General features: G+C 43.3%; 3 protein-coding genes across 7 annotated transcripts; all 3 read right to left on the bottom strand.

Moving 5' to 3' along the window:
• Nucleotides 1–3,524: 3,524 nt before the first annotated feature.
• Nucleotides 3,525–14,178, bottom strand: LOC106613913 (LIM/homeobox protein Lhx4). The gene is made up of 6 exons (XM_014216693.3): nt 13,889–14,178; nt 9,976–10,147; nt 8,273–8,475; nt 7,343–7,497; nt 7,034–7,205; nt 3,525–6,406 (listed from the first exon to the last, which is right to left on the bottom strand). Exons 1-6 carry the CDS (start codon nt 13,965–13,967, stop codon nt 6,027–6,029), a joined length of 1,161 nt encoding a protein of 386 aa, XP_014072168.1. The 5' UTR covers nt 13,968–14,178; the 3' UTR covers nt 3,525–6,026.
• A 9,766-nt stretch (nt 14,179–23,944) lies between these two features.
• On the bottom strand, nt 23,945–46,206 carry LOC106613912 (sulfhydryl oxidase 1). 2 transcript variants are annotated; one of them, XM_014216691.3, is made up of 12 exons: nt 45,671–46,206; nt 42,811–42,911; nt 42,372–42,420; nt 42,146–42,248; nt 41,532–41,619; nt 40,829–40,974; nt 39,553–39,687; nt 39,293–39,422; nt 33,151–33,273; nt 32,158–32,296; nt 30,594–30,770; nt 23,945–27,548 (listed from the first exon to the last, which is right to left on the bottom strand). In XM_014216691.3, the coding sequence occupies exons 1-12, from the start codon at nt 45,957–45,959 to the stop codon at nt 26,638–26,640; spliced, it is 2,391 nt and encodes a 796-aa protein (XP_014072166.3). In that variant the 5' UTR covers nt 45,960–46,206; the 3' UTR covers nt 23,945–26,637. The 2 variants fall into 2 exon arrangements, with proteins under 2 accessions (XP_014072166.3, XP_014072165.3); XM_014216690.3 differs by having other exon boundaries at nt 41,532–41,622; nt 45,671–46,205.
• A 2,487-nt stretch (nt 46,207–48,693) lies between these two features.
• cep350 (centrosomal protein 350) lies at nt 48,694–82,210 on the bottom strand. Of its 4 annotated transcripts, none has more exons than XM_014216686.3 (38): nt 81,767–82,210; nt 79,912–79,989; nt 79,488–79,531; nt 79,201–79,315; nt 78,829–79,021; nt 77,855–78,444; nt 77,638–77,751; nt 76,719–76,832; nt 75,368–75,484; nt 73,577–74,223; nt 73,188–73,312; nt 71,582–72,516; nt 71,324–71,483; nt 70,928–71,070; nt 70,625–70,817; nt 65,610–65,824; nt 63,740–63,903; nt 63,448–63,558; nt 63,044–63,184; nt 62,601–62,842; nt 62,284–62,447; nt 61,541–61,737; nt 60,426–60,622; nt 60,119–60,206; nt 59,677–59,829; nt 59,349–59,506; nt 57,522–57,644; nt 55,704–56,044; nt 55,310–55,497; nt 54,361–54,496; nt 53,801–53,961; nt 53,560–53,696; nt 53,380–53,462; nt 51,465–53,251; nt 50,502–50,966; nt 50,243–50,389; nt 50,016–50,138; nt 48,694–49,936 (listed from the first exon to the last, which is right to left on the bottom strand). In XM_014216686.3, exons 2-38 carry the CDS (start codon nt 79,982–79,984, stop codon nt 49,772–49,774), a joined length of 9,249 nt encoding a protein of 3,082 aa, XP_014072161.3. In that variant the 5' UTR covers nt 79,985–79,989; nt 81,767–82,210; the 3' UTR covers nt 48,694–49,771. The 4 variants fall into 4 exon arrangements, with proteins under 4 accessions (XP_014072161.3, XP_014072163.3, XP_014072162.3 ...); XM_014216688.3 differs by having other exon boundaries at nt 60,426–60,619; XM_014216687.3 differs by having other exon boundaries at nt 73,188–73,309.
• Between the last annotated feature and the right edge of the window lie 40,980 nt (nt 82,211–123,190).

Here is a 123,190-nt window from a genome sequence, read left to right as displayed (position 1 = left end):
AATTGAGACTTGTTGTATTCAGTTAATTTACTATGATATGTAATATACACTCCTGTATTTATGCCATAGTTAATGCTTCTCTCTATCTCTACACTTTTAGAAAAAAGGGTTCTGCGGCTGTCCCCATAGGAGAACCATTTTTGGTTCCATATAGAACCCTCTGTGGATAGGGTTCTACATGGAACACAAAAGGGTTCGACCTTGAACCAAAAGGGGTTCTTCAAAGGGTTCTCCTAAGGGGAAAGCCGAAGAGACCTTTTTGCTTCTAGATAGCACCTTTTTTTAAGAGTGTATCTTGCCTGTCCACAAAGCATATTTATCCATATTTCACAAAGCAGTTTACAATTAGTTAATAGTGCAGGGATTAAGGAAATATTTGACTGTGCAAAACTGCAATCTGGTGCAGTCTTTAGTAGCAGAGGGATCAGTGTTTGCAGCAGCTAAGCAGATGTGCTGCTTCTGCCCCCGTTTTGTCTCTTCTATGGGTGGGAGTGGTGTATATGGGCTTACAAACAAACACTACCGGCCAAGGACTAGCAGACACAGAAAACAAACACCCACCATTGGTTACTAACTGGATCTCCATCTTTGAATGTGTGTGATATTTATTATCAATTCATCCTTAAAGGGATAGTTTACCCAAAGTAGTAAGAATATTTTGTTTTTTAAAACGAGTTTTAAGTGAGAATAGGCATTGGTCTGAAGCTGAAAAAGAGAGGAAATTAACTTGAGCACCACAATGCCTATCCCACCCATGCTCTACTAAGGTTTTACAGCACACAGCTTTGACCTACTACAATAGCTATGTTGGTATTGTACTAAACACTATATGTGTAGGCAGGTTGCTTAGGATTCAAACCTTCTCAAACAGCCTAATTCATACCCTTAGAGGAGGTGCTTCCACAATATGATTTGTACCGCATAGTTAATGTAAGTTAAGTTAATGTATTGGATTCTTCACACACAACAATAAGACATTATCCCACTACGCTACCTTTTCATGCTCTTTTTATTAAATGAACGCAAGCTTTACTTTAATACTTACAAGACCATCTGGCTTGATTTAACTGTTTTGTCCTGTAATAATGTGGTGCATGCCTGTATTTCCTTAAACCTTTTTTTGTTGTAAAATATGTAATTGAAAAAAAAATCATAACACCCTTTTTTGGTTAGTTGGTGCCCAACATAACAGGTGGTGGTGTGTTGGACACAGTAGCTCAGATAGATAGAGCCGGTCTGCATTCCTCCCGAGTGGCGCAGCGGTCTAAGGCACTGCATCTCAGTGCTAGAGGTGTCACTACAGACCCTGGTTCGATCCTGGGCTGTATCACAACCGGCCATGATTGGGAGTCCCATAGGGCGGTGCACAATTGGTCCAGCGTCATCTGGGTTAGGTTTTGGCTGGGGTAGGCCATCATTGTAAATAAGAATTTGTTCTTAACTGACTTGCCTAGTTAAATAAAAAATCCTGATTTCTGTAACTTAGCTTATGTTTGTACTTATTTATCTTTGCAATGAAGATGGTGACGCAACAATAACACACATTTACAATAGGCCTATATCTAAAAATATATACAGCTAAATTATACAGTGCATTCGGGAAAGTATTCAGACCCCTTGACTTTTTCCACAATTTGTTACATTAAGGCCTTATTCTAAAATGGATTAAATAGTTTTTTCCTCCCTCATCAATCTATACACAATACCCTATAATGACAAAGAAAAAAATGCTACAAGCTTGGTAATCCTGTATTTGGGGAGTTTCTCCCATTTTACTTTGCAGATACACTCAAGCTCTGTCAGGTTGGATGGGGAGCGTCGCTGCACAGCTATTTTCAGGTCTCTCCAGAGATCTTCAATCGGGTTCAAGTCAGGGCTCTGGCTGGGCCACTCAAGAACATTTAGAGACTTGTCCCGAAGCAACTCCTGCGTTGTCTTGGCTGTGTGCTTAGGGTCGTTTTTCCGTTGGAAGGTGAACCTTCACCGCAGTCTGAAGTCCTGAGCACTCTGGAGCAGTTTTTCATCAAGGACCTCTCTGTATTTTGCTACATTCATCTTTCATTTACGTTTACATTTTAGTCATTTAGCAGACGCTCTTATCCAGAGCGACTTACAGTAGTGAATGCATACATTTCATACATTTTTTTTTCTGTGCTGGCCCCCCGTGGGAAACGAACCCACAACCCTGGTGTTGCAAACACCATGCTCTACCAACTGAGCTACAGGGAAGGCTCGATCCTGATCAGCCTCGCAGTCCCTGCCGCTGAAAAACATCCCCACAGCATGATGCTGCCACCACCATGCTTTACCGTAGGGATAGTGCCAGGTTTCCTACAGATGTAACACTTGGCATTCAGGCCAAAGAGTTCAATCTTGGTTTCATCAGACCAGAGAATCTTGTTTCTCATGGTCTGAGAGTCCTTTAGGTGCCTTTTGGCAAACTCCAAACGGGCTGTCATGTGCCTTTTACTGAGGAGTGGCTTCCGTCTGGCCACCCTACCATAAAGGCCTGATTGGTAGAGTGCTGCAGAGATGTGTGTCCTTCTGAAAGGTTCTCCCATCTCCAAAGAGGAACTCTGGAGCTCTGTCAGAGTGACCATCGGGTTCTTGGTCACCTCCCTGACCAAGGCCCTTCTCCCCTGATTTCTCAGTTTGGCCGGGTGGCCAGCTCTAGGAAGAGTCTTGGTGGTTCCGAACTTCTTCCATTTTTAACAATTATGGAGGCCACTGTGTTCTTGGGGACCTTCAATGCTGCAGAAATGTTTTGGTACCCTTCCCCAGATCTGTGTCTCGACACAATCCTGTCTCGGACCTCTACGGACAATTCCTTCGACCTCTTGGCTTGGTTTTTGCTCTGACATGCACTGTCAACTGTGGGACCTTATATAGACAGGTGTGTGCCTTTCCAAATCATGTCCAATAAATTGAATTTACCACAGGTGGACTCCAATCAAGTTGGAGAAACATCTCAGGGATGATCATTGGAAACAGGATGCACCTGAGCTCAATTTTGAGTCTCATAGCAAAGGGTCTGAATACTTATGTAAATAATGTTCTCCACATTTTCAATAAACACGTAGCTACAATCCTATGGGATTACTCTTCTGAAGTGAGTGATGTTAAACACCACTGTTTGAGGTAATTGATGCTATTCATACCTTCTGGTGCATGGTCATAGCTAAGTCATAAAATATGAATCATAGGTTGCAGTCACTCCTGGCCCATATGCTTCTTACAAGGTAAGAACAAGATTGACAAATTATAGAAATTGAGTGAACAATCCCTAGGGCCTTGCTTTGCTTGTCTGTCACACCTTTCCCTATGAGAAGGAAACACTAACTATGGTCCCTCCTCTTTTCTTCTGGTTCTTTAGTGGTGGGCCGGACATAGCGAGGTCCTTCCCAATGCTGAGTTGTTGCTCATCCTCTTTCTCTGCAGTCTGAAGTCTAATCTCTTCTAACTGCATCTGCTATCTGCATTTATGATATACTATACATGTAAACATTAAAGAGAAATACACCCACTTTAATCCAAAGACATTTTAGCTTTATTTCCTCATATAGATATTTCTGTACACAGTTCCTATCAATGCACAGAAGGCATATATGAATAGTTTCAGTGCTATCTTTTTCATCTTTTTTAAAGACACATGGCAATAAATAGCGCTCATGAAACAAGACTGTCAACACCTTTTGAAACTGTACAAGATTTACAACAATTAAGACGCAAAGTTCTGAGGCAACAGATTGAACAAAAAGTACATTGGTGTGTGTATATATTTGCATGTGTTTTTTTTTCATTTGCTTTCTGGTTGGCATAATGTATGCTCTTTTCAGCTGGTTCAACATTTGGCAATTGACACAGAAAGAAATATAAATTAGCAGACATTGAGATTTTTTTACAGGAATTGTTCTGTCCCCTTGTACACTTATTCTCGTCGTAAAACTTTAGAAACAACATGAAAGTCTTGAAACCAACACCATCACACAAAACTGAGATTTTGTAAAACCTCTCTCATCTCACCCAGTGCGGGTACTAGGAGACAGCCTGTAACGCACGACACAACAACATATTCAGATACCATGACAATCAGGCCATCAGCTGTTTTACACTGTCTCTAAGTATTACATTTGATAATCCCTTTTGCATGTATTTATACTGACCAAAAATATAAACGCAACATGCAACAATTTCGAATATTTTACTGAGTTACAGTTCATAGAAGGATATCAGTCAATTTAAATAAATTCATTATGCCCTAATCTTTGGATTTAACATGACTAGGCAGGGGCGCAGCCATGGGTGGGCCTGGGAGGGCATAGACCCACCCACTTGGGAGCCAAACAATCCTGATGGTAAAGAAGACGGATGTTGAGGTCCTGGGCTGGCGTGGTTACACGTGGTCTGCGGTTGGACGTACTGCCAAATTCTCTAAAATGACAATGGAGGCGGCTTCTGGTAGAGAAATTAACATTCAATTATCTGGCATCTGCTCTGTTGGACATTCCTGCAGTCAGAATGCCAATTGCACACTCCCTCAAAACTTCAGGAATTGTGTTGTGTGACAAAACTGCACATTTTAGAGTGGCCTTTTGTTGTCCCCAGCACAAGGTGCACCTGTGTAATGTTGTTTAATCAGCTTCTTGATATTTCAGGTGGATCGATTATCTTGGCAAAGGAAATATGCTCACTAACAGGGATATAAACAAATTTGTGCACAAAATATGAGAGAAATAAGCTTTTTGCGCATATGGAACATTTCTGGGATCTTTTAATTCAGCTCATGAAACATAGGACCAACACGTTGCATTTGTTTTTTGGTTCAGTATACTGTGATGGGTGATATTACATCTGTTGACAGAGAAGAGCAGCTTCTAAGCAGCCAAAGATACTGGAACCAGGAAGGCTGTTTATGACTTTTCAGCATTAACAGTGAATGTTCCTCAGTCAAGATTAGGTTGGTGTGTGTTTTCTCATATAAATAAATATACTGCATTAATGAAACATTTAGTAAAACGATTGTTCTGTTCCTATATCTGTCATAATGAGTTAAGATTCCCCAATAAAAGAGGATATCAAATGTGAATTTCCACATTGTTGTTGGGTTGCCTTTGCACTTCTTTCTATCCTACAGCCATTGGGTCATGACGACTTCTAGCAGAGAGCATATTCTTGGAGTATGAACAACAGAGAAATAAATACTGACAAAAGTGTAGCCCCAGGACTACAGCTAATTCACAGAGAAGAACAAGTCAAGCACATACATTACAGAAGATAATGGATTTGAAGAAAGCGATTTCCCCCCACACTGTTTAGACCAACATCTAGCAATTCCTAAAAACCCAGTGCTGTTAGTTTCAGCATTACATACAAAATAAATAAAAACTTTGCATTGTAAAATTAAACTTGTGTCACTGTTTGAAACTAATTCTCAAATGAAACACTGCTGGGTTGCATTGTGCATTCACCTCTCTTCTGTTTGTTGCTGTCCATGTACAAAAGAGGAGAAGTGTAAAGTGCATTGCCAATGTAAAAGGCTTTTATATGAACATTGATCCTCCTCATTCAGAAGCATGCAAAGCTTCTTTTTTTAGGGATTCCATTTAGATTGTGGCCCTAACATTGCTGATGGCCGTTTGGGCTTGCCTCAGGGTTTAATGACAAACATCATCCCAATGCAGAAACTCATGCTGGAAATGTCAAATCCAGTTTTTTTAGAGAATGGAATCAAATCTATCCATTAAAAAAATGATAATACAGTGTAAGTTCAACATTCAGTAGTGTTTTGTCCTGCCATTCTGTTCTGTGTGGCGCCACTGCTCTGCTCGGGTCAGTGGTGGGTCTCCACACATCCTTTACTCTAATGTGGTGGGAGGGTAGCTGAAGTGTAGCCTGTCCGGCATACCTACTACTTCCACAACCATTATTGGACAACAAGCAATATCAGTTTCAGGGAAATAGAAATGTAAAAAGCCTGCTTCGTCTGTCTCTGTTCCACAGTCAGTCTGCTGTGTTCATGGTGGAGCTCAGAACTGGGAGTGGTCCATCTCATCCAGCCATGATGCAGGGCTGGTGGGGAAGTCTGGGTAGCCCGTGCTGCTTCCCGTGGAGAGGTCAGAGGTGGGGCCTCCTGCCATGGACCTGAGAGCCTGCCCCACGCCTCCCTGCCCCCCCTGGGCCATGATGCTGTCCATGGTGAAGCCCAGGTTGTTGAGCAGCGGGGTGTGGCCGGGCAGTGAGGCGATGGACGAGGGCGACTGGGGGAGGCCGTAGGGACTGCCAGTCCGAATGTCATGATAGGGCTGTCCAGCAGCGTCCAGAGAGAAGCCTCCGTTCAACACTCCCCCGTCGCCCACACTCCCATACAGGCCGTTGGTGTGGCCCAGGTCTGACAGGATCTGGTCATCTACAGAGAGAAGGGAGGGAGGGTTTTAACAATTCTATGGTGCTGTCATCAACTATATCAACATTATACAGCTTTTATCTTTAAATAGAATTAAGTGCCGTTGCGAAACCTTTTTATTGAGGAAACATAATCTGGATTTCATCTAGGTAAATGGCATGGGTGTGTAGTTTTCCCCCAGCGCTTAGTAAGAGGTTGAAAGACTTGTGATTTACCTTAAGCTCAAACAAAGGGGGTCTTTGCGTGCAATACAAAATATTTGTCTCCGGCAGTCCCTCCAGTGCTGTTTCAATAACAACAATGCCCCAGAGCACTTTCCCTCTAATTGACTAAAAGCTTCACCTACTTTATAGAGTTTCTGCTATGGGGTTTTCATTTCTCGTAAAAATGGCCTCCTTTTAAAAATGGCTTGAGACTTTTATGAGTCCCCAAAACGGGCTCACAAACATCAAACAACCATAAAAACATGGGGATGTCTAAAATGTAATTTGCACAGTAGAAGCTTCTCTTTTCATGTAGGCTCCATATTGGAGAAGTGTGAAAAGAAAGACAGGAAGAGGAGGAGGACTTGAAGAAGCGAAAGAAAGATGTGAAGTGAAGGAGGTTTGGGGTTGGGTTAGCCATACTGACCTCTGAAGCTGAGCTCACTGTCACTCAGTCCCGCATCGTCTGTTGAACTCTCCTTCTCTGCTTTGTTGCCCCCTCGGTTACGTTTGACGCTTTTGTAGAACTGACCCCAACGGTGCCGCCCTGCGTCCTTCTTCAGACGCTTCTCTTTTGCACGACGATTCTGGAACCACACCTGCCATTGTGGGAGTAGAGACGTTTGACTTCTAATTCATGTATATATCTGCATATTATCACTGGGATGTTATCTTAAGCTAGTCCAAACTAGACAACTGCTCAGCTTGGAATTAAAGATCCTGTTGAAGCACACACCTGCACTACTCTCATGTCCAGTCCCGTCTCTGAGGAGAGCTGCTCGCGGACGTGGCGCGCTGGCTTGGGAGAGTTCTTGTAGGCAATTTTAAGGGTCTCCAGCTGTTTGGCTGTGATGGTGGTCCGTGGTCGCTTTGCCCCTGCCTCTGAATCATCTGAGAAAGATGTGCAAGGATTAAAGAATATCTTCTGGAAGAATATTGTTTGCAATATTTGCATTAAAAAAAAAATTAAACCAACTTGTGGCTTTTCACTTTTGAAAACATCATATAGGCTTGGATGGACTGAGTGGTCATGTATGGCAAGTCAATACCCTTCTGAAACTGTCCCGCTCTATCTGTAGGGGATATAAATCTCCCTGGGGAATGCTAGAAGAAGGGAGTTATTGGGGACCCACCGTAAAAGTGCATTGCATCACTTAACATAATCAATCGTGGGCCATGGAAATTTCCATAAATACACAGGCAGAGCTTTCAGAATCAGATCCATAAAAGGTCACAGCAACTGGAGATGTAATGCCCAAGCAGGACACTGAGAGACACTGAGAGACACTGGGACCCCATCCGGCTGGGTTTATGATGATTCTGTCACTTCACTATCTCACTGTCTCTTGTGATTCCTCAATGCTTCAGTATTATTGTACATAAAGGAGTTAATTGCACCTTGCTGTCTGCTGAACTCCCTGTCTGAATGCTTTTGAATGGGCTGCTAACTCCTGCACGTCTCTCCACAGCTCCCCTGCTGGACCCATTACTCAGAGCATCACACCAGCTCCAGATAGTTCATTCAAGTCAATTCCCTGAAGAGGTTCTGAATATGACAGTTTATCAACCAGGGAGATAAGACTGAATTATTCTTTTAAAATATTTGGATGGTGTTTGATGGCCGATTGGCCATAGAACTAGTAGGATGGCCCAGTCAGAAACCTACCATTCTGTTTGGCTGTTTCATAGTCCTCCTTGCACACCAGCCTGCCATCCTCCATGAGGTAGAACTCATCCCCAGTGGCCAGCTGCCGGCTGCACATGACGCAGGCGAAGCAGTGCAGGTGGTACACAAAGTCCTGGGCCTTCCGCACCACCTGGGTTGGAGGGATCCCCTGTTGGCACGACGCACACTTTGTTCCAAACCGCCTGCAAGTACACACACACACACACACACACACACACACACACACACACACACACACACACACACACACACACACACACACACACACACACACACACACACACACACACACACACACACACACACACACACACACACACACACACACACACACACACACACACACACCACACACCTGCCATCAGTTACACAAACCCCACACAGAACAGGTGGATGCATCTCCACTGTTCAGAGGCTGAAGTTAACATGGCCTTATAAGATAGTTATAACGTAGCACGCATAGCTTACACCTCCACTTCCACCTGTAATAATAGTATCTGTAATACTACTTGGGTTAGTTGTAGAGGGGCAAAGCGTCAGTGGTGGAATGTATTTGTGTTGGTGTTGGGCTTGTCCTCAGCTTGACGAATGGCCTGGATCAATGCAGTGGAAGTGGAGGCTATAAGAACCAGTAGAGAGAGCCCTGCACAGTAAACAGGCTGAAGAGAACCAATAAAGCACTGACTCAGGATGGGGCTGTAAATCACAAAGCCTATACAGAAGAATAAACCCTTCCTTTAGACCAAGGAGAAGTTTCTTCATTACTGCTAGAAAATCCTGCACTATACTCCAGTTTCCAGCCCAGGCCTCAGCCCCATCATCTCTACTAGCATCCCTATAGTGCACACACAGCATCACTGCAGTTTTAACAGCAAAAATCGCCCCTATTGTCCCCAGGGCCGACTAATAAAGTTAATCTCCACTCTCTGACTCGCAAGCTTTTTAGGTCTCATTGAAGCTTCTGACATTAAAACCTCTCAAACATGATTTAGTAAAAGACAGTACTGATCCTGTTTTGGATTAAAGTATAACTTCATTTACTTCTTTAATGCCTCAGAAATTCAATCGTAAAAAGATGGAAGCAAAAGACAGAGAAATAGGGTTGAGAAGAAATTCAAGTTGCTGTTGTGTGTGTCCAGCTAAGGTTGGTAGATCAGTAATTCATTGAATTACTATATAGAGTGTCTTTGGAGTTGAAAGTTTGAGTGTTTTGTGTTCTGTCTTATCCAACATAAGTATTCAACATGGACAGAAAGGCAGGAGGATGTCAAAGGATGTTCAGCTTGATTAACCTCATTGTGTTGGTCCTGTCACTAAGTATTGACACAAGCCTGTTTTATAACATCCATTATCTCACATCATTATATTATGAAAGTAAACTATGTAAAGAGGAAAATCCTCACTAGCACTAGTCCTGTATGATAAGTGAAGTCAAACCTAGTCCATGAGTAATGTGCTCACCAAATCTTTCCTCAAAAGCAACATGCAATACAGACCACTCCGATCATGTCACGGATTTTACAAGTCAAAATCAGTGCAAGTTTATTGTCATTTTTGAGCTCACAAATATTAAAGTAAATCACTTCTACAAATAATGTCACTTAGCTTGCAACAATCAAATTCTCAAAATTCCCAATCAAACAAGATAGGTGAATGTTTTAAGATGAAGAAGTGGAACTCACTTGAAGAAGTCCTCTTTGCAGTACACATTTCCTGCCCGCGAGAAACACTTGTCAGCCAGCAACGCTTGACAGTCGGCGCACTTGAGGCACTTGGAGTGCCAGTGTCGGTCCAGCACCTTCAGGATGAACTTGTCGAGGATGTGTTGACTACAGCCCGCACACTGGGGGATTTCTATGGGGAGAGAGAGAGAGAACACACACCATGAGTTAAGATAAAATATTGGTGGTGGAATAGTGCAAGGAGACAAGGTGAAAACCTTCCCTTGCATGTTTTTAAGATCAGAGCCGGCTAAAATTATGTTAAACAAAATCGGTAATGTAGCCTAATTCCTCATCATTGTGACCCTCGATGAAAACAAATATGGCCTGACAGAGTAAATTGCATCATCATGCCACTCATTCGACTTAGGTTCATCAAAGGCCTGTGTCAGTGCCACAATATTTAGCCTTGAAGTGGATTTGATTGGATAAGCCGACTGATTCGAAACCAAGTAGTATATATATATAATAAATACTAATAGTCATAAATAACGTGAATGAAAAAAAAACTGGGCTATAAGAAGGAGCAATAACCTTGGCCTTATAGTGTTAAAAACAATGCACTATTATCACCATCAACATCGTAACACCAGAACAGTGTCGCTATTAATGTGATTAGTCTATGCAAAAGTAAATAACCAGAGTTATTTTTATATTTATAATGTTTTTCATGAGTTTGATAGAATAATACATATTAATAGTATTGTTATTATTATTGTTATTATTATAGCCATCTTATTTTTTTTTCATTTCAGAAAATGAAACTTCGGGAATAATTTCCCTCAATCTCCGTTGTCGTCTGTGCAATGGTACCGCATGTGAACAATGGCCAGATGAAGAGGGGCTTCTATGGTAGACTAAATGGCCTTTTCAGTATCTTAGAATAGCGGGTGAGCGCATGAAGAGATCGAAATTGAAACTGACCCCTCAAACTCATGAAAACGGATGCAATAAGCACCGTTTTGTGCACAAAATAATTGGCCAGGTGATTTTTTTGGTGCTCGAGCAGTTTAATATTTGTACTGTATCTACAGTATGTCTGCAATCAGGCTTTGCCAAGCTAATTGTTGTTTTAAATAAATATTTTTTTAACTCATACTGCCTAATGAGTAATCTAATCACACCCATACCAAGCTGTTTAAATGTGCGCTGTGGAGGTCATGACAACATTTCTAAACAATTACAATACAGTAGGCCTACATGTGCATCTTCATACTGTAGCCTACGTTGGGAGACATTTTTGAAGAGTAAAACATTTACATTTTTATGTATAGTTTCTGGAGGGCTGCTCAATCAACTACATTTATACATAAGGCCTAAGCTAAGCATGCACAAATAGAGGGTTGATTTTACAATACACTTATGAAGGTGATACGGTAGCCTATACAATGCACAGGAGTTGCATTTTGAGATGCTGCAAAGTTAAATGTATTTAATATACTATTGCGATGTGGCATTAGCCTATACAGACATCGGCATACCAGGTGTTTCCCAATCAACTTCCCAATCAAATGAGATAACTATGGAGTACATGGCTTTTTAAGACTCTTTACAAAACTTAAATGAAAGTTAGGTGTATTTTACATCCACAAAATGTTAAAGAAATCCCCTGGTTTGTGGAGCGTTATGCATTATGCTTTGGTGTAAGTGATGATACTGAAAGGATAGCACGAGGGCCAATCTTGGCAGTATTCACGTTCAATGTCTAATAGCCCCTTCACCCCCCCCCCCCCCCCCCCCCCCTTCTGCATAACTTGTAAATCACACGATTATACCACTTACGATCTCTTGTGAGCCTCCTCAAGACGGGTCCTCAAATCTAATCAAATGTGATCCTATACGCTTCCTTTTCTCAGTTACAATATATGCATCTCCTACAACATAAATATATCATCCTGTTTTACTGTATTTCGATTAGCAGAGGCTAATTGTGTTTTTTAACAGGACTAAAAAAGTGTTTCATATCACCCAAGTCATGTACTTATTAGCTACAATATCGGAATAACTGTAGGTTTTATAGGGAACGAGCACATAGCCTATAGAGCTCATAGGCCACATTGAGCTCATAGGCCACATTGAGCTCATAGGCCACATTGAGCTCATAGGCCACATTGAGCTCATAGGCCACATTGAGCTCACAGGCCTATAGCTCATATGTTTTGTAGATTGTATGTCCTACACTTCAAAGCAAGCAGACTGTAAACACTATTCAGGTAATAATCTTATTTTTCTTGGGGCCTAAACGGCTCTTGTATCCAAACGGTTTAGAATAATTACCCTTATTCATAAGAGCATGCTAACAGCCATATTAATCATGATAATAATGTTTAGATACATAATACTAAATTGCTTTTATTCCCAGAGTAATCCGGTATTAAATCCTGCATGTATGCACCAAGGGGGGTTGAGTGGCAAGATCTTTACACAATCTTTACACAATCTTTACACAATCTCCTTCGATTTACAAAATTAACGAGCATATACACCACTAACATATAGTTGTATAGGTTAAACCAATTCTATTTCACAATTCTACATGGATTCACTTTGTGCATTAAACATTATGGTTCACTGCCTTTACCAATAAGGTAGCCTAAATGAAGGTCAATTCAAGACACTTTTAAATGGCTTAAATGATAAATGATGCTAGATGTTGAACTAAAATATACTCTCCTGCGCTGAAAGAAGCAACAACTCGTTTGGATCTGTGATGTAAACTATCTAGTATTTCATTGTGGATTAAAAGCAACATTAGAGGTAGGTCTATCTACACATTTCCGTGGCTCGCATATGAATAATTAGGTCAGGAATGTATCCAATTCCAGTTCCATCTTGATTGCAGGATCAGATTATATAGCATAGATTAACAAAACGGAGTTAAAGAGCAGATGCGAAGATAATGAGCAATTATTTGCTTTGATGCTGAGCTAAAGTATTTACTGCACACACAATGTAGTGAAATATTCCACGTTTGTCATTTTTTAAATAAAAATTAAAACTACTTGTTTTGGTAGGCTATAATATCATATCACAATCTATAAGTGTTATATAGCCTACACCCTGTGTGTCAAACAATAATACGACTGACAGAATTGTACAATAACACAGCTATAGCAGAAACATCAAAGCATACGTAAACATAACCTGGATAATTCCGATACGACACAGTAATAGCTGTCAGTCAAACTGGAGGGGTATGGAGAGTAGGTGATGAGAGCGTCTGATCTCTCGTCCATGGCCAGACAAATAAACAGCTGTCTCATCTCTGACCAGAAGCAAACTTCTCATACAGCTCGAGGGAATAGAATAACAAAATGCGCTCGAGGTAGGGAATATGAATATTCCTGTATAATAAAAAAAAATGTACAAACATAAAGTGTTTATGCCTTGATGAGTGTTATACTATTGTACACATGTCCCAACCTAGGCCTATATATGCTCAGGGGTTCTAATAGTGTAAAACCAGCATGTACAACTCGTGCATAAGGCTGGGGGTTGGAAACACAACACTACGAGCAGTACAAACGCACACTTTAAACAAGACACAGGCTACATGTGATAAAGAATCTCTATCCATACAGCATTCCGCCAAATTTCACATGAGGACCAGAAGATCAAAATGAAAGGAACAATACCCTCACTTCAAATAATAATATGAAACGCACGTTATATGAGTAAGTAGAATAATATGAATACATATGATCCAGTAGAATAATATCGCTGCCTTCTTTAGCCAGGCTTGTCTGTCCCTCAACCCAATTTAATTAAACGCTACATCTTTTTTTCTACAGCAGTGCCCTGCAGCATTTCAGAGCTCGGCTGCCAATTTCCGTATGATATAATCAATATAGAAAAGGAAGTGGAAAAGCCTTACGTTGCATTGGCACTCCGAGTATCTCGGGTACACCCTTCACAGGACTCTCTGTTGGTAGAACAGCAGCACTTTGCATCATTGTGATCCAAAACGGGGAATAAACACACACATATACACGCTCAACAAGGTGGGCTGAAGCTCCCGTCTTTTAGTGAGAAAATGTAGAATATGTCAAATAGAACCAGGGTATGAACCGTTCTGTAGATCTAGCTGTCCCTTTAAAGTCCGGTATTTTTTATTATCCTGGAATATTGTCCATGCGTGCGAGATTTCGCCGTGCTCTTTTGATGTGGATCATACAAGCTGCTTGATTCATTCACACTGCAGGGGCAACTGTGACGTCACCCCAGCATAGGCACCACCAGGGACCAATGGGGTCCTCCATCAAGTCTCAAATGGGCGGAAGAATTCTGCTCCTGAGCGCAGGTGTGCAGTGAGAAAGACGGAAGAATTGGTGACAAAACAGAATTCCCCCAGAAAGAAACAACCCTCTTTAGAATAGTATCAATAAATAGATTCTCGCTTTGCACATAGCATTGTCTTTCTATCAGTATAACTGAAGGGGTAAAATGTTTTTCAGCTGAATATGGCAATACGCTTTAATAGATAGACTTTGCACTATCAAAGCATCTCTTTCTTCAGAGACGTGAAAGGTAACATTGAGCAACCGCTACTAGCCTATACAGCTGAATACACAGCCTACCTGCTCTGGTGACATATTCAATTAATACGTTTTCTCATATTTTTTCATTTTAGTTTTTATTTCACCTTTATGTAACTAGGTAGGCCATTTGAGAACAAGTTCTCATTTCCAACTGCGACCTGGCCAAGATAAAGCAAAGCAGTCCGACACAAACAACACAGAGTTACACATGGGATAAACAAAAGTACAGTCAATAACACAATAGAAATATCTATATACAGCGTGTGCAAATGTATTAAGAGGAGGGAGGTAAGGCAATAAATAGGCCATAGTGGCGAAATAATTACAATTTAGCAATTAAACACTGGAGTGATAGATGTGGAGAAGAGATACTGGGGTGCAAAGGAGCAAAAAAAGAAATTACAATATGTGGATGAGGTAGTTGGGTGGGCTATTTACAGATGGGCTGTGTACAGGTGCAATGGTGGTAAGCTGCTCTGGCAGCTGATGCTTAAAGTTAGTGAGGGATATATAAGACTCCAGCTTCAGTGATTTTTGCAATTCGTTCCAGTCATTGGCAGCAGAGAACTGGAAGGAAAGGGGCTAAAGGAGGTGCTGGCTTTGGGGATGACCAGGGAGATATACCTGCTGGAGCACGTGCTACGGGTGGGTGCTGCTATGGTGACCAGTGAGCTGAGATAAGGCGGGGCTTTACCTAGCAGAGACTTGTAGATGACCTGGAGCCAGTGGGTTTGGCGACAAATATGTACCGAGGGCCAGCCAACCATACAGGTCGCAGTGGTGGGTAGTATATAGTGTTTTGGTGACAAAACGGATGGCACTGTGATAGACTGCATCCAATTTGCTGAGTAGAGTGTTGGAGGCTATTTTGTAAATTACATCGCCGAAGTCGAGGATCGGTAGGATGGTCAGTTTTACGAGGGTATGTTTGGCTGCATGAGTGAAGGGGGCTTTGTTGCGAAATAGGAAGCCGATTCTAGATTTCATTTTGGATTGGAGATGCTTAATGTGAGTCTGGAAGGAGAGTTTACAGTCTAGCCAGACACCTAGGTATTTGTATTTGTCCACATATTCTAAGTCAGAACCGTCCAGAGTAGTGATGCTAGATGGGCGGGCGGGTGCGGGCAGCGATCGGTTGAAAAGCATGCATTTAGTTTTACTTGCATTTAAGAGCAGTTGGAGGCCACGGAAGGAGTGTTGTATGCTATTGAAGCTCTATTGACAATTAACTGATCTGTAAATTGCATGTAGGCTAAAAAAAAGAAATTATGCTCTAAACCTTCAGGAAAGGCAGGCCATATTTGTTAGGATAGGAGTTATTGAATTTGGTTTGCCGATAGCATACAAATAGGCCTACCTTCGATGATGTGTAGGCTTAAAAAGCAAGTTAATTACATTTTGTTGATTGGACATATAGGACCTTCCACCCCCATCTGGGATATGGATGCCTGATGAAGACCTAAGTGTAGTATGGTTGTTAAAATAAAATCACCTTAGAGCATGAGCATCAGCGTGCGGGCTTTTCCTTTTTATTTTTCGTTGATTGGACACAATCACAATATTTGTGTCTGATCTCTATGAATGGGATGTAACCTGACTGCAAGGAAGACCTATTGTCCGAGAGCCTTGACAGGTATTAGAAGTCCAAGCACAGTCCTTCTGACAGTGTTCATTTCAATTCCGCGTTTGAGAGACTGCTTTCGGATAAGATATTCCCCCCGGAGAGTTCGTAGTTCAAGCAAGATGAACTCAATCTTCGCTTCCAATTTGCTTCAACCATGTACAGTGTGGTTGCTTGGTCCGCGTCCCAAGCTTTCAGATGAACAATACGGTCCTATTCCACTCACACGTTGAACGAAATCGAAGCCTACAAGTAGCCGACCGTCTGAATCTCGGAATATCTGAATACAAAAGATCTACAGCATATAGGCTTATGTCTGCTATTACCATAACCCGTACCACCATCACTAATATAACAACAAGTGTGTACATTAATGATCGTGAACATTAAACATTTATTGCATTAAATAATATATGTAGCCTATTAATCATCATTGAATGATTGTATTACAACATAACAATACTAATAACAATACTAATAACAATAATAAGAACAATACTAACAATACTACTACTACTACTACTAATAATAATAACATTAATAATAACAATACTAACAATACTACTACTACTACTACTAATAATAATAACATTAATAATAACAATACTAACAATACTACTACTACTACTAATAATAATAATAACATTAATAATAACAATACTAACAATACTACTACTACTACTACTAATAATAATAATAACATTAATAATAACAATACTAACAATACTACTACTACTACTAATAATAATAATAACATTAATAATAACAATACTAACAATACTACTACTACTACTACTACTAATAATAATAACATTAATAATAACAATACTAACAATACTACTACTACTAATAATAATAATAATAATAAGAAGAAGAATAACCTATTAATATCAACAGAATTTTGATAATGAGCACAATAACTGTAGAATATTATTTTATCTAGACAACAATTGAAAGAGGAAAATATCAATTTGGTGCATAAGAAATATTCGTTTTTTCTATTCACCTTGCATCCTCCCACAGTCGTCAATATTCCACGTTGGTTCAACATACTTTCGTTGAAATGACATGGAAACAACGTTGATTCACCCAGCGTGTGCCCAGTGGGCATCTTCTTTCGTTTTCTGAATATGTACAAGTACAAAACTATTTTTTTCAATATCAATGCTAACTAAACTCAAATCAGTTGGGTTATCACTTGTAGACTGACAATATAGGCCTATAGGTGAATCAATGTCTAAAACATAGAAGATATTCGGAATAATTAGCATAATGGGAATATGATGTTGGATATTTCAGCTAAACTGATAGGATATTTAGAAGTTAGCTGGTGATTCCATTGTGTCACATCGCAGTGCAATAGGGCCTATACAAACCCCTACGCGGCTGTGTGTTAATATTTCAAATAGAATTTAGTAAAATGAAAACACTCATCAAGCTGATTAAATGTGAGCAGCAGGGATATTACGGGAATACTCCCCACACCAGCCACACACCAGCGCTAAACCCTCCTTCATGTCTGTATGCCAGGTGTTCCAGTAATATCCAACCCCTTCATCTATCCCCTCATCCAGGACAGCGCGGCAAGGCAAGGGAATCATCCCGTCATACACTTTCATTTTCAATATTCACTTTTCGACAAAGATTATTCAATTACTTTGATTGTCGAGTGCATTGCAATCATGCATTTGGCTTTTAAATACAGTTTGGAGAAAATGATCTTGGACTGTCAACATTCGGTCATACAGTTAGATGAATTGATGGATGTAGTAGGTCTGTAGTGGATAAAGGCAGAGCACATTCGACAGTGAAACTGCTGGACAAAATGTAGATGTTGTTTCTTTTATTCATATACCCACGAACGAATATAAAAAGTAGTCTATATAAAAATACAATAGAGCAAGCGATCAAAATATCTGAAGAGAAATAAACCTATTGAAATAGTATAAAAACCTGCATTTGTTCGATCCCCTGCTAGAAGGTACAAATACATGGAAGTGGGTAGTACACCTCTTGTGTGCTTGGGGGGGGGGGGGGAGTCATTGTGTCATTGTAAAATCGAATGATGCATCCCTTAGTATAGGACAATGAGTCCTAGGCTGGAAGCTATAACTCAAGCAAAGGGCAACTTTTCTACCACCACTGTTGACCCAGTCACCTCTAATTAGATATAATATTTCAGTGTAAGAGTTCATTGACATCTGCGATCCACAAATCCATCTTATAGGCAAAGCACAAGGACCAAGAGGTCTCCCAATACAACCATTCATTCTCACCACTGGACCGCTATATTGTCCATAAGATAACCAGGCCTTCCCCCAAAACCAGCTTATAAAAGAATATTACACGTTTGCACCCAATAGGCTAGCTTGATTACCCTGAACGAAATAAGGCGTCATCTATGCTTATTATTTAAACACACTGAGGGAAGTAGTTTGGTGATTGACAGAAAGCACAAATAACTTGAGGACCTATAGCCTATAAGTATCTTACTTGAAATGCAGTTGATAGTTGTGGGTAATCGACAGATATATAAATAATCACCTAGGTCTATATCAAGTCAGGTTGTATAGTTGAACGGGTTGAACCGAACTCAAATGCACATAGGTTGTCCAGTAGTACAGTAGATTCCAGTAAGAAAACACACACAACACCACACACCGTAGAGTGTGTATACCATACGCTCCATGAGATGATACGCACACGAAAACAGTCAACTGTGATTGGGAGAAACATGAATAACAATATAAATAGAAAAGCCAATGGTTTATTTATGCTAGATCTATTTATCTTCTTTTTAAAACATAAATTATATCCTGCTAAATAATTCAAGGAGGAATAATATCTTCATATATTGTAAATTGGGGTGGATTTGTGCATTTAATGCATTTGCACAATGAAACTTAAACTACAATAGCGATCAACTTCGCTCGAATTGAACCTGGAACATTGTGTGCCATAGGAGAAATCTCCTTCTTATCCTTATCTAGTTACTTTTTATAAGCCTGCGTTGCCTACTTGTCAAAGTGACACAGACACGACAATCACAAATGAATGGACCCAGACTTATACAATATACAGGTTTTTAACATCACATTAATAAATTAAATTAATTAAAATTCAAGATGCGTAATATCCATAGGGAGCATCACACTTCTGCCCCTCGTATTGACAAAACACGTACAACTTCATGCAAACCTACCTACTTAGGTGGATTGCAGTCGTCATGTTAATTTCAGCACTACTCCTACTGGACAGCGCTCAACGCGACGCGAGTTTGGCAGCCAGGTCGTGGCTTTCTCACGTCTTGTTTACTCCAGCTAGCTTCTGCAAGCACGAGGAGAAAGCTGTAGCATTTTAATAATATCTATCTCTGTTTCTCTGAAAATAGAGACAAAAATAGAGAGAACCATCGTGGCTGTGGCATGTCAGAACGTGCTCCCCCTTTCTTTGCCAGAAAAAGACAGTGAAAAAAAGGGGGACCTTTAGACGAGGACAAGGAGAAAATTAAATTGCACTTGGGAGCAAATTCTATTAGGGAATAGTTATTGTCTCCTGACAGGTCCTGTCCATTTAGGTAATTAGTGGAAGAGATTGCTTGAACAAACGAGCTGTATTTTAGTCAGAAATAATGTTTTCCACCGCAATCTGATAGACTACTATTTTGTGGCTTAATAAGTTATATTTTCCATTTGATTGTATTATCTGTAGGCTAATGTAATCAATCCGTTGTTATTATTAGACCACAAATGTGAACCACAACCAGCGGTAGGCTACTTACTATGTATGGCTCTGTGCATAACAAGAAGCCCTTACATAATAACTGATCATCTGTGTTGTAATGTCTGCTAAGACATTTTAAAGATAAATCAAACATCTGAATCGTGCCATTATATTATTTTAGTTGCATTTTATTTTTTTTAGAATAGGTCGTTACAGATACAGTATGCCGTATTGCACTATATGGGGAGCTTATAGGTCTTGAAAAATGACCGAACTGAAGACTTAAAAAACAAACCTCACAAACGTTTCTTTTGCAATAATGTCTATCTACCTCCCCATATCACTGGCCTACGTTTCAATTGTGAACATTCAATAGGCTTATATTTTGTATAAAATCTGAATTTCTGTTGTTGACAAATAAGAACACGCAGCCTTGACACTGATGATCTACATCTTGAATGAACACCGACTGAAATCTTATAATAAACAAGGGAAACAGAAAATATTCCCTGTTGGGTGAAAATACATGGGTGCTTGGGTGCATTAAAACAATGTGATCGACGCATCCGGGAATTTGTATTAGTTCATCGTCCATATCCAATGTTAGGCTGACACTGAGGCTTACCAAACTTTCTGTCCTTTCAAGTTGAATTGGTCCCTATTTAAACTTCAAAATTAGAGAACAGTATCAGGGCCTGATTCTGAAATATATAGCTCAATTATTCCTCCACTCCACTCCCCCCAACCCAATCCTTTATCAAATAGCACACCATTAGGGTACACTGGAGATGGACTGGAAAATATAAAGCAACTGCCCCTAACATAGGCTTCTCTGGCTAAACACACATAGAGCTTTACAGCTAAAAAAGAGTCCTCCTTAAATAGCAGTCACATGACAATTGAAGGTCTAGGTGCAAACAGGAGAGCCACAGTCGGGCGCTTTGGACTGAGATAATGCATCTACACATCTACGAACAACTCTTCACCATGCATTACTGAATAATTACACTTAAGAATTATCACAAGTGAAGTAAGCTACATGTAAATATTACACTACAGCATGCTGACAATGGAATTATTGTAAAATGGATTGAACCGTGTATGTAAAAAAAAAAAATTAAAAAGAAAATCTTGTGTTGTCACATTAATGGGATATAGTTAAAGTATGCATAGATGGGTGCACTGTTTTCACTGCTATAGTGATATCTGATGTCTTCTACTCTCATTGAGGTATGCAGGGGCGGACTGGGACAAGAATTCAGCCCTGGCATTTAATCCACACCAGCCCACATCACCGTGTGTGTCATAAGCGTCGTATTGAGTGGCCAAAACGCAGCGGGTATATGTATGCTCATCTTCTTTTATTGAAGAAAACAAAAACAAAAACACTTATACTAAACAAACGATGAAAAACAGTCCTGTAAGGTACACTGGCAATACATGGAAACGACTACCCACAAAACCCATGGAAAAACACCCCTACTAAATAGGACCTTCAATTAGAGGCACCGAGGAACCGCTGCTTCCAATTGAAGGTCAACCCAAGAAACGTAAACATAGAAATAGACACGCTAGAACAAACATAGAAATATACTAACATAGAACATAAACCAAAAACCCCGAAACACATAAAACAAACACCCCCTGCCACGCCCTGACCAAACTACAATAACAAATAACCCCCTTTACTGGTCAGGATGTGACAGTGTACACCGCCAACTCAAACCCCTCCCCACTGGCCACCAACCATACACACACACACACCATCCCCACACATACACCCTGACCCTACACACCCTACTTAGACACAGGCAGTAGTGCTGACACATAACATTGGTAGTACAGTACAGTGTTTCTTAACCATTTCTGTATCAGTGACTGGCCAGACATGGTCCTCCTTTTTTTAAACCAGTTCATCTTCAAAATAAATACATTATGTAAAAACACCACAAGGGATCCAACTCACCACCACCACAAGCTGTGCCGCAGATCTAGCCATTTTGTTTGCCTCACTGTTGTGCTGTCTATCTGTCTCAGCACCTTCTCTGCTGTCACTGTGCTTCTTCTTGTTTTCTTGTCTATCTGCCTGTCTATCTGTCTCAGCACCTTCTCTGCTGTCACTGTGCTTCTTCTTGTTTTCTTGTCTATCTGCCTGTCTATCTGTCTCATCCCCTTCTGTGCTGTCCCTGTTCTTCTTCTTGTTCTCTTACCTATCTGCCTGTCTGTCTCAGCACCTTCTCTGCTGTCACTGTGATTCTTCTTGTTCTCCTGCCTATCTGCCTATCTGCCTATCCTGCCTATCTGCCTATCTATCTATCTATCTATCTATCTATCTATCTATCTATCTATCTATCTATCTATCCCTGCCCTCTGCCCTGCCCTGCCCTGCCCCCTGCCCTGCCCTGCCCTGCCTGTCTGTCTGTCATCCTGTCTGCTTTTATTCCTTATACTTTATAAAAGCCAAGCTAACAACTTAGGCTATATTGCAAATGAGTGCCTGTCATGCATGTTCCCCTGAATCAACACATACCCTAAGTGTTAATTACTATTACAGGGCTACAGACTAACATTCCCCTGGTGTCACTGGTGCCACTATCTTTTACAGTTGGTGGCACCAGCCCATGATTTGGTTTGTCCGAAATCATGAGTAATCATATTATAAAGTAATTCATAGTGCTATGTTCGATGCCTAGAGAAAGCTGATACCCTCCTCCCTCTATTTGGCAGGGACAAGGGGATGAAGCTTCAAAAGCTGTGTTTTCCTCGAAATTGCATTTCGAGATTTTATAGGATCAGAACACATTTTTCTGTTGAGCGCATGGCGGGATAGGCGAGTGTCTCGCTCATTACAGCAGCAGGTCCCAGTAAAACAGGCACAGGGAATGGGACACACTTTCATTACAGGAGTCATGAGGACAATGCACTTTACTGTTTGGCCAAATCATGGTTTTAGCTGCCCAACAAACAGGACATTTTGAGTGAGGTGACAATGTAGAATCTGGTCTTTTTCTGTTTTTTACAATCCATGATCTTGGCTGTCTCTTTGGTGCTTCCATGTATGGCATTGGATGTGAATTTGCGTGACCTCAGCTATCAGAAAACCAGGCCGGGCGTTGCACACTGATCAGCCAAAGGCTCATTGAGTATACCAAACATTAGGAACACATCCCTAATATTGAGTTGCACCCCCCTTTGCCCTCAGAGCAGCCTCAATTCGTCAGGGCATGGACTCTACAAGGTGTTGGTGTCGAAAGTGTTCAACAGTGATGCTGGCCCATGTTGACTCCAATGCTTCCCACAGTTGTCTCAAGTTGGCTGGATGTCCTTTGGGTGATGGGTCATTCTTGATACACAGGGCAAACTGTTGACTGTGAAAAACCCAGCAGTGTTGCAGTTCTCGTCACAAACCGGTGAGCCTGGCACCTACTACCACACCTTGTTCAAAGACACTTAAATCTTTTCTCTTGCCCATTCACCCTCTGAATGGCACATACACAATCCATGTCTCAAAGCTTTAAAAAATCATTCTTTAACCTGTCTCCTCCCCTTCATCTACACTGATTGAAGTGGATTTAACAAGTGACATCAATAAGGGATCATAGCTAAAAAAAAAAAACAGTCCAGCCTATCTAGCATTTGCCAGAATTGCCTGATGGCCAATCTGCCCCTGGAGGTATCCTCTGCTATCATCTCTTTCAGGAGGAGACATGTCCCTTTTCCTAGGATGATCTGGTGGCCATGGTGGGGAAGCTGAAGATAGGATAAGATGCATGAGAGATAAGATGTGTGTCCAAGGAGATCGGTCCAAGTGGGGGAGGTTGAGCCATGGCAGTAAATTGAGATGAATCTGAACTTGCTTGACTCCCTCTTTAGAGGCAAATGTAAAAACCCTGGATAAATGGGTGAATGAGATGTGATATGGGTATCATACATTAACCTATTTTTTCTTTCATTTTTTAATTAAATGACTACATTTCTACATGCTGGACCTCTATAGGGGAAAGCTTTATAGTATTATTAAAGTCAGAGAGAGATGACAGGAAATGTATCAAGCCTGTCCTGCATTTTAATATCAATACACAGGTAATAAACATGCAGGCGGTGAATACAGGAGAGGCCGACAATAAAACTAAGCATTGTGGAAAACAACATCATAGAGGGCAGCTAGGTGATTTTTTTACCCTTGTGTTTTGAGCTTCCATAACATTAACATTTCCATTCTTCTGGTGTAATGCTGCAGACACAGACCTCACTGAGTCTGGCCACGTTTTAGGATCAGTGTAAGGAGAGGCTTTCTCAGTTTCTAAAAGATGTTAAAGTAGTAAAAGTGTCCCTCTGTGATCTCGATTCATGAGCAGGGATATCAAGTGGATGGCTGAGAGTCTACGACTGGATTAGAAAACCTTGTTCTCAGTGTGCACTTTCACCTTCAGTATTGGCAAAGCCACAGATGAATTTTGCACAGCCAACTTCCTCATTAACTCTCATTAGTCTCAACCCACATAATATCCTGGGCTCGAGGGCTCAAAGCACCTGAGGGTTGCCACAAGCAGCAGGGTGGGAGTCAACAAGCACCTTTACAACTCACAATCCAACAGCAATTAAACAAATAAACAAGTAAATTGAGAAAGATTAGTAGGTAAGTAGTAACAGGTAAGTAACAAAGCAAGTGATAAAGCAAGTAAATAAGTACAGTTAACAAAAGTTTGTTTATGTAATCATTCTTACACCAGTTTGACGTCTCAAAGACAGTTCAATCAGAGAGATAAACCTTTCCGGAATGAGTAACATAGATGATACATCGGAGGCAATCGGTAAAATGTCTAAACCTTGCAGTAATTTCAGCATCACAAACTATGCTTTTCTCAGCCCATTCTACAGATCATAAACTGTAACTTGCCATAATTCACAATTCTAAAAGGTTTGATTAGGTCAGAGATCACAGCTTCTCAGGTTTGGTGCTCAACTGTAATGTAGGGCCATTAATCATGTGTGCTTTTGTGGAGACAATTGAGAGCTGGCTGCTGTGACCATGGTTCTACTCTACTCTGCCAATGTGAAAGCCAGGAGACAGGGAGGGCTTGGACTGGAGAGGGGGCGGGGACACGGGATGGGTGAACTGCAATGTTCCAGGAAAACACAAAGCTCAAGATCAAGCGTTACTGTCCTTCATATGAGTTTGTAATCTGGACCACAGCAAAACCCTCCATTCCCAAAGGTATCCACCCGGCCTTCACATCCACGGTTGAAACACCCCCAGCAGAGCCCACTTCCAAGTGTGTGAAGGAAGAGACCCTGAAAGCCGATTGCGTTTTAATAAAGTTTATTATCGGGTGGGAGCTAATCCTCACAGTAATCTCCCACAACCCAAAGGAAAGCTGGATTACTCACTTGCTATAATCCCAATGAAATTGTTAGGATTTAGCTAGCGCAACAGACCAGATGGCAACAGGCTTTTTCCTTCAACCTACAGACACCCCCACCACTCCTTACCCCACCCCCTTCCTCAAAACAAAACATTTGGATGTTACTCATAAGGCCTCATGCAAAACATAAAGTGGAAAGCTGTGGAGGGACAGAAAAAGAGAATAATCTGGCATCTCAGGTACTTTGGATATTGATGGTATACTGTATATACATTTGGTTTACATTAATCTATAGTTGTAGAGAGATAAAACAGCAGAAAGGTAGTTATAGTGTATATTCTAACAGTGCAACTTGCTCCAGGAGAACGATCAAAGTCCACTATTGAACAATTACAACGATGCACAATCTTAGCAAAAATAATTGTATTGATTGAGATAAGCAAGGCAAAACACAGCATCTCGAGTTGAGTGAGACCAGTAAGCCTAATGTAATGGACACTAGCCAAAACCCCAATCCTGCTTATTTTGTACCCTGTGAACAAGTGTTGCTCTACAACACTTCATTAATGTCTAAACTCTATTGTGCAAAACTCATTGGGACATGTAAGATGCACTAGCCAATCAGACAATAGCATGGCATGGCCAGTCACAACGTAGACCACTTTGGAACAGAATGTGTGAACCATAGAATAAGAACTAATTCTATAGTGTGAACAATAAACAACATTAATCTGACCACACATACTATCTGAACAGGGCATATATACATTTTATCATATAGCATCTTTGTTTATTTGGAAACATCCACTTGCTTTATGCTAAAATCAATATGGATAATCTACTTTCAGGCACCGTTTTTCCAAAATGACATTCAAGGCACATTTCTCTTTGTAAAATCACATTTTCTAATGGAGGTTGATTTCTTTCTAAGAATATAAAATAGTTGGTAGAGTACACAGCTCATAGAACTCTTTGGAAAGGCTGGCAGTGACAGGTCTAAGAGAAAAGAGCAGTGTTTCTCATATTACATTAGGGCTTTTATCCATAAAACTATATACAGTGATTATTTTTTCACAAATTAAATTTGTCATTATATACAGCCTAAGAATTACAATAAATATCAAATAAACCCCTTTTGTTGTATTCACTAAAAATCATAAAATCCCATTAATTCCCTGGTGTTTTAATTCATCCTTCAGAAGTGGTCAAAAAAGGCTACATTTTTGGTGGTCATAAATTATTATCCTGAATGCAAGCACCATGAAGCAATCCATTGATGCGGAACATTACGAATCCTTCCGTTGGAGGGTTTCAGAACTGACCACAGCGTCACAGTATGGGTAAATCTACAGTAGCACTGCCAGGTAATGTTGACTCAGGGCAAAGCCACCTTGGCCCGTCGCAGCCGCCGGCAGTTCTTGAAGAAGAGGTACATGGCCAGCAGACACATTGAGGACAGGAAGTAGAGGAGCACACACAGGCTGATGTCCAGTCTGGAGAAGCCAACGCTCACCAAGGACATCCAGCGCCTCTTGTTAGGGTGCGGGTACATCTCCAGATCCCCCTCCTCCTCTGACCCAGTGTACTTGCCTGTCAGAATCCTCTTCTGCAACATGTTGTGCTGCCCTAACAAGTCCTCCGGCTCCACGGGCTGCATCCCCAGCAGCAGCACTGGCCCCTGTTCCAGGCCGGCTCCAGGCTGCTCCTTCTTCTGCAGGGTCCTGAGTTTGACACGGGAGGACACTCTGGCTGCAGCGCGGAGGGCCTTGTAGTGCTGGTTGATGAAGGCGTCCAGGTCTACAATCTCCTCCTGGGGGGGCCTGAACTTCAGCCCCACAATGCTGGGCCTACGCTGGGGCTGGTGGGACACATCTGCCTTGGGCTTTACCCAGGGTGGAGGTTCAGACATCTGCACCTTTCCTCCTGCCCTCTCCGCCTCCTTCTCTTCTGCTGGCTCTTCTTTAGCCACTTCCTCCTCCTCCTCCTCCTCCGGCGGTGGTTTGACCGAGGTATCCTGGGTCTGCCTGGCCCTCCTCTCTGCTCCTCTCTTGGCCTCCTGCTCCTGATGCCTGGCGACCAGCCTCTCCTTCTGCCTGCTGAGGAGCTGGGCCTCCTCCTCCAGGTAGTCAGAGAGGTGGTGTTCAGAGGAGAAGTGGGAGCGGAGGAAGGTGAGCAGCTCTTCCTGGTTCCAGGTGTGTTCTCCATTCTTAACCCCGTGGCAACTGGGACACAGCTCTGGGGACGGCCACTGGATCTTAGGGAAGTGGGGATCCTCACTCAGAGCACCTGGTCAGCAGGAATGAGACGGTTACTTAGGATGAGGAAGTGTGCTTACTTATCAGAGCTAACATAAATGATACAGATAACAACACAGTCATGTTGAGAGGGTAAACTGTTTTGGTGGAAATGTAAATGTATTAGGTAAAACTGACTGGTCCAATTGAAGGACATACTGATGACATCTCACACAATAAAACTAAACTGATATCAAGACAACAGAGGTATTTTTACATGCATAATCTATGTTGATGCTTGAATACATTACAAAGATCAATTTCTCCACATGGCTCATAATAAGCAGTAAGTGCAGTGTGTTTGCATCGTGTGTGGATGAGTGTGTGATGTCTCGGTGTGTGTGTGTGTGTGTGACAGTGTGACAGGGTCTAACAATGATCAATGGGCTTCTGGGACGTCCCGGAGGGAGGGGTGGCGAGATAATAGACGTCGTCCAAGCGGACAGCTACCCCCCCCCCCCATCCCAGACCCCGAACCCCCCCTCCCAGACCCCGAACCCCTTACCTCCACACCCCTTTGAAGACGGCCCAATCTCCAAATTGAATATGAAAGCAGGCACCTCCAGAGGGGAGCTCTCCTTTTAATGAATTACATTTTTTTTTGCTTTACATGTTTTCTTTAGCCCCCCAAATGGAGGCATCTGCTAATAAATTGCTTGTCGTCGCCCATGCGAGAGGAAAGTCAAAGCTGCAGCAGTTCTGTCACTTTACAGCGCTGTCAATTTACATCCCCCGTCTCTCCCCCAGATTAATCTCAGTCATATGCATGTGTGTATGTACTCTGCATACAGCACTTTACATAAGAGATACATCAATTTTACTATGTCCTGCTGGGCTTGGGGCCTTTTATACATTTCACCAGCGTGACAGCTTTCATATCCCGTCCCCTTATGACGACATGTCTTTGATGTCTCTATTCTAACCACCTTGCCTTTCATTTCCAGGGGTGACTTTAGCAATAGTAATGATACTACAGTAGCAATAGTAATGATACTACAGTAGCAATAGTAATGATACTACAGTAGCAATAGTAATGATACTACAGTAGCAATAGTAATGATACTACAGTAGCAATAGTAATGATACTACAGTAGCAATAGTATACTGATACGGTAACAAAGGCTTGTCAGGGAATGTTATTCAAAGCATCCCATAAATATTAATGAAGTAGAAAGAAATATCTATTTACCACATCAAAATAGTTTCTTCAGCACTAATTCTCAATGTGGAGATCTACTGTACAGGACACAGAGGAGTAGTATTAATGTAGGCAGACTGGTAGATTAGCAGAGTGATGCTCTACAAAGCAAACCAACAGTATGAGGCTGATACAGTACGAGCTGCTCCAGTCTCCAGCAGCACTACTGAGAGAGCCTCCTCAGCATCGCCCTTCCCCTCCTCACTGAGCCCTGGCAGGCCCGTGGCTCTGCTGTCTGTAGACATGCGTCTCTATCTCACCCTGTTGACAAGTGGCAACAGGACAGGTCTGCTGTTGCTGCCGAGCCAGGCTCGGCTCAGGGTCTCTTTGTGCCAGCTAAATTAATTGCGTCGCTGCTTTACAAATAGGCCCCGCTTCATGCATGGCTGCCACTGAAAGGAGGACAGTGGGAGCTGCTAAAGAGCCCCACTTTAGCGAAGAGGTGGAGCGGGAGGGGTGAGAGAAAGAGAGGGGGAATAGGAGAGTACATTCCCCCTGGGGAAGACTGGGATGAGAAGCAGAGGCGTGAGGGGTTTGTGAGGGGGTGGACCGACGGAGAAGATACTGCTACTGAATGCTACCAACACCCCTGCCCCATCCCCACCAGCCAAGCCCACCCCTTGAGGCCCTGCCCCATCCCCTCCCCACCAGCCAAGCCCACCCCTTGAGGCCCTGCCCCATCCCCTCCCCACCAGCCAAGCCCACCCCTTGAGGCCCTGCCCCATCCCCTCCCCACCAGCCAAGCCCACCCCTTGAGGCCCTGCCGCATCCCCTCCCCACCAGCCAAGCCCACCCCTTGAGGCCCTGCCCCCAAACCCCACGTCACAACCTGAAGCATCCTGGTGAGGGATTACAAAACAGGGGGAAGCGTGATGAAGGTGACATGGCGTGTGCCAACTGCTGTCACAAGCATCTTGGAAATTGAGCTCTTAGGCTGATGGTCCTCGCTCTGGGAGATTGTTGCCATATCAATTGTCAAGCGAAGGATATGACTCTCTGGGGAGGGACAGACATGCAGTCCTAATAGGGAGGAGTGTCTGGGGACCAGGGACAAGCACAGAAGGGGACGCACACGCCCCTCTACCCTGTTATTCAGGACACAGGCTGTCCAGGGGATTGAGGATGGGGGAGTCACCACCACCACACAGAAACGACAACAATGTGATTCAACGAAGTGAGGTGAAAATGACAGGCTTGTGCCAAATAAACTCAAATGATGGCCCTAACAGCCAACTCAGCAGCCATATAGCCCTCATTAAAATGACACGGACATCAGGGCTGCAGTCTTGGCCGTTTGCAGTCTTTAGCACTACAGTTAAGGTCATAGAGTTAGTATTTACTGTTGATCTGTAGTGAGCTCTAGACAGGCTATGGCAGCGCAGGGAATCTCAGTCTTCTGGAAGGAGGGCTAATCTCTGAGAGGAAGAAGAGAAGGGGGAGACTGGGCGAGGAGGAGTGAGGGGGGACAGCTGGTGTCTGCCCAGAGGATCGCCAGGCGTATTATAGGGATTAGGAGTAGAGTTGGGACACTTGGGGGGGGGGGGGGGGTCCGTAGGGGCCCTTTTAAAGGAGTGAGAGGCTGAAAGAGATCCTCTAGGGTGGAAGTGGGAGAGGGAAAAGTCCAGTGGCCTGTGGGGCCCACATTTATCTAACGTCATTGTATGGACAATGGTGACCACTGTAGGAGACATTTCAATTTATCATACTACTCTATAGTAATATGATATGCAAATTCTATACTTACTAATTAGCATATTATGATTTACGTGTTGAAGGTTCAGTCTTAAAGGCCAATCGTTCTCAATGGAAGTAGCAGTAACATTTGTCATACGTCCTTACCTGCCAGTCTATTGTTTACGTGGTTATGGTGAGACCAGAGCCATAGCACGGCGGAGGACAGTGTCCCCACATGGGACATGCTCTCCTGGGCCATGTTCTCAAAGTGGGTGGCACATGCCTGACAGCCAAAGAAACTGTGGATGTATGACCTCATCACCTGAAGCACTTCCTGGGGGTCTGGGGAGAAGAACGCACAGGAGGAGGAAGTCATTAGCAAGATTAACCATACTTGTTATACACATCAGTATGATGTGTAATGTTGAAAAGGAGTCTAATATTGTACATTTGAAAATCGCAGCAAGCAATGCCTGTATATTGTTTCGTATACATTTAGTATGGCTATGGACATATGGGTTTGGCACAATGTAAAAAAGGTGCAAAGGTCCCTTAAAATGTTTTGCCAGTTATTATGAAAGGCTTAAAACATCAAAACATGGACAACAGACATGGACAGGGATAGTGATAGTACTAAACTGTTAGTGGTTAATAACAGGACAATAAAGGGCCTGGATCCTGAGTCCTCTGGGCATTCCCACGGTGCTCTGATATCTTCCATGAATACCAGTATTTAGTCAATGTGCTCTGAAAAACAACCAGGTTGGCAGATGTCACCACCAGTACCAAAATTTCTGCTGCAGGTTTTTGTTGCGTTTAATTCTCTACAGTAAAGCCTTATTTTGCTCTCAGATGATCCGTGGTGGTAGGGTGGAGGCCTAATCCAGAGGTCCATCCGCAGGGGGCCAGATGGACACCCCTGGTCCCCTGCTGGCCCATCTGCAGGTTATGTGACCCCCCTTTCCACCCCATCCCATAAGCCCTGGTATTAAGCCCTCCAGGAGAGGAGTGCTGGTCAGCTGCCTCCATTATTAACCACTCATATTCCACTAATCTAAAGAAATCCCTTTTGACCCACCCACAATTAGGGACTGTTTCAGATGCTGTTGTGACAAGAAAACAGAACAAATAACAAAAAACAAAAAACAAAAAAAGTGCTTTGTATAGGCTACTTACGGAATTTAACACTGAAGTAAGTGTGCGTGAGTCTGTCTAAATGTTGTGCAAGTGTGTGCAGTTAAATACGGTCACTGCAAAACATTCCACTAAACATTCCAGGCTAATTTGTTTACAAAGCCCCACAAAGCACTTGTCCCCAATGGGCTCCCCCCACCCTGCTCTCCCCTAGCTGGCCCATATCCCTGTATTGAAAGCAGCAGCCCCTGTGTGAACGCTGTACACTCTTCTGACTGGCTCAATGACCTGGAGGGATCTGTCCCCAGAGAGCCATAGGGGTTCTAACAGACTGGAAACACTTGTGTCATGGTTCATCGCCTGGGCACACTCACTCCTCCAAGACTGAATGGCTGCTGACTTCTGGCCAATTTCCTAGGAGGCTCTAAAGGCCGCAATAACAGGCTAACATGGCAGGAGGACTTGTTTTAGCTTCTAACAACATCCCTTTTCCACTTATTACCATGGTCCCAGGAACATTCCTCTTGAATTAACTGAAGTTAGTGATCATGTAATCATAAAGACAAACAGCTGTTGTTTAGTGAGTTTTTCCTACCTTTGTCAGCAGCTTCCTCGGCCTGTACAGTAAGGACATGGAAAAGGGTCCACATGCCACAGGGGTACCTTCTGAAGTGGGGCTTGGAGCCCTGGCAGCCCACCCACCTCACCCCCTCAGGCAGCGCAGCATTAGGTACCTGATCACACAAACATTTACAAGCATTTTGCTTCACCAGCAATAACATCTGCTAAATATATGTGTATGTAGCCAATCAAATTTGAACATTTGATTTGATTTATTTTACTTTAACACTTTTCAAGATTGATTGATGTCTACCCATCTTTTCATAGAGCAGATTATATGGAAACAGCTTTGTCTGAGGATTCTTAATAAGAGGTTAGTTTACATTAATGAAAACAGGCCAAGTAAGGACATGGAAAATACATCTGATTTATTTTACTGCAGCATGTCATGTTAAGTGGGAGCACGTTCTATGCCATACTATTCTCATTCTATATCATGGTGATTCCAGGTTAATGGTGGTGAGATTGTGTTCAGGTCAAGGGAAGGAAACACTGGTAAAACATGCTTTGATCAAACAGCATATTTCTGACATATTGTCGTTTCCTCCCTGCCACTGCCCAGGATTGCAGAGTCTGTGATTGACAGAATTACTTCAAAGTCGATAGTAAAGATTCGGTGTGTGTATACTGTTCGACACCAGTCCATTTCATACCTCTTCATTGATTCGGCTGCTAAAAGCTAATGATGTCACTAAGTGACTGGTCCAATTGGGGAACCTATAGGCATGTCGGCTTTAATCCAAAATCAACAACACATACATTTTCCAATAATACATATGCTGGCACAAGGCTGTGAGCAAAGATTCATTTACAGCATTACGTAAACCTACTTCCCTGTGTGCTGATACTCTATGCCTGAAATATTTCAGCTATCATCTATAAAAATCACTTGACTCTGGCTCATCAACAATATGGTGAGTGGTTCTGCCTCAGGCTTGTCTGATTGGCTGGTGGGTTGACCCCTCACCTCTGCAGTGTTGTCCAGAGCGTCCCTCAGAGAGCTGTAGGACAGCTCTGTGTCCTTCTCACCCTTCAGCCACGTGTCCACAGACTTCAGCAGGTTGTTCACCACAGGACGACCAGGGAAGTACTGCCCAAGACAACATTACAGGTAAACATCATCATCATTAACTCTCCTCTCATTTCATATAATAGACTCTTAAACAGTATATTTTGTACTGTGTGGTAATAGATTATTATTACTATGAGTTGGAAATCCATCTGTCATGCCATCTGTCTGAGTTTAGAAATTTCACCTAAACCCGCTTTTGCCATACTTAACGTGTAATGTTTTTTCCACTAATTTAGTAAAAACGACAACGGAGGATTTGTCATGACTGTTTCTTGTACTGTTTGTTTATGTTCTCTAACCTCTGTCGTTGTCAAAGAATCAGATGGCTCATTCATCACAAAACCCACTGATATTGCCAACTACTTTAATGACCTTTTCATTGGCAAGATTAGCAAACTTAAGCATGACATGCCAGTAACAAAGGTTGGCACTACACATCCAAGTATAACTGAAGAAATGATGTAAGTGTAGAAGAGGTGAAAAAGTTATTGCGGTCTATCAACAATGACAAGCCACCAGGGTCTGACAACTTCGATGGAAAATTACTGAGGATAATAGCGGATGATATTGACACTCCTATTTGCCATTTATTTGATTTAAGCCGATTAGAAAGTTTCCTGGAGGGAAGGCAAAGTCAATCCGCTACCTTAGTAAATGTAAGGGAGTGCGTAACTGGCGGCAGGGAAGTCAGGCACAGGAGAGCAAAACTTGGTAATCAACGGAGCAGTTTTATTCATAAAACCACCGGTAACCAGAACCACAAACAAATGGGTACAAAACCCGTCACGCACCAGAGAAAACGTGCACATGCACTTACAATAAACAATTCCGCACAAAGACATGGGGGAAATGGAGGGTTAAATACACAACATGTAATGAGGGAAATTGAGACCAGGTGTGTGAGAAGACAAGATAAAACAAATGGAAAATGAAAAGTGGATCGATGATGGCTAGAAGACCGGCGATGCCGACCGAACAAGGAGAGGAACTGACTTCGGCGGAATTCGTGACAGTAAAGCAAAAAAAAAAAATGGTGTTTGACCAGATACAATGCTATTTAACAGTAAACAAATTGATAACAGCCTTTCAGCACACTTATAGGGAAGGACATTCAACAAGTACAGCACTTACACAAATGACTGATGATTGGCTAAGAAAAATTGATTAAAAAGATTGTGGCGGCTGTTTTCACTTCAGTGCGGCTTTTGAAATTATTGATCATAGTCTACTGCTTTACACCCCCTGCTATATTGTGGACCAAGAGTTACCTGTCTAACAGAACACAGGGGGTGTTCTTTAATGGAAGCCTCTCCAACATAATCAGGAATTACCCAGGGCAGCTGTCTAGGCCCCTTACTTTTTTCAAACTTAACTAACAACATACCACTGGCTTTGAGTAAAGCCAGTTTGTCTATGTAAGCCAGATGACTCAACACTATACACGTCAGCTACTACAGTGACTGAAATGACTGCAACACTTAGCAAAGACCTGCAGTTAGTTTCAGAATGGGTGGCAAGGAATAAGTTGTCCTAAATATTTAAACTAAAAGCATTGTATTTGGGACAAATCATTCACTAAACCCTAAACATCAAATAAATTGTGAAATGAAAAATGTGGAAATTTAGCAAGTTGAGGTGACTAAACGGCTTGGAATAACCCTGGACAGTAAACTGTCATGGTCAAAACATGTTGATAAAACAGTAGCTATGATGGGGGGGTAAGTCAGTCCATAATAAAGCGCTGCTCTGCCTTCTTAACAACAAGGCAGGTTCAGTCGTAAGGTCAGGTGCCACAAAGAGGGACTTAGGAAAATTACCATTGGCTCAGAACAGGGCAGCACGGTTGGCCCTTAAATGTACACAGAGAGCTAACAATGATATGCATGTCAATCTCTCATGGCTCAAAGTGGAGGAGAGATTGACTTCATCACTACTTGTTTTTATAAGAAGTGTTGACAAGCTGAATGCACCGAGTTGTCTGTTTAAAATACTAGCACACAGCTCAGACATCCATGCATACCCCACAAGACATGCCACCAGAGGTCTCTTCACAATCCCTAAGTCAAGAACAGACTATGGGAGGCACACAGTACTACATAGAGCCATGACTACATGGAACTCTATTCCACATCAGGTAACTGATGCAAGCAGTAGAATCAGATTAAAAAAAAACATATTGAACAGCAGGGAATGTGAAGAGACGAACACACAGGTACAGACACATGCATGCATACACACACAAACGCTAGCACACACACGCTCTAAACACATGTACATTTAAATATTGTTGTATGGTGGTATTGTACATTTTGTATTGTAGATATGTAGTGGTGTAATAATGTTATATGATGTACTGTTTTATATTTTGTTTTATGTGTAATGTAAGTGCCTTAATGTGTTTGGACTCTAGGAAGAGTAGCTGCTGCTTTGGAAGCAGCAAATGGGGATCCCTAATAAATAGAAATACAAAGACAACATGGCGTGTGTGGAAATATAACACTGCAACTAACAGTGGGCCACTATGGGAGGGAGGGAGGAAATCCCAGTGCCTTGTGTTTGAGACGGATGGTGACAGAAGAGGGTCAGCTGAAAACAGGGAGGCATTAACAACAGAACAAGCTGATTGGAGGTGTAAAGCCACTTCCTATCCTTAAAGAACCCTTACAACAGCCACCCTGGAAGACCCATCACTATACTGCTATGAGTAGTAATGACTAGATTCTACAGGTCGACCGGGATTTAACCCTAACGGCTAAGAGACGACCAAATAAACAGTAGGCTGTCATGGCAACCTTCTCCCATTCAAAACAGAGAGGTAAGATGTCTCAGTCACGATGGACTATTTAAGTTCATTAGCATTTTCTGGTGTTGTCATGGTGAAAACTACTTATGAGGAGCCTGTAGATAACAATAAAATCAGATGCACACACCCGCAAGAAACAGTGTAGTAACATCCAGCAGTGTGAATATGGTGGACCTGGAAGTGGGCCAGTGCTGCCCTTTTGCGGCACGGTGGCACAAACCCATCAGTGCGACACAGAGGCAGGGGCCTGGCCAGGGGGGGGACAGAATCCCAGAGGTGCACCTTTTTTGATTTGTGCTGCAGAGTCTTTTCAATTTGCCCTGGCCATCTGTTCAGCAGCATTTGGGGGCCTGGCTCACGGTTCTATTCATCACTCTCTAACTGGATCTCCATTACACCAGGCCCACTTAAAAAGGCTCCTGGAGATTTACTTAACCCCTGTGGCCCACACAGCCCCATACAGGGTTTCATTTGCTCCCTTAATCTGAGACATTCAGCTAAGAAGATGGTGTTTGGGTATTCACAGACACAGATACCCAATCCTGTACTACAGGTGGGGTGTTAACAGGATACAAAAGAGGTCCCCCGGCTGCTGCTGCTGAGGAGGACAATTAGTTTATCGGCCGGGCGGCCGAGACGCCTAGGTCTGGGGACTACTAGGCACTAACCAGGCTGAAAAGCTCATTAACACACATTTGAATTTAACAGAAATTGGGGACGGGTAGGCAAATGGGCTCTGCTCACCAGAGCCAAACACTTAGCATGTTCTGCTCTCCACCTGCGTATCTATTTCCTAAATCATAAGCAAAGGCCAACATATTTGGCTGGGAAATTAGTAGTAATCTGGTCTGAAGTATTTGATTGGCAAACATGAACATATCAAGTGTGATGAATCAATGCTACAGTATACTGTATCCCCATCATGAAAGATCTCTCCGAGTGACCTCTTCTCTGGTAGTGTACCTCTAACCACTATCAGAGCCCCCACCTGACCCCCAAACCTAACCCCCTGCCCCCTCCCCCAGCCTCTCAGAGGACCATGACAATCCACTTCCCCCGGCAATATGTCATCTTAAATCCGATTAGTATCAGCACTTGAGAAACCGCAGTCTCCTCCGAGAGACGTTCAAAATAGAATGCATCTGTCGGCCTGGCCCGGGGAAGCCCTTTTTAATCCTGCCTCATTCAACCTCAGGGACCAATATACATGCCACTGAGTAAAAGCTGCCTAACTGCTTCCCTGCATGCAGCAGCCTAGTGGACCTATCTGTCATGCCCACAGCCCAGCCACAACCCAACAAACAAAGGCCTTTGTCCTACTGGTGGAGTCCAGAGGTTGGTGGGCTACCCTTACAGTATTACTGAGGCCAATCAGTTAACACAGCCACATTCCACCACCATCCACCTAAGCTAACTGCTAACCTTAGCATGGACACACTGAGCCATGCGCCACGGAAGAGAGAGATGGATTTGGGCTCAAGCTCCCCCCTAAATCCTTGTTTTATTCCCTGGCCCTCCCTCCCTTGCTGCAGGAGGCTTCTTTCAAGAAAGCAGGATAGAAACGGTAATCCTAAGACCTCTTTGTAATGCTCTCATGCTTCCCAGATCCACTTTTTTAAATCCTCATATACATGTAGGGATTCATAAATCTGGATTCTGGTTGACAAGACAGTAAATCTAGTAATATCACAGCGCAAGAAAATAGAACTTGTTTACGTCCTGTCTGGGACAGAGATGCACTGTGATGTGGGAGCACACAGCTGAGCGTCAGGAGCGTGTCATCGGTATGAGACCAGCTGTAGGTTTTGTGCACAGTGACTCATTCTCAGGATGATCCAATTACACCAGTCACTCTGGAAGTTTAAGAATCTTAGTTTGCTGTGATATGCCGTGCGTGTTATCAAGTAGACGGGTAAACAGTGCTGTACGGTCTGCCATTTGGTCATAACACTTGAAAGGATACGAGAGATTGAGCATGAACAGACAGACCATGGTTTTATACACATGGTTCACTTGTCTGTATTGGTCCAAACCATCCCTAAGACAGGTTGAATGCAACCCTTTTGTTGAGGCAACGGTCTGACAAACGTCAATAAATACTGCTGCAATGCCTGCTTTCTCTGCTACAGTCTCAGCAAGGACATTGTTGTGGGGCACTGACAAATACCACAGGGAGTTTGAGGTATTGACAAAACAAACTGGAGTTAATGGGGGGCTGGAGAAAAACCCTCCCATAGTCCGTTCAATCCCTCCCTAGAGAATCTGAAATAATCACAGAGATTGGTGGAGGAGAGGCTGCCTGATGCACAGCCATTACGAGCAGGACTGTAGAGGTCATTGTCTTGGGATCCCTGGCACACTTCTGGGTAGCATAGAGCTGGTAGGGGAGGTCATTGTCTTGGGATCCCTGGCACACTTCTGGGTAGCATAGAGCTGGTAGGGGAGGTCATTGTCTTGGGATCCCTGGCACACTTCTGGGTAGCATAGAGCTGGTAGGGGAGGTGAGGGGTGGGGCAGGGGTTTTACCCAGTTCTAAGAAATCCTAATCAGGGTACATTTACATTTTAGTCATTTAGCAGACGCTCTTATCCAGAGCGACTTACAGTAGTGAATGCATACATTTCATACCCTTTTTTTTCCCAGTACGGGAAAAAAAAATATGTCTGCATATAAAAAAAATAAAAAAAAATAAATAAAAAGAGGTGGGGAACCAATGGGAAGCAAATAAAGTATTTCCCCAAGAGAGCCTTTTGTGTCCTGTCAAGTCAATGGCCTCCAATTTTGGGCTCACCATTGAGAGAGTCATTCCTACTGTGATACACATTTTTGGGTGTGAAGGTATAAGCATGTAAGAACTACGTAATAGTGTAGTTATTGTACACTTAACGGTATTACATTAGGAATTTTGAACCAAGTAACAACGGCACTTGTTCATTTGGTGAATTATATGGACCATATTTTCATATATATTTTCTTTAAAGCAAAACTGAATTAGATCTAATTATGCAGCTAAATGGAAGGCCTCTGTTTCACAACTGATATCCTTGAACAAATCCAAAGCACTGTCTCACTCTCCCTCTAGTGGCATGTCGTCATAACTGCATAGCCCTGACAACAGCCAGCCAACCATCTTCTTTAGGGCTGATATGAACAGAGAGAGGATGAATGGGTGAGGTTAGTGTTCAGTATGGGTATGGTTTAGTTTCAGTGTGAGCAGGAAACCTGTCCACTCACCTTCGCTAGTACTGAGATGTAGCGTTGTAGAGCGCTCAGTGCCTCTCCTTTGATGACAGGGTGAGCTGCCAGCTCCATGCGCAGAGAGTAGTGCAGAGTAGACTCCAGGTCTGCCATATACACACGAGACCTGACGAAACACAGAATTCAACATTTTTGTCATGGAATCAATGGGGTTACATTGGTAAATCTTATACCTAAAAATTAGGAACTTATTTTTCTGGACACTATTACTGTTTTGTTAAGTTAAAATGCTTTACCTGTTGAATGGTCTCAATTGGTCCTCTGTTGTGTTTTTCGCAAGGTCAGAGGTCACTGGCAGTGGCTTTCCGGCCCGCACTACCCCAGGAAGCCTCTGGAGGGCGTAGCTGTAGAAGGTCCGGGCCTCAAGTTGTCTGGAAGACAGCCAAGCAGACAGTTGAGTTCACAGTTAGGACTGATGAATTTCTATTAATCTGGCACCAGTCAGAGGAAGATTTTAACCATGGAAACAGGTGAAAAATCCTTCCCACTAGAATAACAACACAGACCTCACAGTATATTGTAGCTACAGTGGAAAAATAAGGTTTTTAGCTTCTCTGTCTAGGAACAGGATACAAGTGGTTGCATGTGCCAGGGCCTGCCCTCAACAGACCAAAGGTGGGCCCCTGGTCTCCTCACTAAGCCCTCCTCTCTCCTCTGGTGAACAGATGGTGCTGAAATACCATTGCTGATCATTTCCCTCTCTACTAACCCTACAAAAGGAACAAAAAAGACTGCTACCCTTCTCCCTGTTCTTACCAACCAGCCAAACCACCCTGTGGACCAATGAGAGCAGGAGGACGCTCCAGGCCTGAGCTCGCCCGGCCCACCCCTGCCTGGGACTCAATTACACTAGACTCACTATTCATTGTGGGGTCCCCAGAGCACAGAGGCACGTGTCAGAGAGGGGAGAGGCACGCGTCGGAGGGGAGGGGCCGCTTTCACCTGGGAGAGGCACACGCATGACGGATGTGTGACCCCCCCCCCGGATCAATCACGTATTCAATGGGCGACCATCTGTCGCAGCGCGAGGCAACGTTGGGGTGGTTTGGCAGGTGAACCGGAGGAAAGAAACGCTATTGTATCCATGCAATAAATTAAACTCCCTCTGTACACCCTGGAAGAGGAGGGGGGAATAAATAAATCCGTAATAAATCATTTCCTTTTTGCATTTGTCAACTAAAAAGACTCCTCTTGCATGCCAAGTTATGGAAATAAGCAAAACAATGCAAAAGAAAGCAGATTAATTCACGGGGTGAGGAATCATCATACAATGTATTATGATATTGAATAATAATAATAGAATATTTTAATTCCATGAGCCCATTAAGAGGCCAGATGTTAAAAGGCATCCTACTATGGCAGTGTATAACACAACTGAAACTTCACAACAAGATTGTTGAGTATTGAACTGTGAAAATAGAAGAAAAACTCTTAGGGTCCAGACTCTGAGGACAGCTGAAAGTGATCTGCAGTTCTGTCACATATTGTGATGGTATTAGAGCAGCCACTCACACATGGAGCCTGGTGAAGATCCCACTAGGATAGTACAGGTAACAGGATGGGAAGTCGGTCACATTCAGTTTAGCCACCAGGCCATCCTCAGTGCTCAGGACCCTCCGCACAGCTATGTTCTCATACTGCAGTAGGTCCAGAGTTAACTGGTGAGGAAGAACAACCAACACAGTAATGACCGACTGTCTGCATGTTGTTTCAAATTGGATGTACTAGGCACACAAGTGCACTGTTGACATAGTGACACACATGTTGACATAGTGACACAGTCAACATAATGTTGGCCTACTATACAGCAGGGTAGGCAACTACATTCAGCCGGGGGAGATTTTTGTCGGGGCTGGTGGTCGGGGGACACAATCATTTGTACATTGCAAATTGACCACAACTAAGTCCAAAAATAGATTGTATTAGAAAATAAAAATGATTACATTGAGACACGATCACATCTTTTTTAATATATTTTTTTCATTGTGGGAATTCGTGGGAACAGATTCTCCCCCCCCCCCCCCAAATTTTTTTTTTGAGGGGCTGAATCAGAACTTAGGGGAGCCAAAAAAATATCACTGTCTTTTGCCAACCCCTGCTATAGAAAATGTTTTCGTGTGCTTGTGAATGTTTACCATTTGACCACCCCAGGATTTTATCTCCTCCATTTCCCTCTGAGAAGCATGTAGCTTGACTGATGCTAATTAATTCTTACCTCTCTGCCCACATATGAGTTAGAGGTCTCAAAGAGCAAGGCCAGGTGTCCCACACTGTTTGTCTCAAAGAAGTTGTCAAGCTCTGCTCTGCTGTGGAGCGAGGAGGATAATACATTTTACATAAGGACCACAACATATCACTAATAGTTGACGATTGAAACATCAAGTACATTTCTATTAAGACTTCATAGAAATTGAACAGCACAATCTGAGCATTGACATGTAACACACATGACAAATGGTATAGCGCCTTCTTCAAAAGAGGAAGAAGACTTCATGATCTTACACTTTCATTCAGAAAAGAGGAATCAATGTGACCTCCTGACTGTTTTCTTTATTCTACTTCCTATGTTATCAACCATTATCTTGTAAAGTCAGAGATAAATAACGCCAAAAGTAAAACTCAAGTGTCTCTTCTGACGGGTTGGAGGAGTGTGTGAGTATATGTGCTGTGGCACAACCCAATAGACACCCTCATTTATCCATGAAAACCTTTAAACCAAGGGTGGTATTGTCACAATATAAACAGAAGTCATGATGGCCTAGGCCCTAGAGGTAGTGTTTGTGTGTGTGAGCACTAGGGTGTTTGTGTGATCAGAAGATGCTGCCACACCTAGCAGTCTCCAGAGGGGGGCAGGCAGGGGGCCAGGGCTCCGCATGGGTCTCCATCTTATCGATGATCTTATGGCGTAAATCCCTCACATTACGAGGAAATCCTGGGAGGATACAGGCACACAGGACTAATAAGAGAACATGTAGAAAAACACAGTTCAAAACTTCTCATACTAGCCATTCACCATCACCATCTGCCCCAGGAATTATCTAAACATTTGTATTACCTCTGAAACCTTCTCCCTTGGAGTCAGGTTTGGAGTATGCGTGGAAGAACTGTCAGAGGGAGAGAAAGAGAGGATCAGATGGCAGGTCCATGTTGACCACTGGGAGGAACAGGGGACACCCCTCCCCATTATAACCCCTTCCTACTTTAAATCCCCTGCAGGTGTTGCAGCTCCCTCATCCATTCAGACAAATGGTCTCTTTGATTTGACTTTCACCGGACCACAAAAAGAAGAACTCAGACATTTATTGACAACTAATCTCAAGTGAGTGTGTTGCTAACTGAAACGTAACACTGTTAGAGTTTATGAGTCAAAATAGCTGATAATGAATGACTCACAATCTGTGATGTGGTTCATTTTTAAACATTGGATACATTGGTTCCTGTGAGGTAAGACACTGAAAATCCATAAATCTGGTGGAATATAACAGTTGAAGTACCTTCAGTGTGGGGTACCCCCTGACACCAAAACGGGAACAAATCGGCCCATTATCTTGATTAGCACAGTCTATGGCAGCTAAATCCACAGCTGGTTTCCACTCTAGGGAGAGACATTATAATTAGTTTCAAACTCAATGCACCAAAAATGCATAACTCTATACGATAGGGTTCATATAAATATTCCTCTGATTACTACAACTTCTAAGCATATACAATTATTCCATATGATCAGCAGGAAAGCAGGCCAGAGGCTGGTGGCTTCTCTCTAGATCTGAGGCCTTAAAACCTGCCTCGTGGTTTGGGCCTGCTGCCAATAGGAAACTATGTCAATTTCAAACTAATTGCATGGGGTTATTTTCCTGTTAGACAGTTAATTGGATGCTGCATATAGACTGAGACCTGAAATGCCAAAATGTATTCTAATTTGGGATTCCAAAGGATGGTGTTTGAACAAGAGTAGCAATGAGATGGACAGAATGTGAATTCCTAAATCACATCATATGCTCCAATAATCAAATGTAGAGTCTGCCTACTGGGAGGGGAGGGCTGAGATACTGGCTGTCCTGAACTCTGAAAAGCCACAAGATGAGAATCACACAGCTTTTATCCCGCAATTTACATTTTAAAGTGGAATACAGGAATATAAAATGAAAACAATTGTTAATAATTGCTTTATTTTATTTTATTTTTTAAAGGAAAAAAAATAATGTTTTAACGTCTGCATAGGCTAATACATTTTTGTTTTAGAAATTGGATACTACACACAGTCTCAATTTGCACTGCAGTTTGATGGGCATATAAAACATGAATACATACATTGCATTCGGAAAGTACTCAGACCCCTTGACTTTTTCCACATTTTGTTACATTACAGCCTTGTTCTAAAATGTATTTAAGTGTTTCCCCCTCATCAATCTACACACAATACCCCCATAATGACGAAGCAAAAACAGGTTTTAGAAATTTTCGCAAATGTATTAAAAATAAATAACTGAAATATTACATTTACATAAGTATTCAGACCTTTTAGTTTGTACTTTGTTGAAGCACCTTTGGCAGAGATTACAGCCTAGAGTGTTCTTGGGTATAACGTCACAAGCTTGGCACACCTGCATTTGGGGAGTTTCTCCCATTCTTCTCTGCAGATCCTCTCAAGCTCTGTCAGGTTGGATGGGGAGCGTCACTGCACAGCTATTTTCCGGTCTCTCCAGAGATGTTCGATCGGGTTCAAGTCCAGGCTCTGGCTGGGCCACTCAAGGACATTCAGAGACTTGTCCCGAAGCCACTCCTGCATTGTCTTGGCTGTGTGCTTAGGGTCGTTGTCCTGTAGGAAGGTGAACCTTCGCCCCAGTCTGAGGTCCTGCGTGCTCTGGAACAGGTTTTCATCAAGGATCTTTCTGTACTTTGCTCCGTTCATCTTTCCCTCAATCCTGGACTTGTCTCCCAGTCCCTGCTGTGGAAAAACATCCCCACAACATGATGTTGCCGCCACCATGCTTCACCGTAGGGATGGTGCCATGTTTCCTCCAGACATGACGCTTGGCATTGAGGCCAAAGAGTTCAATCTTGGTTTCATCAGACCAGAGAATCTTGTTTCACATGGTCTGAGAGTCCTTTAGGTGCCTTTTGACAAACTCCAAACTCCACTAAGGAGTGGCTTCCATCTAGCCACTCTACCATAAAGTCCAGATTGGTGCAGTGCTGCAGAGATAGTTGTCCTTCTAGAAGGTTCTCCCATCTCCACAAATGAACACGGGCATCGGGTTCTTGGTCACCTCCCTGACCAAGGCCCTTCTCCCTGATTGCTCAGTTTGGCTGGGCAGTCAGCTCTAGGAAGAGTCTTGGTGGTTCCAAACTTCTTCCAATTAAGAATGATGGCAGCCATTGTGTTCTTGGGGACCTTCAATGCTGCAGACATTTTTTGTACCCTTCCCCAGATCTGTACCTCGACACAATCCTGTCTCGGAGCTACGGACAATTCCTTCGACCTCATGGCTTGGCTTTTGCTCTGACATGCACTGTCAACTGTGGGACCTGATATAGACAGGTGTGTCTTTCATGTCCAATCAATTGAATTTACCACAGGTGGACTCCAATGAAGTTGTATAAAGATCTCAAGGATGATCAATGGAAACAGGCTGAACCTGAACTCAATTTCAAGTCTCATAGAAAAGGGTCTGAATACTTATGTAAATAAGGTATTTCTGTTTTGAATTTGTACGAAATTTGCAAACATTAAAAAAAAAAGTTTTCACTTTGTCATTATGAGGTAGATTGATAAGGAAAACCCGTAATTGAATAAATGGTAGAATAAGGTGGTAACGTAACAAAATGTGGAAAAAGAAAAGGTGTCTGAATACTTTACGAATGCACTGTAAGTGAAAAACGAAGACAAATTGATGGATCCATGTCGCAAGAACATTTAAATTTGTTTAACCCATGACTTGTACACATAACACATGACCAGTCAATTATGATTGGTTTACTAACAACCCGTTCAATACGTTGTAAAACCCCCGCCTACGGTACTGTTTATATCAAATTCATGAAAATGTGGTCATTTAAGATACGTCAAATTATATTCGTGCCATAATGTAATTTAACCTGATGCCTTTAATGAACGTTTTCGATTGCGTTTTTCTATTCGTAATCGAAACCTATATAGAATGCATTGAGTGAAAGTAAATTAATACACGAACACGAATATAATTTTACATCTTAAATGACAAAATGTTGATTAATTTGATGATATAAACTTGAAGCCCGTTCAAAAACAATACGAGTGTTACACCAGGAAGTAGGCGAAACTGTCATAGGCCAACACACTGAATATTATATTACTGGAAAATGCAAACCAACCTTTAATATCGCTTGCGAGACTTTTCCATACGTGAGAAAAAGCAATACAATGTCCGCACCAAGAGGCGTAAAACTCAACAACCAGTGCGGCCGTAGAATTGACCAAAACGCTGTCCACATTATCCGGGGTTAAAACGACTACCTGATCAGAAGCGGTGTACAAGCCAGCTTCGGTGGTAAAAGGAAAAAGTAAACACACAAATAAGATCGTAGATATGAATGACTCTCTGAAATGTGCGTGTATTTTCCATGTAAATCGAGACGTGACACCGTAGCAGCGCCACGCCATCTTCGTATGTTTTTCTGACAGCCAACAGGTCCGAGCAAGGCAACCACTGTATATGAAAGTTATAGAAACTTTTTTCACTCATCCAACTCCCTCCCCCAACCTCTGACCGCCGAAGAAGCAGGGCTACATTCATAAACAAGGACGGAGGTGATATAATTGATTTGAGCTTTGTTGATGTGAGTTGATGCATCCATATGCGAGAATACTTGTGCCTATGTATTGGAGAGGGGTTACATCTCTCCCCATTCCTCAGCTGTTTACGAAAAAAGTGGCAGGGAATCCTCTTTGTTGGAATTACAGATTGCCCCTTTAAAAGGGGTTGGCCTGCAGAACGTATTCAATGTCCATGATCCAGACTTACGATCTGATAATTGACTTAAACATCTAATAATAATGACTTCTCATAATTATGACTTAGTAAGTCATAATGAGATACCACCTCATAATAAAAACGTACTTCTCAATTATGATAATGATTTACTATCTCACAATTGTGACTTAGTATCTCAAAATAATGAGTGCTCATAATTATGACTTACTACCTCATGATAACTCGTAGTCAGACTTCCAAATGCTAATGTCCATTAAAAAAAATATGACAACGTGTGGGGTATGGGAAGTTCAAGGTGTAACAGGACACATTGAGAATATCCTGCAGCTTTGTTTATAATAATACGCTTATAATACACCTATGCAAATCACATTTGGCAAACCACACTTGAGGCACTGTGCACCAAAAGCAAGTGTTTTTTTTGCAGGTAATACAACATTTAATATGTGGAAATAATGAAAGCTTTATTTACAATTTCAAAGTTCAATTTAGTTAACAAATATATATGTATACTATATACATATCTGCAAAGTGAACAGTGTTTATTTTACAATAACCGTATAGGTTCAATAGTGATTAAGATCCAACAGGAGATTGTGAATATACAAGAACACCCCATAAAACAATGTACAAGTCTTCAAGTGCACCTGCATCTCTCACAGTAGTACATTATTATAAATATTCATACACTTTAAAGATGCAAAAAGATTTCACTAGTCTACAAGTCATTTGATTATCTAACCATTTTGGAATAGAAATCCCTGTCCTCATAGCAAGGGAACCCTGAAGGCACTGCATGCTGAAACGGTGGTTGTTATTCCCATTAAATGTTTGGGAGCATAATTCATGTGACACTTTTTATTTTTATAATTTACTCTCCATTAGTCAGCATCTCTATAAAACATTGTTTGGTGTGCCTCAGCTTATGCCTTTCACAGTAAGGCCCAACACAATCCGAGAGACAGACAGCAGTTTGAAAACTATTTGAGGCATTTTGACTGTCCTATGGGAGGCCCAGAGAACTTCAACTACATTGTTATTCAATGAGACTACAAAGCTGGCTTGTAAAACAATGAATCCAACAAATACTGCATAGATATAAATGGGACATTCCATCCCCAAACTACAATCAATTCAGATTTTTTTTAAGCATTTTTTAAGCATTCTAGACATGTCAGGAGTATTTTTCAGTTACCCGAAGATTATGATCACTTCCCAATAAATGTAAATGAGCCATTTAGTTTTATTAGTCGTATTTACACTCAGAAGTGTCATATTGCCTGCCTTTCACCTACACATATGGGAGGAATCAGAAACATCAGTACTGATATTCTTAGTATAATGGTTGTCAGTACAAATAATATCTCACCAGGCTCAACTTGCCACACAAATGTTCTTTCACTTAACTGGGAGGACCCAGAAATATCAATTTTAGGCTTATTAAATTCTTTGCAGTTTGGTATTTTTTTATTTAACTAGGCAAGTAAGAACAAATTCTTATTTACAATGACAGCCTAGGAACAGTGGGTTAACTGCCTTGTTCAGGGGCAGAACGACAGATTTTTACCTTGTCAGCTCGGGGATTCGATCCACCAACCTTTCGGTTTCTGGCCCAACGCTCTAACCACTTGGCTACCTGCCGCCCCAAAATAGGGCATCCCTAAATGTCAATCCCCGAGGAAGTGTTGCAATACACAGCCTTGTGGAAATGCATTTCCTTGGTACTAATCACATCATAGTTCTCTCATTAAACACATCTAGGGACCGGAAACTAGGCATATCATGGAGAAACAGGTATCAAAGGAAAATGTACAGTCAGAGCCCTAGCAATAGACAGTTTAAATATCTACCCCTTCGTCCAGTACAAGAACAGTGGTGGTAAATGCTAATTGGTATGAAAACTTTCAATACCACCATTAAAGTCACTTTGCTAACAGACATTACAGTTGACAAGCATAGTCATGCATGTTAAATTCATCTGTAGCTACAGCACAGTATTTTTGGACTGAAATAGCTAAAGAAGAGTAAGCCCTTGAACATCGATGTTGAATGCTACGACCCACACAGATTAATCCATGACTCACTTGTTACCATGATGCAAAAGCCATTGTGTTCGTGGACGAATGGCGAGAACACTTGATTCCATTACAGTATATCAAATGTGCATCATCAGTGACACCCACAGAGGCATAACGACACAGAAGCTAGTTTATCTACCTACCATAAATGGCATTTGAGTCACTGCTTCAGAAACATTAGAAATGCAATACTTGCTTGTCTGTATTGCATTTCTAATGTTTCTGAATTAGTGACTCAAATGCCAAAAAGGCAAATGAGGGATTTCAAGGTGTTCTCTGATAGAACTATGCTTCGGGAGACACAGAATAAGGCAGAGACGGAAGGTTTACCCAGTTGGGGAACAGTTATCCTTTAGGTATTTATGAAAAACATGGTATATATGTAAATAACATTAAAAGAAAGGAGGTCCGTAAGAGTAGAAACAGCGTTTAAGGCCTGTAAATTGTGTTGCTCTTCTTGAGTGAGGCAATTCATAATCATACAGAACAAAAAAAAGAGGCACTTTAACTGAAACAGGTAAAAAGCTCATCTTAAGGGTTGAATCCAGCATGACAGAATGAAAGGTTTCTAAACTAACCGTGTACAACCTCTTGGTATCTGTTTGTGGCCAAGAGGCTAATTAACAGGTAAAACGATGGAAGAAAAGGGACAGTGTTCAAATCCATCAATTACTAATATTAAGATATTTAAATATTAAATACAAATAGGTATCTTTGCAGGTATTTTCAACAAAATTCCCTTTAAATCCCTATACAATGAATTGCCATTTTGACATTCCCATTTATTTTTGTGCTTTGTTATTTCATCAGTCTGTTTTACAAAATGCTAAAATAAACTTTGTTTCTAAACATGTTAACAGCAAGATTACTTACAAATTCAAAAAAAAAAAAAAAATCCTAATCAAATAGTTCACAATAAATATCACAATACAGGAGGCAAAATATTTATTTGTATACTATAATTTAAAAAAAAATCTGATAACCCCAATGACTCTTCCATACTCTAATCCTTATCGTCCCGTTTGTAGATGACCCAGACTGCTTCTCAATGCCGCTGTCTTTAGTGTCTTGTCAAATTACCCCTGTGCTCATCACAAAAACCATGAGTTTGTCATGGAACATTACATTTAGCAGCATTGATTAATTTAATGCAAAACAAGGCCTACTCCATCTTTGACTGGCCATGAACAGGTGGGCCAGCGTGGGAGGCTTTACATATTGGTTAAAGGCTGGATCAAAGATGTTTGGTGTAAGACGTGGTAGATCCACAATTAGCTGATCCAAATCTGTGTAGCAGAGAGGTACCAGTTTGACTGAAATGAAGGCATCCGGAGATCATTGGCACATTGGCTGTGGGAGGAAATGTCTGTTGGAAGGTGGGTTTAAAACAGAGGTTTAAAAGCTCAGGAAAGGGCCCTTTTTGATCTCTTCTCCTGAATTTGAGAGAGAACTTCTGCTGTGTCCTTTATTAATGCATCAAAGATCCCGTCAGCCAACTGCATCTTGACGTAGAGCTCATCTTCATCATAGTTCACCCACTGAGACTCTTCCTCGTGAAGCTCCTGGACCTGAAAACACACAATACTTACTATCAGAAAATAAAGGACTTTTTGAAATTGGAAAATTCACAATCAGTTACTCCCTTACCAGAATATGATCTACTCGATCCCGTTTTTTCCTCCCGAATTTCAACATCTTCTGCCAATCTGTTTTCTGGTTGTAGTCTTTCTTCAGGCCATACAGCTTCAACACCTCAGTGGTGATGAACACCTTAGAAGACAAGGTTAAATATTACATTGTGATCTTTGCAAATCAAACCACCAACACTGAAGTGTTACCCATATTGGATGTCACCATAAACATGGAATACACACCTGAACCCTGGTTATGTCGCCAGGGCTCTTTACTCTATGGAAGTAGGAGGAGTTCATGCGTCGAGGCTTCACCCACTGAGGCTGATGGGCGTTAGGATCCTCTGCAAAGATCTCCTGGATGATCTCCCATGTTAAGTCATATACAGCCTGCAGATAAGCAAATGTTATGTCAGTGGATACATTTCAATAAATTACATGGGTCTTGAGGATTTCATATAGTATCCATTTTTGTGGCAAATCCTTTTCAATGTGATCTTACCTGTCTGTAGCTGCGAACACATTGACCTTTATCCTGACCTATGGTATCGCAGCCCAGGAACTCCTCTGAAGGCTTGAGGACGGGGAGACCAGCGAGGGTCTGTGTGCCCTGGCCCAGTTTAAATCTGTCCCAGATCTCCTGGGTGGCAGCATGGACCAGTTTCTCCACTTCAGGGGCGGAGTGGGGAACCACCATAGCAGGCTGCTCAGGGAGCTTGGGCTGCAGGGGCAGCTCTGGTCTGGGTGGGGTCTTCACCTGGCATCCTGAGCCAGCAGACAGCCCCTCTTCTTCCTGCTGCTGCCTCCGTTTCTGTCTCTGCTGCTCTCTATGAGAGCTGAGGCCATAGTCCTCATCGAACCAGTCCTGCTCGTCTCCCAGTTCATCCAGTAGCTCGCGGCTCAGCTTCAGCTCAGCCAGACGTTTGGCCAACTCCTCCTGACCACTGGCCCCCAACACTGGACTCTCCTACAGAAAGAGAGAGGGAGGGAGAGAGGGAGGGAGGAAAGACAAGTCACTCACAGTAAAAAAAAAACTAAAAACTAAAAGTTTATGTTAGACTGTGATGAAAATCTACAAAAGGGAAGAAAATAGAGCACCAAATTCAACTGGATATCTGTCAACATAAGCCTCTTGGTCCCAGTTTTCGTTTGACCTTCGGACTCAAACAAATCGCATTGAGGTCTTTTGAGGTCAAATCAAGACAGGATGGTTATCGATAGTGCTGCTAAATGCAATTATTGCTACATTCCTCCTCAGTTATCTTATCAGTTCTGTTTAATCATTTACTAGATCAAGTCTCTTAAGCACTTTAACTGAAAAACTAGGAATTTATACATTTGAAATTCAATGTGTTACACATTATGTGATTTCAGGTTATCACATTATTGGAGGAGTAAATTATTTGTTTTAACACTTAGAACATTTACTCTATAAATGTCTTTAGAAAGGGTCAGATGAACTCACAGGCCGGTTACGGAGTTCTGGAGAGGAGACTTGCTCTTCTTGCTCTGCATCTAGGAAGAAGGGCAGACCATCTCTTTGTGCTACAGACTGTGGTTGGGAGACAGTCTCCCCACCCACATCATTAAAAAGGTAATCTTGCATTTGATTAGAAGCTGATATCTTCTCTTCTTTGGCCTTTCTGATCTGTGCGAATTGCTTCACAGCATCTTTCATGAAGTTGTTGAGGAGCTTATCTGCAAAAGCACTGAGGGCGTCTTTCTCCACGGTTTGCTCTGGAGTAGACTTCTGATGGGCATCTAGGCCTTTCCTCTCAATTAGGGTAGTGGTCTCATTAAGAGTTTTCTTCCCCAAGGCTATCTTACTGTCTATGTTAGTGCTGAAGAGACTGGTAGGCACATCTTCAAGGTCCAGAATGATTGTCTTGGTTCTTCCATTGGACATTGGATACTCTCCCTCTTTGAACTCATGCGAGTTGGTCAGGTTTATCTTGTGTTCAGCTGGACCATCATTCACATCAGTAGGTCCTTTGTCTTCAGAATCATAACTCTTCTGAGATGTTTCCTCTTTTCTATTTCTCAGATTCCCCCCGCGTGTCTTCTCAATGTGGTGTTTCTTTGGCTCGTCTTCAGACTGGTCGTCAAGGAAAGAGTCCTCATCCTCTGTGGTTTCCACATAGATCTCAAACTTATCTGGCAGATGGGAGATCTTGTCTGGAGGAGCGAAAATGCCATGGCCCTCTTCACACTCAAAGTAAACCACCTCATTGTAAGTGCCATTGTTGCTTCCCTCAAACTTGTCCAGCTCTACTCCAGCCCAGAAGCCGTTGGCAAAGCTGGTGTGGCCCTTGAATCTAAGCGTACCAGGCTGGACGTTGCTCACTAAAACCCTGTCCCCAATGGTGAAGTTAGGCATTTCATCCACTGATTGTGAAGGTGGTGTCTGGGAAGGGGAGATAGTTGGGGAGCGGTTTGAACTAATGACCTTCTCCTGGGAATCCTTGGTCTTGCTCTTCAGGCCCAGAAGTCTTTCAGAGCAAGGACTGCCACAACTAGCTCCAGATCTTTCACTCAGCTCTTCACCGATATCCTCCTCACTACTGTAGAAGGGTGACCTATTGTGGGAAGCCTCCCTGGTCTCTTGGCGGGACGGTGAGGTAGGTTTGGAGCCTTGGTTGTCCTCCCTGAGTGACGACTCCACTGAGGATTCAAAGTCTTCATGATAATCATCAGCTGAAGGAGAAGCCTCCTTACCCTTGGCTGAAAAGTCCCTATTTGATGAAATAGCATCAGACTCAGGGCTGTATGGTCGCTCTTTAATGGGGGATGGTGATTTCTCATCAACATCAAGACTGCTTATCGGGGAAAGCCCTTGTTCTCCTTTCTTTAAAGAAACATGTTCAGACTGAGACTGGTGCTGCTGGGAAGCTGGTCTCTGCTCTAGGTCAAGTTTGAGTAGATGGTCAAAGTGTCGGTCTTCAGAACGGGAATGAGAATGCTCAGAGCCTTCAGACTTCACAGAGTCCAGCTCCTCCATGACCTCTGACCGGAGGCTGGAGTCAACGCTCTCATCCCCCGAGTCGGTGGCCTGTGGTCTGGCTGGCTCCCTCAGAGGGAGTGCCCCCTCAGAAGGCTGCCTGGGGAGATGCTCGGGGGACAGTAGGCCCCTTAGACCGTTGGTGTGCTCTGGACTCCCATACACTGGAGTTGGGGTGACTGTAGGGGGGTCCTCGTCTAAGGACTCCTCATGCCCTGAGGTATATTTACTGAGCCCAGATTGTGTGAGGTCATCTGAAAACAAATCAACAACGCATTAAACAATGTGTGTTATAATCACAGTATTGGCACAAATGTCTAAGTCTTAGAAAGTATTTTGAGGAGAAAAATACACTTATTGACAGTGCTTATCCACAACCTACCTTTTCCAACTGGAGAATGTGGAAGGGTCTTCTCAGCTTTCTCAGAGTCAGAGACAACCTTCCAGTTTTTGCTGGTTTCAGACCTGGGGAGAATATTAGAATATTCCAATTACGATCCCATGAAAGCGGACCAATTGATCAGTTTGCGAATCATACATATAGTGAAGTGCGATGGTGTACCTGTAAGGAGGTGGTGGTTTAATCTTGGGCTTCTCTGTGGCTGAGATGGGGGCCTTGATTTGAGGCTTGGCAGAGGGTGTCGAGTCTGGTTCCTTATTCAACTCAGTCTTGGTCTTCTCAATGAAGTCATTATAGGACTAGACGTAAGAAAACAACAACAACAAAAAAGTCAGTCACTCTTTTTGATATGTCATTGAATGGAGCAGGGCATGCTAGGATTCTCTGACAGACACACACTGACCTCTAGCTGCTTCAGTAGACTGGCCTCCTGGGCTTTCAGACGCTCTTTGTGCCTCTTCTTCTGCTCTTTCTTCAGATGGTACACCACAGACTTGCGTTTGCGCAGCTCCTCTTTCAGGGCACGGATACGGCTCTCGATGTCTCTCTGATCTGACATGGGCTCTGTGTGGCACAATAAGTATGGTTAGAATGCTAAATCCATACCAGACTGATTAGTATAAAGTAATCCAAATTAGAGCTACAGAACTCAAATTCTGAGCGGGGGGGGGGTAAAACCTGAAGATTGAAATTCCCACCATGATATTTACACAGAATCAGCAACAGTTTAAGGACTATGAATGTAGCTCGGTGACACAGGCAGTAAGCTTCCATACTCCCAGAACACAACTAAGCAGGTTGAGCATCAGAGAACTGCACGCACAATCCTTTTCTTACAGCATCACATTATGCCTGCACAGTCAGTCATCTTTCTATTCTGCCTTTCAACATATCTAACAGAAAATACAAAATAATGTCCCAGTTTGGAAGGGACTACTGCTCCAGACATTGGGACCAACTCACCTGTGTGTATGCCTGAAGGGGTGTCAGTGGCCTTGGGGTCGTGGCTGGCGGTCCTGGAGAAGGAGCAGAGCTGCATCTTGCTGCTGCTGCCCTCTGGGTGTGTGTTAGTGTCGAGACTGGCTTTTGGTGAAGGAGACTGTTCAACAGAGTAAAAGGATAGGGTCCAAGGGGAATTCAGGACACAGTCTCACATTCACCACAACAGCATGCTCCAACTAACCATGCCAAGCATCTCACACATACACAAAAACAAACACACTCAAAACGGCAGTGTCCCTAATGGATTCATATATGCCATATTCTGCCTTGTTTTAGTCTTCTTGCTTATAGCATATTTGCACATGGCTGCAGGTAGCGGTTAAGAGCGTTGGGCCATTAACCAATAGGTCGTTGGTTAGAATCATCGAGTCAACTAGGTGAAAAATCAGTCTTTGTTCCCTTGAGCAAGGCACTTACACTAATTGCTCCTGTAGGTGGCTCTGGTTAAGAGTGTCCGCTAAATGACTGAAAAAATGTACATTCCTAAAATGATTTAACTCAGATAACTACATATTATGTTTTTCACAATTTGGGTGAAAGTTGTGATTTTTTTCTTGACCTAATAGGGCAGTTGATTAACAATACTGCATGTAACAAAACAATCAAGTAGCACAAATTCATTGATCACGAGAAGTGACAATTCACTGAAAGCAGCAACTGATCCTGGAGCCTGGACAAAGGCCTGCATTCACTGAGCTGCCCAGCGATGGGAAGAGAGAGCTAACAAAGTCTCAATTTGCACTCAGGAGGGAAACTCATTATACAATTCCCTCCATATGCTGCTTTTGATTTCTTTTAACATTATTTCCTAATCTTATGGAAAGGCTAATAAACACATGTAATCAATGTCTTTCTACTGTATTAATACATTACTGCATAACATAAAATCCCAACATGCACAGGGCCTTACCCTCCTGCTCGCAGAGGGGGAGTCAAAGTCCTGGGTGTAGATAGAGGGGCTGTGCTGGGCAGAGGGCAGCTCAGAGACAGAGCAAGGCTGATCAGTGGAGGGGATGTCTGGCTGCTGGGACCCAGATAGCTCTGTGTGCACGCTGGAGCCAGTCACCACTGGGGAGTAGTCACCCTCACTCACAGAGTCTGAGGAGATACACAAAGGTCATGGGTCAAGAGTAGTAGATAGACCTGCAGCCTCAAACATTGAGATGCAGCTAGCGTTCTGTCATTCATAAAAGTATATGACATAAGGCAAGCAAACACATTACCTGATAACAGGCAGTAAACAGAAATGCCTGTATACTATCAGGTGCCCATTTATTTAATGTCATACACAACCTCTTTCTCACCTCTGTCAGTTCTGCCCTCAGGGCTGTGCTGGCTGGGGCTGGCGTTGGGGCTGGCGTTGGGGCTGGCGTTGGGGCTGGCGTTGGGGCTGGCGTTGGGGCTGGCGTTGGGGCTGGCGTTGGGGCTGGCGTTGGGGCTGGCGTTGGGGCTGGCGTTGGGGCTCTCTCTCTGTTCTGACCTCTGGCCTTGGTCTCTAGGACACTCTCTGTCCCAGGCAGCCACGGCCTGCTTCTCCATGTGCCTCACCTCTGCCTCCTCAGCATCCAGCCTCTGCTTCCACTCCAGCAGCTCCTCCGCATGCCTCCGCCGCTGCATCAAACCCTGCTCCCGCTTGGTCAGGAACCTGATGGTGGGGAGGAGCGGAGGAATGGAAAGAAGGGTGGAGGAGGAGAGAAAGCACAAAGGGCACAATCTACATGAGGAGCAGTGAAATGATGGCAACATTGCAGATGCTAGCAGAGCCACCAGCAGTCCAAACAGTCAACCCAACCACCCCCTGCCGATCTTCACTGCAAACTCAAAACCTATGGGATCGCCCACACACACACACCACGAACCATGTTTACCTCAATAGACATGGTTTCATTTTGACACCATAGTGCACAAGTCACCAAAACTCTTCCCCAAACAACAGAGTAAAAGCATTTGGTCAAAAAGGGGAAAAACAGAAACAAAGTGTGGTGGCGACCTGATCACCAGGCCAACATCATGCATTTGATAACTCCTCTCAAACATCTCTGTCCAATACAAAACCGCACCACAGAATATCCAAAATGTCTCTATGGGTGTAACTTCAACATCAATTCTACACAACACAAGAGTCAAAATGCATTTCCCCACGTACACTGCTGAGAGAAAAGACATTCACATTCTTTCTCCATTGCCTGGATTTATACTATACATTGAAAAGGACTGGTGCGTTATGCAATGCAAGTTAAACAGCTATTTTGCATATTTACTATAATTAGTAGAAGTACCAGACAGTACTGTGTTGTTTGGCTTTGTCTCACTCCCTCTTGCACCAGCCTAATTCATACTGAAGTTGGGAAAGATACTGTAGGGCCTTGGTCTAGACTGTGCTCCCAATTCTATTAAGCCCACTTGATATATATATATATATATATATATTCTCATTAGCCTATCACAAGCAACAGTTACCTAATCAGGAAAATCACTGAAGATTTACTGGGCTCATTAAATCAGATGAAACCCTTTATCATATGTTAAAGCACCACGTCTTTCACATAGATGGGTCTTTCTCATAGATGGGTTGTAGCCTAATATCTCAGCATTTAATCTTAGGGACTTTGTTCCAACTAAGTAGTGAGTGGCATGAATGAGGAATATTAGGAGATGCAGATCATGATTTATTCACTTTGAATGAGAGTTAAATGAGCGCCTCCAAGCAACACCACAGTGAGCTCTCGCTGTTCAATGGGAGAGTCTCGCTTAATCAGGCCAACCATATTAACATGAATATGACCTTTGACCGAAGCAGGTCAAAGAGAGGTCATATTATTATTGACAAAAATGCCTTTTGTTTTTCACTTCTTTTTGAATTATATTACTTCTGTGCCCCTTCATGCATACGGTTGTGATCGTGCATGCAATGCCTGGTGACTTTGGTTTGCGTTTTTCAAGCTTTCAATTCCCCAATTATTGGAGTTTTTTTTTTTTTAAATAACCTGGCAAGACCCTAGCAGCCCCGCCCCCTCCCCCACACACACCATTCCACCCATGCTTCCACTAGTGGTAGTGGCTGAACACAAGCATGCTCCATGGGACAGAGGCAGCAGTGAGAGGCGAGAGCAGCACTGTACCTGACCAACTGGTTGTAGATAAACAGCTGGAGGTTGGGATGGAGATTGGGGAAACAGAGACTGAGAGAGGCCCAGTGGTGGGCCGTAAACACACAGAAGAAGTAGTGCACAGGAGAGCAGTGTCTACAACAAAACAAAGCAAGGGGACACATGACACACAGAGAAAAACAACAAAACATGAGTTGGAAAATGAGAAAAAAAAACAGCAAAATAGAGAGAATAGGAAGTAATAGAAAAACAACCACAGAGACAAGAGGGGGAGAGAGAGAGAAGACAGCAGTGAGTAAGCATGTGTTTTATTGCACCGAATGTTTCATGTTTCATTCTAAGAGAATGAATGTACTTAATTACTGCGCCAGGGCTTTGTGTTGTTGGCAGTGCTTTAAAGGGGTATTAAAACCCAGTCCTTTTCATCAGACGTGAGCCAGGACAATGGCAAGGATGTAGTGCGTGTTTGTCTTTGGAGCCGGACTACAATGAATCGCTGGTGTCTACTAATGTGTAGCCATGTGTGAATGCGTGCAGTGGTGGCAGTGCCAGAGATGGGAGCTAGGCGTGACTGATAAATGATCATCCTTACGGGTTAAGAGAGAGGCCTTTGTCTCATTTTGCACCACACTGGACATAATGCTTCTCTTTAATTAAATGCACTGGATTGAGGAATTTGGGGAGATTAGATGATTTTTGCAAAAACTTGCAAATGTGGTGGGTGATCATTTTGTTAATGTTTTTAACTACTGATCTGAACTTCATTAGAATAAAACCCAGGCTAAAAGCACACAAACCTTCACTATGATCAACACAATAATAATAACACTAGGGCATGATTCAAATAGAGGCTGTTTACATAATGAAAGGGCAGATTGTCAGAAGACCAAAGCTAGCGAGCAGAAAGAGGCATGGATACAAGCAGCTTATTAGTTCCCTATAGAAAATAAAGGCTCAAATTGACAGCGACCTCCCATGTTTAGCCGTGATATTAAGTACATTCAGTTTGTGTTATTTGGTCATTTTATAAATTCAAGGAATCATTAGCTCTAGAATTAGTACTGATGACGTTCTTGAAAGAAAGTTCCAAATCCTAAAACGCCACAACAACTGAACGTTTGTTAGGACCTGTACTGCAGAATGTTCAAGTACAGAAATGAGTTCAGTCAGTGTGCAGGTCTGGTTGTATAACCATCATGTGAGCCCCAGAGTCACATAACCACATTTTTAACACAGACCTAAACCTGCCCTGGTTGCTTGTACGAGACACCAGACAGACATTTTACAATACATATCTGCTCTGGTTCATATTGTTAATATTACAATGATTACTACAGGTGTTAGAGAGAACGCACTCCATCTATAGAGGACAGGAAGCATGCTTATATTCATATCCACACCACAGGTTAAGGATCAGGGTGTCTAGTCAAGCCATTCCCCCACTTTCACAAGGCAATAGTGATTTGGACTCAATTGTTTTCACTAAGAGAAGCTCAGACTGAGGTGGCTAGCTAATTCCTTGTGAATAATAAAGCAAACAGCTTGAATGATTGACATGGCCAATGTGAGAACAGGATTATAGTTTTGTTCAATCGTCAGTGTATGACAACAATCACACCCATAAAGATATGGTTATCAAATATGGTAATTTCAGCTGTTTAAAAGTTGCTATAAATTCAAATTCAGTGACCAGAATGGTAGCGTAATATTGTCCATCTTAGTGAATCCTGTTATAACCCCTAAAGTTGAAAAAAAAGAGTCCATGAAGACAGTCAATTAGACATTTGAGTTGTCAATAGAAATTTGGACAGTGTAGTTATTAATAGAAGAGAAAATTACTTCTCCTCCATGTGAGAGCGCATCTTCTTGAGCTTCTGCATGATGCTGCTGGTCTCACTGCCAGACACTGAGAGGGGAGAGGCACTGCGCATGTCCCCGTCTGTTATCGCAGCACTGGGGGAAGCTGTCACATCTATGGGCTCTGACACTGGAGTCTCCTGTAGGACACAGATGGATCATTTCAACTCTTTATGAGACCATGTAGCATTGTTTTAGATATATGAATAACACAAAAAGCATGTCTTTGTGAAGTTCAGCTCAGTATCCATGAATAAGAAGTGTATGCGTCTCAGATAGGAATAAGATGAAAGGTGGTGGTAGTACTGACCGGTGGGGTGTCACCGGTGCTGGCACACTTCAGGCGCTCCTTCAGCTTGAGGGTGGTGTATCTCATCCTCTCTATCTCCTCCTGCTGTTTGAGCAGCAGCTGCCTCTCCTTCCTGGCTGCCCTGTTGGCCTCCTGCAGACACTTGATTTCCGCCTGGACGCCACACACACAGGATCATGGTCACTCAGCATTACAGATGGGCAGTTATGGGAGCAGGTGAGATGGGCAGAGATTTAAGGCTCGATTCAATCCGTATCGCTGAAGTTAAGTGCTATAGTGTGCTTCAAATTGAAAGGTAATTTCCCGATTGAGCAGACAAATGCTGAGTTTACAGTGAATGCCGTCTCCGCGAAAGAGGAAAAATTGCCTTTAAATGCCAATCACACCACAGAGCTAAACTTCAGCGACACAGACTGAATCAAGCCCTTAGTAAGTTAGTTACCTGCTCCTGTTGAAGTTTCATCAGTAGGCCTCTTTGCTTCTTTCTGATGGGCGGCATCTTGTCATCTTCACCCTTGTCTCTGAAGCGCCTATGTGGTCAGAAAGGAGAAAGTGAGATCATGAATGCAAAATGAGGACAGAAGTGCCAAATGGAGTCTAGTATTGGTCAATGTGTTCTGTTGAATTTCTCTCGTGGTTACTGTATATGAATCATTGGAGGACATGACAGAAAACAAAACATTACATTTAGCAGGGAATGAGACACTATTAATTGGACAACATGGATCCTAATAAAAGTAAACCAGTGCCTTTTCTGATGCTCCAGCCAGGCGAGCTCGGCCTTGGTTTTCTCCTTAAGGGCCTTCTGTCGCAGGCGCAGCAGGGAGCTCTGGTGGTGGGCGCGCACCTCCTCCTCCTTCATGTACTGACGCACCATGTCCATGGTGAACCTGGAGAAGCTGTCCTGCCCACTAGAGAAGGGCATGCTGCCATCCTGCTGCTGCTGCTAGGGGGGCAGAGAGGTAGAGGGGACAGTGAGTCACTCACACACAGATAGCACAAAGCCTTATCAGTCAGGAAACGGGGCATACACAGAGAGCAAACAGTGATAGATGGAAAATCACTCTGGCCACTGGTTAAATGTTTATTCGGCTGGCAAACAGACTGAGGCGTGGGAGAGGCCGCTGTCCGTGAGGTGGATGCTACATAGAATAAGTGTTGTAAATACCTAAGTCTATTCAGATAAAACACACAGGCCCAATGAAGGCCAAGGTTTGTACAAGATCATCTCCACATGTGGCAGCCAGGTGTGAACAACGGTGTATGGTTCTCCACCCTCTCTTAGCTGCACCACAGCCCACCTCTCCTCCTTGGGTTTGAGAGGACTGAGTACAGGTTGGGGAGAGAGGGATACAGCCAGGAAGGGAATCTCCTAGGAGCAGTTAAGCGGACTGGGGAACACAGCACGTTTATTGTTCCCAGGGTAGAAATGACTTGCGCAGGCTTTCCCAGTCTCTCTGATGCCCTGGCCAGTGGAGCCCTACAAGGCAGGCAGGTCTTTCCTGGCCTCAGTATGCCCAGGCACACTCCTTCATACTTCATCTCAGGGACTGAACACTGAGTCCTTCAGAGAGGCAGGGAGCTGCCACTGTGGCTTGACATTAAGAGCTAAGACAGATGCTGCTTCCAAAATACTAGAGAGAAGATATAATTTCACCATTAATGAGGTCAAATAGGGCTAAATGCTAGATAAGCATTATGCACTAGTTAATTCAAGGATAGGCAGAAACCTCTCCAAGTAAACTAGTACACTTAAGCTTTTGGATAAGCGCTAGGATTTCAGTACTGTGGAGGCCAATTATTATTTGAGTAGCCTTGCTATTTTGCCAGAATTACAACTATTGCGATGAGGTGTCATACTAACCTTGGAGCTGTCCTGTTCTGTGGTCTTCTCCTGACTGGGTTGGTTGTCTGACTCCTCGCGGGGACCTCTCTTCTCCACCGCTCCCCGCCGGTGAGACTCAGAGGGAAGCAGAGAGCGGAACGAACGTTCCTCAATCTCATCTTCCGTCATGGACTCATCAAACTTCAGAGAGTACTCTGTAGCAACTGAGGTGCTGTCTGTATGGGGACAGATTGGAGAGGGGAAACATGGATAACTTTCTAAGACTCCAGGTTATTTACACTCTCCTCCATACATATTTGGACAGTGAAGCGATGTTAAATTTGGCTTTATATGAGGTTACAGGACAGAATGTCACCTTTTATTTATCTGTTTTACTGTTTAGAAATGAAAGCAATTTATGTATTTAGTCGACCAAACACAAAACTTATGACTACTTTCATAAACTATACTTATGACTACTTCAAACGGGGGGGGGGGGGGGGGGGGGGGGGACTAGATACATAAAGTGCTTTCATTTCTAAAATGGTAAACCTGATATGTATAAATACAACTTCAAATAAAGCGGACATTCTATACTACCGCCTATTATGAAACATTCTATCTAAAATGCTGGAGTATACAGCCAAAATAAAATATTTAGCTTCACTGTCCAAATACATATGGATGGGAGTGTATGTATCATAAATGATGGTTATACACTGCCTGCTTGATAACGGTCCCCCTCCAGATCCCACAATGCGTGCTATGAGCCCAGGCCTTACCTTTCTCATCCAGTAGGGACTGCACGCTGTCACTGGGGATGGAGTCATCAGCTGCTGTATGGGCCTCCTCCTCCACTGAGCTGTTACCCGTCTCAGCCTTCCTCCTCTCCCTCTTCTCAGATGAGGCCAGGGAGGGACTCATGTGGCTGCTACTCTCTCCACCACTGGGGAGCGCAAGGCAGAGGGGACGGGGAGATAAAAAAAAAAATTGAGTATTGAGTCAAGGTAATGCCTATAAATGGGACCAAGTCAAGTAAGCTAACAAGGAAAGACCCCTGGTATCTGTGAGGCGCTCCAGTGTGTGAAAGACCCAGTACCTGAGGGTGGGTCTCCTGGAGGGGATGGAGTCAGAGCGGCTGTCCAGGGAAGAGGGAGGCTCCTCAGTCCTGGTCCAGGCAGCAGACACCTCACTCCTGGAGCTGTCTGTGTCAGTGCGGGACTGGAGCTGCTTCATGAAGCTCTGGTGATGCTGCCTCTGCTGGTCAAACAAGGTGGTGATGGGAGCAGCAGCAGGGACACCTATGGCTCCAGCAATCTGAGAACGGGCCAGATCGGTCATCTGGGAGAGAGAGCAACTTGTATCAACTGAAAAGCAGACTTAACCCAATCTAAAGTAGACGGTAATTATTTGCATATTTGTAATATTTTCCTCATTTCAATATTTGCATGTCAATACAACAGGAGACTCAGTGAGAAAACGAACAAAAACCAAGGCCAGTGACTGGCTGTAGAGAAAAGAGTGGAGAGGGAGTGTTCTGACCTCTTTGATCTGGCGGGCAGCTTCGGCCGTATAGCGTACAGACTCAGCCTGTTGGCTGATCATCTTAGTGGTGGCCTCCTGCATGCCTCCCAGAGACTGCTGTTGGGTCTGAGCCATGTTCTCCTGCAGCTCCATGTGAGCCTGCAACGACACACACACACGCGCACACTTCTGTTAGTGAATCACACTACACGGTCTACACACGTCTAATAAAATAGCTCCCATCTCACAACAAATGCAGTGAAGTTAAATTGCGTTCTATAAATATTCAAGGTGTTTGCAAATATGAAGCCCTCCTTGAGACAACAATCTACCAAGTTGGGGCATGGTTCTAACTCTAGGTGATTCCTGTCTGTATTCTGCAGAGTTGCTCGTTCTAAATGCCAGTGCTGTGTGTACAGTACCCTGGCTGCTCTCTGCCGTGTCTCCTCCAGCTGACGTTGGGTCTCCAGTGCCTCCTGCTCTGCCTTCACCTTCAGCTCATAAAGGTCACGCTCGTGCCGCTGCTGCTGCGCCTGAAAGGTTAGAGGTCAAAGGTCAGGACCTATGGAAAAAGGCGAATGAAAACTACCAGAACATAACTAACACGCCAAAAGTGCCGAAGGTAATGTTTCAAGAGTGCAGCACTACCCTAAGCATCTAAACATATTGTTAGCAATCTTCAGGTGTTCTGATTGGTGGGTTGGCATCTATCACCTTGAGTATTTGGGCGAGCGAGACGCTTTCATGCTGAGCCAGAGACACGCCCCTCAGCCTCTCCACATCGCCCAGCTGACGCACTGACTCCTCTATCGATTCCAGGTAATTGAGTTCTGCAGACATACGCTGCTGCAACACCCCTGGGGTGTAGTGGAGCTCACCTAGACAATAAAGAGACGGATAGAAACAAAGAGAGGGAGAGTTAAGACATGGATAGTACAGTGCCTTCAGAAAGTATTCACACCCCTTGACCGTCTGAACATTTTGTTGTGTTACAGCCGGAATTTAAAATGGATTAAATTGAGATGTTGTGTCACCGGCTTACACACAATACCCCATACTGTAAACGTGGAATTATATTTTTTGAAATGTTTACAAATTAATAAAAAATGAAATGTCTTGAGTCAAGTATACAACCCCTTTGTTATGGCAAGTTTACATGTGCTTACATGGACTCACTTTGTGTGCAATAATAGTGTATAACATTATTTTATGATAACTACCTCATCTCTGTACCCCACACATACAGATAATTGTAAGGTCACTCAATCGAGCAGTTAATTTCAAGCACAGATTCAACCACAAATAGGTTTTCATTGTCTCACAAATACATTTTCAAAAAAAGCAGACATTGAATATCCCTTTGAGCATGGTGAAGTTATTAATTATACTTTGGATGGTGTATCAATATGCCCAGTCACTAAAGATACAGGCATCCTTCCTAACTCAGTTGCCGGAGAGGAAGGAAACCGTCAGGTAGCCTAGCGGTTAAGAGCGTTGTGCCAGTAACTGAAAGGTCAGTACGTCAAGTCCCCGAACTAACGAGGTGAAAAATGTGTCATTGTGTCATTGAGCAAGGCACTTTACACTAATTGCTCCTGTAAATTGCTCTGGATTAGAGAGTCCGCTAAATGACTGAAGTGTAAAATGTAGAACATTTTACCATGAGGCCAATGGTGACTTAAAAACAATTACAGTTTAATGGCTGTAATTGGAGAAAACTAAGGATGGATCAACAACATTGTATTTACTCCACAACACTAACCTAAATGACAGACTGAAAAGGAAACCTGAACAGAATAAAAATATTTCAAAACATGCATCCTGTTTGCAATAAGGCACTAAAGTAAAACTGCAAAAAATGTGACAAAGAAATATCAAAACATCACTACCACTCTTCATATTTTCAAGCAAGGTGGTGGATGCATCATGCAATAAGTAGGGCGTTTTTTAGGATAAAAATAAATGGAATAGAGCTAAGCACAGGTAAAATCCTAGAGAAGAACCTGGTTCAGTGTGCTTTCCAACAGACACTGGGAGACAAATTCACCTGTCAGCAGGAAATTAACCTAAAACACAATGCCAAATATACACTGGAGTTGCTTACCAAGAAGACAGTTTTGACTTAAACCTGCTTGAACATCTATGACTTGAAAATGTCTGTCTAGCAATGATCAACAACCAACTTGACAGAGGTTGAAGAATTAAAAAAAGAATGTAAAAATATTGTACAAACCAGGTGTGCAAAGTTCTTAGAGTCTTACCCAGATAGACTCTTAGCTGTAATCGCTGCCAAAGGTGATTCTAACATGTATTGATTCCGGGGCGTGAATAGATATGCAAATTAGACATTTCTGTATTTCATATTCAACTAATTTGAAATCTAAAAACATGTTTTTACTTTGTCATTATGGGGTATTGTGTGTAGATAAATAAGATTTTGTATTTATTTAATCCAATTTGAATTCGGGCTATAACAACACAATGTGGAATAAGTCAAGGGGTATGAATACTTTCTGAAGGCACTGTAGATAGGCAATACTGGTATGTATTTAAACTGCTGAGCGGGTGTTTCTAGGTTGTATACCTGCAGCCTTGGGCTCTGCTCTGGCTGCAGACGACAGGGATGAGGATGAGCTGGGGCGGGCTGAGGAGTGAGGGGAGCCGGACCCCAGGCCCAGGCTGTCTGCCCCAGCTAGGGAGGCGTTGCTTGGAGAGACACGAGGAGAACCTGAGCCTATAGGAGAGCCAGCTGGAGACAGGCCAGGGCTTCTGGGGGATTTCTTATTGTCCAAGCCCAAACTGTAAACAAGAAAAAAACAAATGTATTCATATGCATGCTTTCTGAAAATAAATATCATGTCCCATTTCTAACTGTCAATTTAAATAAGGCTGGATTATTGTTTGAAAAAGTAATTTAAATAAAATTGACTTTTCCTACTCCGTTTGACTTCAGGTATGTGTGCTATACAGAGCACTGTAACAAGGTGAAATGGGAACCAGGGACTAACAGAATCAAGGAAAGGGTGCCCCAGGAAAGCCATCCGAAGTATGTTAAGCTGAAATAACGGTATCAATGACCATATTGTGCTGCTTTGAACCAGTGGAACAGGCAACAATGTCTAATCCATGATGATATATGCTTCAGCTTCCTAACTGGAAACAGACACTGTAGTGGACAGTGGTGCCTCTCTGATGCCCTAACTGCTAGTGCACCCAAGCAAGCACCCAGTGCTTTACCTTACCAACAACTGCAGCATTAAGGACTGGATTATGAATGTTATCAAATCACAGACAGAACGGTATGGAGGGAATCTGATATATTTTTTAAATGCCGCTGAGGATGCTCAAATGTCACAGGAGAGAACTCTGCCTGGCGACGTGACCATTTTGCAATGGGGAGATTTGACCACTGTGCAGCCCAATCAAAAGAGTCAGTGTTATGCTAGCCCCCCAACCCCCCTCTTCTCGACGGCGTGAGGCTGGCTGCTGCAGACCCTTCAGCCAGAACCAGAGCAACACCACTACTTTCCCTGGCACTCTGAACTACAGCTCCTAAACACATTTTAATTATTAGTGTTTAGCCTCTATGCCCAAATATACTCAGCAAAAAAAAGAAACGTCCCCTTTTCAGGACCCTGTCTTTCAAAGATAATTCGTAAAAATCCAAATAACTTCACAGATCTTCATTGTAAAGGGTTTAAACACTGTTTCCCATGCATGTTCAATGAACCATAATCAATTAATGAACACGCACCTGTGGAACGATCGTTAAGACACTAACAGCTTACAGATGGTAGGCAATTAAGGTCACAGTTACGAAAACTTAGGACACTAAAGAGGCCTTTCTATTGAGTCTGAAAAATACCATAATAAAGATGCCCAGGGTCCCTGCTCATCTGTGTGAGTGTGCCTTAGGCATGCTGCAAGAAGGCATGAGGACTGCAGATGTGGCCAGGGCAATAAATTGCAATGTCCGCACTGTGAGACACCTAAGACAGTGCTATTACAGGGAGACAGGACGGACAGCTGATCGTCCTCGCAATGACAAACCATGTGTAACAACACCTGCACAGGATCAGTACATCCAAACATCACACCTGAGGGACAGGTACAGGATGGCAACAACAACTGCCCGAGTTACACCAGGAACACACAATCCCTCCATCAGTGCTCAGACTGTCCGCAATAGGCTAAGAGACGCTGGACTGAGGGCTTGTAGGCCTGTTGTAAGGCAGGTCCTCACCAGACATCACCGGCAGCAACGTCACCTATGGGCACAAACCCATCATCGCTGGACCAGACAGGACTGGCAAAAAGTGCTCTTCACTAACGAGTCACGGTTTTGTCTCACCAGGGGTGATGGTCGAATTCACGTTCATCGTCGACGGAATGAGCGTTACACTGAGGCCTGTACTCTGGAGCGGGATCGATTTGGAGGTGGAGGGTCTGTCATGGTCTGGGGCGGTATGTCATAGCATCATCGGACTGAGCTTGTTGTCATTGCAGGCAATCTCAACGCTGTGTGTTACAGGGAAGACATCCTCCTCCCTCATGTGGTACCCTTCCTGCAGGCTCATCCTGACATGACCCTCCAGCATGACAATGCCACCTGCCATACTGCTCGTGCTGTGCGTGATTTCCTGCAAGACAGGAATGTCAGTGTTCTGCCATGGCCAGCGAAGAGCCCGGATCTCAATTCCATTGAGCACGTCTGGGACCTGTTGGATCGGAGGGTGAGGGCTAGGGACATTTCCCCCCCAGAAATATCCGGGAACTTGCATGTGCCTTGGTGGAAGAGTGGGGTAACACCTCACAGCAAGAACTGGCAAATCTGGTGCAGTCCATGAGGAGATGCACTGCAGTACTTAATGCAGCTGGTGGCCACACCAGATACTGACTGTTACTTTTGATTTTGACCCCCCCCCTTTTGTTCAGTGACACATTATTCAATTTATGTTAGTCACATGTCTGCGGAACTTGTTCAGTTTATGTCTTCTTGAATCTTGTTATGTTCATACAAATATTTACACATGTTAAGTTTACTGAAAATAAACAGTTGACCGTGAGAGGACGTTTCTTTTTTTGCTGAGTTTATATAGCCTTAGCAAAATAAGCGTTCCAAAGTGTTGAGTTAGCAAAGGACATTGAGTGAGTGGAACAACAGGGGTGCCCCATGTGGTACTTAACTGAAAAGACCACATTCACTGCTCAGACCTGACAGAGGTTTTAAGATTCATCTTTATGTTGGCAGAGAGATACTTTGTAGAGAGAACACTGTGGCTGATGAGGTGTCCCAAGTTCACTTCAATATTCTCTCCAGTCATTTGAACTGTGTAAATAGTATGGGGTGCAGCGCTGGTCTTTGGAAGCCAGGGTTCACTTAATCATTACTCTCCCTGAAGTGAGACTGCACAGTGAAACCAATAGACCAGAAATGTGTATTAGAAAGCAGCATTATGTGCCATACAGCGATTTTTCTGCCATTGAAATCCTTGGGGGGTGGGGGTGGGGGCAGAAATCAGGATGGAAAAACGCTTTCAGTGTGAACTTAAATGACTAAAAACCATATATATAGTACGTAAAAACGATGAGGGACCTATAGATATTTTTTATATAATATAATCTTTGAGAACTAACAATCAACAAAATAAAAGCTAGACAGTCAGGGAGAATTGAAAATTCCAAAAACAAAGAATCTAGCAGTATTGATTTTATTATGTTTGAGCAAAATAACAGCATTAGCCATAGAAAAATGCATAGAATGAGGAAATTAGCTTTACAAATTGCCACACTTTCTCTCAGCTCCATGGGAGAAATTTGTAGAATTGCAGAGAATTGGCTTAATTATAAAAATGTCTCTACATCATCAAGATGGGGGGGCCTCTAAAAGAGTCTAAAAATGTCTCTAAACTCCAGCTGTGCAGATGGCAGACCGGGCCCATTGCCACACCCACCACCTAAGTCTCTAATCTATTTGATCCAGAAACTCTGCCATATACAGTTGAAGTCAGAAGTTTACATACACTTAGGTTGGAGTCATTAAAACTCATTTTCAACCACTACACAAATTTCTTGTTAACAAACTATAGTTTTGTTAAGTCGGTTAGGACATCTACTTTTTGCATGACACAAGTAATTTTTCCAACAATTGTTTACAGATTATTTCACTTATAATTTAGAAGCTTCTGATAGGCTAATTGACATCATTTGAGTCAATTGGAGGTGTACCTGTGGATGTATTTCAAGGCCTCCCTTCAAACTCAGTGCCTCTTTGCTTGACATCATGGGAAAATCTAAAGAAATCAACCAAGACCTTAGAAAAAAAGTGTAGACCTCCACAAGTCTGGTTCATCCTTGGGGGCAATTTCCAAATGCCTGAAGGTACCACGTTGTCTGTACAAACAATAGTACGCAAGTATAAACACCATGGCACCATGCAGCCGTCATACCGCTCAGGAAGGAGACGCGTTCTGTCTCCTAGAGATGAACGTACTTTGGTGCGAAAAGTGCAAATAAATCCCAGAACAACAGCAAAGGACCTTGTCAAGATGCTGGAGGAAACAGGTACAAAAGTATCTATATCCACAGTAAAACGAGTCCTATATCGACATAACCTGAAAGGTCGCTCAGCAAGGAAGAAGCCACTGCTCCAAAACCACCATAAAAAAGACAAGACTACGGTTTGCAACTGCACAATGGGGACAAAGATCGTACTTTTTGGAGAAATGTCCTCTGGTCTGATGAAACAAAAATAAAACTGTTTGGCCATAATGACATCGTTATGTTTGGAGGAAAAAGGGGGAGGCTTGCAAGCCGAAGAACATCCCAACCGTGAAGCACGGGGGTGGTAGCATCATGTTGTGGGGGTGCTTTGCTGCAGGAGGGACTGGTGCACTTCACAAAATAGATGGCATCATGAGGTAGGAAATGTATGTGGATATATTAAAGCAACATCTCAAGACATCAGTCAGGAAGTTAAAGCTTGGTCGCAAATGGGTCTTCCAAATGGACAATGACCCCAAGTGGCCATCACAAAGCCCTGACCTCAATCCCATAGAAAACTGAATAGGTGTGTACGTGCAAGGAGGCCTACAAACATGACTCAGTTACACCAGCTCTATCAGGAGGAATGGGCCAAAATTCACCAAACTTATTGTGGGAAGCTTGTGGAAGGCTACCCAAAACGTTTGACCCAAGTTAAACAATTTAAAGGCAATGCTACCAAATACTAATTGAGTGTATGTAAACTTCTGACCCACTGGGAATGTGATGAAAGAAATAAAAGCTGGAATAAATCATTCTCTGTACTATTATTCTGACATTTCACATTCTTAAAATAAAGTGGTGATCCTAACTGACCTAAGACGGGGAATTTTTACTTGGATTAAATGTCAGGAACTGTGAAAAACTGAGTTTAAATGTATTTGGCTAAGGTGTATGTAAACTTCTGACTTCAACTGTATGCCTTCAAAAATAATATCCCCACTCAAATGTGCTCAGAAATACCAGTAATAACTGAAGGTCAAGGAAGATATTCAAGCTCCTGGGAATCCCCCTAAGCCCCTCAGAAGAGTTCTGGGCTTGGCTGAGGCCACTTACCTGCGGAGTGTGTCGCCCGAGGCGCCACCTAGTGTACAGTCAGAGTAGGCGCTCTTCACCAGGTTGTGGACAGAGCTTCTCTCGGAAACTGAGCCTCCCCATCTGGAGTCTCTAGTCAGGGCCTCCAAGCCCGGGTAGCAGGGGCTCCTCTGCTCCTCCACCAGAGTGGCATCACTCTTGTCTGAAGCAGAGCCTAAAGAGAGGGGAGAAACTCTTTAGAGCAGAGACACTTTCACTGGTAAAAAATGGTCACTTGATAGCATCATTTCAGGGAAAGTGGTTATTTTATGGTGGAAATCTCACCCCTTTTCACAGAGCCCTTTGAGTGAGGTGAAGATACTGGTGTGGAGCCTGAGGAGTGATGGGATGGCAGGTCTACAGTCCTGGTGTCATAAGGGGACCTGCGACTCATCAACTCATCATAGTGACTGTTCCCACTCGTGACACTGCAATGAGACATTGAGATAAAAGATGGTTCAAGTCCCACATCACGTGCATCTAACAACCACAAAAAGACTACTAAGACAACTTCCAAACTCCCTGCCAGTCTTCTCTGTCATCCATGTGACATGAGTGCCACCTTGTGGTTAATCCTGTCATTTTTACTGTTTTTTTTCCCCAAATGATGTTTTTATTGCATGAAAGCAGTATTCAGATAGCAGCACCCTGTCACATGACAGTGGTAGAAACCCTCCTTACCTGCGTCCGTTGTATCTTTTCTTATATTGGCTGCTGCCGCCGCTGCTAAGGGATGACACAAAGTCATCCTCATACATTGGTGCCCCATCCACCAAACTGGCTGCAGACAGGCCACAATGCACAGGAGGGGAACTCCGGTCTGCTCGCTCCTCTCCTCCAACTGCAGGGAGAAGCCAGAGGAACAGATTATTGTTTAAACGTTCATTCTTCACTCAAAACAATAAGGATACAGTTGGGTGTGTAAATGTGTTGGCTAACCTTTGGTGTGGTTGAGCAGGTGGTTCTTGGTGAAGATGTTGATGACACTATGAGGGCTTCCCTTGGCCAGTTCCTCCCATGGGCCACGGCTGCTGTCCCGTTGCTGAGAGAGGGGGCTGAGGCCCGGGTACTTCTCTGCCTCTCTCTGGAAGTGAGAGATGGGCTGGAAGCCCTCCCGCTGGCCTGCACAGAAGTCCAGAGCCCCGAGATGCTCTGCTGGTTTTGGGACCCCCTTTATGTTGGTGAGGGGGCTCCCGTCGCCCTCCGACAGGCTGCATTCGCTCAGCAGTGGGCCCTCACTGATGGACTCACCACTGGAGTCATGGGTGATGGTCTTCCCTCCCTTCTCCAACTCTGGCTCCTTATGGGAGCCGAGGCCTGGGGCTGTCTGGGGCCTGCTGCCTGGAGCAGAGGTCCTGTCTCTCTGCTCTCTGAAGCTGTGCAGGTTGCCCACCCCTGGGAGAGCTCCATTGTATGTGCTCTGGCCAGCACTCAGCAGCCTCTGTATCCTCATGGACAGCTCGTCAGCAGCATCAGCTCTCTCTCTGACCGGTGGGCTCACAGGCTTGGCCCAGTGGCCGTCATCCGGAGGGGTCAGACCAGTCACGTCCATGTCCCATGCACAGCTATAGTTGATCCCTGCGCCAGCCAGTTTCCTCGCTTCACTCTCTATGCGAGTGGACAGGGACGCAGCGGTGGCTTTCAGGGCCTCAATGCGGTTCATCTTGGTCTTGTTGCCAGCTCCATTGAGAGTGGAGTGCTGGGGCCGGGCTGGGGGGTTGGTTCCCCTCCCACCAGAGCTCCCTGCTTTTTCCGGGCCTAAGAGTGGGGAGAAGAGCTGGTCGGTGGGTGGAGCCAGAGTGGTGGAGGGTCTGACTGCAGAACTCAGGCGGTCCGGCTGCAGCCACGATGGAACTCCCAAGCCCAACTCATTCCTACAGGAAGAAGAGAGCGGAGGATTAGTATTCTAATATACTACACTTTTTAAAAGTGTATTCAAACAAAGGGCTCGGAAACACTGGAAATATTGTTTTATGGACTCAAAGTCCTTTAGTATATGGACTCATAGCATTTTAGTACTCAGCAATATTGTCCATAGGCTATGTCAAAGGTTTACAAGGATTTAAGACATCTAAATGTGCATGCAGCCATTAAAATATGTGGTTTGTACAGTCCAACCATGAGCTTCTGAGAACAACCTATGTGTTCACTATACAAGCAAACATGTTCAGGGCCAAGGATCAAGTCAACAAAATTCCAAGAACTGCATAGCAACTCAAGAGCGTATGAACATTATGCAGATTACAGATTACATACCGTAATGTTTACCCCACGCAAGGACCAGACATACAGTTACACAGAGAGTCATCTGATGCAACTGTTGAATCCAAAATAGCACTGGAAATTCCCTGTTTTAAGGTTAACCGAGCATACGCCACCATGTTTTCAAACGCTGCTAGGAGTGCCCATGGAAACAGACAGTTTAGAAAGAAACAATTCCTTATTGGCTCTGTTGCTTCGCTATGAGGAAGTACTATGGTTCTGTGCTTTGTTTTGGGCCTCTACACTAGACAGTGCTAGTGGAAAAGTTTACATATATAATGACCTTGAGAGTGGAGGGGGCGGAGGCTCAGAAAGAGACAGGTCACTGCTGGAGGAGGCACTCTGGGGTCTCTCCTGTCTCTTGTTCTCCTTGTCCGACTCTCCGGATGGCTGGTACAGGGACTTCTGCTATACGGGAACACACCACAAATAACTCATAGCTAGTTCCACTCACCACATGAGAGGTGTCATTTCCTACAGGCAACTTGAGGAGTTAAACTGAGGGTAATTCTACATGTTACTATTTCACATATTGGTCACTTTACATAACAAGAGCAGCTATGAATTGCATTTGACACACCGGCCATACCATCCCCATTTTCACTAAAGCCTGCCATGCGAGTAAGGGGACGGCGAGGGCTTCATCCCCATTACAACTAAAGATGCCTTTACCTGGTAAATGACTGTGGCAGATGCTGGCTGTGTCTGGGAAGGCAGAGGTTCCTCTCCTAGCTGAGCCTGTCCCAGTAGTAGTTTGGTGTATGTCTCCTGCAGGCGTTTCTGTACTGGGCTTTCCGGTACTGCAGGGCCCTTATTGGCTACCCCCTCTCTCTGCTTCCTGTACAGCTCCTGCAGACGTTGGCTCTTCCTCTCCGCCTCCTCCCTCTGGGCCCTCCGCTCCTCCACCTGACGTTTCTTGCGCTCCTCCTGTTGCCGGGCGATGTACTGGCGCACTGAGTCGGCATCGTAGTGCCTCTTCCTGGGCGCTGGTTCTGAGGGCTCTGGCTTGTTGCGCTTGGCGGGGCTGGCACTGCGGGAGCCCCATAAGGAGGTGCCACCAGTAGTCCATGCTGTGGTTCTGGCCCTGGACTCTGAACCTCTCCTGGGATCCGCTGGACCTCGCTCCTCTGCTCTGCTCTTCAGCTGCAGGTCATCCAGGATGCCCCGGATATCTGTAGAGAGGTTGTCTGTGTTGGGGGCCCTGTCCTTGGCTGGGCCTGCAGACTGAAGGTTGGGATGGGTGGTCCTGTCTCGGCTGCTGGGTCTGGACCGACGCTTCAGCTCCGGACGGTGGTCTGAATTTGACCGGGGAAGGGGTCCTGGAAAAGATTTGTAAAGACACAAAGGGTACTGATTGGTGACTCATATTATTGTTAATGGAAAGGAAAATGTTTTGAGTGCATGATTAGGTGGGAAATATTGGTCGCCATTAGGGCTGTCAAAGTTAACATTTTTAACAGCATTGTTTTGTTTTTTAGGCATTTAATCACATCTCCATTTTCCCAGAAGGTTTTGAGCAATAATTTGTATAAGGAAAACTTCAAAGTTCAACCATAAACACTTTCACAGGTGTTTCTTTAAATAACAACAAACACTTAATTTGCACAGAAGTAGCTAGTTTGTTATGCCAATGTTATCTAGCTAACAAAATGAGAATGTTTAGAATGCCATGGCTGAATGCCTTTAGATTCAACTCTGATTCCATTTAGTAACTGTTTTTATTGTAGTCCTCAAGTCAAAAGATCTTAGCAAATCATCCCAATTCTAGTAGTAGCAAATTGTGACTAGTAAATGTTTATGAACACGGATAAGAAGTAGACATGGCTAGATGCATTAGCTGTATGATATTCTATGTGAACTCAGACCTGGCTGATCTGTTATTGTCTTAGAATAGTGGCAGTACAACCCTTTATGCCTCACTCCAATTCCTCCGTGTATTTGAGTCTAGCACAGGGACAACCACTGGAAACCAGACCGTGCTGAATTGTGCAGTCAGTCAGAAACGGCTAGTCAATCTTAATTAATTTCGGTCACTGACAGCCAATGTTTGCTAATGTGCCTGTGTGCTGGAAGAGACGACAACCCCTTTATTTATTGATATTCCTTTAGCCATGCCGACTGTCTGTCGCAGGGCACTGTACACCTTTTAACATGCAAACAACACTAAAAAAACATGAACACCACATATAATGTAACAATATCCACTACTAACACGATTGCTTTGTCACACATTTTTGGTTTTGCCAGACCATCAACTGCTGTCTGGTTTTACATAGTGCTGACAAATAAAGTTAGATTTGATTTGACTGTAAATGTTGTGGAGGGGGATGAGAGAGATGGGGGAGGGGTGTAGGCAAGGTGGAACGAGGAGGGGGTGGAGGAGAGGGGAGGGGTTGGAGGAGAGGGGGGAAGGCCAAGCAGAGCAGAGAGGAGTGAGGGTAGTATGCAGGTCTCAAATCCCACCTGTCCTGGCCAGTCTGTCTGTGGGCTCTGGCCTTTGCTCTTGAGGCAGACGTGGAGCGGGACCCAGTACCATCTTCACCATCTTCTGGCCCTCCCGCCATGACGTGGTGCTAATCACTGCAGCAACAGCGAAGACATAAAGAAAACACACAGGTCATAATCAGTGTTGAGTTCTGCAGTAATGACTTACGTTAGGATTGTTTCTCAGAGAGCCAAGATTTACAACTTAAATGAATCACATAAAACCCTAATATTGTATTATTGAAGTGCAAGGATCTTCATGTCCCCAAAAGAGAGACAAAAACATGATTTCTCTCTCTACTTTGAATGTCTTTGGAGATCAATTATTTTAGAGCTGCATCATCAAACGTAATGAGTTTGGCTCAATTATGCACCATCTGAAATCAACAGAAAATATAAAGACCAGCAGCTGTTTCTGTTTGGTAAAGGAACTTGATCACAGATTTCAGAGGGCTATTTTTAGTGAGCGGACTGGGAGCAGAGGCCAGCAGCAGGGTAGAAGGGGAGGATAGCTGGATGACAGGATAAGACTAGGTTATACCACAGTCATCTCACTTTCCACTGCACTGGGAAGGAGAGAGAGATGTTTATTTATTTTCCCTTTTGTACTTTAACTATTTGCACATCATTACAATACTCTATATAGACTTAATGACATTTGAAATGTATTTTCTTTTGGAACTTTTGTGAGTAATGTTTACTGTACATTTTTTATTTCACTTTTGTTTATTATCCATTTCACATGCTTTGGCAATGTAAACATAAGTTTCCCATGCCAATAAAGGCCCTTAAATTGAGAGACTGGTATGGGCCCTGTAAAGGGTGTCTGTTCTCAGCTGTCAGAGCTGGTATGGCGAGCCCAGCTGAACTGGGACGCATCTGCATTCCAGATAGTGTGCCTCTAGGCCGCTGCTTGCTTGCAATCAGCATGTGATACATTCTGGACATATCTTTGAAGATAAGAGACTAAATGCTGGCACTCCCACACAAACAGAGGGGCCTGTTGACTAGCACACAGTTAAGAGAGGCCTTCTGTGGTACGGGCCTGCCAAATGTATTCACTGTGATATGCCTGATCAGGTTCAGTGTGCATACTGCACAGTAACTGATGAACCAAAATAAATGTGATTTGTAGTCTCCTACTGAGGGGGGTTCCCCTTTGTGAAAGACCCCTTGGCTTCACAATGATTATTAATGAGTTTTAGCACCTAACCTACACACAATATTGAAGTAAGTTTGACATCTTCTATTGAATGCATAGACCCAAGATGAGTAAGCACTACAAGGAGGTTGAAAGAAAGAGAGAGAGAAAGAGGAAAAAAGATCCTACCTGGCTTGGTCTTTGGGTCAGGAACAGAAGCTGATTTATGGACTTTCCTCACAGGCTTGGACGGCTTCCTCTCCTTAGCCTTCTCTGTGGGCCGCTGCTGGGGCTTGGTACTGTCTAAAATTGGGAGAAAGGAGATGACATGACAGTCTGAGCACAAAAGAGTAGAAATGAACAGAACTATCAAATTACAAAAAGCAGCACAACAAAAAAATCTGGATGCAAAACAAAGCTATTGAATAGGAAGCTGGTGGACTGTGTCAGCGTAAAGGAAGAAGCTGAGCGCTTTGGCTCCTACACTTGGGTGGAAGCCTAGGCATCAGCAGAGAGCCAGGGAGGACAAAGAAGAGAGACTTTGAGAGAAGAAAAATCTTCAAGCAGTCATACAAAACTATGGGAAATGAGCTGTGCTGCAGTTGTGGCAAAATGCAAGGAAAGTCTGCTGCAGCGAAAACCTCACCGCAGTCATCAAGTTTTCCTACATTTAAAAAAAGAGAACACTCAGATTTCTTTGGTGGCATTTCTTTCTCAGCATTATCCTCATATCAAAAAGGACAGTTGCATTATTTCTTAAAGGAAACAGTTGATTGGGATAGGTCAAATAGGTCTCAGTCCTCCTGAAATTACTGGTGCGTATCTAATGCCATCTAATTTCCAGGGCAGTTTGAAAAGGCAGAGCAGCATTTATGCACAGGAGCTTGAAACCGGACTGTCAGATACATTTATAGCCTATTATGAAACAGGACAACCAACTACACTGTCCATTTGATCGCAACAGCCCATTGACTCTATTGAGCGTTGAGTTGGCAGTTCATCTCAACAGTGCATTGAATCACAACCTACAACTCTGTACTACAGGGATTATTATGTAGCATATAATAGTGTGTGTTCTGTGATCTGACATCTACTGCTCGGTGCCCACCTGAGAGCTGGCGAGACAGGTCTCTGTATATCTCTCTGCTCAGGTTGTGGAACTCCTCCTCTCGCCACACTTTCCCATCAGGAGTGCGGATCTTTGTCTCACTACTGCTGAAACCTGATATGGGACAAGTGATTGGGTTACATAAGATTTGGTTTGAAGGAATTATGTAATGCTATTTTTACATCCAGTGCAACTGCATCTATCCAGTGGACCTTACCTTTGTATATAGGTGCTGGAGGTGCGGCTGCCACTTTGCGCACTTTAGCCGTGGGTACGGTGGTGTTCTCCACAGCTCCAGCGATGCCCACTGGCTGATCCAGGTACCCCAGCAACCCGTCTCTCTCTGCAGCCTCCTCCAGGTGCTCTCTCTGCCTGCGGATCCGCTCCTTCAGCTTCTCCAGCTTGTCGTCCGGCTGCCTTCGCCTTAAGTTTTCCAGCCGCTGGGAGGCTGAGCCAGGACTGGAGGACGAAGAGTTCTCTGCTGAGGGTGGTGCCGGGCACTCCAGGGTGTGTGCTTTGGACCTGTCCTCCGGGCCCTCCTCCCTGTGAAGGTCTCTGGTTGCAGTAGCGTGGCTTGGGGGACGCAGGGCATCCAGCGCGGGCCGGTCGTTGAGGTAGCGCACCACGGTGCTGTCCAGAGCAGACGAGTGTGTGCTGTCCAGGTCTCGGCGGGTTTGCTGGTCTCGGGTGTCGCTCTGGTAGACCAGCTGGCTGAGACGGGAGTCCGGGGGAGGGGGGTTAGCCACCTCCGACCGCAGACTGTGGGCCTCCAGCTGGGAGGAGGTCAGGGGTGGTGGAGTCGCTTCCCTAGGGGCAGCAGGATGATTACAGCAGAAACAAATTGTCTCGTTGCTATTTACAAAAACCTCAGAAAACAGGCTACTCGAGTGGGAGGTGTCAAGATCACATGGCTTTGAATGGCATCCTTTTATGTGCAAAGACTTACACATGTAGATGTGGCGGTTATTAGTATAAAAGGACTATTTTGAAGTAGCCACTTAACGACCATCCTCTGACAACAGGCCTTATAGGATTACAGTCAGGGACTGAAAAAAACAACCTTTTGTCCTGTATCATAGCACAACCTCCACTCAGTCGCAGCAAACATGAGTAAATAAGGTAGAAATGAACTTCTGAATTTTTTTTCTTTTATACATCTCATAAAAATCGGAGTGTTTTAACAGTGCATACCTATAGGAAGCCAGAGGCTCCTTGAACTCCACACAGTTGTTCCTACGGACATTGCTGTCCTGTGTGGTGTTCCTCAGGGGGCTGCGGGAGCTCTTGTCTGGGCTGCGGGAGCTCTTGTCTGGGCTGCGACGACTCCTTGTGCTGGACTTGGAGGTTCCACCTGCCTGAGAGCAGTCCTCTGTGCGCCGCCCATCTGAGTCAGGAGAGATAGGGTTAGATCCCTGCAAACTAACCTTGCAATGTAAAATGAATTACACTTGCATCTGCAAAGTAATGATGATGCCTGCTGCCAAGTCCAGTTCGAGGGAGAACCTTGCTCTATAAATAGTAACCATGGCTTCCAAGGATTAGCTATCCCATTGGGTGCCTCACCTCTGCGGCTGACTTTCCTGGTGGCGCCCGCAGAGCTTTTCTTTGTATCCATGATGGATTCCAGCAGAACCCCAGAGCCAGGAGCTGCCTCCAGGCGGTTCTCAATGTGCCGCAACTGCAAGGAAAACAAGAGCGCCTGCCTCAGATACACAATGTAGAACAAGAAGTCACTTCAGAGTCCAGACAGACATCACAAATACCACAGGCCATGAGTAATTACATTAAGGGTGTCTCCCCTCAAAGAGAGAAACAGTAAAATCAGACATTGTAAATATTAGCTTACTTACAGCAGCTTTGGTCTGATTCAGACTTGTCCATGCAGCTGACAGCTCTGAGTGGAGAAACGCATTTCAGTGAAAAGAAACACGGGGTAAAGAAAAAAGGCAACACAAAAAGGTAAACAAAGTCTTTGCAGCCCCATAGACACCACAGGAGGCTGCTGAGGGCAGGACGGATCATAATAATGTCCAGAACAGAACAAATGGAATGGCATCAAACACCTGGAAACCATGTGCTTGATACCATTGAACTCCAGTCATTAAAACGAGCCCGTTCTCCCCAATTAAGCTAACACCAACCTCCTGTGATAGACACATTTGAGGTGACATGGAGGAGTATCCCAAGTCCTTATTACTTCAGTGTGCCAGACAGTAGGATGTTGCACTGATATAAAAAGGATAATAATAGCATAAGAGACATTAAGAAGCTGACCTCTCCCGTTGTCCTGCCTAGTAGGCTGCGCCGGGGGACTCAGGTGTGGCTCACTCCGCTTGGAGCTCCACATCACACCTTCAATTGGAATAGTAGAGGACAGTAATGAAGTAAGGAAATATACTTGATAACATTTCACCAAGACAACCATCTGATCAATAAATACAGTTTACTGAGTAGCTGTAAGTGAGAAAAAGGAATCTAATGTCAGCAGCAGTACTTTTATGCTGCCATCTACCTCGGAAAACAGAGTACACAGAAAACAAACTTCCTGAGCAGAAACACTGAAGACAAACAACATTAAAGGTAGTGGCAGGCAGATAATCCAAGTGACTGGGACAAGCACCTCTATGTGCAGTGGGTCAAAACAGGATGAATTATACATATATATGGTTGTCTAGGAAATGGCACATTTGTCTTTCATGACAGACTGCTGACTCAAGAGAGGTTGCACTACTGTTTAAAACCGGTCCTACAGCAAATAACTAACAAGGTTTATGTATTTGGCTCCCGAGTGGCGTAGCGGTCTAGGGCACTGCATCTCTGTGCAAGAGGCGTCACTACAGTCCCTGGTTCGAATCCAGGCTGTATCACATCCGGCCGTGATTAGGAGTCCCATAGGGCGGCACACAATCAATGCATGTCCCTCTCCCAGTGTTAATATGTTGTTAAATAAACCAATAATAGTCCCTTTACCTAGATGTGTTAAAAGGAGAAGAAAAAAAACAGGGCATTCTGGCATCCCATATGTCACGCTTCATGCATTCCTCTCATGTCAAGACAGTTTACTCATAAACAACACATAACACTTCCTTGAAGGTGGTCAGTTCAGGCTAGCATGAATGACTATTGCAAATGCTATGGTTACATTCAAGATCTAGCCTACTCCCCATACACTCATAGCTACCACTTTTTACTGTCTCTCTGCCAACTGAAAGTGACAGCCACAAATCAATGTGTTCAATAAAATATGAGATCTGCAACAACAATTCGTTCACTACATACATAGCAAATCATCAGGCATTGTAGGCAAAAACTAATATTTTAAATGCAGCAACTTTTTAATACAAGTGTAATAACTGGGCACACAACGTTAGCTACAGTTTCAGTGTTTTAACGTTTAAAAAGCCATTATTCATCATTACTAATATAAATCTGCAATAAATCGTTTTCTTAAACTAAGGTGAGGCTGCGAACACAAAAGTTAAATCAACCTACATTTACATTTTAGTCATTTAGCAGACGCTCTTATCCAGAGCGACTTACAGTAGTGAATGCATTTCATGCATTTTTTTTTTGTACTGGCCCCCCGTGGGAATCGAACCCACAACCCTGGTGTTGCACACACCATGCTCTACCAACTGAGCCACAGGCTGCATTCTGTATAGAATTATTTATTCACAGAAACATGACTGTCCCGTTGTCCACATTGAAGCACAACATCGGTTGCTTGCAAGTAGTTAACGTTAGCTAGTTGTCTCAATGTCTAGATGAGAGACTGAAACTATCAAGAAAAGCTGACTCTTCAGTGAAGCTAGCTAGCGTTCGTTTGATAACTACCTACAGTAGTTAGCTAGTTAGGTAAAATTGTTAGCTAGCTAACGTTAGTTACCTAGCTAACTAAGGATTTGCCGACGGGGGATTTACACCACACATTGTATTGAAAACTAGCTAGCTACTACTAGTATATATGTATATTAATAAAACTATATTCAGTATGATTGTTCTTCTTTGGGTTATCGACATTAGCTAAATACCTAACTTTGTAGCTAGCTAGAAGGCTAACGTTAGTTTGGGGCTTAGTTTAAAGGCAATTTTGCACAACTTAAAAAAGATGCCAATCGTGGCCACATACCGGTACGGGTGACGCTCCGATCTAGATGTCCATGGCTAGTGATGCTAGCTAATTTGTTGATGGTCAGAAATTCCAACTTTTCCAAAACCCCAGGCCGCTGCTACCGTAGCTAGGCTACTGTCAGTTTTTAGCCAGCTAGCTTGTTAGCATCAACCAGATAACTTATTTCCAGAGGTCTGTCGCCTGTTATCAAAGCCTCAGTATTGGAGAGTTTGGTTTAAGGCTTCTATTAATAATTAGCCACCCGCCTTTCAGGTTGTCTTTTCCCGGGTTACAGTGTTGATATTTCCCCGTCCGTTACGTTGACTGTCCGCCATTAACAAAATAACTACAGGAAACTGGTGCCGCAGAACCTCGCGGGAGGTGGAAACGTGATTTCACAACACGAGACTGCATTCAAGTTCGAGTCCGAACGAAGAGTGCGTTCGTAAATTCACTCTGGTTATCTACTACGATTTCAGAGCACAGAATAGCTGATGAATCTACTGACGCTCAATACCCGTTGAATATGGCCGGTGTCAGTAAACGTCGGCAAAGAAGCTTAATTAAATTGTTGCCAGCAGCACAGTTACAGTCACAAACGCTCTGGATAACATGAAAACTACTTTTACCAGCTCTGCTAGGGCGAGTAAAATGGTCATATTGGGGCGTTCTCTCATTTGTGTCTGGAAGTAGGTAGCAAGCTAGCCAACGTCAGCCAGGTAGCTTGGGTGCTTGACTGCCGTTGTGAGGTCAGAACGCTCGGATCAACCCAACTCCTTGGCCAGAGCGTCCAGTGTGTGCTCTGAATTTACAAACGGACCATCTGACAATGCTCTGAATTTACAAACGCCCAGAACGCACTCTAGCACTCCAGATTGAATTGCTAAGGCGTCGTATAACGATGTGCCGCGTTCAGGTGCTAGTCGGACCTAGACAACTAGGAAATGTCCGATTTGCTAACTCGCTGTAGAAATATGATCACTTGAGAAGGTACAGAATCAACCAACAGAACGGGCTATGCAAATAATTTACATTTATTTTAACTCGGAGTTTCTGATAGAAGTTAACGCGGCAATCGACATATGGTACATTCCTGAAGTCGGAACCTCAGAGTTCAAATTTAACGTAAGTTATTTGCGTAGAACTTCTTCCTATTGGTTGATTCTGGTACTTTCAACTGGGCAACTCGGAGCTCCAATTTCTACAAAGAGTTTTAAAGTCAGAAATGTCAGAGTTTCCTAGTTCCGTTTAGCACATCAACGCGGCATCATCTTCGACAAACAGTTTCCGAGTTATCTCAAATGCACCAAAATAAATGGCATGTAATATCAGAAATTGTGTAGTGGAATTATAGTCAACCTAAAATATTGACTACTAAAATATTGTATACACATTTTCTGTATAAATAAGGTCTAAATATATGTAAACAACATACATTTCTCAGATGTTGTTTTCTTGGAAAGCTGTGAGTGCTCTTATATGACACAATATCAATACTTATTTTCGCCAATGCTTCCAAATAAAATTTTATTGGTCACATACACATGGTTAGTAGATGTTATTGCGAGTGTAGCGAAATGCTTGTGCTTCTAGTTCCGACTGTGCAGTAATATCTAACAAGTAATCTAACAATTCCACAACAACTACCTAATACACACACATCTAAGTAAAGGGCTGGAATAAGAATATATACATATAAATATATGGATGAGTGTTAAGTTGGCTGGACCATTCGGGAAACTTTTGAGTGTGAAAAACCCAGCAGCGTTGCAGTTCTTGACACACTCAAACCAAAACTGTACTACCATACCCTGTTCAAAGGAACTTGCCCATTCACGCTCTGAATGGCACACATACGCAATCCATGTCTCAAGGCTTAAAAATCCTTCTTTAACCTGTCTCCTCCCCTTCATCTAAACTGACTGAAGCTGTTTAACATCATCATCTGATTTGAGACAGCAGTGTATGGCGGTGGATTGACTGCACTGTTTGAATTAAATCTTGGCATATTGGCAGTTAATTATAAAAATGTATGGAATCATTCCTCTAAAACTGTCTGGCTAGCTAGCTAACAAACATACATTTTTCAAATTCATTATTTTACATACAATATCTTATCACAGACCTGGCAAACCATGGGTGACCAATGCATTCCACCTCATGAAGCTGGTTGAGAGAATGCCAAGTGTGTGCAAACCTGTCATCAAGGCAAAGAGTGGCTACTTTGAAGAATCTCAAATACAAAATATATTTTGATTTGTTTAACACTTTTTTGGTTACTAATTGATTCCATATGTGTTATTTCATAGTTTTGATGTCTTAACTATTATTCTACAATGTAGAAAATAGTAAAAATAAAGAAAAACCCTTGAATGAGTAGGTGTGTCCAAACTTTTGACTGGTACTGTACATAGACTTGGAATCACTGGCCACTTTAATAATAGAACACTAGTCACTTTAATAATGTTTAAATAATGTTTACATACTGCATTACTCATCTCAAATGTACATACTGTATTCTATTGTATTTTAGTCAATGCGAGTCCGACATTGCTCAATCTAATATTTTTATATTTATTAATTCCACTATTTAACTTTTAGATTTGTGTGTATTGTTGTGAATCATTTTTAGATACTACTGCACTGTTAGATACTACTGCACTGTTGGAGCTAGGAACACAAGCATTTTGCTACACCCGAAATAACATCTGCTAAATATGTGTATGTGACCAATAAAATGTGATTTGAATTGAAGGGGGTCGGTTTCCTCCTTAACTAGGTTTAATGGCGTGCCGCCGGAAAAAAATACAGAGAAATATGCATACTGTCTTTTTTCCCCCACCACCGTGCTAGTGGATATAGCCCAAGTTGTACTCTTAAGGAGCCTACCATTACTACTTAAAGCAGAAAACAGCAGTTGAAATAACGACAAAGCGCAGATCCCGCACCTTTTTCGGTAAAAAGCTGAGGGATGGCGCTAGAGAAATTGAACCACTCTCAAATGCATAGACATAGCTATGGATGCACGGACTGAACAACCATGACATCAGCATTATAGTTTTAACCATGTGTTGAGGCTATATGATGTTTGTTTACATTTACTTTGTTTGCAAACATTGGAATAAAACAAGAAACATGACAACATGTTTCTTGCGACCTTCTTCCTTTACACACACCAGGGAGCATGCTAGATAGCCAATTAGCACCGGTGGTCTCTCTTTCTACCATATGTATTCTGTAAACATGAGCTGTAACATTGAGATATGGCCTTTTGGGAACCCTAACCGTATAAAGGTGTGTATCAATTTAACCTTTTGCTTTTTTAAAAATACTTTCTCGCTGATATGAAAGATAAGGTCCTTATGCTTCCAAAATCGTACCGCAAGCAATACGTGTTAATATTCAGACCGAATGTCGGGGCTCTTAACAAAACTTCCTCATACAGAAGAGGCCTTCATCTAATGACTTATGTGCAATGTTATGGAACTGAGAGTCATGATGAAGGGCTAGAGTGGCTAATGCTACTTCCTGATGCTGTGCACCATGTTCAGCCAGGGGGGACCAGAAATGTCTGGTGCGAGAGAGGCAGGTTGAGTTTTCCAGGGTTAGATTAGTGGAGATGGTGTCGTATGCTGAGGCAGTGAAGAAAGTAGAGGAAGATGGGTCAAGGCAGGGATTCCAGGTCTAGCAAAAATATCTAGACCCTTCACCCCTCAACACCTGCCCAAAAAGCCTGAAAACTAGCCCAATAAATATTTGCGCAGCAAGATAGGAGTTGCCACATTCATCCAATAAACCCTTTTTTCTATAACGTTATCAAGCGAATTAAGAAGCAATATCAACGCAAAATGTGTTTTTCTGTCAAAATAATAATTCTTGACCGTTTAAGAATATGTCACAAGAGAAAATATAAATCACCCTTATTAAACTCACCAGATAATTTTCTGTCAATGGATGTCGGTTTAACTTGTTTTGACTGCTATGATTAAGCAATAAGGCCAGAGGTGTGGTATATGGCCAATATACCACAGTTAAGGGCTGTTCTTAGGACACAGCCCTTAGCCGTGGTATATTGGCCATATACCATAAACTTCTGATGTGCCTTATTGCTATTATACACTGGTTACCAACATAATTAGAACAGTAAAAATAAATGTTTTGTAATTTGGGCTCCCGAGGGGCGCAGCGGTTTAAGGCACTGCATCTCAGTGCTAAAGGCTTCACTACAGACACCCTGGATCGAAACCAGGCTGTATCACAACTGGCTGTGATTGGGAGTCCCATATGGTGGCACACAATTGGCCCAGTGTCGTCCAGGTTTGACCAGTGTAGGCCGTCATTTTGTAAATAAGAATTTGTTCTTAACTGACTTGCCAAGTTAAATGAAAAAAACAAAATCCTGTGGTACACTGTACACGGTCTGATATACCACAGCTTTCAGGGCTCAAACCACCAAGGTATGATAGGTTATTTTCTGGCAATTGTGCTGTTATTATGTGCCAGATGTTAAGATAACAAACCGATTGACTTATTTCAATAGGCATAGGTTATTGACTAAAATCTGCGTTAATAATTTCAATTCAACTTTGCCATGGTCTTTATGCTACCACCTACTGATTTGTAATCTCTCAGGAAAAGTGGCAGTTTCGAAAGGAGTGGGCATTTAGAAAGTAACCATATAAGGAGAAGTAGGGTTTCAAAAGGTGCCATCCTGTCTTCTTAATATTATTATTTGGCAGTTGGCAACCGACTTTAAGGTGCATTACCGCCATCAACTGGACTGGAGTGTGGACCAGCGACAGGAAAGGTCGAAATTCTATGCAATATTCTCATCTCCCTAAGGAAACGAAATACATAATTAAATACTACATCCCCAGTTCATTTAATATTGGCTCTTCATCCCCATTACTCCTCAAATCTAATAACAATCGCTCCCTTTCCCTCCCATGTTTCAGGCACTGAAATAGAATGTGTTCCACTGTATCCTTCTCCTCCTGACAATGATCACACCTCCCAGGTCAATGTTTCCCCACCAATTTCAATGTACTATTGAGCCTTCTGTGTCACAGTTTCAGCCTTGTGATTACACTTTCCTCCCTTCTCTCTCGGCCTGAGGACCTCCCTGCCCCCACCTTTTTCTGAATCTTATACAGGTACCTTCCCATTCCCTCCCTTTTCCACAACTCTTGCCATTTGTTTTTAACCACTGTTTTTATCTCATTCCGCTCTATTCCCACCTGAGCTGGTATCCAGAGGAACATCACATATACCCCCATCTGTCTCACCCTATACATGCACTGAAATACCTCATACAATACATGCTGTCTGCTCCGAGACACAAATTATTTTAAGCTCTTCATTGCTGCACAGGAGTCAGAGCAGATGGCTACCCAGTCAGTCTGGCCTCACCTACTCTGTGGCCAAGAATATGGCTAGCAACTCCATTGTATAAACAGATAAATGATCCATTGCCCTTTTTGTCACTGCCACCTTAAACTCAGGAACACTAAAAGCTGCACCTCTCCTCCCTGTTTTAGTGTCTTTAGATCCTTCTGTGAATATATTTAAAAAAAATCTCAGTATTGTGTTCTTAAATGTGCACTTACAACTGAATCTACTCTTTGCTCAACAGCTCTTACCCTCTCAAGCAACCCTGGATCTATCACTGACTGAGGGAGCATCAAAGGTGGGGCTAAACCAAGGAGCTAAACTCCCTCCGAAACAACCCCATCTCTCTCGCATTGCCATTGCCTATCCACCCAAAGCTTGTATTCAGATTTTGTTCATATTCCCAGCACTTTTTGTAGGATGTGTAACCTTATGTCCTTGTAGATTTACCCAATATGTCATGGTTAGCTGTTGTCTTCTTAACTTTAACGGCATCTGTCCCAACTCTACCTGCATCGCTGCCACCGGGGAGGTCCTGAGTGCTCCGCAACATATTCTTAGGGCTTGGGCCTGGATAACATCTAGCTTTTTTAAAGATGTCTGAGCTGCTGATCCGTATGCTACCCTTCCATAATCCAGGGATGACCTTAACAGCACTATATATAGCATTTTCAATGCCATTCTATCTGCCCCCCCACTCCATACCTGACAGGCAATGCATCACATTCAATATTTTCTTTCCTTTGACAACTACTCTGTTAATATGCTCCACTGATGTCATTTGAGTGTCAAACCAGACACCAAAACACTCCCACCCTGTTCAGATTCTTTCCATACAACAAGTATATTTCCTCCCCAACCTTCCTTCTAGAAAAAAACACAATCTGTGTTTTCTCAACTGAAAACTTGAAGCCCCACCTGAGGGACAACTGCTTAACTTCACTGATCACTTCTTCAACTCTCCTGGCTGTATGGGTAATATTTCTCCCTCTCTTCCACAGTGCCCCGTCATCCACAAACAATGACCTCCCAATATCAGGTGTCACCTGGGAGAATACATTGTCAATCATAATGGAAAACATCAAAGGACTAATGACACTTCGCTGGGGGGGTACCTCCCTTGTATTGATCGCCCAAAAAGAAAATCCTTTATTCAGTTATAAACCAGTCATCCAACCTCAATGATATCCTGTTTGATAAGTACTGCCTGCCTTCCATCGTTGAGGATATGTATTTACATTTTTTGAGCGGGCACTTGATTATCTTGTCAATATAATAGAACATCTTTGACATAGATTACAAACAACCTAAAAGGAATAATAGCATAAACTGCCAGCAAGCTAGGCTAGGCCACACTGAGCTATGTGAACCTGGCCCAGAGACTTCTATCTACAAGGTTTGCATCTGCAATCTCCTGTCTCTGGACACTTCGATAAAACAAGGGAAACAGAAGAGGTAAACATAAGCATACATTTAGAAAAGACACAACAGAATGGTTAGATACAGTGGCAATGGTTAGAGACTGTCATAAACTAACATTTCATTTGGGAAATGTCAAACTAGCTATTTAGGCATTTTGAAAGAGAGCTATAGCACCCTCTGCTGGTTGTTCTTCTCAAACATCTATCTATCTATCTCTATCTATCTATCTATCTATCTATCTATCTATCTATCTATCTATCTATCTATCTATCTATCTATCTATCTATCTATCTATCTATCTATCTATCTATCTATCTATCTATCTATCTATCTATCTATCTATCTATCTATCTATCTTTCAACAAGGAAATTATTAATGTTGAATAGGTAAATCCTCATAGCAGATCAGCAAAACAGGATGAAAAGAGTACTTTAACAGCAAAATCCGTGGAGAAGTACAAAGGCCGTCACCAAACGTCACAGCTCAAGTCACTTTTTAGGTGCTAGGGGCTGAAATGGAACTGCAGACTATTTCCTTAGCTCTGTATAAAGCAGTGGGTATAAGTGGTTGTGTACTGACACACAGAGGACAATAGCCATACTCTCAAGTTCAAGCCTGAAATCCACTTTAGCAAGTAGTTGGAAGAGTCACTCAACATGATTTGCTGGTTGTTAACCTGATTTTGGGGAAATGTGTTGAAAGATTTCCCAAAGTATTGTTCGCTTCCCTTTCCCGCCGTTCACTACAGTATTTAGATTTAAATCAATGAATGGGTTCTCCTTAATAAGGGCCTTATTTAGCTGAAATTCAATGTGCCATATCAGAGGAAAATTTGCACTATGTCAAAATCTGGGCTGTAGTCCATGCAGCTTGTGTATCACTCGAAGGAGGTGGTGCATGGCTATCAATCCTAAAGTGTACAGAATGGCAAGGACTGTCTGTATGACCGCCCCTCGTGAAGTCAACGATGTAAACTGGTGGGTATTCCTTTTATTCAATAAAAACAGGATACAACATTTGTAACAGAGCAAAGTGTCTAACATTTTAATTTATTTGTGACAATTGTATGAATATAGCCTATTAGCCTAGTAAGATATTGTCCCTTCTAATATCATTTCACATCAGTCTAACATGTTCAGTTCCCCACTGTCCCATGATGAGTATTTGAATCTCATTATGATATACTATTACATTAGTTGGCTCCAGGATACTGCTAAATGTCTAGTATTATGTGGCATGGATTATAACATTGCAAAATTGTTTAAAATTGCAGAAAACTATCTTTAAAACGACAACATTTCAGTACACCACATGGCAAAATGTGTAGAATCGCAGGAGATTAACTTTTAAACTAAAACTAAGAGGGATGGCTACTAAAACGTTTTGCCATGAGGTGTGGACCCCCCAAACCAAATCTCGCTTAGGGCCCCCCAAATGCTTCGGCCGGCCCTGCTCTCGCAGCCCCCCTGTGGTGAACTAACCTGTATGACTACGTGAAACTCAGCAGACAGTCAGTCACTCATACAGTATCTGCCCGGCTCTACCTTTACATCTTCTCTCACTCACAACAAGGACATTCTTCGATGAACATGGACATGTCCGTTATCTAAGACTGGACCTTATCTTAGGGGGATTCGAAGAAAAAAATGGAGAGACAGCCATTACCTTTAGGTAAAATTGTGAAACTGTCGTTTCAGTTTGAATAAATGGGAAGGCAAATAGCCTGTTAGAATGTTACACTTGTAGCTCGATCGACTGCCAATTTCTCAGCAATGTTCGCAAGTCATTGATATATATATATATATATATACGTTTTAGCTTTGAACATTTTTCCCATCTGAAAGCATTGGAAGATCTTATTGTAGTTTTTGTCATGGAGAGTCTCATCAGACAACTTTTGCATTGCGTGGACAGCAGGCTATAGGAATGAGTCAAGGTACGTTTTTCATATTTAATTTCTTAATTTACATTGAAATTGAAGAGCCTTGGCTGTATCACTTCGGTGAGGTTTCAGAGCTTGATGCGCTGCCGGAGGGAATCTAGTAGTGATTTTGGTTGGCAACCGCTATACATTCTAACGACATTGCACGGGGTTCGCAATTGTATGTCTTTTCCGGGGTATTGCAGCATTTTCGTCCTCTAATGGACAAACTACTTGTCATGAGATGTATTTTTCGTTTTCTTTATCCAATAAATAACCGCGCCTGGTTAAGCATGGGCGGCAAGATCAGTAAACATAACGGGCTACGTCTCAATCGCCACATTGTACCCTCCCATTTGGACCTGTTGACTCGCCTTCGTAGACCTCACCTGAACAGCTGTAAACTGTAGCCTATGTTAATGATAGCTCAATCTTTTTACTTTATGGAGTCAAAAATCTCTTGAATGTCAACGCTCACTCTCTGAACTGAAAAAGCTGTGTAAACCATGTTCATTCAATGGGCAAGTCAAGATATCGTACACCTGTTGGGGTCTGGGCTTGCGCCAAAACAAATCAGTTGGACAGGCATTTGATTTCCATAGGGGGCACATTTCTTTCACTGGACCTCTTATGTGAATGTATTTTTTTATGGGTTTTATAGTAAAAACATGTCATTTAACTGTAAAAATGTATTCGGAGGACCAGAGCCCTAGGACCATGCCTCAGGACTACCTGGCCTGATGACTCATTGCTGTCCCCAGTCCACCTGGCCGTGCTGCTGCTCCAGTTTCAACTGTTCTGCCTGCGGCTATGGAACCCTGACCTGTTCACCGGACGTGCTACCTGTCCCAGACCTGCTGTTTTCAACTCTCTAGAGACAGCAGGAGCCGTAGAGATACTCTGAATGATCGGCTGTGAAAAGCCAACTGACATTTACTCCTGAGGTGCTGACCTGTTGCACCCTCGACAACCACTGTGATTATTATTATTTGACCCTGCTGGTCATCTATGAACATTTGAACATCTTGGCCACGTTCTGTTTTCATCTCCACCCGGCACAGCCAGAAGAGGACTGGCCACCCCTCATAGCCTGGTTCCTCTCTAGGTTTCTTCCTAGGTTCTGGCCTTTCAAGGGAGTTTTTCCTAGCCACCGTGCTGCTACACCTGCATTGCTTGCTGTTTGGGGGTTTAGGCTGGGTTTCTGTACGGCACTTTGAGATATCAGCTGATGTAAGAAGGGCTTTATAAATACATTTGATTTGATATTACCTTTTAATATGGCATGAACACAACCAGTCATTATGTTTTCATTTGATTGTCAAACATAGCACTTCATAGGCTGCACTTGAGTTTAAAGTTTGGGAAAGCTTACAATGTATCCTACCATTTCTACCGATCTGCATGCCAGTTATGATTTTCATATGCTAATTTCCGTGCTAATTTTCGTATTTGTATGGATATATACAGTTGAAGTCGGAAGTTTACATACACTCAGGTTGGAGTCATTAAAACTCGTTTCTCTTGTTAACAAACTATAGCTTTTGCAAGTCGGTTAGGACATTTACTTTGTGCATGTAACAAGTCATTTTTCCAACAATTGTTTACAGACAGATTATTTCACTTAATCACAAATCCAGTGGGTCAGAAGTTTACATACACTAAGTTGACTGTGCCTTTAAACAGCTTGAAATATTCCAGAAAATGATGTCATGGCTTTAGAATCTTCTGATAGGCTAATTGACATCATTTCAGTCAATTGGAGGTGTACCTATGGATGTATTTCAAGGCCTACCTTCAAACTCAGTGCCTCTTTGCTTGACATCATGGGAAAATCAAAAGAAATCAGCCAAGACCTCAGAAAACAATTGTAGACCTCCACAAGTCTGGTTCATCCTTGGGAGCAATTTCCAAACGCCTGAAGGTACCATGTTCATCTGTACAAACAATAGTACGCAAGTATAAACACCATGGGACGACGCAGCTGTCATACCGCTCAGGAAGGAGATGCGTTCTGTCTCCTAGAGATGAACGTACTTGTGTAAAAAGTGCAAATCAATCCCAGAACAACAGCATAGGACCTTGTGAAGATGCTGGAGGAAACAGGTACAAAAGTGTCTATATCCACAGTTAAAAAGGAGTCCTATATCGATATAACCTGAAAGGCCACTCAGCAAGGAAGAAGCCACTGCTCCAAATCCACCAGACTACAGTTTGCAACTGCACAATGGGGACAAAGATCGTACTTTTTGGAGAAATGTCCTCTGGTCTGATGAAACAAAAATAGAACTGTTTGGCCATAATGACCATCGTTATGTTTGAATGAAAAAGGGGGAGACTTGCAAGCCGAAGTACACCATCCCAACCGTGAAGAATGAGGGTGGCAGCATCATGTTGTGGGGGTTCTTTGCTGCAGGAGGCACTGGTGCACTTCACAAAATAGATGGCATCATGAGGGAGGTAAATTGTGGATATATTGAAGCAACATCTTAAGACATCAGTCAGGAAGTTAAAGCTTGGTCGCAAATGGGTCTTCCAAATGGACAATGACCCCAAGCATACTTCCAAAGTTGTAGCAGAATGGCTTAAGGACAACAAAGTCAAGGTATTGGAGTGGCCATCACAAAGCCCTGACCTCAATCCTATAGAAAATGTGTGGGCAGAACTGAAAAAGCATGTGCGAGCAAGGAGGCCTACAAACCTGACTCAGTTACACCAGCTCTGTCAGGAGGAATGGGCCAAAATTCACCCAACTTATTGTGGGAAGCTTGTGGAAGGCTACCTGAAACGTTAGACCCAAGTTAAACAATTTAAAGGTAATGCTACCAAATACTAATTGAGTGTATGTAAACTTCTGACCCACTGGGAATGTCATGAAAGAAATAAAAGCTGAAATAAATCATTCTCTACTATTATTCTGACATTTCACATTCTTAAAATAAAGTGGTGATCCTAACTGACCTAAGACAGGGATTTTTTACTAGGAATAAATGTCAGGAATTGTGAAAAACTGAGTTTAAATGTATTTGGCTAAGGTGTATGTAAACATCCGACTTCAACTGTATGTGTTTATGTATGAATTTTTACAGTACCAGTCAAAAGTTTGGACACCTCATTCAAGGGTTTTTCTTATTTTATTTTTTTACTATTTTCTACTTTGTAGAATAATAGTGAAGACATCAAAACTATGAAATAACACATATTGAATCATGTAGTAACCAAAAAAGTGTTATACAAATCGAAATGAAAATGAAATGTATGTATTCACTACTGTAAGTCGCTCTGGATAAGAGTGTCTGCTAAATGACTAAAATGTAAGTGTAAAATGAAATATATTTTCTATGAGATTCTTCAAAGCAGCCACCCTTTGCCTTAATTAATGACAGGTTTGCACACTCCTGGCATTCTCTCAACCAGCTTCATGAGGAAAGCTTTTCCAACCGTCTTGAAGGAGTTCCCACATATGCTGAGCACTTGTTGGCTGCTTTTGCTTCACTGCGGCCCAACTCATCCAAAACCATCTCAATTGGGTTGAGGTCTGGTGATTGTGGAGGCCAGGTCATCTGATGCAGCACTCCATCACTCTCCTTCTTGGTCAAATAGCCCTTACACAGCCTGGAGGTGTGTTTTGGGTCATTGTCCTGTTGAAAAACAAATGATAGTCCCACTAAGTGCAAACCAGATGTGATGGTGTATCACTGCAGAATGCTGTGGTAGCCATGCTGGTTAAGTGTGCCTTGAATTCTAAATAAATCACAGACAGTGTCAACAGCAATGCACCCCCACACCATCACACCTCCTCCATGCTTCACGGTGGGAACCACACTGAGATCATCTGTTCACCTACTCTGCGTCTCACAAAGACACGGCGGTTGGAACCAAAAATCTCAAATTTGGACTCATCAGACCATAGGACAGACTTCCACCGGTCTAATGTCCATTGCTCATGTTTCTTGGCCCAAGCAAGTCTTATTGATGTCCTTTAGTAGTGGTTCCTTTGCAGCAATTCAACCATGAAGGCCTGATTCATGCAGTCTCCTATGAAACAAATTCGAATCCAAGATGGCGTAGCAGTCAGACGTCTTTGTCCTGTCGTGTCCCTTGTATATATCTTTTTACATCTTTTTTTCACATATCTTTTAAAAATATTTTCCTGAACCTCAACTTCTAAATACTCTCCTGCAACCCGCCTCACCCAATGTGGCATGGATCATTTTTTTTTCCTAAAGTATTTCTATTTACTTCGGATCTGGAATCCCTCAACTGAAGCTAGCCAGCTAACTACCTACCAGCTATCAGTCAGCAAACCATTGCTAGCAGTCATCAGCTCAGAAAGCTCTCGCCAGTTCGAACAACGTGATTCAAACCAGAGCATAATGGACCTATTATTATAATTCCCCCCCCCCCCCCCCATATCCCCGGATTCCTACCGCAAACTCTGAACATTTTCATCTGGATCTTCGCAACTAGCTAACTGCAATCCCGGGTGACTACTCCTGGCTAGCGTTTCCATCCCGGAGCAAGCACCAATTAGCATGAAGCTAGCCCGGCCAGGGCTCCTGTGCTACCACCGAAGCCCACTCCTGGGCTAAAATATCCGGACCCCTTCTACTGCCGGTACGGGGCACAGAGACCCACCGATCCTCTATGACTGGAATACCGGCATAATCTGCCTTAAGCATCTCCAATCCAAAATTAAATCTAGAATCGGCTTCCTATATCAAATCAAATCAAATGTATTTATATAGCCCTTCGTACATCAGCTGATATCTCAAAGTGCTGTACAGAAACCCAGCCTAAAACCCCAAACAGCAAGCAATGCATGTGAAAGCACGGTGGCTAGGAAAAACTCCCTAGGAAAAACTCCCTAGAAAGGCAAAAACCTAGGAAGTAACCTAGAGAGGAACCAGGCTATGAGGGGTGTCCAGTCCTCTTCTGGCTGTGCCGGGTGGATATTATAACAGAACATGGTCAAGATGTTAAAATGTTCATAAATGACCAGCATGGTCAAATAATAATAATCATAGTAGTTGTCGAGGGTGCAACAAGCACGTCCGGTGAACAGGTCAGGGTTCCATAGCCGCAGGCAGAACAGTTGAAACTGGAGCAGCAGCACGGCCAGGTGGACTGGGGACAGCAAGGAGTCATCATGCCAGGTAGTCCTGAGGCATGGTCCTAGGGCTCAGGTCCTCCGAGAGAAAGAAAGAAAGAGAGAAAGAGAGAATTAGAGAGAGCATATTTAAATTCACACAGGACACCGGATAAGACAAGAGAAATACTCCAGATGTAACAGACTGACCCTAGCCCCCCGACACATAAACTACTGCAGCATAAATACTGGAGGCTGAGACAGGAGGGATCAGAAGACACTGTGGCCCCATCCGATGATACCCCCGGACAGGGCCAAACAGGCAGGATATAACCCCACCCACTTTGCCAAGGCACAGCCCCCACACCACTAGAGGGATGTCTCCAACCACCAACTTACCGTCCTAAGACAAGGCTGAGTATAGCCCACAAAGATCTCCGCCACGTCAGTGACTCAACCCACTCAAGTGACGCACCCCTCCCATGGACGGCATGGAAGAACACCAGTAAGCCAGTGACTCAGCCCCTGTAATAGGGTTAGAGGCAGAGAATCCCAGTGGAGAGAGGGGAACCGGCAAGGCAGAGACAGCAAGGGCTCACATATCGCAACAAAGCATCCTTCACTCATGCTGCCAAACATACCCTCGTAAAACTGACCATCCTACCGATCCTCGACTTCGGTGATGTCATCTATAAAATAGCCTCCAACACTCTACTCAACAAACTGGATGCAGTCTATCACAGTGCCATCCGTTTTGTCACCAAAGCCCCATACACTAATCACCATTGCGACCTGTACGCTCTCGTTGGTTGGCCCTCATATCATACTCGTTGCCAAACCCACTGGCTACAGGTTATCTACAGGTCTCTGCTAGGTAAAACCCCGCCTTATCTCAGCTCACTGGTCACCATAGCAACACCCACTCGTAGCACGTGCTCCAGCAGGTATATCTCACTGGTCACCCCCAAAGCCAGTTCCTCCTTTGGTCGTCTTTCCTCCCAGTTCTCTGCTGCCAATGACTGGAATTAACTGCAAAAATCTCTGAAGCTGGAGTCTCATATCTCCCTCACTAGCTTTAAGCACCAGCTGTCAGAGCAGCTCACAGATCACTGCACCTGTACATAGCCCATCTGTAAACAGCCCATCTATCTACCTACCTCATCCCCATACTGTATTTATTTATTTATCTTGCTCGTTTGCACCCCAGTATCCCTACTTGCACATTCATCTTCTGCACATCTACCATTCCAGTGTTTAATTGCTATATTGTAATTACTTCGCCACCATGTGTCACAGCTGTCAATGAAGAGAGAATGGGACCAAAGTGCAGCGGGTTGCGTGCTCAACATATTTATTAATCAAAAATGCGAACACCACGGAAAAACAATAAACAAACTACCGACAGGAACAGAGCAGCAGGCTCAACAAAAGCAGTGCTCTCAAACAACTACCCACAAGTGAACAAACAAAACACACACCTACTTATAGGACTCCCAATCAGAGGCAACTAGAAACACCTGCCTCCAATTGAGAGTCCAGCACCCAACCTACACATAGAAAAACTAACCTAGAACATACCCATAGAAAACACACATAAACCAGTGACCAAAAAACCCCGTAATACATAAATACACTACCCTCTGCCACGTCCTGACCAAACTACAATAACAAAATATCCTCTATACTGGTCAGGACGTGACACCATGGCCTATTTATTGCCTTAACTCCCTTATCTTACCTCATTTGCACTCACTGTATATAGACTTTTTGTTTTCTTTTGTTCTACTATATTATTGACTGTATGTTTTGTTTATTCCATGTGTAACTCTGTGTTGTTGTATGTGTCGAATTGCTGTGCTTTATCTTGGCCAGGTCGCAGTTGCAAATGAGAACTTGTTCTCAACTAGCCTACCTGGTTAAATAAAGGTGAAATACATTAAAAAAAACAGTTGATGTTGAGATGTGTCTTTTACTTGAACTCTGTGAAGCATTTATTTGGGCTGCAATCTGAGGTGAATTTAACTAATGAACTTATCCTCTGCAGCAAAGGTAACTCTGGGTCTTCCTTTCCTGTGGCAGACCTCATACCTTAATGTCTTAAAGTAATGGTGGACTGTTGTTTCTCTTTGCTTATTTGAGCTGTTCTTGTTATAATATGGACTTGGTATTTTACCAAACAGGGCTTTCTTCTGTATACCACCCCAACCTTGTCACAACACAACTGATTTTCTCAAACGCATTAAGGAAAGAAATATCACAAATGAACTTTTAACAAGGCACAACTGTTAATTGAAATGCATTCCAGGTGACTACCTCATGAAGCTGGTTGAGAAAATTCCAAGATTGTGCAAAGCTTTCATCAAGGCAAAGGGTGGCTACTTTGAAGAATCTCAAATATAACATATATTTTTATTTTTAGTTACTACATGATTCCATATGTGTTATTTCATAGTTTTGATGTCTTCACTATTATTCTACAATTTATAAAAATAAAGACAAATCCTTGAATGAGGAGGTGTGTCCAAACTTTTGACTGGTACTGTGTGTGTGTATATATATATATATATATATATATATATATATACTGCTCAAAAAAATAAAGGGAACACTTAAACAACACAATGTAACTCCAAGTCAATCACACTTCTGTGAAATAAAACTGTCCACTTAGGAAGCAACACTGATTGACAATAAATTTCACATGCTGTTGTGCAAATGGAATAGACAACAGGTGGAAATTATAGGCAATTAGCAAGACACCCCCAATAAAGGAGTGGTTCTGCAGGTGGTAACCACAGACCACTTCTCAGTTCCTATGCTTCCTGGCTGATGTTTTGGTCACTTTTGAATGCTGGCGGTGCTTTCACTCTAGTGGTAGCATGAGACGGAGTCTACAACCCACACAAGTGGCTCAGGTAGTGCAGCTCATCCAGGATGGCACATCAATGCGAGCTGTGGCAAGAAGGTTTGCTGTGTCTGTCAGCGTAGTGTCCAGAGCATGGAGGCGCTACCAGGAGACAGGCCAGTACATCAGGAGACGTGGAGGAGGCCGTAGGAGGGCAACAACCCAGCAGCAGGACCGCTACCTCCGCCTTTGTGCAAGGAGGAGCACTGCCAGAGCCCTGCAAAATGACCTCCAGCAGGACACAAATGTACATGTCTCTGCTCAAACGGTCAGAAACAGACTCCATGAGGGTGGTATGAGGGCCCGACGTCCACAGGTGGGGGTTGTGCTTACAGCCCAACACCGTGCAGGACGTTTGGCATTTGCCAGAGAACACCAAGATTGGCAAATTCGCCACTGGTGCCCTGTGCTCTTCACAGATGAAAGCAGGTTCACACTGACGTGACAGTCTGGAGATGCCGTGGAGAACGTTCTGCTGCCTGCAACATCCTCCAGCATGACCGGTTTGGCGGTGGGTCAGTCATGGTATGGGGTGGCATTTCTTTGGGGGGCTGCACAACCCTCCATGTGCTCGCCAGAGGTAGCCTGACTGCCATTAGGTACCGAGATGAGATCCTCAGACCCCTTGTGAGACCATATGCTGGTGCAGTTGGCCCTGGGTTCCTCCTAATGCAAGACAATGCTAGACCTCATGTGGCTGGAGTGTGTCAGCAGTTCCTGCAAGAGGAAGGCATTGATGCTATGGACTGGCAAGAAGTTCCCCAGACCTGAATCCAATTGAGCACATCTGGGACATCATGTCTCGCTCCATCCACCAACGCCACGTTGCACCACAGACTGTCCAGGAGTTGGCGGATGCTTTAGTCCAGGTCTGGGAGGAGATCCCTCCGGAGACCATCCGCTACCTCATCAGGAGAATGCCCAGGCGTTGTAGGGAGGTCATACAGGCACGTGGAGGCCGCACACACTACTGAGCCTCATTTTGACTTGTTTTAAGGACATTACATCAAAGTTGGATCAGCCTGTAGTGTGGTTTTCCACTTTAATTTTGAGTGTGACTCCAAATCCAGACCTCCATGGGTTGATAAATTGGATTTCCATTGATTATTTTTGTGTGATTTTGCTGTCAGCACATTCAACTATGTAAAGATAAAAGTATTTAATAAGATTATTTCATTCATTCAGATCTAGGATGTGTTATTTTAGTGTTCCTTTATTTTTTTGAGCAGTGTATATATATATATATATATGGGTATTTGTATGTGTGTATATAAATATACGCTACCATTCAAAAGTTTGGGGTCACTTAGAAAGGTCCTTGTTTTTTAAAGAAAAGCAACTTTTTTTGTCCATTTATAATAACATCAAATTGATCCGAAATACAGTGTAGACATTGTTAATGTTGTGAATGACTATTGTAGCTGGAAACAGCAGATTTTTTATGGAATATCTACATAGGCCTACAGAGGCCCATTATCAGCAACCATCACTCCTATGTTCCAATGGCACGTTGTGTTAGCTAATCCAAGTTTATCATTTTAAAAGTCTAATTGATCATTAGAAAACCCTTTTGCAATTATGTTAGGACAGCTGAAAACTAGTGTGCTAATTAAAGAAGCAATAAAACTGGCCTTCTTTAGACTAGTTGAGTTTCTGGAGCATCAGCATTTGTGGGTTCAATTACAGACTCAAAATGGCCAGAAACAAATAACTTTCTTCTGAAACTCGTCAGTCTATTCTTGTTCTGAGAAATTAAGGCTATTCCATGTGAGAAATTTCCAAGAAACTGAAGATCTCGTACAACGCTGTGTACTACTCCCTTCACAGAACAGTGTGAACTGGCTCTAACCAGAATAGAAAGAGGCGTGTGAGGCCCCGGTGCACAACTGAGCAAGAGGACAAGTACATTACAGTGTCTAGTTTGAGAAACAGACGCCTCTCAAGTCCTCAACTGGCAGCTTCATTAAATAGTACCCGCAAAACACCAGTCTCAACATCAACAATGAAGAGGCGACTCCGGGATGCTCTTCCACCAAGGCACCTGCAAGTTCCCGGACATTTCTGGGGGGGAATGGCCCTAGCCCTCACCCTCCGATCCAACAGGTCCCAGACGTGCTCAATGGGATTGAGATCCGGGCTCTTCGCTGGCCATGGCAGAACACTGACATTCCTGTCATGCAGGAAATCATGCACAGAACGAGCAGTATGGATGGTGGCATTGTCATGCTGGAGGGTCATGTCAGGATGAGCCTGCAGGAAGGGTACCACATGAAGGAGGAGGATGTCTTCGCTGTAACGCACAGCATTGAGATTGCCTGCAATGACAACAAGCTCAGTCCGATGATGCTATGACACACCGCCCCAGACCATGACGGACCCTCCACCTCCAAATCGATCCCGCTTCAGAGTACAGGCCTTGGTATAACGCTCAATCCTTCGATGATAAACGCGAATCCGAGCATCACCCCTGGTGAGACAAAACCGCAACTTGTCAGTGAAGAGCACTTTTTGCCAGTCCTGTCTGGTCCAGCGATGGTGGGTTTGTGCCCATAGGCGACGTTGTTGCCAGTGATGTCTGGTGAGAACCTGCCTTACAACAGGCCTACAAGCCCTCAGTCCAGCCTCTCTCAGCGTATTGCGGACAGTCTGAGCACTGATGGAGGGATTGTGCGTTCCTGGTGTAACTCGGGCAGTTGTTGTTGCCATCCTGTACATGTCCTGCAGGTGTGATGTTTGGATGTACCGATCCTGTGCAGGTATTGTTAATATTTTTTTTATTCAAGATTTTTCAGGGGGTGCTTCATCACCCATACTTCCAGTAGCTATGTCTACTTTGCTGGGGAATTAGCCTACTATTTTATCAAGCCAGGTATTTTTTCATACAACTTTTCATATTTCACAACCTGTCGTTGTTGCTGAAGCCATCTGTGCCATCAGGGCAGTAACTCTGGTCACTATCAAAGCTCATCAATAAACTAAGGACCCTGGGACTAAACACCTCCCTCTGCAACTGGATCCTGGACTTCCTGACCCCAGGTGGTAAGGGTAGGTAACAACACATCCGCCACGCTTATCCTCAACACAGGGACGGCTCAGGGGTGCGTGCTCAGTCCCCTCCTGTACTCCCTGTTCACTCATGACTGCACGGCCAGGCACGACTCCAACACCATCATTAAATTTGCAGAAGACACAACAGTGGTAGGCCTGATCACCGACAACGTCGAGACAGCCTATAGGGAGGAGGTCAGAGACCTGGCCGTGTGGTGCCAGGACAACAACCTCTTCCCCAACGTGATTAAGACAAAGCAGATGATTGTGGACTACAGGAAAAAGAGGACCGAGCACGCCCCCATTCTCATCGACGAGGCTGCAGTGGAGCAGGTTGAGAGCTTGAAGTCCCTTGATGTCCACATCACCAACAAACTAACATGGTCCAAGCACACCAAGACAGTCGTAAAGAGGGCACGACAAAACTTATTCCCCCTCAGGAGACTGAAAAGATTTGGCATGGGTCCTCAGATCCTCAAAAGGTTTTACAGCTGCACCATCGAGAGAATCCTGACTGGTTGCATCACTGCCTGGTATGGCAACTGCTCAGCCTCCGACCGCAAGGCACTACAGAGGGTAGTGCGAATGGCCCAGTACATCACTGGGGCCAAGCTTCCTGCCATCCAGGACCTCTATACCAGGTGGTGTCAGAGGAAGGCCCTAACATTTTTCAAAGACTCCAGCCACCCTAGTCATAGACTGTTCTCTCTTCTACCGCACGGCAAGCGGTACCGGAGCGCCAAGTCTAGGTCCAAGAGGCTTCTAAACAGATTCTACCCCCAAGCCATAAGACTCCTGAACATCTAGTCAAATGGCTACCCAGACTATTTGCAGTGCCACCCCCCCTCACCCCCTCTTTACACCACTGCTACTCTCTGTTGTCATCTATGCATAGTCACCTTAATAACTCTACATACATGTACATACTACATCAAATAATCGATGCCCCCGCACATTGACTCTATATCGTTCCCCCTGTATATAGTCTCGCTGATGTTATTTCACTGCTGCTCTTTAATTACTTGTTACTTTTATCTCTTATTCTTATCTGTATTTTTTGAAACTACATTGTTGGTTAGGGGCTCGTAAGTAAGCATTTCACTGTAAGGTCTACACCTGTTGTATTCGGCGCACGTGACAAATAAAAATGTATTTGTTTTGATATCAGCAACCTAGTCTCAGAGAATTTCATATTCTTCTGTACGTTAATCCGAGACATGTTATTTAGTATGATATGTTACATTTAGCATGGTTACATAAGACAGATGGTTACTTAGCTCAAAAACGAAAGGAGGGTTGCTGGTCGGAGTGGATGGGTAGGCGTATAACGTGAATGTCTAGCAATACAAAGGTTGTGAGTTTGAATCTCATCACAGACAATTTTATCTTATTAGCTACTTTTCAACTACTTACAACTTTTTAACTTTTTTGGGATAGGGGGCAGCATTCGGAATTTTGGATGAAAAGCGTGCCCAAAGTAAACTGCCTGCTACTCAGGTCCAGAAGCTAGGATATCCATAGAAAACACTCTAAAGTTTCTAAAACTGTTAAAATTATGTCTGTGAGTATAACAGAACTTATTTGGCAGGCGAAACACCGAGGACAAACCATCCAGGAATTTTAGTTGTTGTTGAGGTGACTGTTTTCAATGGGTTTTCTATGTGGATCTAGATTTCTAAGGCACTTGCTTGCAGTTCCTATCGCTTCCACTGGATGTCAACAATCTAGAAATTGGTTGATGTTTTTCTTTTGAGTAATGAAGAAGTATGGCTGTTCAGAACGAGGGTCGAGTATAGTGTACTGTTGTGGTTGGGGTGCAAGACCTGAAAGCTCGCTCCACTTTGTTTTCGTCCGGTATTGAACACAGTTTTTCCCGTCTTAAATTTGATTGATTATTTACGTAAAAAAAATACCTAAAGTTGTATTAGGAAAGTTGTTTGAAATGTTTGGATCAAGATTACAGGTAACTTATTAGATATTTTGTAGTCATGTTGCGCGAGTTGGAACCGGTGTTTTTCTGAATCAAACGCACCAAATAAATGGACATTTTGGAGATATAATGACGGAATTTATCTAACAAAAAGGACCATTTATGATGTTTATGGGACATATTGGAGTGCCAACAGAAGAAGATATTCAAAGGTAAGGCATGAATTATATCGTTATTTCTGAGTTTTGTGTTGTGCCTGGCGGGTTGAATTATGATTGTCATGTGTTTGTTTGATGGGGTACTGTCCTCAGATAATAGCATGGTTTGCTTTCGACGTAAAGCCTTTTTGAAATCTGACATGGTGGCGAGATTAACAAGAAGTTAAGCTTTAATTTGGTGTATTGCACTTGTGAATGTATGAAAGTTCAATATTTCTAATAATTCTTTTTGAATTTCACGCTCTGCCATTTCACCAAATGTTGTCGAAACATTCCGCTAGCGGAACCCCTAGCCATAAAAAGTTTAAGCTACTTTACAACTACTTAGCATGTTAGCTAACCCTTCCCCTAACCCTCACCTAACCCTAACCTTAACCCTTTAACCTAACTCCTAAACTTAACCCTAACCCCTAACCCCAGCTAACAATAGCGAGCTAGCTAATCTTAGCCACCTAGCTAGAATTCATAACATTTCATACGTTCACAAATTCGTAACACATCACACAAATTGTAATTCGTAACATATCATACGAATTGTAATTCGTAACATATCATACGAATTGTAATTCGTAACATATCATACGAATTGTAATTCATAACATATCATACGAAATGAGTCATGGACATCAAATTAATACATTCCAAACATATCATACTAAATGGAGGTTCTCAGATTTATGTACAAAATAATATGAAATGCTCTGAGACCAGGTTGCTTTCAGAGGAAGTGTCAGAGGAAGAGGACTTGTGTCGCATGACACACTTTTATTCTGAGATGTTTCCTGACAAGCTGTGAAAATAGTAAGTGAACAGTGATTAGAAATTATTTTTGGAGGTCACTAAACCATTGCAATTACATTGCAGGACATGGTATGATGCCCACTTTTGCTCCTTCTGGTAGGTCCCGGTATCCATTCATAACCAGGGGATCAATCTGGCACCCAACTGTGCACTTTGTCTTACAGAAAAACAGTGTCAATGATTGTCACCATCCCTCAATTATAAACATAGCTCAAGAAATAACGTAATCTCATTTGGAAGCTAATTCAATGCTTTACAGATGTAGACTGACTGGCTCCAGATTGGATTGGATTCAGGCCGGTGACACCGTTACACAATGAAACCAACCGTGACATGTTTTGCTATAGCCCTGGGTTGGTTTGAGTTTGTTGCTGCTAGTTAGTACACTGTTGTAGTCAGACATGTGTTAGCTAGTACCACCATAGCCGCATCCAATATTTATTTGTGCCCTAGACATGGGTTGCACCTCGGAGGCTAATGTGAATGTTTCGTCTAAAATACACTAACTTAGAGTGGCATGGAAATATGCTGACATTGCTAAAGTAGGCAAATAATTAGTAGGAAACAACTTTGCCATATTATGATGTCGTCGAATTTACTTTATAGAATGGAAATGTTGCCATTACTGTTAGCAAAGTTCATCAAAAATAACTAGCAATGATAATGTTAGCTATAGCTAAAATTGTCACAGAAAATGTCGTACTCCTCACAGAAAATGTCGTATGGGAGAGAATAGGACCAAGGCGCAGCAGGTTTGTGGATACTCATGCTTTTAATGGTAAAACGAAAGGGCATCCACAGGAAAAACAAAATAATAGACAGTACTCACGACACTAACAGTTTTGCAGGCTCACAAACGCAGTGCAAAAACAACTACCCACAAAATTAAGTGACAAACATACTCCTACATATATGACTCCCAATCAGGAACAACGATCCCCAGCTGTTCCTGATCAGGAGTCACAAGACCAACACAGAACATTCACACACACAAGACTGCCACGTCCTGACCCCAAAACTACTACAACAGCTCCATCTGCTGGTGAGGACGTGACAAAAATACAGTGGTCCCCTCAATCTTAATTAGCTAGCTAAAGTTATACTGCATCTAAAGTCAATCCACATCATGACAAAAGGTTTTCCTACTAATTATTTGCCTTGTTTTGAAATGTTGTGTTTCCTAGCCAAATCCAAGTTGCATTGAGGTAGGCTAACGTTAGCCAGCTAGATAGGTAGCTAATGTAAACTCACCCCATTCCGTACAAATGTGCGCAACCGCGACATTCAAACGAGGCTGCAAAGAAAACTAATGGGACTGTAGCGACTGTGTTGACTTCAAAATCTGGGGTGTGAACTACGTTTCTATTCAAGCGTTGATCGACATAGTAATGGCTCTATAGTATTGAGAAAAGTTGAAAAAACTGACCCTCCGTTACATCGTGACGTGTCATGCCGTAACGTACAGCATGCATAAAGCAACTATTTCTGTCTTACAATCTCTCTCCACCAGGTGTAGCACTTCTCTCATCGTTTAAAAACAAGAAATGGACAGTGACGGGGGTAAGGGGGGATACCTAGTCATTTTTTGCGTCATCACTGCAAGCGATCATGATTCTCAAAGCCGCTGTTTACTTCTGAAGATCACTTTAGCACCGCCCTAAAAACCCGATTCAAATTCGACACAAACCTTCAAATAGGTATGTAATGACACATTATATAAACTCTTTATAGTGTTTTATTTACATTTTAGAGGCGATAAGGTGATAAGTTGGACAGATCGAGTGAAAAAAAGTCGTTTTCCCACACATCTCCTCTCCTTCTCACTACCACGCATTAGTTTCGCTTCCCCACCCGCCATTTTTTAAAAGACCTGACGGAGCTCATTGCCTTCTTGAATCATGCAGAAACGGGCAGTGTGGAGGTCTCGGCATGAATTCTGTAGGAAAGGGGAGAAATTGTGCTTTACAATGGTATTGACATTACAGTTGATCTTGAAGTATTATGTTTTTGGGGCGCTAAAATAAGGTCAATTGTACGGACCAAGGCGATGTACAAAAGTGAGTGAGTTTACGTTAGCTAGCTAGGTAGTTAGTCAGCTATCTAGTTAGTTGGTAGCTAGCTAGCTAATGTCAGCTCTGCTAGAGATGATAGTGATAATGATTATCAAATATACATAACCAGATACATTACCAGCAGTCTTTGGTCTAGCTACTATTATACTCACCACCACTGGGGACCAAGGAACTCCAACTAGGGCTGTTATGGTGACCGTATTACCGCCACACCAGCGGTCATGAGTCATGACAACAGTCAAATTCCACATGACCTTTTAGTCACGGTAATTAGGTTTCTCCAAACTCTGATGCTGCTGATGTTCATTAATAACCTACCAAACTTGCTAACTGCCTGGTACCCTACACTCTATTGTCCCTCTAATCACTGACATCAATGCAAATGTAATTGAAAATCTAATCAAACACTTCGAGAGCCCATGAGCTCATGTTGTGCAACATTTCTATAGGCTATGCAATTGCGTGAGAAAACAGATTGATGGCCTCTATTAAAAAGAGAAGGATTCTATCAGCTTTCTATAGGCTAGGCCTGCTATATTTATTTCTCAACATTCCAATTATTTAGCACATTGCTTCTCTTTACAACATGAGTATAGCCTACCTGGCTGCCATAAAAATGAACGACGTGACACTGCCCCTGTTTCGAAAAAAGGTGCATGATAATGGTCTATTCTAAATCAAACCCATTTTACACATATATTATTTAGTATATGTAAAGACAAGATTAAATTAATAATAGTGTGATGGGTGACAATATTAGCCTTTCACTTGTGAATGATATATTATCACTTGTGAATGATGCCCAGCTTAAGGTGTCAAGCTTGTCGTTGGAAATTGAGGACCAAAACGCAGCAGGTATGTGTATGCTCATCTTGTTTATTAACTTCCAAAAAACGAACGTACAAAAATAACAAAAAAACACGAACGATTGACAAACTGACAGTCTGGTAAGGCACTAGGCTAAACACAGAACAATCACCCACAAAATACAAACACAAACACACCCTACTTATATGGGACTCTCAATCAAAGGCAGATAGACAACACCTGCCTTCAACTGAGAGTCCCAACCCCAATTAATCAAACATAGACATACACTCACTAGACTCCACATAGAAATACCTAAACATAAACCAAAACCCGGAATTACTAAATCAAACACCCTTTTTACAAAACACACCACCCTGAACCACAAAACAAATACCCTCTGCCACGTCCTGACCAAACTACAATACTAATTAACCTTTATACTGGCCAGGACGTGACAGTACCCCCCCCTTAAAGGTGCTAACCCCGGAAGCACCTTAAAACGAAAAAACAAAAAAAAACAACCCCAAACAACAAAACCAAAATTCCCCTCTACTAAAGGGAGGGAAGGGAGGGTGGCTGCCGTCAACGACGGCACTGTGCTACACCCCCCCTCCCCAACCCACCTATATCTGGAGGTGGCTCTGGTTCCGGCCGTTCCAGGCTGTCGGGCCACTCTGGCATCGCCGGGGGGCAGTCGGGCCACTCTGGCATCGCCGGGGGGCAGTCGGGCCACTCTGGCATCGCCGGGGGGCAGTCGGGCCACTCTGGCATCGCCGGGGGGCAGTCTGGGCAGTCTGGCCACTCGGGGCAGTTCAGGGCAGTCTGGCCACTCGGGGCAGTTCAGGGCAGTCTGGCCACTCGGGGCAGTTCAGGGCAGTCTGGCCACTCGGGGCAGTTCAGGGCAGTCTGGCCACTCGGGGCAGTTCAGGGCAGTCTGGCCACTCGGGGCAGTTCGGGGCAGTCTGGCCACTCGGGGCAGTTCAGGGCAGTCTGGCCACTCGGGGCAGTTCAGCGCAGTCTGGCCACTCCGGCAGTTCAGCGCAGTCTGGCCACTCCGGCAGTTCAGCGCAGTCTGGCCACTCCGGCAGTTCAGCGCAGTCTGACCTCTCTGGCGACTGTTGACTGGCGGGCAGCTCTGACGACTGTTGACTGGCGGGCAGCTCTGACGACTGTTGACTGGCGGGCAGCTCTGACGACTGTTGACTGGCGGGCAGCTCTGGTGACGACTGTTGACTGGCGGGCAGCTCTGGTGACGACTGTTGACTGGCGGGCAGCTCTGGTGACGACTGTTGACTGGCGGGCAGCTCTGGTGACGACTGTTGACTGGCGGGCAGCTCTGGTGACGACTGTTGACTGGCGGGCAGCTCTGGTGACGACTGTTGACTGGCGGGCAGCTCTGGTGACGACTGTTGACTGGCGGGCAGCTCTGGTGACGACGGTTGACTGGCGGGCAGCTCTGGTGACGACTGATGACTGGCGGGCAGCTCTGGTGACGACTGATGACTGGCGGGCAGCTCTGGTGACGACTGATGACTGGCGGGCAGCTCTGGTGACGACTGTTGACTGGCGGGCAGCTCTGGTGACGACTGTTGACTGGCGGGCAGCTCTGGTGACAACTGTTGACTGGCGGGCAGCTCTGGTGACGACTGTTGACTGGCGGGCAGCTCTGGTGACGACTGTTGACTGGCGGGCAGCTCTGGTGACGACTGTTGACTGGCGGGCAGCTCTGGTGACTGTTGACTGGCGGGCAGCTCTGGTGACTGTTGACTGGCGTGGCTGGGTTGACGCACTTGTAGCCTGGTGCGTGGTGCTGGTACTGGGCTTACCAGATTATGAACACGCACCTCCAGGCTAGTGCGGGGAGCGGGAACAGGACGAGTCGGACTGGGTTGACGCACTTCCGGGTCCGCACGAGAGACAGGAGCTGGAAACCCAGGGCTATGGAGGCGCACAGTCGGTCTAGATCTTACCTCCTGCACAACCCGCCTTGGCTGGATGGAACTAGTAGCCCTGTACGAGCGGGGTGCTCGTACAGGGCAGACTGGGCTGTGCAGGGGCCTGATGGTAGCCGTGCGTAGAGCGGGAGTTGGGTAGCCTGGTCCTCGGAGGCGTACCGGCGACCAGATGCGCTGCGCAGGCATCCTCCTACCAGGCTGGATGCCCGCTCTAGCACGGCACCTGCGAGGGGCTGGAATAACGCGCCCCGGACTGTGCGTGCGTATGGGTGAGATAGTGCGCTCCTCAGCGAAACATAGCGCTCTCCACCCCATACGCTCCTCCATATAACCACGGGTAGCTGGCTTCCAGCTCTTCTTACGCCTAGCCAAACTACCCGTGTGCCCCCCCAAATTTTTTTATTGGGGGTGCCTCTCGTGCTTCTCCCTCAGCGCGTCCATGGCCTCGTACCTACGCCTCTCTGCCTTGGCTGCCTCAATTTCCCACTGCGGGCGGCGATACTCCCCAGCCTGGTGCCAAGGTCCGGCCCCGTCCAGAACTTCCTCCCAGGTCCACTTCTCCCGCCAGTCCAACTCGAATTCCCTCTGCTCCTTCTTCTGCTGCTGCTTGGTCCATAGTTGTTGGGTGATTCTGTCACGCTTGTCGTTGGAAATTGAGGACCAAAACGCAGCAGGTATGTGTATGCTCATCTTGTTTATTAACTTCCAAAAAACGAACGTACAAAAATAACAAAAAACACGAACGATTGACAAACTGACAGTCTGGTAAGGCACTAGGCTAAACACAGAACAATCACCCACAAAATACAAACACAAACACACCCTACTATATGGGACTCTCAATCAAAGGCAGATAGACAACACCTGCCTTCAACTGAGAGTCCCAACCCCAATTAATCAAACATAGACATACACTCACTAGACTCCACATAGAAATACCTAAACATAAACCAAAACCCGGAATTACTAAATCAAACACCCTTTTTACAAAACACACCACCCTGAACCACAAAACAAATACCCTCTGCCACGTCCTGACCAAACTACAATACTAATTAACCTTTATACTGGCCAGGACGTGACATAAGGCAAACAGTGCATAATTTATTTGCGACTTTTCCAAATAATGAAATTCGCACACCTCATGTAGCCTATATGTTTTGATAAGGTTTATTTCACAACTAAAGTGGCCAAATAACTTCTTAAAATGAAGCACATTAATCCGCTTTACAGCGGGTGTAGAGCGTTGCTGGCTCTACAACTGTGAGTTTCAAGTTTGGGGAAGATCATTTTCACCATAACAATGCACCTTTATAATAAAAGCAATACATGCATAATCAGATTTGTGGTCACTGAGAATGGTGTTTTCCTGCTAATGGAACATTTCTGGTTATAGCCTACTGCTGTGTGCGCATTCCTGCACTTATAATGTGATGAAATAGCCTAATAGTTTATCAACATTTTAAGCTAAATGCTTTCATCTGTTGCATCAGCCTCATTGCTTAAAATAGTTTTTTTGATGCTCGTGGTTGTATTCATTTGGAATCTATCGCATCCCAAAACTGTCCCAGACTATGTTTGGAATATTTATTTCTCGCACAGAATAGGTCAATTTTTGTACTATAGGCGATAGTAGATTGACATAGTCTAGTGCTTTTGCTGTTCGGTATGCCTACTCATCTTGTTGGCTGACGAAAGGCACATTCGGACAGTTCTTCCAATATCTTCTATATGCGCATCAGAATTTGATAAGGACACACGCAGTTGCGTCCCCGATGTGTCTGTCTTCACTTGTAGCCTGTGAAAAAGACCCGATCATGTGACCAAGAGAGACCGATGAAGTGTGTACAGCTTGCGCAAAACAGAGCTCATGCCTTTCATGCAACTTTTTTCAAATCAATAATACAACCTTAGAATGTATTAAAAATCAAAACATATAGCCCAACATTTGTATCACAACTAAGGTTACATAAATAACTCGAAATTAAGCAGCATATAGGAGTACCTGTTTCTTTGTTAACCGCTAAACACAGAATAGCCGCATGTGCACACTCTTTTAGCTATGTCCAACTGTATTCTTCACACTATAAAATAATGCAAATCTTGTCTGCTAAATGAACTAGAGTAGCCCATAGAAATATGGCATAGCCAGATCAGGGCCTAACATAAGGACAACCTAGAGCATGGGTGTCAAACTCTGGATTTGGCCCGCGGGGTAATTATATTTGGCCCGGGAGACAATACCAAATTACTACTAGAGCTGGCCCGCCGGTATTATACAGCGCATTCACCGCTAATACAACGAATCCCATAATGCTCTGCTGTTGTTTTCGCGCGCCAATCAGGACAGGACCCAGAAACGCCCTCTCCTATGTGACAGTAGTCATAGCAACATAGACGCTACAGCGCGCTATCCCTTCCCAAAAATGGCGAAAAGAAAGGCAGAAAACAGGAGCTTTCTGGACAAGTGGGAGGCAGAATATCTGTTTACATATGTAAAAGACAAACCTGTTTGTCTTGTTTGTGGAGTCAACGTGGCTGTAAGTAAGGAGTACAACATTAGACGACACTATGAAACGAAACACCATGACAAATACAAGGACCTGGACATGACTCAAAGGAGCCAGAAAGTAGAGGAGATGAAAAGAAGTTTGGTTTCACAACAGAATATGTTCAAAAAAGCCACATCACAAAGTGAGGCTGCTGTAAAGGCTAGTTATATAGTGGCAGCAGAGATCGCAAAATCAGCCCGGCCCTTTAATGAGGGAGAGTTCGTGAAAAAGTGCATGATGAAAGTTTGTGACCTCGTATGCCCAGAGAAAAAGCAAGCATTTTCAAACGTGAGCCTGAGCAGGAACACAGTAGCTGATCGCACATGTGATCTTGCCACCAATCTGTATGACCAGCTGATGGAAAAGGGAAAAGATTTCGTTGCGTTCTCCCTCGCTGTGGATGAGAGCTGCGACGCATCTGATACTGCTCAGCTGTCAGTCTTCATCCGTGGAGTATTATCATTTTATGTGTAAAATTATTAGCCAGTGGAAAAAGTTTATTTTGGTATTTAAATCAGAAGGCTGCAAATAGAAAAGAGGCATACGATTTTTATTTAAATTTTATTTATTTAATAAATGAATGCCATTGATGTGTTTTTTTCATTTGAAATTCGATTTTGCATGTCTCCACTATTAAATTATATATTGTATGGTAATAAGCGATGCTTGTTCCATATTCAATGTTAAAGCAAAACTTGTTTGGGTCCATATTAAAAGGTTCATTTGTTCAATGTTGGCCCGCGACTTTGTTCAGGTTTTACATTTTGGCCCACTGGGTATTTGAGTTTGACACCCCTGACCGAGAGTATGCAATTCTGTTCTGCTGAAATAGACTACATTTTCTTCATCTCATGTTTCTTTAGACCTGTCTAAAATAAATAATGGATTTATTGTGATATTGTAGGCTTACACGGATTTATTAGACTTTTTTAAATGTAGATGTTCCAAAGGTCTGCATCATTGGCTTGTAGGCTATGCATAGAAGCCAGGAGATGCTAAATGTGTTTATATTAATTCATGGCAATTACCGTGAGACCTGTAGTTATTTGCTTGACAATAACAGTCTGACAAAATGTCATGATCGCCACAGCCATAGTGGCGATCCTTTGAATGCGTTGCGGGCAATGAAACAATGGAGCACCATTCAATGAAGGGAAGTGAAGTGGGCAGAGGGGCGATTTGCACGTGGAACTTTGCAAAAGGGGGCATGATTTGTTGACATAATTGTAATCCAAACCCAACCTTCATTTACTCGTTGTGACGCGCATTGAGGTTCCAAACTCAGTTTTTTATGAGACTGACTTTATGACCAGAATTATCATATTTACGCTTTGTAGTCCATTTTGACACTAGAGTACATTTTTCTGACTCATACCAATGCCACATAGGCCGTTTTCAAAGTTATTAGTTGTTTTTTAGCGGCAGTCACTCTTTAAGACAATCAGAAAACAGCCATCCCTAAATTGGCACTTTTCTACATTTGCACGCAGAAGGCCGGGTACTGCTATGCATGCACAGGTGGCACACTCCCTCATCATTATTTATTTTTAAAAAACACAGTTACACATGGGATAAACAAACGTACAGTCATTAATAACACAATAGAAACATCTATGTACAGTGTATGCAAATTTAGTAAGATTAGGGAGGTAAGGCAATAGGCCATAGGGGCGAAATAATTACAATTTGGCATTAACACTGGAGTGATAGATGTGCAGATGATGTGCAAGAAGAGATACTGGGGTGCAAAAGAGCAAAAAAAATTATAATAATAGGGGGATGAAGTAGTTGGGTGTGCTATTTATAGATGGGCTGTGTACAGATACAGTGATCGGTAAGCTGCTCTGACAGCTGACGCTTAAAGTTAGAGAGGGAGATATAAGTCTCCAGCTTCAGTGATTTTTGCAATTCGTTCCAGTCATTGGCAGCAGAGAGCTGGAAGGAAAGGCGGCCAAATCAGGTGTTGGCTTTGGGGATGACCAGTGAAATATACCTGCTGGAGCGCGTGCTATGGGTGGGTGTTGCTATGGTGACCAGTGAGCTGAGATAAGGCGGGGCTTTACCTAGCAAAGACTTATCAATGACCTGGAGCCAGTGGGTTTCGCGACGAATATGTAGCGAGGGCCAGCCAACGAGAGTATACAGCTTGCAGTGGTGGGTAGTATATAGTGTTTTGGTGATAAAACAGATGGCACTGTGATAGACTACATCCAATTTGCTGAGTAGAGTGTTGGAGACTATTCTGTAAATGACATCGCCGAAAGCAAGGACCGGTAAGAGGGTATGTTTGGCAGCATGAGTGAAGGAGGTTTTGTTGCGAAATAGGATTCCGATTCTAGATTTAATTTTGGATTGGAGATGCTTAATGTGAGTCTGGAAGGAGAGTTTACAGTCGAACCAGATACCTAGGTATTTGTAGTTGTCCACATATTCTAAATCAGAACCGTCCAGAGTAGTGATGCTAGTCTGGCGGGCTGGTGCGGGCGGCAATGGGTTGAAGAGCATGCATTTAGTTTTACTAGCATTTAAGAGCAGTTGGAGGCCATGGAAGGAGTGTTGTATGGCATTGAAGCTCGTTTGGAGGTTTGTTAACACAGTGTCCAAAGAAGGGCCAGATTTATACAGAATGGTGTCGTCTGCGTAGAGGTAGATAAGAGAATCACCAGCAGCAAGAGCGACATCATTGATATATACAGAGATACAGTTGAAGTCGGAAGTTTACATACACTTAGGTTGGAGTCATTAAAACTTGTTTTTCAATTACTCCACAAATTTCTTGTTAACAAACTATAGTTTTGGCAAGTCGGTTAGGACATCTACTTTGTGCATGACACATACTTTTTCCAACAATTGTTTACGCACAGATTATTTCACTTATAATTCACTGTATCACAATTCCAGTTGGTCAGAAGTTTGCATACACTAAGTTGACTGTGCCTTTAAACAGCTTGGAAAATTCCAGAAAATAATGTCATGGCTTTAGAAGCTTCTGATAGGCTAATTGACATCATTTGAGTCAATTGGAGGTGTACCTGTGGATGTACTTCAAGGCCTACTTTCAAACTCAGTGCCTCTTTGCTTGACATCATGGGAAAATCAAAAGAAATCAGCCAAAAATTGTAGACCTCCACAAGTCTGGTTCATCCTTGGGAGTGATTTCCAAACGCCTGAAGTTACCACATTCATCTGTACAAACAATAGTACGCAAGAATAAACACCATGGGACCACGCAGCCGTCATACCGCTCAGGAAGGAGACGCGTTCTGTCTCCTAGAGATGAACGTACTTTGGTGCAAAAAGTGCAAATCGTTCCCATAACAACAGCAAAGGAGCTTGTGAAGATGCTGGAGGAAACAGGTTCAAAAGTATCTATATCCACAGTAAAACGAGTCCTATATCAACATAACCTGAAAGGCTGCTCAGCAAGGAAGAAGCCACTGCTCCAAAACCGGCATAAAAAAGCCAGACTAGGGTTTGCAACTGCACAATGGGGACAAAGATCGTACTTTTTGGAGAAATGTCCTCTGGTCTGATGAAACAAAAATAGAACTGTTTGGCCATAATGACCATTGTTATGTTTGTAGAAAAAGGGGGAGACTTGCAAGCCGAAGAACACCATCCCAACCATGAAGCACGGGGGTGGCAGCATCATGTTGTGGGGGTGCTTTGCTGCAGGAGGGACTGGTGCACTTCACAAAATAGATGGCATCATGAGGCAGGACAATTATGTGGATATATTGAAGCAACATCTCTCAAGACATCAGTCAGGAAGTTAAAGCTTGGTCGCAAATGGGTCTTCCAAATGGACAATTACACCAAGCATACTTCCAAAGTTGTGGCAAAATGGCTTAAGGACAACAGAGTCAAGGTATTGGAGTGGCCATCACAAAGCCCTGACCTCAATCCTATAGACAATTTGTGGGCAGAACTGAAAAAGCGTGTGCAAGCAAGGAGGCCTACAAACCTGACTCAGTTACACCAGCTCTGTCAGGAGGAATGGGCCAAAATTCACCCAACTTGTTGTGGGAAGCTTCTGGAAGGCTACCCGAAACGTTTGACCCAAGTTAAACAATTTAAAGGCAATGCTACCAAATACTAATTGAGTGTATGTAAACTTCTGACCCACTGGGAATGTGATGAAAGAAATAAAAGCTGAAATAAATCATTCTCTACTATTATTCTGACATTTCACGTTCTTAAAGAAAGTGGTGATCCTAACTGACCTAAGACAGGGCATTTTTTACTAGGATTAAATGTCAGGAATTGTGAAAAACTGAGTTTAAATGTATTTGGCTAAGGTGTATGTAAACTTCCGAGTTCAACTGTATGTACAGAGAGAAGAGTCAGCCCTAGAATTGATCCCTGTGGCACCCCCATAGAGACTGCCAGAGGTCCGGACAACAGGCCGTCCGATTTGACACACTGAACTCTTATTAACAGGACAGAGAAACCAGACACATGCTCATTGCTCACATGTAGCACTCCAAACAAACGACAATGGAGAAATTGACAACTCATAAATTATGGTTCTGAAATATCCCCAAAATTGTTTCTCACAAGTGTAGCAGGTTGTGAAATATGCAAACAATGTTTCCACTCCGAGAATGAGAACGGTAAATGACTGTAATGAATATATACATTAACATAAGTTAATGTAACCAAATTACTGGGATTAACTGTACATTTACTACAGGTGACAAATGTAATGGGGAATTGATCAAAATAAACAATCAAAGGGCAAACAGTTAACACAGTGAAATAATGAATGCACAAGAATTGGCGAGAGACAGCTCAGGCATTCTGGAGAGACACTTCTATATCTTCACCACACACCCCTTCTTCTTGTCTCAACATTTTAAAATTATACACAAGACACATTATCTAATTTTAGATGCTTTCACTGACAGCTGCAACGCAATAATCAGCTAGTCCTCTTGCCATGCATGCTGCGCAACTTGCGGGCTTTCCAAATAGGCCTATGCACTTGTGATTTGAAACAATCCACAGCTATTTTTCAAAATAAGCTCATGATCCTCTGTGGCTAAATCATGCTCTCTGGTGAAGTATTTTGAATGATTATTTTTTATTTCTGTATAGACAGGAATACATACATTGCCTTCAGAAATTATTCACACCTCTTGACTTTTTCCACATTTTGTTATGTTACAGCCTGAATTTAAAATTTATTAAATTTAGATTTTGTGTCACTGGCCTACACACAATACCCAATAATGTCAAAGTGCAATTGTTTTTAGTCATTTTTTCTAATTAATTAAAAATGAAAAGCTGAAATGTGTTCAACCCCTTTATTATGGCAAGCTTAAATAAGTTCAGGAGTAAAAATGTGCTTTATTAACAAGTCACATAATAAGTTGCATGGACTCACTCTATGTGCAATAGTAGTGTTTAACATAATTTTTCAATATCTACCTCAACTCCGTAGCCCACACATACAGATGAATGTAAGGTCACTCAATCGAACAGTGAATTTCAAACACAGACTAAACCAGAGAAGTTTTCCAATGCCTCGCACAGAAGGGTACATATTGGTAGACGGGTCAAAATAGAAAAAAGCATGTATTGAATATCCCTTTGAGCATGGTGAAGTTATTAATTATACTTTGGATGGTGTATCAATATACCCAGTCACTACAAAGATACAGGCGTCCTTCCTAACTCAATTGCCGGAGTAAGGAAACCACTCAGGGGTTTCACCATCAGGCCAATGGTGACATTAAAACAGTTACAGAGTTTAATGGCTGTGCTAGGAGAAAACTGAGGATGGATCAACAACATTGTAGTTGCTCCACAATACTAACCTAAATGACAGAGTGAAAAGGAAGCCTGTACAGAATACAAAATATTCCAAAACATGCATTCTGTTTGCAATATGGCACTAAAGTAAAACTGCAAAAAAATGTGACAAAGAAATTAAGTATATGTCCTGAATACAAAGCATTATATTTGGGGCAAATCCAACACAACACATCACTAACACTCTTAATATTTTCAAGCATGGTGGTGGCTGCATCATGCAAAGACTTAAGAGGTGTTTTTGTTAATAAAAATAAAGGGAATAGAGCTAAGCACAGGCAAAATCCTAGAGAAGAACCTGGTTCAGTGTGCTTTCCAACAGACACTGGGAGACACATTCACCTGTCAGCAGGACAATAACCTAAAACACAATGCCAAATATACACTGGAGTTGCTTGACATTGAATGTTCCTGAGTGGCCTAGTTACTGTTTTGACTTAAATCGTCTTGAAAATCTATGTCAAGACTTGAAAATGGCTGTCTAGCAATGATTACCAACCAACTTGACAGATTAACAGAGATGGACATATTGATACACTCAGTCACAAGCACACACACACACATACACGCACACCACACACACAAAGTTCTTCGAGACTCACCCAGAAAGACGCACAACTGTAATCACTGCCAAAGGTGATTCTAACATGTATTGACTCAGGGTTTTTTTATTTTTCATACATCTTTTACAAATGTTTGAATTTTTCTTCCACTTTGACATTAGAGTATTTTGTGAATATCATTGACAAAGAATTACAATTAAACCCATTTTTGTAAGACAAACAAATGTGGAAAAAGTCAAGGGGGTGTGAATACTTTCTGAAGGCACTGTATATCATTTTTATCAAACTTATTTAAAATGTACTTTAAGCCTATTGGACTCTCCACCTATCCAAAAAGGAGGTTACCTTCGCACATTCGTCCAAAATATTTCCAGAATCCGAACACTACACTGTGCACCGGCCAACTTTCTTTCAATTGGCACGGCTGAAACTACTGTATCTCACCGGAGAAAGCATCCGAGCAAGCAAAACAGCGCCCCTCTGTCTTACTATATGTAGCCCATGTATCTGATGCTGTCTGGCCGGAAAGAGTATGAAATGCTATAATCTTTTGACCAGACAGCATCAGATACATGGGCTATACATACTGAGACAGAGGGGCGCTGTTTCGCTCGCTCAGCTTTCCTGTATGTGCCACAAGCCTATTCAAACCATACTGGGCACCTATAGATCTGAGAGGATTGGATAGGTGTAAGCAATATGGTGCTATAACTCCATCTTGCCCTCTGCCATACTGCAGACGCCTATCCTCTCAGACCTCCAGTGCCTATGCTACGGGTTGATTGGCATTCAGATTGTCTGCAGTTATGTTCATGAGCCCAGGTTGACGACCACGGTTATGGGAGGAGACAATAATCAACTTAACTGCTCTTTATCCCTATTTTTAAAGTTGGAGTTATGCATCATTAAGATCGGGATGCTTGTATTTTAGACCAGGAAGAAAAAAAGGGCATTGAGATATGATTGGACAGTGGAGTAGTCTGAAGAATCCTGTCATAATCCAATGAGTCACCTTCCTCCACTCTCTATGCACCTAGTGCTTCTTCAGCTTTTGAAGTCATTATGTAGAAATGGCCTCATAATAGCTCCACTTTCCAGACCAGCTCGGTACAACCTATTATAGTAATGTTCCATGTTCGTATGACTAACCATAACTCAGTCATAACCGTAACAAAGTGCCACAGAAGTGCCACAAAACTGAAACATGGCCAAGTGCTTGGGTAACTGTCTCTGTTTTTAAAGATATTTTGTTTTGGTCACGCTTTTCAAAGTACTTCATGTTTCAGTAAGTTTCATGATAGTGTGCATTAATCCATACTTTACCCACATGAATTAAAAAGTCTTAATAACAAAGGAGGCACAGACTAGATGATTTTAAGAGCTATAGTGTGGGAAGAGAACCTTTCCAACACAATAAGAGGTGGGAAAAAGCAATGATTACCATAGCTAGACAGAGGAGAATTAAAGACAATACAAGAAATGAGCTGGGACTTCTAATAACTAAATCTAATAACTTTGCAAAGTTCCATCTAAAGCACTTAAAATCTGAAAATCTGCAGTCCATATTCATTAAAAAAGTCACTGTTGTAGACATTCAGATTTTGTATAACATCACATTTGTAGCATTATGATAGTATCAGTTGTTTACTAGCCAATGATATGTATGTAGTGATGTATGTACTAACTTAACTTTTGGTCATTAAATGTACAATTGTAGCTATGGCATGTTTTCTTTGAAGTCTGCTGAGGTTGACAGCAAAGCAGCAGCTATAATAATTGGCGTTTGGATGGAAGATGACAGTCCTTTGTGCTTATTGAGGAGGCTTCCTCACTTCACAGACCTCTCTTCTGAACCTGGGGTCAAACCTGCCACTTCTCCTGAATGTTGCAGGAGAATGAAAACATACTGCTGTTGGCTTTTTAATTGCAACGCATTTAGGAAGGAGAACAGAAGACCAATCCAGAAGAAAAATCAGCAGTGAGAATATCAAACTTTGTTTTGTCATTATAAACGTTGATTATTTTTTGTCAAGTTTATGTTTGGTTTCATGTTTTGATTTAACACCCTGTCCAGTTTGTTCTGGTGATAATTAGAATGTATCAAGTGTAAATGAAAGCCACGTGTGATGAGGGAAGACATCAGGAAGTTAATATAAAAGCAATGTTTTTTCACCCCATCAGTTAAACAAAGCCACTATCAGCTGAACTAATCCCCCGTTAGAACCATTTACATCGCTAAAAAATTACAGCTACAGACTTTTTGGCTTCATGTATGAATGCTCTCCTTATTGCTAATTGAGACTTTGTTTCAGGCCCAACATTTTTTAACATGTGGACCTATTATTGAGCTTTGAGAGCAGACAGCCTAGATTCTAGAACAAGGAAGTTACTTGTTCAGACACCTTTTTTTTATCAGACAAATGACAAGTCCATTGTCCTTTCAATCCAAGGACAAACCTCAGCACAGTCTACAGTAAAACAGAGTCCCACCTCTAAGGCAGTTCACTCCTCATTAAGTTTAAACAGTTGCTCTCTTTCATTGATGTTAGAGTATCATTAGATTCAATAATGGCAGTTAATTCAAGAGTGTACTTTATTAGGTAATTTCTCAAAATGTGCCATATGCATTTCTGAGTGGAAGACATTTTACAAACAGATCTGTTTACAAACAGTATTTTATTGATACAGTCTCTCTTCTATCCCTGAAGCAATACTGAAAAATGACATATTTTAAGCGCACAGCATGCCGATTTTGGCTCTTGCTTGATTCTGTAGAGAAGCCTACATTTTACTTTTGCTATTGGATATATCCATATGTTCTCTGTTCTCCCTACAGAAATTAGGCTAATTGAAGGTAGTAGGCTTATTTGAAGTTATGGTGAAATACCTTTGAGGAGCTATCAGTAATTTATGAAATACGTTTTATGGGCCTTCATCTTAAGTGTATGTGCAAATATGTATAAATGAGGCACATGTATGGTCATGTGGAATACAAGGAGACATGGAGCACATGTCTTGCAGTGTGAGGTGAGTGTTCCAGCTGTGCGTGCAGACAGGACACTTAAAACAAAAAACATGTCAAATTTGCAGTTTCACATGTGAAATCACATTTTCACATGTATTAAATGTACAGTTCAGATGTTAACACCACCTTTTCACATGTGAGGAGAATACTATGTTTTCACATCACATGTCAATTACACTTTCACATGTTAAAAGCTTTCGTATGTGATAGTCGGATTTACAGTTTCCCAACTATGGTTAAAACCGTCGGGTTCTGATGTGGTGTTCGATGAGGATCGTTCGGCTCGGCTTTTTGGAAAACACGGCGGTGTTCCAATCGATGAGCTCCCGGAGCGCTTGCTTCTGGGCCGGTCCAAGGTCCTCATTGCTCGGGACCATTCGACGTCCCTGGTTTTTGACCACAACATGGCCAAGGCTGTCTTCAACAGGTTCACATGGTAAATCTGTTGGGGTTTCCGTCTCCCCGGCTGCCTTACGGGGTAATTTACGGGTCCCAGCTTCTCTGTCACCTTGTACGTGCCATGTTGCCAGGAACCTACTTTCTGCTGGTGGGGATTAAAACTAGCACCTTGTCACCCACATGGAACTCTCGGGGCTGGGTACCCCGATTGTAGACCTTGGCTTGGGCGCGCTGGTCCTTCTCCATATGTTCCCTTACCAATGGCCATATGGCTGTCATCTGCTCCCTCATCATCTCTATGTGTTCCACCACGCTGCGTAAGGGGGTCGGCTGGGCTTACCACACCTACTTGGCGAGATCCAGTTGGCCGCGTGGTCTCCTCCCGTGGAGGAGTTCAAAAGGAGAAAACCCAGTGGAGGCCTGGGGCAGCATTTGTTTGAGCATCTTATTGAACTGTTCGACAAGCCCATCCGTCTACAGATAAAAGACGGAGGTACGGATCTGCTTTATCTGTAGGAGAGCACACAAATCTCTCATTAGTCGGGACATGAACTCGGTACCTTGGTCAGTCAGGATCTCGTTCAGGATGCCCACCCGGCTGAAGAGGTGGAACAGCTCCCAAGCAATTCTCTTGGAGACTGCCGCCCATAGGGGAATGGGCTCGGGATATCGAGTGGCATAATCTACTATTACCAAGATGCACCAGTGTCCTCGAGACATTTTTACCAGGGGGCCCACTATGTCCACTCCGATGATCAGTAGGGGAACCAGCGGGTTCCAAAAGTGTGCTTTTGGGGTGGGGATTTGACGCTCCGGGCAGCTGCGACAATAGTCTTCGCGGCCCGCCTCATCCCGGGCCTGTGAAACCGGGCAGTGATCCGTTCCCAGGTCTTCTCCTTTCCCAGATGCTCCCCCAACAAATGGGTGTGGGCCAGCTGAAGAACAGTTCTGACGTAACGGCGGGGTAGCAACTGCACCTCTCGAAGTTCCCCCTGTTCGTGCAACACCTGATACAATAGGTTATTATTTTATTGGAAATGGGGGTATCGCCAGTCACTCACCCCCGGAAGAAGCTGGCATCCACAACTATCACTTTGGCTGCGGCAGCTTTCAAGTTTGGATCCTCCCACTGGACAGTCCCAAACTGTCCTCTCAGGGGGCTCAGGACAGGTGTCTCGGCGGGTCCCTCTAAAATGAGGAGGGGGGGCATGGGCTCCTCATCCGGTTGTTCACCAGGTGAGGTTGGTTCCAGCACCCCTTGGACCCTGAAGCTGGGTCCGTAGACACGGGTTGGCAACCGCTTGCTTCCAGACCGCGCAGGTGACGGTCCGTCCCCGCTCTCGTCGGTCACCAGCTCGTACTCTTTTTCCCAGCTCGTGCCGCGAACAGTGGACAATCTCATCCCACAAGGAGGGGTACCGGCAAGTCAGGTACGACACCCACCACTATCTGGCAGCTCCCTTGTGGCGTCACGATGGTGGCCTGCCCAGGCGAATACTGCTTGGTGTCGCCATGGACACAGGAGAAGGACA

Source organism: Salmo salar, chromosome 10 (genome assembly GCF_965601325.2).
Source record: "Salmo salar chromosome 10, fSalSal1, whole genome shotgun sequence".
NCBI lineage: Eukaryota > Metazoa > Chordata > Actinopteri > Salmoniformes > Salmonidae > Salmo > Salmo salar.
This window is presented reverse-complemented; position numbering and strand designations above follow the sequence as displayed.

Bases quoted from the DNA above. Each gene is read 5' to 3' on its own strand.
- LOC106613913 (XM_014216693.3), bottom strand. From the start codon at position 13,967: ATGATGCAAAGTGCTGCTGTTCTACCAACAGAGAGTCCTGTGAAGGGT. The intron at 7,206-7,342 runs GTGTGTGCTTCA...CCACAATGGCAG, and splicing joins TGGACATGAGAGTAGTGCAG to GTGTGGTTCCAGAATCGTCG. The intron at 6,407-7,033 runs GTCAGTATGGCT...TTCTCTCTGTAG, and splicing joins CAGTGAGCTCAGCTTCAGAG to ATGACCAGATCCTGTCAGAC.
- LOC106613912 (XM_014216690.3), bottom strand. From the start codon at position 45,959: ATGGCGTGGCGCTGCTACGGTGTCACGTCTCGATTTACATGGAAAATA. The intron at 42,421-42,810 runs GTACTTCAACTG...TCCCTCTGACAG, and splicing joins GGGGGTACCCCACACTGAAG to TTCTTCCACGCATACTCCAA. The intron at 30,771-32,157 runs GTAGGAAAAACT...TCTTCTCCCCAG, and splicing joins CGAGGAAGCTGCTGACAAAG to ACCCCCAGGAAGTGCTTCAG.
- cep350 (XM_014216686.3), bottom strand. From the start codon at position 79,984: ATGTGGAGCTCCAAGCGGAGTGAGCCACACCTGAGTCCCCCGGCGCAG. The intron at 77,752-77,854 runs GTAAGGTCCACT...GTCCCATATCAG, and splicing joins TCCAGCACCTATATACAAAG to GTTTCAGCAGTAGTGAGACA. The intron at 59,830-60,118 runs GTAACTAACTTA...TGTGGCGTCCAG, and splicing joins TGAAACTTCAACAGGAGCAG to GCGGAAATCAAGTGTCTGCA.